At 37.3% G+C, this 144179-nt stretch overlaps 7 protein-coding genes across 8 annotated transcripts; 3 read left to right on the forward strand and 4 right to left on the reverse strand.

Annotated features, from left to right (window-relative positions):
• Window positions 1-9685: 9685 nt before the first annotated feature.
• Window positions 9686-14267, reverse strand: LOC117573146 (programmed cell death protein 6). The gene is made up of 3 exons (XM_034256085.2): window positions 13900-14267; window positions 13389-13764; window positions 9686-9992 (listed from the first exon to the last, which is right to left on the reverse strand). The coding sequence occupies exons 1-3, from the start codon at window positions 13956-13958 to the stop codon at window positions 9891-9893; spliced, it is 537 nt and encodes a 178-aa protein (XP_034111976.1). The 5' UTR covers window positions 13959-14267; the 3' UTR covers window positions 9686-9890.
• Window positions 14268-18954: 4687 nt separating this feature from the next.
• LOC117573147 (ubiquitin-conjugating enzyme E2 G1) lies at window positions 18955-22182 on the forward strand. Its single transcript, XM_034256086.2, has 3 exons — window positions 18955-19190; window positions 20553-20655; window positions 21724-22182. The coding sequence occupies exons 1-3, from the start codon at window positions 19145-19147 to the stop codon at window positions 22079-22081; spliced, it is 507 nt and encodes a 168-aa protein (XP_034111977.1). The 5' UTR covers window positions 18955-19144; the 3' UTR covers window positions 22082-22182.
• A 10693-nt stretch (window positions 22183-32875) lies between these two features.
• Window positions 32876-47084, forward strand: LOC117577390 (calcium/calmodulin-dependent protein kinase kinase 1-like). The gene is made up of 7 exons (XM_052006474.1): window positions 32876-32923; window positions 41733-42781; window positions 42850-43204; window positions 45846-46033; window positions 46089-46322; window positions 46386-46675; window positions 46743-47084. The coding sequence occupies exons 2-7, from the start codon at window positions 41807-41809 to the stop codon at window positions 46813-46815; spliced, it is 2115 nt and encodes a 704-aa protein (XP_051862434.1). The 5' UTR covers window positions 32876-32923; window positions 41733-41806; the 3' UTR covers window positions 46816-47084.
• On the reverse strand, window positions 36614-38114 carry LOC117577391 (uncharacterized). The gene is made up of 3 exons (XM_052006475.1): window positions 38014-38114; window positions 37864-37930; window positions 36614-37802 (listed from the first exon to the last, which is right to left on the reverse strand). Exon 3 carries the CDS (start codon window positions 37791-37793, stop codon window positions 36702-36704), a length of 1092 nt encoding a protein of 363 aa, XP_051862435.1. The 5' UTR covers window positions 37794-37802; window positions 37864-37930; window positions 38014-38114; the 3' UTR covers window positions 36614-36701.
• A 5544-nt stretch (window positions 47085-52628) lies between the features above and the next one.
• On the forward strand, window positions 52629-67662 carry LOC117577388 (rabankyrin-5-like). The gene is given in 10 exon segments (XM_034262295.2): window positions 52629-52744; window positions 52975-53717; window positions 63235-63369; window positions 63427-63521; window positions 63582-64450; window positions 64515-65756; window positions 65759-65811; window positions 65813-65940; window positions 66228-66387; window positions 67463-67662. Coding segments are annotated over 9 exon segments (3402 nt in total). The 5' UTR covers window positions 52629-52734; the 3' UTR covers window positions 66355-66387; window positions 67463-67662.
• LOC117577389 (uncharacterized) lies at window positions 55673-59936 on the reverse strand. 2 transcript variants are annotated; one of them, XM_034262296.2, is made up of 3 exons: window positions 59105-59243; window positions 56333-56571; window positions 55673-56279 (listed from the first exon to the last, which is right to left on the reverse strand). In XM_034262296.2, exons 1-3 carry the CDS (start codon window positions 59181-59183, stop codon window positions 56061-56063), a joined length of 537 nt encoding a protein of 178 aa, XP_034118187.1. In that variant the 5' UTR covers window positions 59184-59243; the 3' UTR covers window positions 55673-56060. The 2 variants fall into 2 exon arrangements, 1 of the variants encoding a protein (XP_034118187.1); XR_004573159.2 differs by lacking the exon at window positions 55673-56279 and adding an exon at window positions 59791-59936 and having other exon boundaries at window positions 56462-56571.
• Window positions 67663-71051: 3389 nt separating the features above from the next.
• On the reverse strand, window positions 71052-71615 carry LOC127565796 (uncharacterized). Its single transcript, XM_052006332.1, has 2 exons — window positions 71438-71615; window positions 71052-71239 (listed from the first exon to the last, which is right to left on the reverse strand). The coding sequence occupies exons 1-2, from the start codon at window positions 71613-71615 to the stop codon at window positions 71052-71054; spliced, it is 366 nt and encodes a 121-aa protein (XP_051862292.1).
• Window positions 71616-144179: the final 72564 nt, after the last annotated feature.

The following is a 144179-nucleotide window of genomic DNA, read 5'->3' on the forward strand; positions in this document are numbered from 1 at the left end:
AAGCGATCGTGATATCGATCGCATTGCAGCCATCGAGAAGAGTTTGATCGAAAGATTTGAACAGTCACCTGACAGATCCCACCCAATTCTGGTCTTTTGAAAAGATGGCAGGTTCAAAGGCAATCGAATTCGGACAACACAAATTAAGTCAAAGCAACTTCTCAATTTGAATTTCAAAAATTAAGGGTCGTAGATTTTTCGGTATGTTCTATTTTTCTATGTTCATGCTGAATAATGATTGGTAACCGGTTATCGTTTGTGAGACAACCTCAGAGAATGAAGCCTTGTATGTTATGCGACTGAGCTACAACATCAACCGTTTGGTCAAGGGATAGACAAAACTCTCGTTTTAAGCTGCAATTGCTTAGCAAGTCGAGCTGTGATGAAATTAAGCTGAGATGCAGAGTCCTACAATGCGCGGCATGGCACGAAAACTCCAGAGCGGCATTTTGCATATACAATGGCCGTTTAAAGCAACATATATTCTGTAGGCTTGTTTATAGGGGCTTAGAAATATAGCTGAAGCGGAAATGAGCGTAGATGAATTTGAGGGCTGCGCAACTGGCTGTACTAGTGGAGCGCATTGGCAAAACTATTGGGTTGTATTCATTTGCAACAATGAAAGATTATTGTATTGACAGTGCATTGCTGCAAGCCATGATCTCGCAGAAAATTTAAACATAGGTCCAGCCGTTTCGTTTTTTTATGACGCAGTTGAGGTGTCAAGCCTAGGCGTCATGAGCACTTCGACAAGAAATGGACTCCATTAGCCGATCCTTTCTCAACACTTGATAGCCTGTATGTGTGCCTGAAAATGAATCAGCTTTTTATCTTTTGGTGAGCAAGTCTAACGCTTTCCCATAGTTCATGCTCTATGCTGCACCTTCCGGACTAGCACGGAGAAACTGAAATTCCACAAGCTTTCTCAGATCCTCCTAGTATCCGACTAAAGTTTTGAAAATAGCAATTAATTCCGGCCGGAGCTACAGCTCTGGCAGACGCGACCTACGCAAATAATGTTGATCCAATGGCACTGCAGTAGAATTTACTCATTCAGATCGAGAATTATTGAAAATGTGCAACCTTCTTGAAAGCTTTGACTATGCCTCCCAGTAAATTTGCTCAAAATCCGATCTTGCATTTCCATCTAGCTCGAGCAATTCCAGTTTTTCGAAACTGGATTGAGTGGATTAAAACTCAGCGTTCATCTGCTCCACCGTTTCCATTGGCACCTGCAAATCCCCTTCATAAAACGTGCTGAGGTCTTCATTTAAAAATGCGTTTAGTTCAGCCAATTGGCGATTCACTCCGGTCAATTTAGCTTTAAAGAAGTCAAACTCACTTGGAAGCAAGGGAGCTCGCCGGCCATCATTTACTTCAAGCACTGTTTCGTTCGCCATTGGAAGCCATCACGAAAAAAACGAAAAAGAGCAGAATTGCAGAAAATATAAATAATATACATATGATATAGTGACATATACACTATCACACTCATTTCTCTTAGGTGACACATTCTCGTAATTATTCCCCTATCTTTCAAAAGATCCTATTGCATTAACATAAAGATCATATTCTAAACATAATCTCGTCGCGACGAACAAAAAGATCCACTTCAGGCCACTTTCGAATTAAAATTTTCCATTGCAATTTGAGGACTCAGCATTAAAACACGAACGCATACACAAAAAATTACACATAGTATGCTAAGAAGAATAAGAACTTTATTCTTCAAACTCAATATATTGTAAAGTCAATTTTTAAAGACACTTTTTTCAGACAAGAAATCCCAATAAAGTTCGTCTATAAGTAAATTAAAATAAAATCGTTTGTTTTATTTTTTTTTACCCCTCGTGTAACACGAAAACCATAATTATATATAATTAGACTTTATGCTTAACTTAATATATTAGGTATTTCGTCTATTAATTTTAGTTGTGAGGGGAATGGATATCTTACTCCCCCAACTAATAGTAATTAGCTTGTCCTCATGCGTTTAATTCGAGGTACACAAGTGTATGCGTGTTTACAATTTGAGACTGTTCTTCGATTACATTTGTATCTGGTTCGTTTTTCATTGTCGCTTTAAAAAATGTTTTCATTTTCTTATGTAGTATTTATATATGGACAATAAGGATTAATAGTAATACAATTGCGATTAAAGAATTCCCTTTAATTATGTTTTCCTTATTATTGAACAGACTCATTTCTTTAATTTATATATGTGATACGAGTAAGTGCTCAATTTTAGTAACGTTATATTCAATAAATATTAATGCTGTGAATTGTTGAGCTTCATTTGTTACATTCCAGGTTATTATTATATTACATGAACAAGATATTGTTTTCGGTATTATTTTGAATGTACAAATTGGTGTTTTATGATTTATAATGTTTGCAATCCAATGATCGCTTATAATCATTTTAGAAAGGGTGTTTGAAGCCAAATTGTTATGCAAGTTAAATTTTCCTTCAACATTTTTATTTATCATTTGTCCATTCTCGTGTGGATATGGTATTATTAAGAATGCGTTGATTTCGAAATTACTGAGTGGAATATGTAACATTAAGAATATTTCATTTGTGCATGGGTGCGACTGAAGTTTTTATAATAATAAATTTTTCATGATTATTGTGTTCTCTTTGGTCATGTTTAAGTAATATTGGATTGAAAATTCCTAAGCATGTTAGTTGTAGTCCTAATTCAATATCTTCAATATAATCTGCAAAATGTTCAATGTTAATTATGAATGAGTTTATTTGCCGTTTTTCTTGATTATACATTTTTTTGAAATCTTTATTAAGAGTGTCAATAAAATTATTTAAATTACTTGTCTGAATGGTGTTATGTGCAATAATTTGATGTTCAAGTTTTTTTTGATCAAGTTTTTTATATCTCCTTTTAATAGGCTTTGTTTTCTTGGATTTTACTAATAGGGATTGTGTAAATCTCGTGTTTACCTCAAAATCACATTCAATTTTATTAAGAAAATTTATTTGACTTATTTTATTTTCTTGTGTATAATATTCGGGAATTCTTGCATATATGAAAATATCTAGTAGGGTTTAATAGGAAGTCTTATGATTATAATTATACAAAATGGTTTGAAATTTAGTTAGTTTATACTTTGTATGATTATTACTTAGCTTCCTTTTATTCGTAATTTTTCGTTTATCGTCTTATGAAATCTTTCTATATTCCTGTTTTGCTTGTGTTGATATTAATTTTCACATTTACCTTTTGTAGCTACATTCATAAGGCAATGCTAATAAATACTAAATCTTTATCTGCTTTTCTTGTCTTCTAACCAATCTCTACTTTGAACCTCAATCAATTATATAAAAATCTTTTAGGTATATTTCACTGACTTCTGGTGTAACTTCAAAAGTACGCTTTATTACGTTACAAATTTGGCATTCATTTCTTAAATTCAAAATTAATTTTCGATAATCGGGATAGTAACTAGTTCTTTTCTTTAAACCAATAGAAGGGTAGAAGGGTATTTAACATTGTGCCGGCAGAAATGTATGTAACAGGTATAAGGAGGCATCTCCGACCCTATAAAGTATATATATTCTTAATTAGCATCAATAGCCGAAACGATTTTGCCATGTCCGTCTGTCCGTCTGTCTGTGTGTCTGTCTGGATCTCAGAGCCTATAAGAGATAGACCTCCAATTTTTCGACAGCATTTGTTATGTTTGCACGCAGATGAAGTTTGTTTCAAAATTTTGCCACGCACACTTCCGCCCCCGAAAATCAAAAAGAATAAATAACAAGCGTAATTTTCAAGCTACAGCTACGAGTTTTGGTATATACAATAATATCCATAGTATTTATTTGATTGCGATCAGATAAAAATTGTCGAAGTTATTAAAGAAATAGTTTTGTATGGGCAAAAACGCCTACTTACTACTACTAGTTGCTTTGGTCGACAATCTGGTATATTTTGAATGCGGTACTATATCGATATAATAAATATACCGTTTGGTATATTTTTAGTATTTTGGTATTTCCTTTGTGGTTTTTTGTACGGGAGATCAACAATGGCTTTGATTTTGTTGGGATGTGGTTTAATGCCTTCTGAACTAATTATATGCCCGAGAAATTTAGTTTCCTTTTTCATGAATTCACATTTGTGAAGTTACAACTTTAAATAAGCTTCTCGAAGTTTTGAGAATACTTTAGATAAAGACGATATAATTCTTCAATGAAGTGAAGTAAATATTGATTTCAGTACAATTGAAAATCCACTCAACCCGACGAGAAGCCAATTTGTCTTCAATCTTCTCCGGCGGAAAGACTTCGCCGCATTTTTTGGCCTCTCGGTTGGCTCCAATGAAATTCTTTCTATTATTACTCCTTAGTCTCTTAAATGGTCCACAACGACACATAAAATTGTTCATTGCAATTATGCAAGCATCCTTGACAGGTCGTACACCTCTCAAGATAAATCGCTCTTGTTGTCAGGATGGAAACAAGCCATCTCTTCTCCTTTCGGGTACCGGCTACCACAAGTAGCGGTCCAAAGTAGTCCTATCCAATATATTTAAAAGGCCATTCATGGCTATGACGCAAGCCATCATTTTCTGTACTGGCTGCGCCCTGTGAAGCTTGTATGACATTCAGTAGTCGGCGGCGTAGATTTGTCGTCCAATACCTTTTGCGAATCTCGCTGATGATCCAGGTTTTGATAAACATCTATGACAATATGTATCGATGGAAGAATCTGATCGGCCTTCTTGCTATGTACGGGATGCATAGGGCTGCATTTACTCTGTCATATGCTCACAAGATTCCGTGCCAATCCTTTTGTGTCGCTTCTCCCGTCCGCCATACCAACAAGTACTCTGCCTCCTCACACTCAAGTGACTTAAGTGCACTTTTGATTACGCCCGCGATGCGTGGTCAGCAACATTGTCAGCCGTTGGTACCCAGCGCCATTGAGAGATGTCTGTCGATTCCAAAATCTCTGCCACACTGTTATCGACATAGTAAATTACTTGTATCGGCGGTGTGTACTGCTTATTCAATGCAACGCCGTTTTTATACCCGCTAGGGGTATTATAACTTTGTGCCGGCAGAAAATGTATGTAACAGGTAGAAGGAGGCATCTCCGACCCTTTAAAGTATATATTATACATTCTTGATCGGCGTCAACAGCCGAGACAGCATTTATTATGTTTGCACGCAGATCAAGTTTGTTTAAAATTTTTGCCACGCCCACTTCCGAAAATTAACAAAAATCGAATAACAAGCATAATTTTAAAGATAAAAATTGTCGAATTTATTAAAAAAGTATGGGCAAAAACGCCAACTTACTAGGAGTCTTAGTTGCTTTCGTTGACAACCTGGTATATTGTGCCGTCTATGGCATATGTTGAACGCAGTATTATATCATACAATTTGGTATATTTTTAGTATTTTTCCACTATTTTAGATATGCATTGTTTTGCTTTTATTCAAAAGCCGGTATCTCACACAGTCGACTGTAACTTTCTTAAAACTTTTCTTAGGATTATATATCACATAAAGATCATATTCTAAACATAATCTCGTCGCGACGAACAAAAAGATCCACTTCAGGCCACTTTCGAATTAAAATTTTCCATTGCAATTTGAGGACTCAGCATTAAAACACGAACGCATACACAAAAAATTACACATAGTATGCTAAGAAGAATAAGAACTTTATTCTTCAAACTCAATATATTGTAAAGTCAATTTTTAAAGACACTTTTTTCAGACAAGAAATCCCAATAAAGTTCGTCTATAAGTAAATTAAAATAAAATCGTTTGTTTTATTTTTTTTTTACCCCTCGTGTAACACGAAAACCATAATTATATATAATTAGACTTTATGCTTAACTTAATATATTAGGTATTTCGTCTATTAATTTTAGTTGTGAGGGGAATGGATATCTTACTCCCCCAACTAATAGTAATTAGCTTGTCCTCATGCGTTTAATTCGAGGTACACAAGTGTATGCGTGTTTACAATTTGAGACTGTTCTTCGATTACATTTGTATCTGGTTCGTTTTTCATTGTCGCTTTAAAAAATGTTTTCATTTTCTTATGTAGTATTTATATATGGACAATAAGGATTAATAGTAATACAATTGCGATTAAAGAATTCCCTTTAATTATGTTTTCCTTATTATTGAACAGACTCATTTCTTTAATTTATATATGTGATACGAGTAAGTGCTCAATTTTAGTAACGTTATATTCAATAAATATTAATGCTGTGAATTGATGAGCTTTATTTGTTACATTCCAGGTTATTATTATATTACATGAACAAGATATTGTTTTCGGTATTTGTTGAATGTACAAATTGGTGTTTTATGATTTATAATGTTTGCAATCCAATGATCGCTTATAATCATTTTAGAAAGGGTGTTTGAAGCCAAATTGTTATGCAAGTTAAATTTTCCTTCAACATTTTTATTTATCATTTGTCCATTCTCGTGTGGATATGGTATTATTAAGAATGCGTTGATTTCGAAATTACTGAGTGGAATATGTAACATTAAGAATATTTCATTTGTGCATGGGTGCGACTGAAGTTTTTATAATAATAAATTTTTCATGATTATTGTGTTCTATTTGGTCATGTTTAAGTAATATTGGATTGAAAATTCCTAAGCATGTTAGTTGTAGTCCTAATTCAATATCTTCAATATAATCTGCAAAATGTTCAATGTTAATTATGAATGAGTTTATTTGTCGTTTTTCTTGATTATACATTTTTTTTAAATCTTTATTAAGAGTGTCAATAAAATTATTTAAATTACTTGTCTGAATGGTGTTATGTGCAATAATTTGATGTTCAAGTTTTTTTTTGATCAAGTTTTTTATATCTCCTTTTAATAGGCTTTGTTTTCTTGGATTTTACTAATAGGGATTGTGTAAATCTCGTGTTTACCTCAAAATCACATTCAATTTTATTAAGAAAATTTATTTGACTTATTTTATTTTCTTGTGTATAATATTCGGGAATTCTTGCATATATGAAAATATCTAGTAGGGTTTAATAGGAAGTCTTATGATTATAATTATACAAAATGGTTTGAAATTTAGTTAGTTTATACTTTGTATGATTATTACTTAGCTTCCTTTTATTCGTAATTTTTCGTTTATCGTCTTATGAAATCTTTCTATATTCCTGTTTTGCTTGTGTTGATATTAATTTTCACATTTACCTTTTGTAGCTACATTCATAAGGCAATGCTAATAAATACTAAATCTTTATCTGCTTTTCTTGTCTTCTAACCAATCTCTACTTTGAACCTCAATCAATTATATAAAAATCTTTTAGGTATATTTCACTGACTTATGGTGTAACTTCAAAAGTACGCTTTATTACGTTACAAATTTGGCATTTATTTCTTAAATTCAAAATTAATTTTCGATAATCGGGATAGTAACTAGTTCTTTTCTTTAAACCAATAGAAGGGTAGAAGGGTATTTAACATTGTGCCGGCAGAAATGTATGTAACAGGTATAAGGAGGCATCTCCGACCCTATAAAGTATATATATTCTTAATTAGCATCAATAGCCGAAACGATTTTGCCATGTCCGTCTGTCCGTCTGTCTGTGTGTCTGTCTGGATCTCAGAGCCTATAAGAGATAGACCTCCAATTTTTCGACAGCATTTGTTATGTTTGCACGCAGATGAAGTTTGTTTCAAAATTTTGCCACGCACACTTCCGCCCCCGAAAATCAAAAAGAATAAATAACAAGCGTAATTTTCAAGCTACAGCTACGAGTTTTGGTATATACAATAATATCCATAGTATTTATTTGATTGCGATCAGATAAAAATTGTCGAAGTTATTAAAGAAATAGTTTTGTATGGGCAAAAACGCCTACTTACTACTACTAGTTGCTTTGGTCGACAATCTGGTATATTTTGAATGCGGTACTATATCGATATAATAAATATACCGTTTGGTATATTTTTAGTATTTTGGTATTTCCTTTGTGGTTTTTTGTACGGGAGATCAACAATGGCTTTGATTTTGTTGGGATGTGGTTTAATGCCTTCTAAACTAATTATATGCCCGAGAAATTTAGTTTCCTTTTTCATGAATTCACATTTGTGAAGTTACAACTTTAAATAAGCTTCTCGAAGTTTTGAGAATACTTTAGATAAAGACGATATAATTCTTCAATGAAGTGAAGTAAATATTGATTTCAGTACAATTGAAAATCCACTCAACCCGACGAGAAGCCAATTTGTCTTCAATCTTCTCCGGCGGAAAGACTTCGCCGCATTTTTTGGCCTCTCGGTTGGCTCCAATGAAATTCTTTTTATTATTACTCCTCAGTCTCTTAAATGGTCCACAACGACACATAAAATTGCTCATTGCAATTATGCAAGCATCCTTGACAGGTCGTACACCTCTCAAGATAAATCGCTCTTGTTGTCAGGATGGAAACAAGCCATCTCTTCTCCTTTCGGGTACCGGCTACCACAAGTAGCGGTCCAAAGTAGTCCTATCCAATATATTTAAAAGGCCATTCATGGCTATGACGCAAGCCATCATTTTCTGTACTGGCTGCGCCCTGTGAAGCTTGTATGACATTCAGTAGTCGGCGGCGTAGATTTGTCGTCCAATACCTTTTGCGAATCTCGCTGATGATCCAGGTTTTGATAAACATCTATGACAATATGTATCGATGGAAGAATCTGATCGGCCTTCTTGCTATGTACGGGATGCATAGGGCTGCATTTACTCTGTCATATGCTCACAAGATTCCGTGCCAATCCTTTTGTGTCGCTTCTCCCGTCCGTCATACCAACAAGTACTCTGCCTCCTCACACTCAAGTGACTTAAGTGCACTTTTGATTACGCCCGCGATGCGTGGTCAGCAACATTGTCAGCCGTTGGTACCCAGCGCCATTGAGAGATGTCTGTCGATTCCAAAATCTCTGCCACACTGTTATCGACATAGTAAATTACTTGTATCGGCGGTGTGCACTGCTTATTCAATGCAACGCCGTTTTTATACCCGCTAGGGGTATTATAACTTTGTGCCGGCAGAAAATGTATGTAACAGGTAGAAGGAGGCATCTCCGACCCTTTAAAGTATATATTATACATTCTTGATCGGCGTCAACAGCCGAGACAGCATTTATTATGTTTGCACGCAGATCAAGTTTGTTTAAAATTTTTGCCACGCCCACTTCCGAAAATTAACAAAAATCGAATAACAAGCATAATTTTAAAGATAAAAATTGTCGAATTTATTAAAAAAGTATGGGCAAAAACGCCAACTTACTAGGAGTCTTAGTTGCTTTCGTTGACAACCTGGTATATTGTGCCGTCTATGGCATATGTTGAACGCAGTATTATATCATACAATTTGGTATATTTTTAGTATTTTTCCACTATTTTAGATATGCATTGTTTTGCTTTTATTCAAAATATGTAGCCGGTATCTCACACAGTCGACTGTAACTTTCTTAAAACTTTTCTTAGGATTATATATCGGAAGAAGTTTAGGTTATCACGTTATCAGTTACACTATATTTTAAGCATACAAAAAATCGATTTCGTGAAAATTCTGCTGTAGTGTTACTCCTTCACAGTCCTGTAAACTCAAAAAACAAAAACGAGCCGAAGTTTAATTAAAGTTTATTCCTTACTTTTTCACAGAGTAATATTGTCCATTTTTTGCAAGGCATTTTATATAACTTTTATTTATTATAAAGGTTTTTAATTTGTTTTAATAATAAAAATATGTTTATATATTAAGTATATTTTAAAAGTTTGAGGTTACTAGATTCAATTTGGCAATTAAGCATTCTTGATATTTAACCAAATTTACTATTTACATTTAACATCCAAATGATTATTTTTATTGTTCTTAATTTTTATTAAATTAAATTTTAAGAGAGAACACCATGCTTAAAAATTGTTCATAGTGAATAGTGATGACTCCATCCATGTCCGTATCGTGCTGTCTAAACGCTGTTGTAAGAGTCTACAAAAGAACAAAAATTGTATGTAAATAAATGTAAACTACAAATTGGGATAACGTCTGTTAGCAAAAGCACCAAAAACTTATACTCTATTTAGACTAAGTGCATCTACTTAAATGCTGTGATTCTATTATGCAAGAGTTCACACCAAAGTTGCATCCCACGAACAGCGGTTTAGGGGTGAACTCGCTGCGTTCGAACTCCCAATTCCGAGATGAGCCGAAGAGGCTCTGCGGTTCTAATCGCAACTCTCGGCTTTTCTGGGGACGCAATAAAGCTATTGCAAATGTATTATATGGTTAGTGCTAATACCGTCTAAAATTTGAAATCTGATTCGCCGTTTATAATGCACTTGTGCACAGACAACTTGCTTTCACATATTATATGTATAACGATTAATAAAATATTTATATAGTGTTAAACTCAGCTCAGAGAAGCTGGGTCCAGTGATATGAGATATTAAAAAAAAAATTGGTGCCCATTGCTTTAAATCGTTTGCTCATGTTTGCCCAGGAAAAATTTTTTTTTGCACACCCTTACTTTCAAAATTATGAAAAAAATTTGTTTTTCAAAAATTGCAAAAATTGTTTTTTCAAAATTTTTTGGGGGAAATCGCTTTAAAATCGTTTTCCCATGTTTGCCCATCTTTTGATTTTTCGAAAAAAATGTTCGTTTTCAAAATTTTGCGATTTTTTCGGCACGAATGACTCAAAATCAATCGCCCACACCACGAAATTATGAAAACTAAAACTCTAAAACGGTAGCCTCAAGTTTTTTCAAGCCCATATCTCAGAATTTCAAGATTTTGTGAATGTGAAGGTTTTTTGATTGCCCATACAAATTCATCGTTTGCCCAAGTTTCAAAGTCTCAAAATTTTGCCAAATTTCAAAATTTTTTGACTTTTTCAGACTGCCCATGCGCTATTTTCGTTTGCCCACCCTTTAGAATTTCAAAATTTTGCCGAATTCCAAAAATTTTCATACTTTTTTGATTTCAGCCTATTGCCCATACAAATTCATCGTTGGCCCAAGTTTCAAAGTCTCAAATTTTTTTTCCAAATTTCAAAATTTTTCAAATTTTTTGGACTTTTTCAGACTGCCCATTCGCTATTTTCGTTTGGCCACCTTTTAGAATTTCAAAATTTTGCCGAATTATAAAAATTTTCATACTTTTTTGATCTCAGCCTGTTGCCCATACAAATTCATCGTTTGCCCATATTTGAAAGTATGAAAATTTTTGGAATTATGTGAAATTTTGAAAATCTAAAGGGTGGGCAAACGAAAATAGCGAATGGGCAGTCTGAAAAAGTCCAAAAAATTTGAAAAATTTTGAAATTCGGCAAAATTTTGAGACTTTGAAACTTGGGCAAACGATGAATTTGTATGGGCAATCAAAAAAGTTGAAAACCTTCACATTTTTTAAAATTTTGAAATTCTGAGATATGGGCAGACTTGAAAAAACTTGAGGCTACCGTTGTAGAGTTTTAGTTTTCATAATTTCGTGGTGTGGGCGATCGATTTTGAGTCATTCGTGCCGAAAAAATGTCAAAATTTTTCAAATTTCAAAATTTTGAAAACGAAAATTTTTTTCGAAAAACTAAAAAATGGGCAAACATGGGCAAACGATTTTAAAGCGATTTCCGCAAAAAAATTATGAAAAAAAAAATTTTCGAATTTTCGAAAAAAAAATTTTCATAATTTTTAAACTTAAGGTGGGCAAAAAAAATTTTTCCTGGGCAAACATGGGCAAACGATTTAAAGCAATGGGCACCAATTTTTTTTTGAATATCACAAATCACTGGACCCAGCTTCTCTGAGCTGTTAAACTCAATTATTGGCCAGCAAGCATGTTCCACTTTAGACCGATTTTATGTTACTAATAAAATTTTTTTTAAATGTTACCAGAAAATATATTCTTTTTATTTCAAGTTTTTCTCTTTTTCTATTAATTTTGCGAAATGTCAAATGTAAAAAATATGAAAACAGAAGAAACGGATTCCATCAAAATAAAGCGATCTTGTAACTTTTTTCCAAGAATCATTTTTAAATGTGTTAAGAATAGTATAATGAACAATTACCTTTTAGAAACAGTACAAACAATTTTTATACAAACAATTTTTATGTATACATATTCAATAAAAACAAAACAGTGCGATATCATTCTTAATATATACCAAAATATGATACCGAAAGATACTAAGATATACCAAAGACTATATTTGGTATATCGATATATAATAGATGACATTCCAAATATACCAAAGAGTACAATATATTTTAAATTGTCAAATTATTTTTTTCTACAATTTTTATATGATCACAACCAAATCATACTCCCCTATGGGTATCGGGTATAAAACGAAACGCCTTAGTATCGGCGAGATATTATTGCGTATTTCAACTTTTGACGCAAATCTCACGTCAACATGACGGAGATTATTAGAGTATTGTTGGATCCTTTTAAGGAAGGGTTTTTTTTTTGGCTGTATTCACTTTAGACCTGAACGAATGAAATGCATGCAAATACAACAAATTTTGCCTGCGTTTGTTTTTTGATAAAATAATAGTCACATGAATGAATGAATTTAATAGGAAATTCTCCTTCATACTATTCTTCGATAATTGTTGTAAAAAATGTTACCAGATCGCTAATGGGATGAGTTCCTGCATCCTAGGTTTGTAATATTTATGTTAAGCGAGAACTTTTTTCATTTATTATTTTTTAAAATTGAATATAAAAGAAAAATTATTGAAATTTAAATTAAAATAAAAAGTATAAAGTTGCTAATTAATAATATTATATAGAAAAATGTTTATTTAAATAAGTAATAAAGTTACAGTCGAGTGTGCTCGAATGTGAGATACCCGCTACCCATTTTGAATAAAAGCAAAATATATACTAAAAATATACCAAACTACTTTTGTTATTATTGTATACTCCTAAACAGCAGCTGTAGCTTTAATATTACGCTTGTTATTCGATTTTTTTAATTTGCTGGGACGAAAGAGGGCGTGGCAAAAATTTGAAACAAACTTCATCTGCGTGCAAAAATAACAAATGCTGTCGTTATTAATATTAGAGCTCTATCTCTTATAGTCTCTGAGATCCAGTTTTCATACGGACGGACGGACGGACGGACAGACAGACAGACACACAGACGGACAAGGCTAGATCGTCTCGGCTGTTGACGCTGATTAAGAATATATATACTTTATAGGGTCGGAGATGCCTCCTTCTATCTGTTACATACATACATTTCCTGTCGGCACAAAGTTATAATACCCTTCTACCGTATGGGTAGCGGGTATAAAAATGTAATAAATATATTAGTGGCAGAAAATAATTCGTAATTAAGTTTGGCACAGTGCATACATGTCCAATATATACGTATACTTACATAGAGGACAATGCAACATTGAATAAAATCGTCAAAAAGAATAGTCCCACGACCAAATCGATCGAATTTACGTAAAAGAACTTCAACAAGGTGGTCGGAAAGGCGATAACCAAATGATGTAAGCGCAGTCTTTAGTTCATGTTTATCAATATTTCCGGAATTGTCTCTGTCAAAGGATCGAAAACAATTTTGCCAATCGGTTACATATTTCCAAAGTGCTCCAAAATCTTGAAATGAAACTGTTCCTCGGTTTTCGCGATCAAACATTCCAATCATCAAGCGGACTGTTTCGGGATTGAATGCAGACCAGGTGCCATTGGAAAGGGCTACTTGAAGTTCATCGGCAGAAATATGTCCGCTTCGGTCTTTATCAACTCTACGATAACAATAAAATAATTTTAGTATAAATTCAAATATGTTCTCAGACTCCAATTTTATGCTCATACATTCATATACACATGTGCATATGCATGAATAACATGCATGAATTACAGTAAATAAATGAATTTACCTTTGAAACACATCCCAAAGAAATGATTGATCTGGCATTATTCCTTGTTGATACGACATATTGAATTTACAAAAATCTCAATTATTCAATATTGACAAAAAAAAAACTGTTAAATTGAGGAATTCACTAAAAAAAAACAATATTTTTCGTAATTAATCTAGTTATTGTGACTCAGCCCGTATTGGTGGTTGTCTCTAGAGTCTAGGCCTGCAAACGATACGATATTATAACAAAATAATCGAATCGTTTGATTTGGAGAAAAGATCGATTTTATCTTTCAAGAATCAACAATCGGTAATAAAACTCTAGAAATAGACCCACACAAATTTATGGCCACTGGAAAAACGCTAGGTAATGACAAATAACTTATATAGACCACGTGCATCTACTTCAATCATTCATCACGCGAAGAGCTGTTTAGGGGTGGAACAGTAAACAAATTCAGGGAGGAAGAAGAAGAATACCATAAGCAATGTAAGCAACTCAACCGAACATGAGCAATATAATCAATTATGTGGCACTGAGGGTATTCAAAAAAAAATAAATAAATTGTATATATTATTCATCATCTATGCAAAGTGGTCAAATTGATCATCTTGGCGATTTTCTTTAAACATTTTTTATGCATCTGTCTATTTCCTTTAATTTTTTGTCTTTGGTTTTATTAAGTATTGCAAAAGATATTGAAATAATTTTAAAGCTCCAAAACTTGAAAATGGAATAAAGCTGATTTCCATCGATATCACACCTTTTCCGATAAGAATTCCAAAATACTATCCAAAATACATCCACATTTTCAGGATCACTACGTTGTCCGCAAATAGACTAAATCGCTTTGTTTCAGCTAAACTTAATATAAAAAAGATCGTAATTAATTATTGAGGCGTCGCTTCCTTTATGCAGTCCCCTTTAAAAAGACATATTTAAACAAAATAACATTTCATTTGCAGACACTTTGTTCTAAATTTCATTCTTAAAAATAAAAAAAAAATAAAGTTACCTAGTAAGATCACACCTACGGTTTCAAAATAATTATTTGTTAACTGCAATCGGTTTAATCGAGCGTCGTCTTTTCTATACAAGTTGTCCTATTGCAAGACACATATGGGTAATTCTCTGAGGGATGTCCAGCGACCAGCTTTTCAGTTACAAAAAAAAAACATATTCTGAAACAATTTTAAAAATAAGTAAAGGTTATTTTTATAGCTCTAGATTAGTACTTTAATTAGAGCTAAGAATGGTTTTGAAATTTTTATTCTGTTTTGTTTCCTGTTCTGATAATTGCAAAAATTAACAAATTCGTACGCAAAACCAAAAAATTAACGAATTTATATATTTTATCGTAAAACAGAATAAGTTACTAAAATCAATCTTAGCTCTAAAAATAGTGCTAATCCAAAGCTTTAAGAAAAACCTTCACTTAATTTTAAAATTATTTTAGTTTATGTTCTTTTTTGTCACTGTAAAACTGTTCGCACACGACATTTACCAGAGAATTACCCATATAAAACTTAAAGAAGGTAAGAAGAGGATGTTAGGCAAAAACATTTATAAATTAATGTTAAGATTGTTGTTTTGTTAATTTTTGTTTTTGTTGCACTCTTGTTAGCGTAATATTCTTGAAAAAATCTGTAGCCAATTACATATATTGCCAAACGTAATTAAGACAAAGTTAATTGACAAGCTCCAATAGATGCCTTACACGCAAACACGCATATAAACGCAAACGAGTTTTATCCACTTTGGAAATTTTCTATAATCGAAAAAACAGAGAGATACAGGCATGCTCCAGTTTTCACTTTCGGTTTTCACTTTCGGTTTTCGTTTTCGTTTTGAAAACGAAATCGAAAAAATTGGTTCTCCCGTTTTCACTTTCACAAGATACTTTCGAATTCCAAAATGAGAAAATTTGTCTTGCCTAAATGAAAAGTAAATGCCTCTTTCTATATTAAATCTTATCTTATTTGCAAAAGGAAAAAAGTAGTTGACTTATTGGTTTATTGTCGTTCTTTTAAGACCTCTAGAAGATCAATTAGGCTTGTAATAATTTTTAAAACGACTAATTTCTGACCCCACCTCAAATTTGGAAATAAAATTTTGCCGTCGGCAACAACAATTTTCGTTTTGGTGAGCGAACGATAAGTCCGACAGCATGAGCTATCGCCTAAGCTGCTATACTTTTGATGGAATGTAAAAGCAAGTTAAAAATACTTGTATAATCAAACAGATGGCGATACATTTTTTGAAGTTGGGTAAAAATTGTTTTTTAAAAATTAATTTATTTAATTTAATTACTCAAATGCTAAAATTTTATAAAAAAAAATTGTTGGAATAACCGGAATGAAATCCATTAAAAAGGTGGCATCCCCATTTTTTGTGGGAAACAGCTGATTGCCGTTCAACTGATTTTTTTAAAGAAAGTTTTAAATCTTTCTTTGCAAAAAAGACAAAAGGCAAATATATTTCATTCAGGGGAAGCATAAATAAACTATGCAGGATAAAAAAATCCTTATGAGAGTTCTATCCACGCAAAAAATTGGACATACAAAAGACATTTTTTCGCGTTGTTTACTTTTGACCAAAACACAAGTCAGCTGTTTTATCAGTAAAAAATGAAACGTTCCGATAGCAAAACGATGACCAAAAACGTGTGAAAACCGGAGTACCTAAAAACGAAAATCTCGGGTTTGGTCCCAAAACGAAAACGAAAACCAAAAGTGAAAACCGGAGCATGCCTGATAGTTTTTTCTTAAAGCTGATTGATTTTTTTATAAACCACATTAGTCCGTGCCACATTATGACACACAAAAGTCGGTAACCACGGTTACACCCACAGTTAACGATTTTTAAATAATAGCATCGCAAAAAATATTTATTTAGGTTTTGCAAAACTTGAGATACAAATGTGCCACTTAAAACTTTAGTTACCGGAGAACTTTGCGCAATTTCAATAATCGGAGCTTTTTGTTGGAAAAATATAAATAAAACATGAACCGAAAAATCGTTTCCGACCTTTTTTAATGTGAAATGCTGATGATGCGTTTTATTTTTAATTCGATTATATTAATTATATTCTATACAGTAAATAAAAATTGATTGATTGCCGATTGCCTGCCAAAGTTTGTTTACATTAGAGCAGAACTCAAATATCAAACTAAACAAAATCCGATGTCGCCCCTTGATATAGCTAATTTCATTATCTTACAGTGTTTCGTTTTTTTTTTTTAAGTTTTTCACACCACCGCACCAGAAAACTCGGTTCTTTTCCGTTCAGTTCGAATGTAACGTTCGCCCCATGTAAAAACCCATAAGCGAAACAACTCGGTTTTTCTACGTTCTCGAGCTACATGAAAATATCGGAAAACGACCGTAGAAACATTGAACACACTTTTTGGGTAATCACGCGATATTTTATAGATGTGACAACGAAAAATTGCTCACCACTCATCAAACAGCTGACAATTATGTGCGCTAAACTATGAAAATAGAAATAAAAAAATTTATTTAGCCTTTTAGAACAAATCTCCAGTAATCTCCTGGAAGATATGTTGTTGGAGTTGTGGCATTTCGGAGCGGCCATATTAGAAAATTTTGCACTTACTTTTCGGTTTGTGGCGGTAGAAATATATGTCAAGAAATATGACACTCTGCGGCACGGAATGATGTTTCACATTTATAAAGGAAATATAAATTAACAGCCGCGCTCCTTCGCTTTTCGTTATCGTTTTGGGACCAAAACCGAAGTTTTCGTTTTTAGGTGCTCCGGTTTTCACAAGTATTTGGTCATCGTTTTGTTATCGGAACGTTTCATTTCTTACTGCTGAAACAGTTGATTTGTGTTTTGGTCAGAAATAAACAAAGCGAATAAATGCCTTTCATATTTCCAATTTTCTGCGTGGACAGAACTAACATACGAATAATTTTATCACGCATAGATAAATTACGCTTTCCCCCGCAGTCAGCTTTTACCCACAAAAAAAGGGGATGCCACCTTATTAATTGATTTCCGGTGATTTCAACTACTTTTTTATGCACTTTTATTATGTATGTAATTTAATTAAACAGATTAATTAAAAAAAAAACATATTTTAGCCAACTTCATCAAATTTAATGCATTATACATCTATTTTTAACTTGCTTTTTCATTCCACCAAAAGCTTAAGCGATAACTCATACTGTCGGATTTATCGGTCGCTCACCAAAACCAAAATTGTTGTTGCCGACGGCAAATTGTATTTCCAATTTTGAGGTGGGATCAGAAATACGAAAAGTGAAAACCGGAGCATGCCTGAAAAAAAAGGTTACGCTAAAGTAATTTTCTTCTTTTTAGAATATACTGAGAGCTGCGGTTGCGCAGTCAATACAAAATATTTTGTTTGTCTAGAGAAAACAAAATTAACAAATTACCAAGCTAGTCCAATTTTCTGTGCAATGCAATGGAGATTTTAAAACCGTCTCCATTTCGGCTCTGTGGCATCAAAAATAGCCCAAGATTTATTTTCGGTTGGAATTCGAAAGTTTTGATTTTTGTGGTGCCCCTAAATAATTGTTTTTATTCTAATCACAATTAATGAGTTTATTAAATTGGCAAGAACTAAAATCTTTACTTTATAACATATTAATACAAGTAAATCAAATATTATTTTATTTCTATTATCGTTTCCAGCTCTATTCTATTACTACCAACAGCTAAGAGCTAACTATCAGAAATCATTCTGCTAAAACAAATTTGAATTTATCTGTAATCTATAATGGTAAAATAATAATGTAACTTAGAGCTTGTTTCTGTATAAAAACATTTACCAACACGTTTTGAAACGATCAGCTTTTGAACAAAGACACGAATTTGAGCAGCTCCGCTATTTCCCCATGCATAAATCTAGCAGAATCATTGTCGCATCATTGATGATGCGGCTTCATCGTACGTTGTGAACGCGTTAGAAATAGAAAAACGTGTCTGGAATCACCCCTGATAGCCAAAATGTCATCAAAATCACAAAGTGGAAACTAGTTGCAGGAATCTAGCTTTGTGAACCGTTTCATGAACCAGATCACAATGGATTTTTTTCCCACATTGTTTCACTAAATTACGTTTTTCCGTCTGCAGAGAATGAAAAAAGTATATTGTCGGCTTTCATATTAAATAAAAAAACCTCCGTTTTAAGCAGGGATTGTTTGAAAAGTCAAATTTATTAATCTGTTAGAGGTGGATGCTAACATATAATACATCAGAAATTAATTTAAAATGTCTGAACTTCAATCATCATTGCTATTAAAGAAACAATTAGCAGGTATGTTTCACATGTTTTATTCTTAATATGTATAAGTACATATATCTATATACATATATATCAGAACCTGTGAATTTAATAGTGAGCACTTACATATTATAAAAAGTATGTCCATTTTTCGAACATGCTTGTTTAAGAATAGATCTTATATGTTTATACGTATTCGTAAGTCGACATGTAAGTACTTATGTACGTATGTATATAATATATATGCAAAAGTCAAGGGACGGACAACTGGAAGTATCAATGATGTATGCGTGGAAGACAATATACATATGTATTGTTGTTCATTCAATTCAATTATGCTTTAATATTTTTTTAGTTACATATATTAGCTTGATTTGCATATATAAAAATAAAAACAAATGCATATGCACTTGTGTGTTAATCACACTTCGTTGTGTGCCGGTCTTAATATCCTTATTTAGTATATTTTTTGATTATTGATTATTCATCCAATAGTAGAAAATTATTGCCTTGTAAGAATCAGAATATTTGTAATACATATGAATGTATGTATTTTTTAAATGGATGTGAATATTTTTGGATATTTGTGTGGATAACGAAGAAAATCATATTTAAAACAGACAACAAACATCAGAAAAAAAATTGTTTAGTCATAATAGCTGAAGCATTTTTGAGTAATATTTTTGTATATGGATGGCTTACAAATCGCGCTAGTTGCCACGCCCTTGCGAACGTAAATATATATGAATATCGTCGTAAATAATCTTTAATTGTAGATTCATTTGTAGACCCTTTTGTCGAAAAATGACAATAGTTCTCCAGCTCTACGAAAACGTATCTCAGTCAATTGGTAACACCATATATCCATATCTATTCATTACTCTTTAAGTGCCAGGTTCTCGACTTCGGTTAACAGTTTCCGATCTCAAGATTTTATACCTTTTTAATATTTACAAATCTGTAACCCTGATACAAAAACGGAAGATAATAGTCAACAATCGTCTGAAGAAAGAAGGAGAAAAGGCGTTTGTGTTTGTACACCGCTCTATTTTGCCCTTATAAACTAAACATAACATAAACAAAATATTACCTTAAATATGCCAAATTTGTGACTACTCTACATTCCAAGTAACGTCAGACCTGGCAAAGGGAGTTTCTTCGAAGTTTTGACCAAATTAATGATCAAAACAAATTAAGTGTTAGCTGTAATTTACAATTTTAAATACAATTCTGATATTTTAATCGACCGATAGAAATTGAGTCATGTAATCTCTAATGTAATGATAATCTCAAAAATCGTATTGTAACGTTTTCTGAAGGCGCATGATAGAAGAAAACAGTAATTAGTTATACATAAAATATATACAAAATTATAACAATACAATTTTTTTTCAGAACTAAATAAGAACCCAGTTGAAGGTTTCTCGGCTGGATTAATTGATGAAAATGATATATTTCGTTGGGAAGTTCTGATAATTGGACCACCAGACACACTTTAGTAGGTTTATTGCAAAAAATATATTATTATTATAGTTATTATTTTACGGATACCCAAAGCGGTTAAATATATTAATGTTATTATAAATTACTAGCTCTAACTAATGCTTTTAACAAAATTTCGGATTGGAAATTATAATTTAAACTTTGATTTTCATTCGTTCTAAATACGGAGAATTAAAACAATTGTACTTTTCAAAAATATTGGAAATACGAATAATCAAATTGACCTCAATGCTACTGTATTTGTGATTGCGTCTTAGTATTCGCCGTGTTTCCGCTAAAATTATTTAAAAAAGGTTTTAACTCGCAGTTGTTCAATAATATATTTTATTTAAAGTCTGCGTTTTTACCACCCGAATTTGGCAATATTTCTTTATAACTCTGAATTATTTAGTGTTATCGAAATCACACGCACTAAATTCATTGTGAACATTTTCTTCGAATTACGAAAAAATAATTTTTTCCCAATGAAAATAAATGGTTTAGGAGATTTTATTTGCAGTTATTCACGGTAGTTAATTATATCATTTCACCTTTTTATTTACAATTTATACTTTTAGAAGCTAGGTAGCATAAAACTGCAAAACTCACTAGCTTGTACGTTGTTTTTGTTTGCATGAGTAAAATCGGACGAGTTGAGCGTTGTTCTTGTTCAAAATAATGATTGTTGACCGAATGAGCAAGCGCCCGAAATCATTACTTTGAACACGAGCCGAACAAACACCAGAGTGGATTTGTAATCAACAATGAAACTGTGTGATTGTTATTCGACAGTTAAGTGCGTACCAATGTTTTTCATTCGCCCGAAGCCGTTCTCTGGGAGGTAGGGTACTTTTGTTCCTATTAGATGTACACGGGATTTTGCCTACAGAAATTTTAGAATTTTTTAATTTGATAATTTCGAAAATATGTATATAAAAAAAATAAAAATTTCTAGAAACTTCACAAAATTTATAACTTCAAGTGAACAGTTAATGGTCGCGAAATTGTTGAGAACTATAAATAATACTTTAAAATATATTCAAATTTTCTATTTTTAAAAATTATTTTGTCTTTTTTCCTACAGCGAAGGAGGTTTTTTTAAAGCGCATTTGTATTTTCCGAAAGAGTATCCATTGCGTCCACCACGTATGAAATTTGTCACAGAAATATGGCATCCAAATATTGAGAAAAATGGAGATGTTTGCATATCAATTTTGCATGAGCCTGGAGATGACAAATGGGGTTATGAAAAAGCATCAGAACGTTGGTTGCCGGTTCACACAGTGGAAACTATCTTGATATCCGTGATATCAATGCTTGCAGATCCTAACGATGAGTCTCCAGCAAATGTTGATGCAGCCAAGGAGTGGAGAGAATCTTACACTGATTTCAAACGGAAAGTGGCCCGCTGTGTTCGGAAAAGCCAGGAGGAGTGTTCGTAGAAGCTGGATTTGCTCTATATTTGTATATTTATATTAAAAATTTGATACATTAAAAGGAATAATTGAATTAATAGACACATAAATTAGCATCTTTTAAACCAGTTATTTGAATTATTGCCTTATAGAGTAATACATTGATTATAGCGAAAGTTCGCTAGGGGCCAGATCTTGAGAAGAAGTCATTCAAAGCCCAATTCAAGAGTATTTGCTATCCTTTTTACGGACTTGTGACCGTGGCTTAACCCTTTCTTTTTCTTGAAATGTGTCCGTTTATCGAAGATGTCGGTCATTAACTAATACCGTTATTTCATAGTCGCTGTTGATGATCCCAAAATACAGACGACAGAACTGCAGACCGACTTTTACCTGACTTTTTAACTAAAAGCCAGCGAACGTCCTGTTATTCTGTTCTCATAGCGGCATAGTGAAGAGAAGTATCAAGATAGGTTTAAAAAAATTAAAAAGAAAGATTAGAAGTTATTTTCTTGGGAAGAGAATAATTATTAATATGGGTCGCAAGACTTTACATGAAATTTAAAATCAAAAATATACAAGTTGCAATAATATGTGCTTGGGATATTACCATAGAAATAGGCAATGATTGTGATTTCATCTGTTTTTTTGAACAATTTAATTGTTTAATAGGAAAATGTTTGAGCGGTGTGCCCATAAAATGTTTGTTTTTATAATTTCCGTGCCAAATTTAGGGTCATAAAGGTTTCCAAAAACGGTCACTCTAAAATTTGTGAAACTTGCGAAATATATTGCTTTTTCGATATATTCCCGACAACACCAAAACATCAAGCCAAAACATCTGAATCGGAATACTTCAATTTCTGAACATGTTCACCTAAAAGTTACAGACATCTGCGATCGATAGCAGTCAGTCTTATTATTTCATCACTATAGAATATATAATCACGGGACTTTTTGTATATTGCCCACTCATAATACTGAAACATTACTACATAAGCGTTTAATCAGTTTTTGGGTTTTACAATTTTTTCTATTTTTTTTCCGTTACCCATAGGGTATAACTTTGTGCTTGTAGGAAATGTATGTAAGAGGCAGAAGAAGTCGTCTCCGACCCCATAAAGTATATAGATTCTTGAAACTCGTAATTTTACAGCTAGAGCAGTTTTGTATATACTACAATAATTACTATAGTTCTAAAAGTTATTATTCCTGAAAATTTGGTTGCAATCAAATAAAAATTGTCGAAAGAAATACTTTCGAAAAACGCCTACTTACTATGGGTCTTAGTTGCTTTGGCTAACAATCTGGTATGTTTTGAAAGTACTATATCGACATACCAAATATGCCATTTGGTACATTTTAGTATTTTGCGATCGGTATATTGTTTTTTCCCCATCTGACTGAATAACACTAAGAAAATTAAAATAAGTATGAAAGTTATAGTCGAGAGTGCTCGACTGTGAGATTATTGAAATACGCCGAAAATATACTAAGAAAATAAAAGGTATTTATAGATATTGTACAACTTTCAAAATATACCAGATTGTCAACCAAAAATTATAATACCCTATGGTAGCCTATGGGCATGAAGATACATACTATATATTTTGACAAAAATAACACTTAAAAAATAACCAAAGTAACGTGACTGTCAACAACTTAAGTGATCAAAAAAGAAGAGAAGCATGCAATGGCTGGATCGCCTAGAAGCATCGGGTTGGTGCGTCTGTACCACATCTCTCGAGGCATAAGCGTAGATAGATATGCGAGGACCCATGAGTATTATACGCCACTGCTTACTCGTCGACTCGCGTATCTGGTGCATTCGATGAGCCCATCAGCAAATCGTTTAGTGTTAGAGGCGCCTCCTGATCCACCACTAGCGGCAAGTAGGTAAGCGGACGAGAGTTGATAAATGCCTCTAATTAACGTGTGTCGCAGAACTCTCTTGACACAGAGAACCATACGTTCCCATACTCCTCCTTCAGATGGATTGGATGGACAATTGAAAATCCACTCAAGCCCACGGGAAGGGAATTCGTACTGAATCATCTCCGGCTCGATGACTTTATCAAATTTGTTGGCCTTCCGGAGACCGGCTGCCACAAGTAGCGGTCCAAAGTAGTCAAATTCAATATATTTAAAGATGATCTCCCTGACCACCGCATCGTCGTACCCAAGCAGTGGTCCTGATCAGACGTGAATACTTCGAGAATCGCTGAAAAGATATAAAAAGGCATTTCCTCTTCATCGTTGCACATAAGTGCTTCTACTTGTGGCCAAAGCCCGCGTTGTGCAGAACAGCTGCTTGCAACTCCAGACGGGTTATGGTTATGCCTTCTCCTCATCTTCACGTCATTGTACGCTTTTAGCTGCTCCATATATAATTAAAGCTTGCGAACAGGCTGCGCCAAAAGTCATCACGGTCATCTTAAATACATCCGGATCTCATTGGTCATCTCCATCACGCCATAGAAATCGTTGTGCACATCTATCCTGTGGTCGTATAACAATTTGGTGAAAAATCTCCTTGGTATCGCCGCAGACTCCGAAAGCTCCTTTTCTGTGCTGTGGACACTTGTCCAGCACCGAATTTAACGATACATCGCCAACTTTCGCCGATGCGTCGAAGAGCAGTGGCAGCTTTCCTGCCTTTTTGGGATTCATCCCACCCAAAATGTGGCGTATCTTTTCTAAACGTAATCGTTCATAATTATCCTATAGGCTACGCCAAATTGTGAATCAGGTTTCATTTTCGTTTCAATATTCACCAGACTATTTAACTCTATATCGTAGCTCCTTGGAATTACGATGTCGTTGCGCTTCAGTGTTGCCAAAGTCGCTTTTTTCCCGTCAAAACTGGCTTTTTTCAAATGCCATTTGCTAGAAAAAATTGCAAACAGCGGGCAGCGGGAATTCTGGCTTTTTTTTTACTTAAATGCTTTTTTTTAGATTTTTTTTCTATTTGCCCAAAATTATGGAACAATATTTACTATAGCTGTTCTGTCAATGCTTGCCAACATTTTTAGTGACAAATCGATTGTATAGTGTTGTAAAGCAATCTCAAAGAACACGCCAATTTAAGAATTGGCGATAAGTCATAGCGTCTCTAAAGACAAAAGTGAATTGATCTTCAGTTCACTGTTTTGATTGTTTTAAAAAACTGTCAAAAGACTTTAAACAAAAATATCGGGACGACACGGGTGACAGTTACTGCAAATCTACAATCACCGCAAAACTCTCTGATTTGCGCGCCCATGCTTTGACCAAAAATCATAAAAGTGCCAAGTGCGGGTTAATGCAAACAAACCAAATAAATTTTGTAGCTTTGACGGTCAAGACAATGGAGCAAGAAGCAGTGCTATGTCTTTTTGTGGCCGAGCATACATTGTTGGCTCATTTGGATCATTTAGGAAACCTAGTTGTTGAATACTTTGAAGACGACAGCGCTATTCGTTTTTCTACTCGTTGTTTTCTACTTAAAATGAAAATACATTTTATTCTAAATCATGTATTTACAGTTATGGCTTGCGCAGACTTGAGAAATGCTGCTATAGATATAACCTTCCTAATAAATTCCTAAAAATTATGGGAACTGGATGAAAATATGATAATAAAAATGAGGAGAATCAGGATAGTTTTAATAAAATTCTCCAAATATTGTACAGCTGCTGTACAAATTCTATACATATGTTTCAATATAACCGATTTCGTGCGCTCACCTTGTGACTATCAGAAAAACATAGAGAATCCAATGAATTGAAAAATCAGCTTTTTTTACAGCTTTTTTGCATCGTTCTTCCCGTCAAAACCAGCTTTTTTTCTCAACAAACTTTGGCAACACTGTTGCGCTTCCATAAAATCCTGTCTGGTATCGCTGTTCGAGTCTCACCATGGTATCTTTGAGAATCTTTTGCAATCTGGGCCGGTGCGAGCTTCACGCCAAAAATTCTCCTTTGTCTCGACGTCAGATATAGTGCACATCATTTGCACATTCAGTGATCCATCTACTCCAATGCGTGACAGTCGGATAAACTTGCAGAGTGCTAGCATGCCTTGCCCACTCAAATCTCCTTCCTGGCGGCAGCTTTGCGATCAGTTCCTTTATTAGCGTCGGGTTCCTCAAATGGATTTCTCCATTTGGTAGCGATTGCAAAAAAGCTGCCAGGTTAATCACGAGGCAAGAAAATGGCACGTTTTTTGCCAAGTGCTGTTCGTGAATAGCCTGCAGATCTCGCACGCTTTACAGCTGGCTTCGTATGCGTTGTTCAGGTCGTCTATACCTGAACCGTAGCTGATCCATCAATGCGCTTATGTGTTCGCGTGGATTAGCAATGACTTGGCAGTGTCAGCGCATGATGTTTCAGTGCCAGTGGCAGGCGCAGGTTGTTCTCCAGGTTTGTGCTGTGGTTTCCCTAAACGAGTCATCAATATCTTCTGGCTTGCCTCCAAACTCGGGCAGATCGGGCAGTTTAGAAATACTTGCTACTGCAGATCCAAGAACCATAGTCGATGGTGTCGGTGCAGAAGTGCCTCTTGTACTGTAATATGGTTCTTGACGGTCATGAAACAAGTTGGCGCTGAAACCGTCAGCCCACTCACACTTGCCAATGACGCGCATAAATTAGGCGGGAACATTTCACCCAAAAGCACTGGTCGGGCTTGCACTCATAAGCACCGTTTGATTAGCACTAGTAAATGGCGGCAGATTTCCACTCAAATGTGTCGACGCTGATCCGCCATTTTTGATCGCGCCTAAATCACACTTAACGGTACATTTCGACTCACCAACGGATCTTTTAACTGCAGTTGAGTCTGCGTCATTATGATTTGAGCTTCCAGATCGTCGATCTTCATAAAAAAAACTCGCAACCAAAGTGTCACTAAACTGTGCTTTGCTAGTACTATCTTAGTTTCGCGAATGCACTGAATCCATGTAAAGTGCTACCAATGGCAATTTGTACACTCGTGTCTCCAGCGTTGAGTGTGCTGTCGTTGCGATGAAGTAGCCACAGGTATCCCTGATTGTTTGCTGACTTTTCCTGACTTTTCTTACTTGCTAAAATAGAATAATGCTTCACCCGGCACTGAGTCTACTTAAATTACCAGCTCAAGTTGCCTTCCGCTTCGAGACTGCAAATCAACGCAAATAACCGATTTGCACAAATGTTGTATGCGAATACAAGAAAATGGTTATCGCCAATAGTATTAATAGATGCGTTAGAATCCGTAATTCGGGAGGATTTTATTTTGTGAAAAAATGCACTATAATACATGTTAAATCTATAGCTGCTTATAGCTTATTTCTTACCGTAGTGACTTCCTCTAATTTGCGATTGGCCATGGGTAAGTGCTTACCTCGCCGAGCACTACATGTGTACTTACTAAAGTGACCCTATAGTAAACGAACATCGAACCACCTAGTTAAGAAATGTATGCGTATTAAAGCATAAGTACAAAATAACGGCAAGCATCGCTTTTGCTTTTGTTATTTTGTGAAAAGTGCATACAAAAGATCTAAGACAAAACTTCGATTACGTTTTACATCGCTGTTTGCTTACGCGTTTTCGTGGCACCACTTACAAAAACAATTGTCCCGAAAGAACCGTTTGTTTTATTTTGTGCTATTCTTTTGCTTAAACTCAGCTGTGTTTGCTGGCTGACGAAATTTTTGCAAGCATTTGAGTTGAGAAGTGCAAAGCGGATCAAACGATCAATTATTAGGTGAGTGACTTAACAAATAATATATGTACATATGTAGCAGATAATAAAAGTACGACAAGCAGTTAGCATAATATATAGTGAACGTCATATAAGAAGTTAAGTTCTACAGTTCTACATACCTACATTTTCTACGAAAATGTGCCTAAAGAAGAGGAAGTGGAAATTATGACAGAAAATCTACGTTATGAAAATAATGACAGGGGAATGCAGCCCTAACAAATAAAAATAAGACAATTTCTTTGGTGTTATGATCGGTGAGTATTTTGAAAGATAATTATTTAATAATCATTATCCACTTCATTATCTATTAAATCTTTTTTAATCCTTTTTATTACCAGATTCAATAACTGAGGACCAGTTGCAGTTGCCTTACAGCTCCAAAAAAACAACGATATTTTAAAAACTCAAGTTGCCTTAAAGTAATAAAAGTATCCGACTTATTAAAATAAAGAAAAATTAAAATTAAATAAAAACTGTAATTGTAATTGTAAATCTTTTTTAATTTATAATGGCAGACCCTTCCATGGGGTCCGATGTAAGCACTTATTTTACCGGCCGTTCCATGGGGTCCCATGTAAGTACTTAGTTTGCCGGCCGTTCCATGGGGTCTAATGTAAGTACTTTCTTTAAACAAATAAATATAATTAAATATATTAAATACTACAAATTATTTAAAATAGCTATAAAAAAAATTAATTTTTGTGAAATAGCCAAAATAACAGGCTTCTGCTAAATTGAGTGACCAATCTGGCTATAAAATATCTAAGTTTATAACACGGGTAGGGATGCATCCTGCTTTTACATACATACTTTTTCTGCCGGCAAAAGTTAGAAAACCCCTCTACCCTATGATTAGAGAGATAAACGAACGTATACGAGGGTTGCTATTTATATTTCTGACCTTTTAATGAAAATGCGAATATTTATCACAAAAAATGGATTTATTGCTTTTCACAGTAGCAAGATTTATATACAGCACCTCCAAAACATGGTTTTTGAACGCTTTAACAGCATCTTCCGACATCAAAATCGTAGACCACGCCTTTTTAAAAAAAAAAAATTAGTTGACAAGCCAGGGCTGTACGGCGGGTGACCCATCTATTCCACGTTTTGACGAGTCAAAAAGGCGCGGGTTTGAGCTGATGTGTGAGAGTTCGCGTTGTCATGGTGTAGAATGATCCATCTTCTTGTTCGTTTTTCGAATTTCTACAAGGACTTCAGGCAAACAAATTGTGGTGTACCACTCAGAATTGACCGTCCTACATTGCTCAAGCGAAACAATCGCCACATAACCAGTTTTACCGAAGAAACATGCGACCATTTGCTTCGAAGTGCTTCTTCCACGAACAACTTTCGTTGGACTTGGCTCGTCTTCAAAGACCCACAAGGTGGATTGCTGTTTTTTTCGGGCTTATAAGCATAGATCCATGACCATCACATGTGACGATCTTATAAATGTCTTTTGATGCACCGCGAATGTATTTTTTCAAAATTTCTTTGAACCAATCCACACAAGTCTTTTTTTGAGCAATTGTCAAATTGCGCGGGATCCAGCGAGAACAAACCCGATCTTGCATTATCAGTACACGCACGGCTTTAATGTTTTCTTCGTCTTCGAACGAGCATCGTCCACCATAGAATCCATTAAACCAGTTTTTCACGGAGCTATAGGATGGCGCTTCATCGCCTTACGAAGATTTAAGTTCATCGATGCCCTCTTGTCGTAATAATCCACGTCGAAAGTTGTAAAAAATTATTGCTCGAAAGTGTTCACGAGTTAATTTCGATTTTTCTGCCTAGGTAAGTTTTTGATTAATTATTTATCGATATCAAACATGGTCACACATGAAAATGGTGTATGAAGCTCTCATGATACAATAATACAAGGTAGTCTCGTCGTGTGCTTTTTTCGATCGGTTTCTGTCCACTATCGTCAGTGCGCTCGTGCTTGTTGAAGCGAAAGGTTGTGCGCGGACGATTTTTTCCCTAAATGTTAACCCTTGTGCAACACAAAAATGTCAGATTGCAATTATATTATATATATATGAACTTTATGATAGAATTAAGAACCTGAACAAAAAAATTAGTAATCAAAAATAAAAACAACGATTACTGTCAACTTCTAAACTGTAAATAATTAAATTATAAAAACATTTCAACTCTTTTTTATATAGTGGAACAATTAAACCCTATGCGCCATTGAAGGGTTAATCACAAAGCTCTACTGTCGATTCTTTCGCACTCACTAGGCGCAGTCGTTTCACTCGCACTTATGCATGTGATAGATAGTGGACAGCTTTTCCGACGAGACTACCTTGTGTTATTGTATCATGGAAGCTCTTATCGATAAAAGTTCAAACTTTTTTTTAATTAATCCTAATATGGCTACAACCACGGTTGCCAGATTTGGCACTTTTGAGTCAAAACTGGCTCTATTTTTCTCGTTGGTTCTTTGGCTCATTTTTATTGAATTTGGATCTTTTTTGCTAATAGCTATACAAATTATTTTAAATTTGAAAAAACGAATTCATTTTTTATTAATGCATTTTTTCTGTAATTCGAAAATTTTTTTGAGTTTATTTTATTATTTAAAATTACAAAATTGTAAGTCATCAAAAATCAATGCGCGATTAGTTCTTACTTCTGTCAGTAAACTTTAAAGGGAATGAAAAAATTAAAATCGCATTAAAAAAAAAACAAAATATGCATATATTCTCGATCGGGAGTTGAACCCGGACCCACAACACGTTGGGCTTGCAAACCACCAGCACAGCCAACGCGGTTCTTGTGCAAGTGCCATTTAACTGCAAACATCTAGAATGCCAGCAATTGTTGTTGTCCTCTTCTTCGAGACTTTCGTCGCGGCAAAACAAAATTGACATGCGCTAGCTGCTCGTTTGCGACGCAACCGCACGTTGCAAAACTTCACATGCATACACATACTGATATAGGCGAGCATGTAGATACATACACGCATACATAGAAACGAAAGCAAAGCGCAACGAAATACGCCCGTGCTCATCGCTCCGCATTTGATCTGCAACTGAACTAAACGCTGCGCGCTGCTTTAGAACCAGTGTTGCCATTTTAGCTAATTTATTGCTAGATCTAGCTATTTTGAAACTGCAAAAGCTATAAGATTTTGTGAAATGCTATTAGCTAGAAATCTAGCATTTTTTTCAAAGCTTCGGCTTTTGGCACTTTTTAAAAATTTCCGATAGCTCTTTTACCGATAGAATGTATTTTGAGATTTACTCATAAAATTTGCATTATAGTTCGATTCTGTTTATAGTTCATGTGCGAACTTAGTTCGTTCACTCATTAGCTAAATACAAATTGTGAAACTGTGAAGCAGTGCTCCCTGTTTAGCAATTTAGTTGCTTTAGTTAATTTGCAACTTTTAAACTTAAAAATGCTATTAGCTACAAATTTAGCAACTTTTTATTTCTCTTTTGGCAATTTTAGCTATTTTACTTAAATCCTGTTTATTATGTATTCCTTTTGTCATTCACTGCAAAAATTGCAATTAACAGTTTGCAATGAAATCGGGGCTTGTATTTAACCAAGTGGTTCGATTATATGAGCTACTTGAGTTCACTGACTTAACTGCATTTCAATTGTAATATTTGCCCCCTAAGTGTTAACAAAATCATAAAAATACGAAATCCTGTTTTTTTATTTTTAATTTCAAGATTTTATTCTTAAATGAATTAAAAATGTACAAACTTGATAAATAATGTCATTTAAAATATTTAGCAATTTTGTTGTCTATTTTTTGTATAATTTTAGAAATTTTTAGCAATTTTTTTTCTGAAATCCAGCAATTTTTGCTCCAGAGATTCTGGAATCTTCGAATTTTCGAAAAAGCCGAAGAGGCTCGTTGTTCAAATCGCAGCGCACGGCCCGACTGGGGTTGCAATAATACTGTTTTTAATGATACAAAAATTTGTATGGGCTGAAGCATCTATGTATTGTATGGTTAGTGGTGGTACTTAATCGATATAACAAATATACCGTTTGGTATATTTTTAGTTTATTTGTATTTCTGGTATATTTTGAATAAATACCGCAATATTTTCTTCAAAATTGGTAGTGGGTATCTCACAGTCGAGCACACTCTGTAACTTTCTTACTTGTTTTTAATCTTTTTTTGTCTTATTAAAAATTTTTGAAGTGGCAACCGTGGCTACAAGTGGCCTAGGCCAGAAACTTAAATAGCAACCCTCGGATAAATGGTTATTAACGCTGATCAAAATGATTCATATTTTTTGTCGGAGGAGTGTCCTTACCTTACACAGTGAAAATGATTGTGCTTCCCAGGCTGACTTTTTACCAATTACGCATTGCAGTAATGCTTTTTGACGGGAACAGCCAATGACCAGAATTGTTTGCCTACGATATTCGAATGGCAAGCTTTAAACGTAATCGAGAATTTGTGAAGCTTTGGGTAGTACCATTTGAAAAAGAAGTTTAAAATAAATAAATAAGCTAAAAAGTGCCTTACTAGGAGAATGGCAAAAATTTCCAGTAGAAACCACCAAAAAAATTATTTCTTCCAAACTGAAAAATAAAAATTAATTTAAAATAATTAGACGATACATATGTACATATGTATGTACATATAACAATATTAACAAGCTGCAATTTTTCACACCCATGCAGCTGAATATGTACATAATATGTAAATATAAACATAATTACACAAATGCTAACAGAATAATATTTTTGTTTTTGGTCTTAGAGTTCCTTTCAAGATGTACCGAAAAAAAACAACAAAAAATACCGTCTAAAAAGGTATGTACATACATACACAACCATGTACATATATATTGTCAATGGAATGAGGGTATATGATGCTATGCATAAATGGTGTATATGTATGTATATATGTATGTACACATTCATAATTATCGCTGATTTTGTATAATTATATGTATGTACATAGTAGTAGAATACGAACGTACATATGTATGTATGTATTAAAAGTTTAAAGTTGCATTCGCTCAAGGTTCATTTTCGAGAAATTAAAGCTTTTAAAGCTATTGTCGCTAGCTAGCTTTAAATTAACTTTTTCTAAAGCTTGGTTAGTTCATACGATTCCTTTTAGTCTTCGTTCAGATTCTGAAGTGCTCTGTGTGCTATGTGAGTTATTTTTATTTGCCTAAAATCACTAAACAAAATAAATATACTATTTGTTTTTCGATTACTTATAAAATAAGAACAAAAATATTGAACAAAACATGCGTAGGCAAAATAATGCGATTAAATATGTTTATTTATACAAATATAAATATGTACATATCTAACTTGTGATGCGTTTGGCTGGATTTACATATGCATGTATGAATATGTATGTATATAAGGATATATAATAAAGGTTATCCTTGACGTTGAACCGGTCTATTTAAAGCTGCGTGTGTATATACATACATATATTTATGTGTTGTGTACATCGATTGTGTGTGTTCGGATAACTATGTATTTACTAACGTTGGTATGTTTCATTGGTACTCACATACACACATATGTATGCATGTATGTAAATCTGATATTACACAAAACAGAGTCCTTATCAAAATAGAGAATTTAATTGACTAAAAAGTTCTTGATTCACAGCTATCAATAAAGTGTTACATTATTTACTTTAATGTATATATACACACATATACGTATAAATATGTGTATTAAATATGATTTATGTACAAACAATATGCCAATACATATGTACATCAGTGAAGTAGATGACATTTAAACTCTACTGATTGTGGATGCTGTTTGAGTATTTGCAATTTGTAAATACTGTTCGGTAAAATTGGTGTGCATGTGTACACATACTACTGTATGTATATATGTACTTCTGATTGTGTACTTCTACAGACACGCACACATATGAACAAAGCTACACATATACATACATACATATGTACTTATTTTTGTTTGTGCTCTTTACAATTAGAATTTACCTTACATTTAAAAAAAGAATATAGGGATACAAAACAAATATCTTAGTTAAGATAATAAATAGCCTGCCGCATTACGTCCTGTACGAATACCCATATTCATAATGTGGGAATGTCTTCCTATGAGTACAAAGTACTAGATTGCGACTAGCGAAATCTCTAGTGTTTTTAAGTACAGCACTAGTTGCAAGTTGCTTACGGAAAAACAGTCACCAATACAATATATATATATATGTATATATATGTATGTACATTTAATGTACATATGTATGTACATTTAATGTACATATGTATGGACATTTAAAAGTTACTAATCAAACCCAAAATATATGTATATGATTTATTTTTATGCCTTTGAAAGGACTTTGTTTAGCGATTGCCCCAGGAACTCTCTTTAGTTAATTAAAAAGCATTTAATTTTTTGGTATTCAGGATCAAAAAACCTCTTCAAAATTATTATTCTTATAAAACGAATTCTCAAATTTTGATTTGTGTGTGTCTAGAGCAGCAGACAGCTAATGTCAATGTAATGCTGTGACAGACAGCGTCTGTCAGCAGCGCTGCTTCTGCCGGCGGCACTGCATGCTTTCTCACACTGTTAATATTCCCTTGCATGTCGATCGGCTAATAAATAAGCATATTTACTTCATTTCTTACTATTGTTGAAATCGTGTCGGTGGCGAAGCTTGATAATTGACAGGCAAAATTATAAGTGGTAACATATACATGTACATGTACGTAATTGCATACATACATATGTACCACATGTACCACGACAATGAAACATTAAGTTTAAACTTGCGCGTTTCATTTAAAATGAATCATTTTATAATCAATAGTATAACACGTAAAAGCTACTAAAAACAGTGTGATTTCTCTAGAATAGATTGGATTCAATTCTTAAAAAAGTAGCTCGATAGGAGCGTAAGACACACATACACAGGCACATACATGTATGTATGCATGTACCAGAGAACGGCTTCCGCAGAGCGAACAAGAAAGTTACAGTCGAGTATGCTAGCTGTGAGATACCCGCTACCCATTTTGAGTAAAGCAAAATATTGCGGTACTTTTTCAAAATATACCAAAAGTACTGAAAATATACCGAAAGGTATTTTTGTTATATCGATATAGTACCACATTCAAAATATACCATAGACGGCATAATATACCAGATTGTCAGCCAAAGCAACTAAGACCCTTAGTAAGAAGGCGTTTTTGCCCATACAAAAATAACTTTAATAACTTCCACAATTTTTATCTGATCGCAACCAAATTTTCAGGAATCACAATTATAGTTATTATTGCACATACAAGCTCTAGCTCTAAAGTTACGCTTGTTATTCGATTTTTTGATTTTCGGAGGCGGAAGTGGGCGTGGCGAAAATTTGAAACAAACTTGATCTGCGTGCAAACATAACAAATGCTGTCGAAAAATCCAGTGATCCAAATCCAAAAGATCCAGTGTTTCATACGGACAGACACACGGACATGGCTAGATAGTCTCGGCTATTGATGGTGATCTAGAATATATATACTTTATATTGTCGGAGATACCTTCTTCTACCTGCTACATACATTTCCTTCCGGCACAAAGTTATAATACCCTTCTACCCTATGGGTAGCGGGAATAAAAATATTCATGCACAAAAAAAAACACGAATAATCAGTCATTCGGTCAACAGCTCAAATTGAAGTTCGCCCAAATCTGGTAAATTCGTTTGCTTGCTGAGTTTATTCATGTTCGTGTTCAAACAGCTCATCTCAGCAATGATCGTTTCTAACGAAAGCAAAAACGCAAATGACCAAACTCACCCCCGAATGGACAAACTCAAAGGGTATGAACAAAATCATCGCATATGAGTAAATTCAGGGCACATGCGTAAACTCAGAATGGTTTGCTAAGCACCGTTATTTTGCATACTCTGTTTTGCTGTTGTTGCTAACTTTACGCCAGCGATGCCCAAGCCCCCAAGAATAGTCGCCAATTTGTTTACTGACAACTGAGTTTATTTAATGCTTGCCTTCGTAGGCTGAGCGAATGTGAGCGTAAAATTTTGGAGGCTGAGCGAATGTGCACGAAAGATTTCCTGAAGTGAACGAATGTGAGTAAAGCGTTTCGGTCGAACGTACGAAAACATGTGCTGATTTTTATTCGTTGATGACTTTCGCCAATGATACAATAATAGAAGGTAGTCTCGTCGGAAAAAGCTTTCGTCAGTACGTTTTCATTTTTCGACGCAAGAGGTTGTCTGCGGACGATTTTTTTTCGCAATTAACCCTTATACAAAACGACATTTTGCAATGTATGCCGTAGACACGGATAGAATTAAAACATTTAGAGAATTTGAGAATTCTCATATATATTATTAATGTTGTTCATAAACAATTTACATTTTAAAAATATATCAAGGAGACAATATCAGCTTCAAAATATGTATGTAAATATTAATATCATCGTCTAAGAGTTAATGCGCATTTCATTGTCGTCTCGCTCACACTGCTGTGCTGAGACTCTTTCACTCGCACTCATTGTTATGTTTAAAGACGGACAGCTTTTTCCGACGAGACTACCTTGTATAATTGTATCATGGTTTCGCCCAATGAGTTGAATTGAATAAAACTTTTGCGTATTAGCGGACTCAACAAAAATGCGAGTTTTGCAATTTCCGACCCCAGATTATTTCGCACTCGTAAACAGTAAAACATTTGAGGTGCTGTTTTTGTACACTTGGGTAAAAGTGCACATGGCGCACTTTATGTTGCGATGGCAAAACGATATTACCAAATTGATTCCTCAATTTTTTTAACAGTTGAGATAAAAAAAATTAAGGGCTTGCAATTTTTAAAAACTATTTTTTATTAATATAAATTGGTTTTGCACAAACTGGATCTTTGTTAACTACAAGTAAGCAAAGCGTTTGCATTTCAAATCCTGATTTTATAGTTAGTGGATAATGTCAATATTTTTTAATATTATCAAAACAACTTTTCAAACTGGTATGCATTTCACTAAGTGGAAAATTCTTTGGTATACATTTTGTATGAATCTTTAAAGCGTCTGTGTCCTCTTCATTATACGAGTTACTTTGTCGACGCAATCGAAAAGCTGAAACGCGACCATTATTTGTCTTAATATCGTAGTAGATTTCTAGTTCCTCAATTTTGTTAAATAGTATTTCGAAATTACGATCAGCATGTTGAAGAAATTTACACCGAATTTCATAATTTCCAAAATAGAAACAGTTGAACAACCGCTGAATTCGAAACTCAAGTTGCCGCATTATGTATTTACTGGTTAGTTCCGTCATCGCGAAAACATCAAAAACAACGTCAAGTTTGGCATCTGTAGTACACTTAAAAACTTTAGCCGAATACGGTTGTAGGAATTCCGTATATTCTTTAATGCAGCTTATATCACTTCTCAAATTCCAGTTTTCTAAAATAAACCTTTGAATATCTGCATAATACATGAAAGTGTTTTGGATCGAGAGCATCGTATTTTGAGTGTATTCGAGAACTTCGTCAATTATCTCTGAAAACATTATGTGAAAGAACTCCATTTCCGCAAAATAATTTGTTAATAATAATTTCACCAGTGTCGGTTGCGTCGATGGAATTTGTCGAAGGTGTAATAAAAGCGTATAACTTGAGTTTTTTACAACTTCATAATACTTTTTCGAATCATGTGCGAATGTTTTAGCAACATCAGCCGATAAATTAAAGAAATCCGATAAATCCCATAACTTTCTTGTTTGATCCCGATTACTTTTGTGTTTATAATCGATGACATTTAACATAGCAGATGTTGTAAAATTTTTTTGTAGATTTTCAAGAAAATTTCTAAGCTGGTTTTGTAAATTTTGTTTAGACAAATCAGCCGAATTCATGACAGTAAAAAATTCCAATGGTATGTACTCTCCTCGAATTGAGTACATTCGTCTCTCATGTCTAGGCGATAGTATACCTATGTGTTCGTTGCCTTCTAATGAGCATGAAATTTTCACTATTAGTGCCAAAGTGAAAGTGGTAATTATGCAACGCCACTTCATTTTTTTCGTCTAAAATCAAACATTTTATACACATATTTCATTAAGCACTTTCTGTTTATATGTTACTTACTTATTGTTTCAACAGTCACTATAATGATTGTTTTAAAGAACAGAATGGATTGAAATCATGATGTGATCTATATATAGGCGAAATACATATGTGTTCCATTGTATGAGTATTCATTTGTGAAAATAAAAATACGCACACAATTATATTTACTTTTGTATATATATATGTATGTATGTACATAAATATACGGGCATGCGTCAGAAAACTAGATCTTGTAAAATTTTTAACGGTGCCTTCTGCTAGACTGAAAACAATTGATTTAAATTTATCAAAGAAAACATGGGAATAATATGGGTGTCCTTTTGATTTATACGACGTATGTATTTCTTATCATCATGCTGTTTGAACCTTTCGCCGCATCATTCCATAACCGGCTGTTAGAGAGGAACAGCTAATGGAGCTGCATTATTGATCATGCGGCAATGATTCTGAAAATGTGGCCGTATTTTAGCTAATATTTTGGTATATTCATAAAAAAAATCAGCTGGTTATATCTCTTGTTAATTGTGGCGCCTTAAAATTATTTCAAATTGTTTTGTAATTAAAAAAAAACTAAAATCCAATAAATTAAAAGAAATAGACAAAGAAATATGAAATATATCAGAGTGAGTTGCTAATAATATTTATCTGATTGTAGACAAAATTTGTGAAATCATAAAGACTAGTCATGAAGGCGAAGGTGGTAATCTGCGTGTACAAATTTCAAGAACTGTTGAAGTAATAAATGATGATAAATAAAATGGGTAGCGGGTATCTCACAGTCGAGCACACTCGACTGTAACTTTCTTACTTTTTTTTTATTGACTTCAACAAACATTCTTGCAGCATTTTTGGCTCGGCCGTATTTAACGATGGTGTCAGTTGGTCAACTTTGCGGTATAATCCGTAAACTATTGGTATTATTAGAGAAACCGTTATGTACTTGCCGCCGGAAATTTCCTCTGTAGCATCTTGAAATAGAGTCAATACATATGTTGCATATGTCCTCTAAAATAATAATTTCATTGGCAGTAAATAGCAGAGGTACATTTGCTGTGGCCAATAAAACGTTTGATATCGTTTTGTTTGTTTTAATTTGTCGCTCTAGCATGAAGTAGAAGTTGTTCCACCTAATTGGCATTTCTTGTAACAAGCTAAGCGGTTTTTCGTATTCTTGGGTTTTTTTTATTTTACGTACATATATACATACATATGTATGTACTATACAATAGTGCTTTGCTTAAAAAATTTGACGGTGGCCTTACATTTCGCAAATAAGTTTTTCCAACACAAATTGTTTTCAATTTTTAAACTGTCTTGCACAACAAGATTCAAGCTGTGTGCAAAACATGGCAAAATGCGAATCTTTAAAATCTCACATGCTTTTAGCGTTGAGCTTGCGTTATCGGTCACAACGCACACTGTTTTGTCCAAAACATTGAATTACTCTAAGACGCCTTTCAAAGTTTCAGCAATATTTTGTGCTGAATTATAAGTCGCATCTTTTAATTTGTGCTGAGTGATGCTGATTCGAAACTGAAAGCAATCAATAGAATGACATTTCACAGTTAAAAATTAATCATTTGTGCTTGATGTCCAGTCCAATCGCATATCATAGCAATACTTGTTGTTTCCTTCAGTTTGGTTTTTAGGTTGAGAATAGCCTCTTCAAATATACCTTTTACCAGCACATATCTTAGATAGGTTTTGCTGGGAATTTTGTACCTGGGGTCAATTATTTCAGAGTACTCGATAAAATCTTCATTTTTAATTATATTGAAGGGTTGAACATCTTTTGCGATAATTTTGGCTAATGCATGATCGATGTCCCTCTTCCGTCTAGAGATGGATTGCATGCTCGATCTTGTGCTGCTGCTTGCTGATGCAGGTAAATTTGAGTCATTGGACTCAGTTGCCTCTGCAGATTTGGCAACAGCGTCATCGATTCCCGGACGAAATTGTTTTAGGTGATGTCTCAAATTTGACGTGTTGCCAGTTGGCAGTTTCTTATGGTCAGATCGCTTAAAGTACTTCCATACCTTCGATATGCCTTTCTTACGTTTGAGGGCTTCTTGCTATGCGCCGCTTGCGTCCGAGTCAGCTCTGCTGCCTTAACATGCTACATCGACGTCACTGCTAAGAGTAGTTGAGCTGCGTCGTTTTGCTTTAATATTTTTTAAGTGTTCAAACCGTTTGTGTTGAACGCTTAAAATAAAACTTACAAATACGCTTGCACTTACATTTTTCCACTATTGTTAGAACTTTTCCATGCTATAAGATTATTTCTTTTTTTTTTTTTTGGTTTCCACTTTCAAATATATGATTTTTATTTTGTGATGTGCAATGCGTTGTGCCAAACTATCGATAGTGCTAGACTGCAATCGATGGCGGCTCGATAGCATCAAACCGTCGATAGTGCCTGAAGTTAAAAATAAAAAAAGAAATGTATGAAGCTGAAAGCATTTAAAAAAAAAAAAGTAGTATTTTTTCAAAAGTTGCAAGAAATAGCAACTAAATTGCAAAAATTGCTGGCACCACTGCTCGGCTGTAGAGAGTTTTACGTACATATGTTCGACAAAAAACTTCTAATAATGAAAGCTCTCAAAGTTCTCGGTTTTCATTCGAAGATCTGCAAATCTCCCTAAGTCGTGCCAATCCTCTTCACTCTACTTTACAATATGTTGTTAGTTGATGCTTGATAATGAATATAATAGAAAGTGATGTTGGGAAATGCAACGCGATAATTTCAAAACTTATCGAGAATGTCGACATTTTATAATTTAATGCAATAATAATTATCGAGAAGCAATTTTTAAACTAAAGCAATAGTTTAATATTTAAAGCAGCACTCACGCAACTTATTTGCAGCGTACTGTTATGTTTTAGTAGACGAGCGAGTAGTTGCTCGTCCTTGCTTTCAGTAACTACGGTTCTCCGGCGCGTCGTATCTTGAGAACCTAATCAACAACCTAACACTTGTTGAAGCTACTCCCTTTGTTAGCGCGGAAATCTCATTCGGCACGACTTCCTTTTGGAACTAAAACACCAACTTTGTAACATTTGAATATCTGAGTGTGTAGACTTTTATCGGTGTTACTTGGGGTGGTCACATTTGTAATGATGTTCATTTTATCGTGAATTCCTAAGTTGAAGAGGTGAACGATAGTTTTCGATTTCTGGGCAATGTGCATTCAATAGTGTAGTCGAGGATGCCGTTTTCCAATAACGCATTCAAATTTCAACGCTCAAGTTGTCGTATTTAATAAATGCAAAGGTGTGAACATCTCTTAATGATTTCGAATTAATATTTCAGTTAAGAGGAGACTAAATATTTCTTGCACTAGTTGCTCTATTAGTTTAGACTAAAGCTGCTTGGAATATAGGTCTGCATGAAAGTTTGTTGTTTTGTTATATTTTTCATCATTACGGATACAACTTCAGTTCAAGCTTTAAGTTGCTATTTGAGTTTTTGTTTTGCATCTAGTAATGTTAGTTAATTCAAAAGGGGGTCTTCGATTTTATTATTGAATGCGAAGGCTAGTAACTCTATACGATATTCATAACTGCTGTTCCTAGATAAACTAAATCGCGTCATCCGGCATTTCGTTTTTAAGAGCTTTCCCTGATTAGGGAATGTGGATGTCAAATCAACTGTTCTGCAGACGAAAAATAGACCACCTATTGTTCCGCACTCATATCGGCACAGTAAACAAAAACAAATATAGATAATTTTAAAAAATTCAACAGAAAGCGTGTGAGGCATTTTCTCGTGTACTGAAATTAATTAAATTAAATAAAGTTGTCGAATCGCAAGACTGCATATGAAATTTAAAATAAAAAAAAATATATGTATATACTAGTTCCTAATAAATATTTACATGTCTTAATAGGGATAGTGCACAGTACATAGCCTTTCTAAATGGTAAAATTTATTATTAAGGCATATATGTATGAGTAACCAATCATGTCGGAGTTATCTAAAACCAAGATGTCACGCTTAATAAAAGAAAAAGTGTGTGAAACAGATGAAACATGCATGAAAATAATTAAAGAAAATAAACTTACTTCATCTGCTGCACAAAATGTAACAAACAACTGTGATTATGATGTTGAAAATATGGAAGGTTGTGATCACAAAGAGCTCAACTTAATTAATACGGAATCAGCTTTTATAGTTAATAATCAAATGGGAAAACTGCACATTGATGGTAATGACCCAATTCAATGTATGTCAATGCATTCTGAAATTCGCGAATGTGCCGGTTCTCGCTCAAATATCCATGACAAAAGAGAACACAGCACAAAAAACAAAAGGACCGATAAGTATAATGATCCTCTAGATGAACAAATGCAATGTGACTGCAAGGACCTAAGAAAAAAAAATTGCACAAAAGAGAGTGAAGTGATTTATGAGAAAAATATATTGACAACCTCAGAAAATGACAACTCGGCTTCAGAAAATAAATGTGTCTTAACACATGTAAATAGAGACAATGATGTTCAAGCCAAAGAAATAAAATATTTCCCCACACTTATAAAATCCCAGTCGCTAGACTTATATAATGATGACTGTACTTTTGTAAGTATTGAGCAGAAGTTGCATAACCGTCTTCTTCCAAATATAAATGAGAATCGGTCAACTGATAACCAAGAGCCACAAGAGTCTAGAAATGAAACATCGAGATCGGAAACAATTGAGCATTGTACTGCAGGGACTGATGGATGTCAACAGATAATTCAAAAGCCAAATATTTTAACAGCAACATTTAAGACTACAGAATCTCGCCCAATATACCCTAATGTACCATATAGTCCGTATGGAAGCCCAAGATCAGTACGACGCCGACCTCCCCTGCGTGAATCGCGCCGAATTTCCATCGAAAAATCCGGAAGCTTTTTGCAACTCAATCAGTATAAGCTTATGGATCAAATTGGTCAGGTAATTACAACATATTTTCATTTTTGCCACTGATTAATTTATTTGAACAATGTTCTATTTCTGTACAGGGCTCATACGGTCTTGTAAAGCTAGCTTACTCTGAAGAAGACTCCACACATTATGCGATGAAAATTCTTTCAAAAAAACGCTTAGAGCGCCAAGCTGCCCTTATGCGACGTAGTCCGAAACAAGCGACTTCTTATCTGGATCGTGTTTATCGAGAAATTGCGGTATTGAAGAAACTGGACCATCCCAACATTGTGAAGCTTGTTGAAGTTTTGGACGATCCTTCAGAGGACTCGCTCTACATGGTTTTCGAGCTGGTAAAAAAGGGAGAAGTCCTTTGTATACCCACAGATAAGCCATTGTCTGAAGAGCGTGCTTGGAGTGTAATTCGAGACTCATTACTTGGTTTAGAATATTGTAAGTATAATATTTTTATTTGCGACTATGAATACTTTATTATTTGTAGTAGAATGTATAAAAGAAAACAAGTAAGAAAGCTACAGTCCAGTGTGCTCGACTGTAAAATAACCGCTACCCATTTTAAATAAAAGCAAAATATTGTATTATTCTCAAAATATACCAAAATACTAAAAGTATACCAAATGATTGTCAGCCAAAGCAACTAAGACATCTAGTAAGTAGGCGTTTTTGCCCATACAAAAGTATTTCTTTAATAACTTCAACAATTTTTATCTGATCCCAACCAAATTTTCATGAATCACAATTATAGTTATTATTGTACATGAGCATTTTCCTCGGGTCGCAAACGTACGTTCGTACGCGTTAAATTAAAAATAAAGTTGAAAACAAACGTTTCCTGAAACTGTTTTTTTTTTTTTGCTTTTCGATAGCATTTGTTTAGCTCTTTGGTTAGTGTATACTATGGGGCTTATCGAGTTTCAATTTTCATAATATTGGCAAAAACACATGCGGTCGCGAACGTACTAAAAATGGAAGTCGACTTTGGCTTAATCTAGTAAAATTCAAAAATCTGCAAATTGGAATGGAATATTCTAAGTCAATACCTTTTCTTTTAAACAAGTTTCATGTAGCTTCATAGCAAGAAAATAATATTTTTTCTAAATTTTCATGTTGGTATTCAATTTGTTCAACAATTGAATTAATAATAAGAAAGAGTTAAAAAAATACTTATGGTCGCGAACGTACGTTACTTTAAAAATCAATATAAAAAGATTGGCTAGAGTATCCTCAACTATTTTTTATATTTAAAATACTTGTACTAAAATAACTTAACACGTGAAGTTTCATCCACTTGCTTGCAGTTAATGCGAAGCAAATAGAAGAAAATTATGTTTTTGGACGCAAACGTACGATTAGAGCATACATATGTAGATGAGAAGCAGAATAAAAATTAACAATTAATTGAACATTTTTTCGCTCCCATGGAACTTTTGTCCTCTTAGTGGATTGTGCAATAGAGATGTGGTAAAAAAAGTGTAAACATATCTTATGTTTTCCTTGTGAAATAATTAAACATAAAAATGCATTTAAAAGTAGCTAAAAGTGAATAAATTAAATTTTTTTTCAGTTTTCAGGCCAATTTTATTTATAACAAGTAAGAAAGTTACAGTCGAGTGTGCTCGACTGTGAGATACCCGCTACCCATTTTTAATAAAGGCAAAATATTGCGGTATCATTTTCAAAATATACCGAAAATACTAAAAATACTAAAAATATACCAAATGGTATGTTTGGTATATCGATATAGTACACCATTCAAAATATACGATAAACGGCACAATGTGCTAGATTGTCGGCCAAAGCAACTCAGACCCCTAGTAAGTAGGCGTTTTTGCCCATACAAAAGTATTTCTTTAATAACTTCCACAATTTTTATCTGATCGCAACCAAATTTTCAGGAATCATAACTACTACAGTAATTATTGTAGTACAGTAATTATTGTAGTACAGTAATTATTGTAGTATTATATACCAAAATTTGTAGCTCTAGCTTTAAAATTACACTTGTTATTCAATTTTTTTGATTTGCGGAGGCGGAAGTGGGCGTGGCAAAAATTTGAAACAAACTTGATCTGCGTGCAAACATAACAAATGCTGTCGAAAAAAAAAATATAGCTCTATCTCTTATAGTCTCTGAGATCTAGGTGTTCATACGGACGGACGGCCAGACACACAGACACACAGACGGACATGGCTAGATCGTCTCGGCTGTTGACGCTGATCAAGAATATATATACTTTATAGGGTCGGAGATGCCTCGTTCTACCTGTTACATACATTTCTTGCCGGCACAAAGTTATAATACCCTTCTTCCCTATGGGTAGCGGGTATAAAAACAACTGAAATATGCTATGGATCCATTGTATTATGAAAATTTTGACATTTCTTTATGAAATTATACAAAAAAATACGATGAGTATGAAGATTTTTTTCTCGGTATTGGTTGACCTTTTGACGGATATGCCCATATACCCAAATTTTGCGACTCTAGCTTTAAAATTACACTTGTTATTCGATTTTTGTTGATTTGCGGGGGGCGGATCTGGGCGTGGCAGAAATTTTAAATGCAAATTTGCGATTAATAATAATCATATTAATATTAATAAATAATATCTGACCGCAATATGAGGTTTAGCAATAAAATGTGATGATAGTGATCAGATAGTCTCTGAGATCAAGATAAATAAAAGTACAATTTCGTAATTGCATAAAACATGAAGAAAAGAAAAACAATAGTCTGTTAATCTAAAAATAATAGAAATAATTAAAGTACAAAAAAACGTTTCTTAAATATTAATAGGAAAATGCAAGGCCAGAAAGATTTTTATATTCAGTTCTATGTGTGCGTTTTTACTTAATTATCAACTTCATCAGAAACTTTGCATAAAAGCCAAACAATGCCGCAACTTTATTGCACTTCTGCTCTTCAGGACAACCTTGGACCATCGGAGTACATTGTTGTTATGGCAGATTGCCTGAGTACCCCTTATACCTCTTCGTGTTATTATCATTCCTATTACCGGCTATATGTTATACAATTCCTTTAATCTTTTGTATTTCTTATATACATTCACAGTGCATTATCAGAAAATTATCCACGCGGACCTTAAACCAGGAAACTTATTGTTGACTGAATGTGGACATGTGAAAATCGCTGACTTGGGAGTATGTAATGAGTTTCTGGGAGAAGACGCCACAATGAGTAATGGTTCTACAGCTGGAACACCCGCTTTTCGAGCCCCTGAAACCTTAGTCTTAGGCCAGGTTTGTAAAACTTAAATTAAAAGCTGTGCAGATTAATGTATTGATTACTCCTTAGAATGTGTACTGTGGTCGGGCGGCAGATATTTGGGCGCTAGGTGCAACATTATTTTCATTGGTTTATGGCAGCGTTCCTTTTATAGCTAACTCAATACCTTTACTTTATGAAAAAATAAAAAACGACGATGTGGTTTTTCCAGACACACCAATTATTAGTGGTAATATGCGACACTGTATTATTCGAATGCTTGAAAAGGATGCTTCACATAGGATAACTTTGCCACAACTGAAGGTTCGCACAACAATTTTTATAATCTTTCAAATTAAGATGTTCACAATAATAGTTTTATTTTAGATTGACCCATGGATCACAAGAAATGGAATTAATCCATTGCCTACAGAAGAAGAAAATTGTTGTCTAGTACAAGTAGACGACGATGATATAAATTCGGTTGTTCGCAGCATTCCGAAGCTTGATACTCTCATCTTGATCAAAACAATGCTCAAAAATCATTCATTTGGCAATCCATTTTTTAAAGGAATTTCGGGAAAGACTCCTCAACCTGGTGGTTCTAGATTACAAAAGTTTATTCAAGCTGGTAGATCAAATTCGGCACCTGGTTCATACCATATGGCATTAGACAGGTAAACAGAAAAATTCTGACATATGTTATGTATGTTTGATTGAGGTTTTAATATATTTACTTTTCAGACAACCATCAACGGATAATGTACTCCCATCTTTGACTGAACATAGTCCAAATCATAGAATTGAAGATTTATAATAAATAAGCACGATATCAGGATAAAATAAAATACTTTGCGATAAAATAATAACACCAATAATTTGTACATTTTTAAGAAAGTACTTACTTTTAAAGTATTACCGGCCAAGCCGACGAATCCTGGTGATACCTTTCACGAGTGCTTTACATATATACATATGAATTTTTAAGGGTGTAACTATCGTTTTTAAATGTATCTTAATTAAATATTTGATTAAAATAGAGTGAAATCTCTTTTGAAAAGTTCCGCAATTTTTTCCGGCCAACAGGGGTGCCCTTCCAAAGAAATTTAAAAATGAATTAAAAATAGTTTCGCACAAAAAGTGTACTCCCTAAGAAGTGCGCTTTATAGGTTTTTCCGTTAGGGAAGTTTCACTGTATATAATTAATATACAATTCTATACATTTATATACTCGCAATTAGTACCATTTTAGTTAAATAACACGTATTGTGTTGAATTGTTGCATAATATATAAGTTTTGCATTGCAAGTAATCTTTGTTTTTATTCTCACATAAAGTCAAACAACTAAAAACTTTTTTGCCATGGTAAATACTAAAAATACATACATAAACTTCAAATTTAAAATAATAAGTATAAAACGTAACGTACCAAAGTGCAATATACAAATTAATATTAAATATATACGTTTTAGTACTACTGTTCCAGTTGTGGCAACCGTAACTGCAAGATTGTACAAAATATTAAGACCACACGCAATGAGTGTGTGCATTATACTCTTTTATTATTCAACTTTTTGCTTTAATCTAGTTATGTGTTAATATATTTACCGGAAAAAAATTCCCAGATGCTAAGATTTATTAATACGGAAATGACTACATATCAAGATTATCAACTGAATTTTATAGTGCTTGAGGTTGACTTTCAATACTTAGTAAAAGACGGCTCTCATATACATATATATATTCTTATATGAGATAACTTTTAAATAATACATAATACTTAGATTAAAAAGCATTTCTGTGGGACAAAAGTATCAAAACTCTGTTAAAACTCAAAAACTTGTATTTGTTGTAATAAGTTTGCTCTATATTCATTAAAGTAGTCACTTCCACGTGGAATACGCTTGAACAACTTTTTTGGGTTTATGAAATATGTTACAAAGTACTCAATACATTTTTTTTATTGCCTTGTATTTTTTTCAAAATGCTGGATTTTACAGTGGTTCCGGAATGCATTCCGCCTATTTTATTACTAAGTTATCATAAATTACGGAGGCAATTAGTTTCTCAAATGCAATTCTTTGCGCACTCTCTGATAATTTCCATTCATGAAAGACAATTGACAATGATATAGCAAAAATTTCATTCCGCGTACAAAGTGTAGCATTGCTATATATTTGCAATTAGTGTTTGAAAACTCACTCATAGCTTACTACGAAAGGATGCCTCGTAATGTTGCATTTCGTTGAAATAAAAATGGTACAACCCCGACACTTTTTGCCCACAGTAGTAGTGAAAAGAAAATAATTCTAAATTTGTATGAGAATATGATGTCTTTTAATATGATGTATAAATAATTGTTGTTTTACTATTTCAGGTAATTTTGCACTAAAAACAAACGCATGACTTAAATTAGAAAAAGCTACATTTATTAAATTCTTCTGAAAAATTAGATTATATTTTGTTGGGTTAATACTTGTTAATTTTGAATCCCTTTTCTTCTTTAGTAAACGAATTTGCACAAATAGTAATAATTTACACATTTGCCGATATATTTTTTAATGAATTCGTTTCTTTTCTTTGTCTTATGTCGTACAATATGTTCATTAGCTAAAATATATGTAAATCGGAAAGCAAAGTTTTGTTTCACAAATTTGCATATAATGTATATGGGGCACTATACTTTTAATTTCGTGTGGACAACAACAACTGTTATATTTCGCATGTTGATGTTACTTGTTGTACAATTTTTTTTATATAATAAACATGTATATTACCTAATTTAAATATAATAAAAGGTACAACAATTTTTCTATTTATTCGATTATATATATTCGAATGAGATATTGCTATCAAAGTATAACATCATAAAATAGGTGGAAATGATAGGTTTAAAATTGGCATTGCATTAGCTAATGCAATCTAAAACAAAATTATTTGCATAATTATTACTTACCTACATACATGAACTATTGAATATTGTGAAAATTATTCAAATGTAACATATGATAACACATAACACAAAATTTACTAAGAGTTTTAAGAACTTTACAAACCTTACAGAAAAATATTTATTTTCCCATAAATATGTTAATTCAATTAAAATTATATTGAATAATTTTTGTTATTATACATATAAAAAGCAGATATCAAATTAAAAGTATTGTTGCCAAATAGAGATTACTACAAAGGAACTGCTCTTTATCCTCATTTATAAATGTAGAATGCCTGCTTTATTCTTCCATTATTCTTATATGCCTATATATTACTATGTGTAGAGGGAGATTTAAAAAATATTAGGAATATAATTTTTTATAAGGTATTACCCTGGCTTTAAAGTATTTTATCAAAGTATTTAATAAAATATTATATAAATAACAAAATATTAATAAAATATATATATAAGCTTTCAGAATAAATATCAATAAGTCATAATAACCCGTGATTATTTCCAAAAGTGTTGACCTCGAAGGTTAGACACATTTTATATAATATATAAAACATTGAAATTTAGGTTTGTGAAATAATTTTGGGACCATACAGAGTGGCACAATTAAACAACGAAATCCTAATAAAAGTGTTAAAACTATATACATATATAATATAAAATATAGTCCAATATATGTTATAAAATATTCAATTATAGACCAATATTTAGACCAAACCATTTATTAATAATTATTTAGTATAAAAAGGCTTTCACAAGAATTATTAAACACAATTACGAAAATATATATTCAAATATATACTATATAAGAAATAACATTAAAATTTTTGCACATATTCAGCTTTAAATGCCTCAGTGAATAAATACACATATTTAGCTAAATAAACAATCAAATTCGTGTTTTTGTCTGCGATTTATAGACACATTTTAATAATTATTATTTCTCGGAAGAACTGCTGCGACCCATTGAATCTATTGTCTAAAAATCTGCGTCCATCGTTACAATAAATTAAAGTCGATTAACTGTCCTCCAATTAACGAGCAGATCGCCACGAGATTTTCACTTAGACTTAGTGTCGCAGACTTCGTTGTTATACCTTATTTGCAATATCTATATCAAATAAATATTTTTTGTCGTTCTTACAAATTTTTTTTTTGTTTATTAACAAATAGCTTTCTTAAGCACATGTATTGATACTTATTACCCGAAGATAGACAAAAACTTTGGTTTCTATAAAATAAAGTATCTTTTTTTATACCCGCTACCCATAGGGTAGAAGGGTATTATAACTTTGTGCCGGCAGGAAATGTATGTAACAGGTAGAAGGACGCATCTTCGACCCTATAAAGAAAATATTTTCTTGATCATCTGTGTATCTGTCCGTCTGTCCGTATGGACACCTAGATCTCAGAGACTATAAGAGATAGAGCTATTTGCTGTTTGCACGCAGATCAAGTTTGTTTAAAATTGCCACGCCCACTTCCGCCCGCGCAAATCAAAATCGCAGCTCTAGCTTTAAAATTACGCTTGTTATTCGATTTCTTTGATTTGCGGGGGCGGAAGTGGGCGTGACAAAATTTTAAACAGACTTGATCTGCGTGCAAACATAACAAATGCTGTCGAATTATAGCTCTATCTCTTATAATCTCTGAGATCTATGTAGGTGTTTATACGGAAAGACGGGCATGGCTAGATCGTCTCGGCTATTGATGCTGATCAAGAATATGTCGGAGATACCTTCTTCTATCTGTCTAGCCTATGGGTAGCGGGTATAAAAATTAAGAAAGCTACAGTCGAGTGTGTTCGACTGTGAGATACTCGCTACCCATTTTGAAAAAAAAAAAACAAAACAGTGCGGCATTATACCAGATCGTCAGCCAAAGCAACTAAGAACCCTAGTAAGTGCTCGTTTTTGCCCATGCAAAAGTATTTAATTTATAACTTCCACAATTTTAATCTGAGCGCACAAAGGAATCACAAAGAATATACGAGGGTTGCTATTTATATTTCTGGCCTAATAATGAAAATGCGAATATTTATAAAAAAAAAATGGATTTATTGTTTGTCACAGTATTCTCCAGCAAGATTTATATACTTTTGAATGCCCTCAAATCAATTGTCGAAGCACTTTTTTCCACTCTGATTGAGGCACCTCCAAAACATGGTTTTTGAACACTTTAACAGCAACTTCTGACATCGAAAATCGATGACCACGCCTTTTTTCGATGATGTGCGGGTATAAAAAGAAGTCATTGGGTGCCAAGTCAGGGCTGTACTGCGGATGACCCATGAATTCCACGTTTTGACCGCAAAAAAAGGCGCGGGTTTGAGCTGGTGTGTGGGAGTTCGCGTTGTCATGGTGCGGAATGATCCATCTTTTCTTGTTCGTTTTTCGAATTTCTACAAGGACTTCAGGCTTACAAATTATGGTGTACCACTCAGAATTGACCGTCCTTCATTGCTCAAGCGAAACAGTCGCCACATGACCAGTTTTACCGAAGAAACAGGCGACCATTTGCTGAATAGTGCTTCCTCCACGAACAAGGTTCGTTGGATTTGGCTCGTCTTCAAAGACCCACACGGTCGATTGCTGTTTTGTTTTGGGCTCATAACCATAGATCCATGATTCGTCACCTGTGACCATCTTATAAATGTCTTTTGAAGCTCAGGGAATGTATTTTTTCAAAATTTCTTTGAACCAATCCACACAAGCCTTTTTTTGAGCAATCGTCAAATTGTGGCGGGATCCAACGAGAACAATCCTTTTTTACGACCAGGTGTTTATGCAATATCGAATGTATTCTGGTGGAAGAAATGTCAAAGGATGCCTCTATCTAACGATATGTCACATGACGATCTAGCATTATCAGTTCACGCACGGCATCAATGTTTTCTGGCACAACGTCTGTTTTTTTGACGACCTTCACAACCTTCGTCTTCCAGCGAGCATCGGCCACGATAGAATCCATTAAACCAGTATTTCACTGGGCTATAGGATGGCACTTCATCGCCTTATAAAGATTTAAGTTCATCGGTGCACTCGTGTCGTAATAATCCAAGTCGAAAGATGTGAATAATTTTTGCTCAAAAGTGTTCACGAGTTAATTCGATTTTTCTGCCGAGGTAAGTTTTTGATTAATCGTTTATCGATATCAAACGTGCTCGTACATGAACAAGTTGTATGGAGCTTTTATTGATAAAAGTCCAAACTTTTTTTTGGAAATAGCCAATTGGTCCTAATATGGCTAGAAGTGACCTAGGCCAGAAACTTAAATAGCAACCCTCGTATTCATTGTATAGAAATATGGTCGTTGCAGAGAGAGTGGCTTATTATGATGTAAAACCGATATAAGTAGAATCCATTGAAGAATAATAACTATAATTACTATTTACTTATACTTTTTGTACGCCCTCAGTGTCGCATAATTTATTAAATTGCTTTTTTTGATTTATTTGTTTAAATTCATATTCTTCTTCCTGCCTGAGTCGGTTTATTTTTACACCCCTAAGCAGCTATACTCGTGATGCAGTTTTGGTGTAAGCACTTGCACCATTAAACTGCATCATTGGACTGCATCATTGAAGCAGATACACTTGGTTTAAATAGAGTATGAAGTTGGATTCTATGAATTTAATTTCGAATGTAACCAGTAAACAGTATATTTTCTAAGCAGAATGGTATATTTTCCGGTACAGATTGCGGTCACTCCCCACACAATTGGTTATCGAAAGCCAGATGTTTGATGAGTCCAATATTTCGGAATTGGTGTTTTCATAAAAACTAGACAATGGGCATGGGTATGTTCTCTTTATTACGCAAAACTTGGTTACAATTACATATATGCACAATTCGCACAGTTAAATTTACGACATTTTGCATTGCTAATGCGGCAAATAATTGTGCAGATGTGTGTACATATGTATGTGTGTGTATGTACATACAATTTGCGTGTTGTGGAATGCATACAATTTTTGCATTTCAGCACAATTTATTACATACTTTAAAGTAACATGAGACAAAATTCTAGGTGGTGATGAAGTTGGCTCAATTGAGAAACTGGAAAGACACTTGGCACTGCTAAAAGTGGAATACACAAAATTGCAGCGCAATTATGTGGAATTAGAAAGGAAATACAATGAAATTGTTGCATCAACAGAAGGTGAATCTGCTGAATTCAGTAGTTTTGTGTCGCGGCTGGCATTAACGGCTTCCTCCCTGTATGGACGATCGATGTATTCGGACATAAATATAAAAACCAATGCAAACGGAACACTTATGCCTGCACATAAATTTGTTTTGCATGCCCGATCCGAAAAATGGCAAAATGAAGTTTTGGCCAGCACCAATTTAATGGATTGGAGTGACTTAGAAGAAGATATTGCAACGGCCCTTTTGCGTTGGATTTATACAGATGTTGTAGACTTACAACACGATCGTTTAACACTTGGACTCCTAAAGGTGGCTCATCAGTTTTCATTGCCTGCCCTACTCGGATTGTGTGAAAGAGCATTAGTTGCGTCCGTCGGTGTTCGGTCATGTGTCCGCTTTTATTGTGTGGCAGAAGAAGTTGGCGCTACGGCGCTATTGGAATACTGTTCGGGAATTATATCAACCCATTGGGACGATTTAACACCGCAGGACTTTGAGTATATGTCAGGACCTCTTCTTTTTAAGATGCTTAAAAGTAAAACGAAGCATCCCCTACATGCGGCAATTCGTCTTTTGAGAGAAGATGTTGTTTTCCTCTGCCTTGTTGAAAATGATACTGCGGTGAGTAGTATTCAATCTTTACAAAAACCAACCTATTCTGTCATTAGGAATTATTTTTATTGACATTAATGACTGACCGTCTTAATTTATCTGAATCAAAATTGTTCGTCAAGCAGTCATACCAACAGCTCAACATCGTATACGCCCTATTAATTGAGCTGCTATTCGTGTTAGAAACAACGGAGTTCAGCGTTTCTAGCTAGAGTTGTCCCTTTTCAGGTTACAGATACGCAATTTATTATTGCTAAATCTATATTGTTTTGCAATCTTTTTGTTATGGAATATAATACTCTAAATCATGATGAATTATAAAAAAATACAAATAGACATATAAATATGCGACAAAACTAAAAATCAAATTAAAAATAAACAATGCAATGGTTTTTATTGAAAAATACCAATTTGATATTTCCCGACGCAAAGATTCTTGACTAATTGTAAGCTGGTAGCACAAAAAGTGTTTCGCTCGCTCCTTTTTGAATTACTCTTTTTTTTATTTTGACATAGAACAGATAAGTTGCATTTAAAAACGAGTAAAGAAACAAAACAAGTATATAAGACTTAACAAACACACGAGTTATTATTAAATTGTAATATGTCTGGGAGGCCCTTTTTTCAAAAGGTTTTAAGTCAATTGAAAAGCTTTATAAAATTACATCAATATAAAATTATATCATTAATGCATTTCTTTAGGTTAACAACTATTTAAATTCTTAAAACTTACATTGAAATAATCTTTAATCATCGCTAAGAGACATTATTGACTATTTTCGATAATAAAACAAGTAAGAGAGATACAGTCGAGTGTGCTTGACTGTGAGACCATCCAGTTTTAATATCACCAAAACAGCGCAGTATTATTTGTATTCTATAAGAATAATACAAAAAATATACCGAAAGCTATATTTGGTATATCGATATATTACTACATAAAAATTGCCATGGAGTACCATATTTTATATATTGTTAACCAAAGCTGCTTAAACTCAACTGCAGCAGCAGTTTTTTCCCATATAAAATTATTTCTTAAATAACTTTTACAATTTTTATCAGATCGCAACAATATCAGTAATCAAATACTGTAGTTTTTATTGTATGTACCAATCGCATTTATCGTCAAAACGATTTTTTCAAATTGAATCAAGCAAACTTCATAAAAATAAGTGCTGTATTTCCGAAATGTAGTTTAGATCTGTTACCTTGTTATTCGTTGAAAGATTCATAAGAATAAATTGGACGGTAGTTTATTAACTTAATTAACAAAGCAAGCACAAAGTTATAATACCGTTGTACTTGATTGGGTCATACGATTCAGCTTCCAATAAGAATATAACTTGAATATTGGGTCTGTATGAATCTAATATTTCTGTAAAGGTCGAAGAAGTTGTTCTCGGGCCACTTTAAGTATATATATTATATATTGGAGGTCTTCATTAACGCATTCATTTCTGGTATAGTTCTATACAGTAACTCTATGTTCTCAGAAACACTTCACTTATTTTTTACTGTGCAGTATATTTCATCAACTAGAGTGGACAGTATTTTAGCTTCTTATTGAAAGTGAGAAAATGTATAAGTTGTACACTTCATAAGTGAATATGTATCCTGTTGTTTAAACATCTTCACCAAACATAAATATAATACATGCATGTGAGTTTCGAAAATTAATATTTTAAATATTGAATGTTGGTTGTAGTAAAATGATGAAAATAGATCGAATAAGATTATTACTGTTAACTTACGCTTTGCCATAATATATATCACGATTTAAAAGTGCAATAACCAATATTGTTTTTACATTTGAAATATATAACTTTAGAATTAAGATACACTTAACCCATCAATGCAACTTTAAATAATAACTTATGTTATGGTAAGTGAATCGCATGCTATTATTATTGAATTATTGTAAAATTTGTGTATTCAATATTTGGTATGCAATTTATGAGTGTGCTATACTTAGCCGTCAATAGCAGAACTATTACCAACATTAACTCACATTAATTTGAATCAGTGTAAAACGTGTTGATGTTTTAATGCCTAATGCGTTTGGTATATTTTTGAACAGAGGGTAAATATATGGTTTATTCATGACCATGTGGGGTGTCTCCCAAATTTGATATGAACATTTTAATTTTCATTATGCAGATTGTTTTAATATTTTTAAAAACAAGGGTATTACAGTTCAATAACAACACTTTTGCTAAGATTGCTTGAATTAAAAGAAAAAAATTATCTTAGGAAAAACGTACTTAAGTTCCACAAACAAAATTTTAACTTAATTCTAATTGTCAATATTAATAACAAAAAATGCAATTCATTTGAAGTCAGCTTATAGAGGCATTATGTTGTGTTGATAAGAGCCATGGTGCTGAGTAATATTATTGGGCTTAACAATTTTTTGTTGAAACTGCAGATATTGGACGAATTGCATAATTCGCCACGACAATAGCAATGGATATTTGTAGATCCGGCTAAGTTGTTAACTTGAATTTCTGTGCATCCTTCTTTGTACACTTCCTGTACTAAATGTTCTTGCTCCCATTGCTTATTGCGAAAAACCTAAAAATAACTTAAATAATATTAAGACAATAAAGAAAACAATGGACTAATACCTGAGTCGTATTTTTTTGCTGAGCACAGCCTCTTGTTATAGTTTCTTGTTTCTGTCCATTTTGAAGATGCAATGTGGAAATAGTTTTCAAGCACATTGTGGAATATGGGCATTTAGCCATATAGTGCGATGACTTTTCAAATTTTGAACACAATGGTGTAATAATGGTTACATTGTCAATAAAAAATTTTTCCACAGTTACTGAGCATTTGTAGCATTCCAGAATTTCTAAACAATTGGCTAAAAATAAAAATATTTAATAATTAAAATGGAAATTAAGCTTCAGAGTATATTTTAGTGTATTATCTATAATGATCAAAAACATTCCATCGTATACACATAGAAATCTGTATATTTTGGCTTAGGAAAAACTTTAAGAGATGTCATACTCCAAATCAAAAAATTAGCGTATAAATTATAAAATAATAAATGGCTTTATAAAAAATAGCTCGGGATTAGAAAAAATATGGATACTACAGTCGCGTATGCTCAAATGTGAGATACCCGCTCCAATTTTCAATAAAATCAAAACATTGAGGAATTGTTAAATTATTTATACCAAAAAAAAAAAAAAAACTTAAGTATGTTTTTGGCATGTTGATAATGTTCGATTGCCACTCCTTATGACTGCAATTATTATTTTATGTTTTAAAAATCGTGACGGGGTTGAAAATACGCTTTTGCTTCGAATTTTCTTTTTCCAACCAACCAACTAAATTATACTTGCTTATAATATCTTTCTTTACTATGGGTTGCGAGCATACAAATTAATTCCCCAAAAAAGATATAAGTAAAAGATATGGTAACATTTATCATATGTCCAGAGGCTTATGAATGTTAATTTGCTTATATATATAAAAATTATTATTTTTTTTAGTGTTTTTTTTTTTTTGGCCTGTACGTGACTTACGTTCTTGCCCTAAATATTCGCAAAAGAAAAGGTTGTGTTGGAGTAACATTCTTAAACACACTCACATTCAGTAATAGTTTTAAAATAAGGGGTTATGTTCCTAAAATTTAAAATTGGCAATAACAAAATTTGTATATTCTTCCAATTTGCTCAGCTATTAATAAATCTTCCTACATAAAAAAAATATAATTTCCATATGTTTTTAACATTTTTGAGTATTTAAAAAGTTTAACATGTTAATTAATTAATTTGATACCATTTTTATTAAGGGTACAAATACATAGAAACTTTTGGCTAGTTTTAACAAATGTATGAGATCAAATTTGAAGTATACAAAATGTATTCATTATTATTTGCTAAGGTTTTCAGCGAATTGCTTGACCAAAGAGTTTGTTTTCACTGAATAAAAAATCAAAGATCATAATTAGTTTAGATAAACAGCGCCATTTTTTCACATTTTTTTTTTACATAAGAATCAATTTATCTGAATTTCATTGCCAAATAAGTTTCCGATTAAAAATATTAATTGTTTATCTAATTCCCTTCTACTTTGTAGTGAAATCTACTCTATAACTAACCATAACACATCACTCAATATGTCTATGATTAGCATAGAAAAAACTTAGAAGTACGGTTCTTCGCAAGACAATATAAAGTTTAATTATATTTCGTTAATTCTCGCAATACATATACAAATATCGTTTTATTTTTGCGCAATTCAGTTCGGCAGCTGTTCGTTTTAACAGTTCCAGTGTGTGGATCTCAACTCAGCTGTTCCACAGATGAAAAAATAGAAAACCTACATATTTTCTCGCACTTATATCGCCCAGGCCAAAATATAAATATTTTAATTATATTGGAATGAAAGCTTATCAAAACTGTGGAGTCGTAGAACTGCAATTAAAGTCTTCAATTAAAAAAAAATGTAACCCAGTTGCAATAAAATGTGCTTGGGATATTGTTACTATGAAAATAGAAAAAGAATTCGAACTCATCTGTTTCTGTTTTACATGTTTCTGTTTTACAATTGCATTGCTATACATTTTTAGTTTTTTACCAATTTACGCAAAGGTTCACACTAAAATGTGGGAAACATGCGAAATATTTAGCAAGGCAAAAATTTAGTGTTTCAAATTAATTTCGTGTCCTGTTATCGCTGTTATTTTATGACAAAGTTCTGTGCAAGCTACGAAATAAAATATTTGGACTCTGAGCCATCGAAAATTAGTAATTTTAGAATTTAAACTTGGTCTTTAAAACACCTTTTATTGTGATCCTTCTTATCGCCCAAATCCCTTGATTTCTTAAGAAAACGTTAAAAAAGAAACGTTAAACCATAATTAATTCTTACAAATAGTTACAGATTTTAAAATTGTTAATGAATATTTGAGATTAAAGAGGTCTAATTTCAAATGTCTGCCGTGTACTGTACCGTGTATTGATCGGTTTGATACAAAATGCAGCTCGAAAAATGGAAATGGTGAAAATTAGTTCCCTTTGAAAAATTACGGAAGGGTTGGAATGTTTGTATTGATCTTTAAAAAGATTATATTCATGAATTAAACATATTTGGATAATTATAGAGATTTTCCTACTTAGCCGCTTGACTTGTTGAGTGAAATGTTAATTGTTATATCATCTTATCATACGCAAAGCTTTTTTACTTTTGTATAGCTTGCTATATGTTAGCAATCTCAATGTGTATGTATGTATATGTTAGCAATCTTAAGTTCCCACACGTAATGTGGTGCTCTCCTCGGTCAGCTGGACGGGATCTGGGTCCGCGCGATAAGATCAACTAAATTTATTTGCCTTAAGGCGTAAAAACTAATATATACAAACCATCCATCCCATGCTACAAACCTAAAATTGTGGCAAAAGTTAAAAAACAAACACTTTGGATCAGGTTGGTGCAGACGCAATGGGGCCTCATATTTAACATATCTTTTTTATGTTTATGTTTAAATTCAGTTTGTCCATACACTCAGTCATCGGTTTTCCCCTAGAAGTACATATATAGAGATAATACATATACACATTTATTGTATGCACACCACATATACATACATACATATACCATACAGTGAGTATAGTCTATATTATGTTTATTTATGTACATATGTACATATATATGTATACCTTTGTGTGTACACTGTATGAGGGGATTATTTTACATATTTATAAATTTTTTTATACACATACTAAGAATTAACTTTTATTCTGAAGCCTTTTAGTTCCTAGACGCACACATTCAAGTGTACCAATAAATTTGAGCAATTATATATTTATGCACATATGTACATACATATGTATGATCAATACGCCGGTTGGTGAAAGTGGCTTTGAATGGGCAATACATGTATATATATATATGTATGCAATCGATTTTATATGCGTTTGTTAAACGTATGGATTTACGCACATACATGAGCACAAACCATTTTCTCTGTTCGTAATTATTAACATTCGAAGCAATTACACTATTTAGAATATGTACAACAAACTGAGTTAGAGAGGTATGTATGTTTATGGGAATATCAGCTTCGTACCGACATGCAAAACCTCTGTTATAAAGATAAAGTGAATTTGTGTTCTCAAAAAAAAAAATACGAACTGACACCATTCAATTCACAAAGTTGCTCAAAGAAATCTTATTTTCCGAAGAGCATACAAATTCGACGTCACAATTTTACTCATGGGTACAGAGCAGCATCCAGCGTGACCATACCGATAACGATAAAAGATACCATCCGACTAAAAAATAAATACCATAAAATACTGTTTCAATATGATGAAATACAAGGGAAATATTAACGTATGAATGACAGTGCTGCAAACTTTTCAGAACCTTTAATAATTAAAGTTTAATTGTTATTTTAGTGGAAGGAAAACAATGAAGTAATGAAAAAACTAACAATGTATAAAAGGTTTCAGAAATGGGTCTTTTTCTTTTTGCGACGCCTGTACGGTCCAACTCCACACAATATATATATTCTTGATCAGCGTCAACAGACGAGACGATATAGCGATATTCGTCTGTCCGTCGGTCTGTCTGTTGGAACTAGGTATCTCAAAAATTATAAGAGATAGAAATATGTATATTTTTTTCGACTGCACTTGTTAATTTTGCATGCACATCAAGTTTTTTTAGATTTTTGCCATGATTGTTTATTAATTTCTTAATTTTTAGATTATGGTATTATGGGGTCGCGGGCCTTCTTACATGTTTGTTTTAATTTTTGTGGATTTATCTCTTATAGTCTCCTAGGTGTTTCATTTATTGATCAATTATAAAATAAAAATATGTTTACTTAAATAAAATTGGCCATGATCTTGTAATACCTATTCTTGACCTGTTCGAAAGCGGCATTTTGGGAAAGCTCCCTCTTCGAAGATGCTCCCTAATTCTTTGTAATCGCAAATATATTGAAATAATATTTTTTTTTTACAGTACTCAAAATTTGAATAAATCTGTAATTTTAGGTCATGATAAAAATTACTGCTACCTAGGAACAGGTCAAGTGTAAATAAACTTGAAAGTTTGTTTTTTTTTCTAGAAAACAAAGAGTTTGATAACATAAATTAAACTGAGCTAAGAGGGAATGAGCAGTAGATACATAAGCTTATAAACATGCGGTACTTAGTTGCTTCGACTGACAATCAGGTATATTTTGCATATAGTACACCAAATATAGCCTTTCATAAGTGTTAAGTATTTTTGCGGTATATTGTAAAATTAATACCGCATTGATTTGCTTTTATTGAAAATTGGTCGATCACATTCGACTGTAGAGTTTTTATGCACCGTTTCTACAGCACCACTCGATTTTTTCATATTCGAGAGCGTTTTTACATTGGACACAAACGTAGAAATATCGAACACCAATTTTTGGTATATTTTATTGAGGTGGCATCAAAACGGAGCTCAAATTGATAATAAAATTGCCTGCAAAGGCAATCCAAATTTCTTCAAAAATCCTTCTGCTTCAATTTTTCGATGATCGTGATTTTTCTCGTGGATGGTAGTGCTTGTCGTCAAATTTCGTGTTCGCCATGTTAGCACTAACATGCTCACCAATGGATGGCAACGTTGGCACGAACATCATTTGTGGAATCATTTAGTAGAGAGAAGACGTGTTTGTGAAGCGCAAAATGAGCAAAAAATGTATGCAAGAATTCGTTTTTTGTCCACATACTGTGCTTCCTCTTTTTTTCTAAGCAAATATTTATTGCTATGAGTGCAATTACACTGCCGCTGTCGATATCCGTTTACATGTTGACTGCTTGAAAATTCGCCGACAAATGATGTTCGCGTGCATTTTGGCGCTAGTTGGTGGGCAAATGAAATTCAAGCTGGCGTGCATCTTCGCCAACATGCTCGCCTGTAGATGGCGTGCTTTATTGATAATTAGCCAATTTTTTCCATTTTTTGATGAGTAAGCGGCAAACGGGACTTTTTCAAATGCGAAAAAATTGGATTGAATTGGCTGTGGAAACGGGGCATTACTCGTTTATTTTAGGCATTACATTGCTTAAGCTCCTTAATATTATTAATACTGTTTGCTCTTAATATAAAATGCTGTTCTTTATTTACAAAATTATGTAATAAAAGGTTGCATCGAAATTAGTTTCCTTTAAAATGAAAAATAACTACGAAAAAAAGTAAAAATAATTTGAAAATTTTTTAAAGTTTAATGAAAGTTTAAGGTGGGCAAACGATGAAAATGTTTGGGTTATCAGAAAAAGTCAAAGTTTGATAATTTTTGGAGTTTGGCAAAATTTTGATATTTAATATGTGGGCTAAAAATAAAAAATTAACGGCACAAAAAATGATGAATAAATTCATATTTTTCAAATTTTGAGAATCTGCGAGATATTCAGAGTTGAAAAAATATTAGGCTAACGATGCAGAATTAACAAAATTCTATGCTATGGACTATAGCTTGCTATCAATTTTGATTCACTCGTTTCGAAAAAAATGCAAAATTTATGTTTTAAAATTTAAAAAATTTTTTTTTGAAAAACTACAATTTATTAAAACGTAGACAAACGCGGCTTCCCTAAAAAGAAAACTGTTCCTGGGCCAAAATGGCAAGCGTTGGACCAATTTTTTGTCGAGGGGTGCCTCCTTCTGCAGGCATACTCCGGTATTCATTTTTCGTTTCCGGTTTGGGACCAAAACCGTAATTTTCGATTTTAGGTGTTCCGGTTCTCACAAGTTTTTGGTCATCGTTTTGCTATCGGAACGTTTCATTTTTGAAACTGAAACAGCTGACTTGTGCTTTGGTCAAGAGTAAACAACGCAAAAAAATGTCTTTAGTATGTCTAATTTCCTGCGTGGATAGAACTCACATAAGGATATTTTTATCGTGCATGTTTGATTTATGCTTCCCCTGAATGGAATATATTTGCCTTTTGTCTTTTTTTAAAAGAAAGATTTGAAACTTACTTTAAAAAAATCAGTTGAACGGCAATCAACTGTTTCCCACAAAAAAAAGGGGATGCCACCTTTTTAATGGATTTCATTCCGGTGATTTCAACAATTTTTTTTCAAAACGAAAACCAAAACCAAAAGTGAGTACCGGAGCATGCCTGTTGGTGTAAGCAAAAAGTTAAAGTCTGTGTAATTGATGACTTACCAAGATTCCTTCTTTCCTTACTCGAAGGACCTTACCGGTCCCTCATATCAGTTAATGCATTCACATGGAGTTTCGAATTTTACATTAAGCTGCTAAGAAGCTTCTGAAATTGTCGAACTTTACAGTAGCCCTAGGCGTGTCCAATATCATCTTCTCTAAGAATTTTTTAAATTTTAATTTTTTTTTATATTTTTTGAGAGCTATTTGATAATTTGGTAAAAGGAACAAACCAAAACTTTTTATTTTAAATTGACCCAATAGTGATTTTATGCATATTTTTGGATTTAAATAAAAATAAATAATTAGTTAGCAGTTTTTATTAGATATACAACTAAAATAAATTTTTGGTTTTAGCTACCGAAACTGGTCAATAGCTTATCAGAAAATGGCCAGTTGCCATTGCAAATGGCGTTATCTTTAAAAAATATTCAAATAGCTCAGACACTTGTGAAGAACGGATGTGCTAACGTAAACGCTTACGATGCTAATGTAAGTAAAGCATTTCAAATCTTTTACATAAATGTTAAATTACATTATATCCACTAGGGATCAACACTTCTAATAGATGCCGTTAAGAAAAGCGATAATTTTGCTGCTGATTTTCTTTTAAGCCAAAATTGCATTGTTGATAATTTATCCAGGTATTTTATATAAGATAATTTAACTAATCGAACTATCTAATATTTTGTTTATTATTCAAGATCTTCGTCTGATACTGCACTTCATATTATATGTAGTTACGGGCGAAGCAATTGCGATCAGAATGACTTTTCTCAAATGTTAGATATTGGACGTAAAATTTTACAATGCAACCCCAACGTTAACATTCAAAATATTCAAGGTCAAACCCCTTTGCACATTGCGATCATTTCTCAAAATTTGGATATGGTGAATTTATTGTTGGATGTGCCTGGTATTGACGTTAACCTACGCACTACGGAGGAAAAGTGTCCTCTTGAATTAAGCTTGAACTTATTTGAAAAAGAAGGCTCTGGCATAGCTTCAAAGCTTTTACAGATGGGTGCTCAACCAAATCCATTAAAAGCCGAAACAAATGACAGTCTTTTGCAAACGCTTATCTTTCAAGGAAGTACATTTGAAAATGCTGCTGTATTTTTAGCAGACTTTGCTACCGTAGACCATATAAATAATAACGGGATGACTGCTCTGCATCTAGCTGCTAAACATAACATGCCAATTCTAGTAACAAAATTGTTGCATATGGGCGCATCGGCAAACATTCAATCCAGCAAAGCGGATATGAAATCTCCACTGCATGTAGCTGTAGAGGCGAGCGCTCTAGAAGTTATTAAAGTATTTTCAAATTTTCGAAAAGATGGAGCATCACCTTTAGATTACAACTGCAAGGACTCTAATGGCGATTCGCCTCTTAGTCTATGCTTAGCATTAAATCAAATGGAACTAGCATCACTTCTTATCGCCGGGGGTGCTGATGTCAACGCAAGGAACGACTGTGAATTAACTTTGTTTCATCAATGTATACTAAATGGTAACGACGAGAAAGCAATTTTCTTGCTTGAACAAGGAGCTGATATAAATGCACTCACAGGTATGGTAGATCTTAAGATTTATAATATGAACAAACGTTCTTTTAAATACATATATAATTTTAGGTGAACAGAAGTCAGGTTTGCAATTATCTATTGACAATCATTTACCTAAAGTGGTAGACATGCTTTGTACAAAAGGAGTTGATCTTGGTGTATTTGATAAAAATGGCGATTCTCCATTGTGGACATCCTTGGAATTAGGCTTTGAAGATGTGGCACAGATTCTGATACGTCATGGAATTGACACAGATTGCTGGAGTCAAGGTCCTGAAGGCTGTCAGCAAACACTTCTTCACCGTGCAATTGATGAAAATAAGGAAAGCATTGCAATGTTCTTGGTTCAAAATCAATGCGATTTAGACTCACCCCGACAACTTGGGCCCAACGGAGTGGGCAGTGACGAGGCTCGGGACAAAGCTTCGCCATTGCATCTCTGTTGTCAATGGGGCTTATCAAAGGTGGTTCAAGCATTAATTGATCATGGCGCTAATGTGAATTCCTTGGATATCGATAACAAATCACCAGTCCACATAGCTATTGAAAATCAACACGAGGAAATTATAAATATTCTTCTTTGCCACCCTGGAATTGACTTAAAGGTACGCGATAAGCTCGGACTTACACCTTTTGCGACCTCTTTGGCTATTCGGAACCATAAAGCTGCACAGCGAATACTGGAACGTCTTCCAAATGCAGCAGAAATAATGGATCAGCGAGGACGAAATTTTTTACATGTTGCCATACTAAAAGATGATCTGGAAAGCGTTTTGTTCTTATTAGCCATAATGGTTGATGTCAACTCTCGTGTACATGATGCATACCAATCGACTCCATTACATCTGGCAGCTGCATCTAAAAATGAAATGATTATTAGAAACTTAATATTAGCTGGAGCACGAATCAACGAACGTGATGCTGTCCAAAAAATGCCTCTTCATATTGCAATTGAGAGAGGCAACATTTCAGCAGTGTCGGCGATGATACAAAATAATGCTGACTTTGATGCAACTGATGCTGATGGTAATAACGCTCTACATCTTGCAGTGCACGGAGGTCAATTAGCGATAGTTCGTGAACTTTTAACGGAATCCCGTGTAAACGCTGAAGCAATTAATGCTAAGGGCCGTAATCCTCTGCACGAATTATGTAGGCTGGGAGAAGATAACACCGGAGCTGCAATTTGTGAACTATTTCTGGAATGTATGCCCAAATTTCCAATTAATGTTCCTGATATGGATGGAAACACTCCCCTACTACTACTTGCTTACATGAGAGGTCAGTCACCGCTCTGCAAGGTGCTGGTAAAGTTGGTGCCTGTCTTGGTGCTCAAAATCGCGAAGGAATCAGTATTTTCAATTTTAAAACTTGCCACGGATCAATTGCTAAGCAAATTGCTAGATCAATTGCCAAAGGAGTCACCATGGTCAGAATCTGAGTTGTGCCAAGAGTGTGGTTCGAAATTTTCACTTACCATGAGGAAACACCATTGGTGAGTTTATTACAACTCTTCTAGTCATAATCCCAAGTACTTTAGCATTTAGCATGTAGCATAGTACCATTCTGAAATGTTTAAAATGGTACAGTTATGTACGGGTAAGGATTCTAAGTATTTAATGACTCTTATCTTTTCTTGATGCGAGTCCAGTACCAATTTTTATATTGTGAGTGAGAGATAGAGAGATATGTTAAAGATATGTATTGAATCGCAGAAATTTTACTTTTTTATGCAAAACTTTAGTGATAATGTTATAGATTTAAAAATTCTTTCTATTACAGTCGACATTGTGGGCGAGTTCTCTGTTCCAAATGTTCAAATAATGATGTACCTATTCTTAAATTTGGCATAAATAAACCGGTACGAGTATGCCACATTTGCTTTGATGTTATTCAAGGGGGGAGTTGAATCGATTGGCAATTCTTTTGTTAACTTTTTTTGGTAAGTACTGTTCCTAAAAGCTAACTATTTTGTCAAAATACATATAAATACATTCAATATTTACATATTATTATCAATTCGACAATATTGTTATGCTACGTTTTTGTTACAAATTAATATTAAGAAGAAAGAAGAATAAAGAACGGTTATCTCAAGTCTATAGCAGGACAAATTTCTTTAAGAGGTTTTACAGCATTGGGAAAGAACAGACGCGGAATACTGATTAGATTATTGACATTTGAGAGATCACCTTTATAAATTATTGTAATTTATATTTTATTTATGTTATAGGTACAGACTGGTTTAGAATGTTTCGCTCCAGCAAGTCTAAGTTAATATAAAAAATATGTGACGGTCAATAGATTTGTTGGGCCTTAGAAGTTTCCCCAAATAATAAAGATATACAGGCATGCTCCGGTTTGCACTTCGGTTTTCGTTTTCGTTTTGAAAACGATACATTGAAAAGGTGGCATCCCCATTTTTTGTGGGAAACAGCTGATTGCCGTTTAACTGATTTTTTTAAAGAAAGTATCAAATCTTTCTTTGCAAAAAAGACAAAAAGCAAATATATTTCTTTCAGGGGAAGCATAAATAAACAATGCAGGATAAAAATATCCTTAAGTGAGTTCAATCCACGCACGAAATTGGACATACAAGACATTTTTTTGCGTTGTTTACTTTTAACCAAAACACAAGTCAGCTGTTTTAGCCGTAAAAAATGAAACGTTCCGATAGCAAAACGATGACCAAAAACGTGTGAAAACCGCAGCACCTAAAAACGAAAATCTCGGTTTTGGTCCCAAAACGAAAACGAAAACCGAAAGCGAAAACCAGAGCATGCCTGATAATTGGAATTCAGCAAGAATATATAACATACTTGTATATAACATATGCTTAAGAAAATATACTTATGGGAAATCTGAAATTGTATACTTAAGCATTACTTATATACTTAAAATATTGCACCAATTTGATAGATAAATTTGTATTTTATTGAAGTGCATTACGTATCGGGCAATCGCACACACTCCATTGTAACTTTGTGACTTATTCTTACAGATGTCTTTTTTTGTAGAAATCAATACTGGACTCTATGCAATGAAATATAGATACATATGTACGTAAGTAGGTATGTGTGTTATGCATTCAACAATCCTGATGAACAAAATATATACAAATACGTACGATGAAATGTTAGTGTACTTTTACATATATTTTTTAACTATGATACTAGTGTAAAATGAATTAAATAAAATAATAAAACCATAAGCATATATTAATTATCACCATTTTAAATTTGTTACAATTTAAATATTTTCAAAATACATATACATATACATGTATCTTTAATATCGGAATGTTTTTCTGGAAGACGACAGTTAGAGAAAAACATTTATAGATAGTCGGCTGTCTATGGTAAAACAAATATTAATGAAATTCCCCATATATATACGAATTTTACACTTATTGCGGAATGTACAGATATTCGAAGTATTACTCAAAACAATGCGCCAGAGATAAATTTATGCAGAGAATCGATTCATTTATATTTTTACTTTTTTTGCCTAATTATTTAATTAGTTATTAATTAACTTTATTATATTATTAACTGCAAACACAATTTATTTATTTGAGGCGAATATTTATTTTTTTTATTTTATTTTAATTATATTAAATGTAGCATTTAATACTACATTTGATAGAGAAGCGAGTACTGGCTGCTGGGGCCTTCGACTCTGTAGTGAATATGTTATATGTTAGCTGTAGCAGTAATATAATTATTTATTAGGTGGTGTGCACTGAGAGAGCTGAGCTGAGCTGCAGTTCATTGGTGAATAAGAATTTCATAACTGCCACTCATACCGCAATAAAATCCTGCCAGACGCTTATTCTGCGACGCTAACTGCTGGCCGTTGACATTGGTTCCCTCTCAAGATTAAGTCCGCCCTCGCTTGACTGCACCTCTGCGGTAACTTCTCTATCCACTCTAAAGCTCCAGTTATTTACCTGCAGGTTACGCCAAGATAGACTAGCAGGAATGTTATGAGCATTGTTATACCCGCTACAATACAAGAGTACTATAACTTTGTGCCGGAAGGAAAATTTTTTTTTTTTTTTTTAAAGCTTGTTTTTGATTTTATTGGATCTTCTCTTTATGAGTCTAACAATCTTAAAATAATACAATATCTAACAGTTTGATTTGAACTGAATAGAGACTACGTGGTCGTAATAATTAGCGCTGGATTGGAAGGTCGTTGCTGCGAAGACGAGAACTGCTGGAAACTCGCGTGAGGTCTCTCGCGAGATGATTTCGATGTACTGATAGCCTGTTGTAGTACTTTGTTACGATTTGTGCTATCTCTTCTCTAACGAGTGGTATGTGAAGGTCCTTGTGAATGTTTTCATTCCGAACGTACCACGGTGCCCCGGTGATGGTTCTGAGAATTTTTGATTGAGTTCGTTGCATAATATCCACACTGCTGTTACTGGCATTCCCCCTCAACTGAGAGCCGTACATTCAGATTGGTTTCAAAACGGTGTTATATAGAAGTACCTTGTAGTCCAAGCTAAGGGGCGAGCGGATATTGATAAGCCAGTGGAGGCTGTTGGCTTTGAGCTTTAAATGTGTTCTTTTGGCTTCAATGTGGCTGCGCCAAGTAAGCCGTCTATCGAGGTGTACGCCAAGATATGTTACTACATTTGCTATCGGAACCACTGTGTTGTTTAGAATAAGTGAAGGGCAGTCTTGCCTGTTAAAAGTGAACGTTACGTGTTTGCATTTTTGTTCGTTAACTTTGATTCGCCAGTCGGATAGCCATTTCTTCACTGCCACCAGGTGTATAGCAAGTTGCGCCGTTGCTTGCTTGGGGCAACTCGAGCGGCTTAGGATCGCTATGTCATCTGCAAAAGTGGATGTGGTTCGTTTCCTGTTCGTTGGAATGTCCGCAGTGTAGATAAGGTAAAGTGTTGGTCCAAGCACGTTGCCTTGAGGAACTCCGGCTCTAATGATGTAGTCGTCGGACATTGGGGAATTACATCTTACTGAGAATTTCCTGTTGTAAAGGTATGACTTCAGAAGTTTGTGAGTGTTGGTTGGGAGCATTTCTGTAATTTTGTGCATTAAACCCTCTAACCATACTCTGTCGAAAGCTTGTGATACGTCCAGAAATATCGCAGTGCAGTACTCCCTTTGTTCGAATGCATTTCGGATTTCTGATGTTATGCGGTTGACTTGCTCAATGGTTCCGTGTTTTTTCTCGAAAACCGAATTGATGAGTCGGGATTTTGTTGTGTGTTCCGCGAAATGGGGTAATGTGTGCAAGAAGCATTTTTCAAACAGTTTTGATAGACACGTTAGTAAACTAATTGGTCTATATGATGAAGCAATTGTGCGGTCTTTGCCAGGTTTTGGTATCATTATAATGATCGACTTTTTCCATCTCTCTGGGAAGTGTCCATGTCTCGTTATGGCATTGAAGAGATTGCAAATAGCTCGAACAGCACAGAAAGGAAGTTTAATAATCATTTTTGGTGATATTAGGTCGCATCCTGGAGATTTTTTTGTGTTGAGTTGTTCGTTTATGATTTTGACTAACTCATGTGGCCTAAATACAATAGGTTCATACGTTGATGTGTCGATATCTGATGTTGCTGCCAGTGAGATCCCGTTTGATGATGTATTGGGCTGAAATACATTTTGAAGATGCTCTGCAAATCTGTCGGCTCTTTCTTCGTCGTTGTGAGCCCAGTTGCCTGTGGATGTCCTTATTGGGATTGCAGATTCGATTGGCGCGCAGAGAGATGAGTGTGCTCTCCAAAGTAGGAACTTGAAGCTCATTGGGGATAACTGCTCTATGTAATGTTTTTGGACCTTTCTTTTTCATGACGTAGTGCAGCTGAGAGCCTCCGTGTAGTGTCATTTAACCTTTTTTTTTGCGGATGGTGATCTGTTGGATTGCCATTCTCTCCGTGAGCGTCGCTATGCTAGAACGAGCTGCTCTATTTCAACGTTCGTGTATCTATTATTGTACGATGTTTTTTTTGCGCTTGTGGAGTTGACATGCGAGCTGCTGCGACCAAGACGGATTCAAGAGTGTTTGTGGATAAGTTGATATCAGCTTCGTCATTCAAACGTGGATTCAACTCAATATGCGAACTTATGTATATATTTTTTGTACTTAAGCCAATTGGTTTGGTGAAGAAGTACTGGCGAGTGATCAGACGATAGATCTGTTAAGGAGTTGGCACTTATTAGGTTGCGAGGAATGTTTTTTGTGACTGCAAAATTTATCAAGTCTGGCAGTTTTCTAGGATCTGTTGGCCAATATGTAGGTGTCCCAGGTGACACACAGTCTAGCTTGTTGCTTGCATTTATTATTGCATTGTACAACTGCCTTCTCTTTGGAGTCACAAGTCGAGATCCCCAGTGCGTATGCTTGGCATTGAAGTCTCCTGCTGCTATAAATTGTTCGCTCAGAGAGTTGAAATAGTCCATGAATTGGGATTCGGATATTGTAAACCGAGAAGGACAGTATACGGCGGCAAGCTTTAAAGATCGGGAATCCATTTGTACATCTATATAACACACCACTCAATAAGTCCCCGGCCTAAGAGGGAAAAACACATTTTTTTTTTGAAATTTACTTTTATTCATTAATATAGTTTCAATCTAAGGCTATACAGTCAGTCCAGCGCTTCTCCAACCTTTCAATGCCATTTTTGTAGAAGGATGAACTTTTGCCCTCAAAATAGCCCTCAGTATCGGCAATCACCTCCTCATTTGATCGATATCTCTCGCCTTGGAGGTGCTTTTTGAGATCTGCAAAAAGCCAGTAGTCTCTGGGGGCCAAATCTAGAGAGTAGGGTGGGTGTGGCACTAGTTCGAACCTCAATTCGCTTAATTTCAGCATTGTTGCCATAGACTTGTCACACGGTGCATTATCCTGATGAAACAGCGGTTTCTTCTTTGCCATATGTGGACGTTTTTTCTAAATCGCTTGGCCCAGTCGATCTGGCATCTTTATATAATATTCGTTGTTGATTGTTTTACCTTTCTCCAGGTAGTCTATAATCAAATTCCCGTATGCATCCCAAAATATGGACGCCATAACCTTACCCGCCGATTTTTCTGTTTTGGGACGCCTCGGACGGTTTTCACCGGCTACCACCCACTCAGAAGATTGACGACTGGATTCTGGAGTATAGTGGTGAATCCATGCTTCGTCCATGGTTACGGAACGGCGAAAAAATCGGTCCTATTGCGCTTCAACATGCTTAAACACGCCTCGAATGCATCGGTGTGTTGTTGCTATTGGTCCGGTGCTAGCAATCGCGGCAGCCACTTTGAGTACAGTTTTTTCGTATCCAAATGTTCATGCAAAATCGTAAACACACAGCCTTCTGATATCTTTGCGGCATCAGCTATCTCCTTTAATTTTAATTTGCGATCGGCCAATACCATTTTTCATATTTTTGCGATATTTTCTGGCGTAACTGCTGTTCTTGGGGCGTCCGCTACGCTCAGCGTCTTCGGTGACCACACGACCATGTTTAAATTCATTATACCAATCCTTAATGGTTGATTTTCCTGGAGAAGAATCCGGGTAATGCTTATGAAGCCAAATTTTGGCTTCTACCGTATTCTTTCCCATCAAAATACAGTGATTAATGAGAACACGAAATTCCCTTTTTTCCATATTGTAGAAAAACTCAAAGGTTGTTTCACTTTAAAAATTGTAACTTAAAATCACGTGGTCGCAGAGTTGTAAAATTTTTTACACAGAGCTTATAATAATTGACACTATCCATAAAAAATATTGATGTTTGCTTACTACTACCCTTATATGTCGGGCCGGGAACTTATTGAGCGATGTGTTATGTAGCTTGCATGAAGTTAGTGGCGAAGCTATTGTGGAAGCAGTGCTTGATGCGATTTCTAATCAGAATCCCAGTGCCTCCATGTGCTTTCCCGTCTGGGTGATTCGTGTTGTAGAAGAGGTAGCCTCGAATTTGGAAATTATATTTATTTGTAAGATGAGTTTCTGCGAGTAGCATTGCATCGATATGGTTATTATTACGGAATTCAGTTAGCTCGAGTTTGCGCTGTGAGACGCCGTTGGCGTTAGTCTGTTTTTTGAGCAGCAAGCAGCTCAATCAAAACGTTCTGGTTTGGCATAAGATCTTGCATAGTTGTCTGCTTGAATGACATGAACTCCATCATACTTTGTTGTAGATTACATATCATTGTTTCAATTTTGTTCGTAGACTGTTCTTTTGGTTGATGAGGGGAAAACTGATGATCGTGACTTGGTGGGAGCGGTACATTTAAGACCCAATTTTCGAGCAGTTGCAAAGGTTGCGGATTTGTCGGTGAACTCATTATTGGCTAAAGATTTAACAGCTGTAGGGCGGAAAACATCACGTGTAGATTTCATAGGTGGTGTATGTGAGCGAGCAGTGGTCATTCTTTGGTGTGTACGACTTTTCAGTTCCTTATAGACTGGATAGCCCCTGTAGTTAGCCGTATGGTTGCCTCCACAGTTTCCACACTTTTTGCTGCTGGATCCTCTTTATTTTTTGGGCATTTGTGGGAGTCATGAAGGTCTCCACAAGCAACGCATACTGGACGAAGCGTGCAATAAGACCTTGTGTGGCCATATTCCTGACAATTATTACACTGCACCGGTCCATTTCTTTTATGCGGCTCTCTTCTACCGTAATTCTGCGGTGTAGTAGGAACTGGAGAGTAAAAATTGGATGCACTTCATTTTTTTTCAGCGACTTGGATTTGGTTTCGGGTTCAAGTTCTACCTTGAAAAGAAGTTGAGGCTTTCTTTCTCTATTCAAAATGTTAATAACATTTTTTTCGTTCAAACCTTTCTCCTTCAGTGCGCTTGTAACTTCAGCTGGTGTTACTTCCGGCTCAATACCTTTTAGTACTACTTGCTGGCCTTTACTGCTTGTACTCGTTACTCGTTTAAATACTTCGACAAAATTCTGTAGTTTACTTCCGTATTAGTCTGAACTTTTGTTTCGTGAATATTTCCCTTGTTAGTGGAATTATGTGGAAATTGTCTGGTCCTATTAGATTCAGTATCGAGTTTACGAGAGCATTCGAACTTTTCTCTCGAATGTAAATCGGCGGCGGCTTAGGCTTTTTGTCGTCCCTACGATGTCTTCAGGAGGTATATCATCGGATTTATCTGCCAAAATAGCAAATCTGTTTGCTTCTGTGGGCTTCTCTATTGTAGATTGTTTTGAGGTGCCTCGAGTTATTTTAGCAGAATTACCAAGTCTAGAGTTCTGCGGGCTAAGCTTACGTTTTATTTGTATGTAGCGATCCATACCAGTCTGTACGGCCGAACGTTGTTTTGAAGAGAGCGCGCGCTGGTGTAAGGTGCTGCATTATTTGCCTGCACAGCAGATTCCGTTGTTACATTGTAGTTGTTGTAATAGTTGCCGTTACAGTTGCTAATGACGTCACTGTACTGGTGACCGTGGCTAAGCAGGTTGGCATGAGGGAAGGGTATGGGGTTTTATCCAACAAGAGCGCTGGGGAGCAAGAACGCGACCTGCCTTGCGATGTTGGATTGAGTTCATTGCTCGGGCTTGGTGTTAATGATCGCGGTTGGTTAGTTTTTGTTGGTTTTGCGGTCGCGTTGTCTTGCATTGACCCGATTGAATGGTATGCGTTGTTACGTTGCAGAGAGAGCCGACGCTCGTCTTGCTGACGTTGGAGCACAGTATGAGTGTCGAATTCACTCATAGCTTAATGTTTTTGATTTTCTTGTTATTTACACAAAAAGTACGAAGTTCGCACTAAGCGTCTTTTCGCCCACTGTGTATTTTTCTTTAGAGCTTGCACTGCGCTATGCCTTGTTTTTATTTAATGTTGCACGATAAGAAGACAAAAAGAAAACACGTCTGCACTCGCCGACGTTCGCGACAAGACTCTGAAAACACTTAGCCCCCGAAAATAGACTGTAGCTTTCTTACTTGTTAATTTTTCTGTTAAGTATTTGACTTGTGGGCGTGATTCAAAATGTTTACTTTCAATTTGTAACATTTTAAATTATGGTTCTATTTTTGATTGATTGATGGGTATTTATACGTGTAAAAATGGTCAATAGTCTGAAGAACATTGGTAAACTTCAAATGTTTTGTAATCGGAAGTGTTTTCGTTATTTGGGCGTGGAAGCGTTGTCTTTACTTTTATTAATTTTATATTTTTTTTTTTAACTTTGGTAGTGGGCCACTTTTCTTCCTCTGTATCTTCAAAAATGTTTTTTGTCAAGTTTTTTGATTGAAATAAAAAGACAGAAACTTTTTAAAAGGGTTTGTTTTAGATTTTACCTATGGGAACTGTCTAAATCTTGTATCTATCTCAAAATCCGCTCTATTAAGATTATTTATTTGACTTATAAAAAATTACCACTTGAGTTTATCAGTCGAGCCTTTCGACTTTGCGTAAGTACTCTGTAGCAAAATGTTCACATTTTTACAGTGGGGGTAGTCGATACACAACTCCATCCTTTTCAAAAATGTAGTAAAACAAGTTAGATAGCTACAGTCGAGTGGGCTCAAGTTTTAAATAAAAGCAAAATATTGCAGTAATAATCTCAAAATATATTTTTGTATTCCCGACCGGGATTCGAACCCGAAAACCACAATTAGTATCTATTGTATTCACCATGCAAAAAAAAAAAATATTTGTACCCCGACCGGACTCGAACTCCCCGGACTCCATGACATATTGTGCTTGCACTCCACTGCATACACATACAAATATAGGCTAGCATATATATACGTATACGCATACATAAAATACATACATAACAGGCGTTTTTGCCCATACAAAAGTATTTCATTAATAACTTTCACAGTTTTAATCTGATCGCAAATTTTCAGGAATCATAATTACTATAGTTGTTAATGTATATACCAAAATTCGAAGCTCTAGTTCTGAATTTATGTTTGTTCTTATTGATTTTCGGGAACGGAAGTGGGCGTGGTGAAAATTTTAAACAAACTTGATCTGCGTGCAAACATAACAAATGCTGTCGATAAAAATTATTGCTCTATCTCTTATAGTCTCTCTGAGATCTAGGTGTTTATACGGACAGACGGAAAGACGGACATGGCTAGATCGTCTCGGCTGTTGACGCTGATCGAGAATCTATAGACTTTATAGGGTCGGAGATGCCTCCTTCTACCTGTTACATATGTACATACCCTATGGGTAATGGGTATAATGAGCAAACTAAATTGTCTACTTTGTGTGTGGAACTCATTGAAAATTTGGAATTTGAGTTGTAATATGACCTCTACCTCGACTATGGCAAATCGGGTAAAATACGTGACTGAAAAAGTGGTAGTCAGCATTTAGAGGGAGCTGCTCCTCAAGATTTAATGGAACCTGCCAATGGTTTGCATGAAGCCGTTAATGTGTAGGCATCTGCGCGGGTTTTGAACACAATGGTGCAGCGAATATAGGCCGCTCATCTTCCTCATATAGAAAAAAACACATCGTCTAGTTCATCACACAAATGTGCACGGTGATCAACAAGCTCCATATGGATTCATCATCTCGTGGAGGGTTGACTCTGTCATAATAAGCGAACTCTGCAGCGGCAATGAGTGGTATTTTCATTGGATTGCCACAGCCGGGATGAATGGTGTAAAATTACGAAAATCGAAAAATAATTTATTGTTGTTGGGAGCAAAAAAAAGATAAGACACCTTGAAGGCTGCTGATGGGCAAATTAAACACGTCTGTTTCGATTGATAGTTGCAAAAGGAGAGAGCGACAATTTATTGTTTGCCGGTTATTCCGACACTAGTAGTTAAAGGAAAATAAAGATGAGCGAAAGCTTATAACTGAAATGTAACAATGAGCAAAAGAAGAGCGCAAGATTGAGACTAAAATGTAACTGTGTGGCTTACAGTGGGACAAGGCGCTTGATTTAACAAATGCGATTGCCCAGTAACCTACAACAACCAAATGACGTGCACGCTGCCAATTAATCGGCTAGGTGTGGGCTTTTGACGGCCGCTTAAATCAGTACACGACATGTCATCAGCCGAGATCGGTCTACTTTTACAGGAAGGCCTGACGAATGACTACTGTTCAATAGTAATTATGAGCAGTCGACGGAAAGATGTGGTTTCAGTAATGAAGAAAATCTTTTACGCTTGCAGAAGTGTCTTAAGGGTCAGGCACTGGAAGCTGTACGCGGAAAACTGATGGTGCCAGATACTGTGCCGTATGCAATTGGAACATTATGAATGTTGTATGGCCGTCCAAGGAAAATTATAAGACGAGCCACCGATAAAGGCAGATAACTTGGACTTCGTCATTCGAATAGCTCTTGCTGTCCAAAATTACTGCGCAAATCAAAGCGCCAAAATTTTTTTTTTAACTTTCATTTTATTTATTGAATCTTTTTAATTTGGAGACTAACAATAAGTTTACGAATCTTAACATTAAAATTTAACTAACAGTGCTAACGATTTCATTTGGGCGAAATTCACTTGGCTCATGTTGAAGCTGAGGCTCATATGAAAAAGTCAGCAAAGTAAATGCACTCGTAGCAGGATTTGGTTGGAAGACATTCTTAAGATGGTTGGCAAACGTGCCCTGTCTGCAACGCTGCGCGCCCAGCAACCTGTGGGATTTCTAATAGGCATTCGGTGAGCTCAGAGTTGAGGGAGCTCTCCAAAGTGAGTCTTTTGTATTAGAAGTACACAATTGCTCTATGTAGTGGCGGTGGACATATGCTTCTTCTTGCAGTAGAGCTTTATTAAGTTCACGTGAAGCATGTCTTAAACTTTGCTTAGCAGATGGCGATCTGTGGAATTGTCACTCACGACGTAAGCGTCGCTATTCGATGACGAGCTTCTCGATTTGTAGATTTGTCTTCTTTCGATTTATAGTTTGAGGTGTTGAAACTCGGGCTGCAGAGACAAGTACAGACTCCAGTGAATTAACAAAGCTGTCTACGTCGGCTTCATTGTTGAGATGAGGACTTAGCTCAATGTGTGAGCTAATATATTTTCTATACTTAAACCTATTGGTTTTCTGTGAGGTCAATTTTAATGATTGTTCCAATGCTCCTGGATGTCGGAGTAGAATAAACAGGATAGGTGAGTGATCAGATGAAAGATCCTGCTGTTATGAAGTGGTCTCCTAGTGAGTGTAAGTTGGTTGCTAGTATTTAATTGTATATTTATAGATGTGGCCTGTAGGTAGTTTTTTAGCAAATTTGTTATGATAGTGGTGCTTAATACGGCTTCTGATTAGAATTCCACACCCACCATGTGCTTTACCGTCTGGATGATTTGTTCCGTAGAAAGTATATCCTTGTAGTTGAAAATTTTTATTTGTTTGTAAGGTGTGTTTCTGAAAGCAGCATTACGACGATTTTGATTGTCGAGTAGGAATTGAGTTAACTCAAGTTTATGCTGCGAAACGCCGTTAGCGTTCCACGTAGATATCCGTGGGGAGTTATTATTTGGATTGTTGTAAAACCAGAATTTGAATCAATAGATCTTGATTTCTCATTTAATCTTGCATAGTTATGCGCATAAATGACATAAATTCCATAATCTTTGTTTGTAGGCTGCATATCATAGCTTCGAAGTTGCTTTTTGGCTGCTCCGGCGATTGATGCTGCTGAGCAGTATTCGGTTCTTTGTATGCTGATTGCAGAAATGAACTTTTTGAGGCAGGGATAGCCGGTCCTGATTTTAAAGCGCTTGCGTATGTCACACTTTTGTTAGAGTTTATGGGTACTAGTGAGGATCTGGCTGCAGTCGAGAAAGAAGACTTCAGGATTTGATCTGGAGACTTTCAACGTTTTATTTTGGGTGCGGGCAGTAATTCCTCTCTGATGGATGCGGCTTTTCAGATCTTTATAAACTGGGTAACCTCTATTGTTAGCAGTGTGATTGCCACCGCAGTTGCCGCACTTTTTCGAGTTGCAGTCATTTTTGCTCGCTGGGGAGTGTACGGAGTCATGAAGCTCTCCACAACCTACACACACCGGGCGCAGTTTACGCAGTTTATGACCTTGTGTGGCCATATTCTTGGCAGTTCGCACATTGTACCGGACCATTGCGTTTGTGCGGTTCCTCAACTGTAATTCGGCGGTGCAGCAGGAACTGAAGATTGTATATAGGATGCACTTCGTATTTATTCAGGGGCTTATTTTCTGGGTCGAGCTCAACCTTAAAGAGTGGCTGCGGCTTTTTATCCTGTTAAGGATATTGAAGACTGTCTTTGCGCTAAATCCCTTCTCTTGTAGTGCCTTTGCTATATCTGCAGGCGTCACTTCAGATTCTATACCTTTAAGTACGACATGCAAGCCCTTGCTGCTTTTAAGATGATACGTGTAAAAGTTCTTTTTATTATCCGTAAGATATTTCGATAATACTCTGTAATTGTTTTCAGACTTCATTTGAACTTTTGTTTCATGAATGTTGCCCTTTACAAGGGGTATTATGTGGAAGTTATCCTTGCTAATAAGCTCAATAATTCTGTTGACCAGAAAATTTGAACTTTTTTCTCGTATATTAATAAGCAGAGGCTTTGGCTTTCTTTTCTAGACTTCAGTAGATTCGGTTTGAGTTCATGTCCGTTTCTATTGCAGCTAGGCTAGCATTGCCACGGTTTTGGACAACGCAATTGGAATGACGCCGATGTAGCCATCTAAGGCAGGGTGGGTACGCCGGGGTCCAAAAGTGGCCCTATTCAAACATAAGAAGGATCAGTAAGTTGTATATTATTGTAGTTTTCTTTGTATTTACCGTTGTCAATAGTTTGTTTTATATTTCCTTTTGTTTAGCGCAACTTTCAATTGCGCGGCAGCTGCTTTGTATTGTTAGTAATGAGTTTTCCGTTTTAAAGCAACTGTTTAGTATCGATGGAGTTATGGATTGTGCGGACTGCGGGCCAGAGATGGAACTCACCCTGAGTACCGATGAGCCAGCCGCCGCGGTCCCAGGGAAGACAACCAGTCCGTAACAATATGGCCCCAAATCTTTTAAATTTGATTTCGAGAAAAAATATAAAAAAAGATATTTCCAAAGATACGGCGTATGTCCTTTTGTCAAGTAAAATTTTGATCATCTGCTGGCTTATGTGGACCGAGGTAGGAACCCATAAATGCGCAGCTCTGATCAGGATTCCATTTGGTGACAGGACCCAAATCTTATTGTCATTTCTTTGTAACAGAATCTGTTCATGTTGTGGTTGATGGGCGTGTGTCAGCCTTACGTCAGTTTCAACGTGCCATCGTAGCCTGGAGGCAACAACGAGCAAATCTTGTGATAAAACTGTGATATTAGGTTAGCATTGTTGTCAATGTAGTTTCTCTTTTGTTGTTTAGGTTTACTATTTGTTCCGTTTTCATTTGAGTGGCGCTGGATGTGTGCTGGCCTGATGCTTTGTTATTACCATAGGCGACAGGTGACTCAGATCGATACAGGATCGATTCTGCGCCGCACCTGCCACACAGCAGTAGTACTCAAAAGCGAGACAGAATTAAAATAGATTTCCGGTAGCGCTTCTTGGATGCCATCCATCACGAGAGTGATGGTATTTTTTTTTTTTTTTGAGGACGTTGCTTTTATTTATTGAATTTTCTTCTTAATTTTGAGACTAACAATAAGTTTACGAATCATAACATTAAAATTTAGTTAACAGTGTGTTAAGACTGTATTCTGCTTGCGCGTCCCCCAAGTCGGTCGCTGGGTAGGTAAGTCATTGCGACGAAGTCGTGATTGGTTGCTCAACCTTGATAGACTTCTCGCCAGGTGGTTGGGGTGCAACAGTAGCTTGGTAAAGTACTTTTCCTTCTGTTCTGTGATCACTTCTTTGACAGATAGGATGTTTAAGTCGCGTTGTATGTTTTCGTTGCGAACATACCACAGTGCCCCGGTGATGATTCTCAAGATCTTCGACTGAGCTCGCTGGACTATGTCAATATTACTATTGCTGACATTCCCCCATAACTGGGAGCCGTACATCCATATAGGTTTAAGTACTGAGTTATACAGCAGGACTTTATATTCAAGGCTAAGGGGAGACCGAGCGTTGATAAGCCAATGAGGGCTACTGGCCTTTAGCTTTAGGTGTGTTCTTTTGGCTTCAATGTGCCGGCGCCATGTGAGTCGAGGTGTACTCCTAGATATGTCACTTCGTTTGCTTGCGGGAGTAGATTGTTGTTAAACGTAAGCGGCGGCAGTTTTGCCTGTTCAGGGTGAATGTAACGTGCTTGAATTTTTGTTCGTTCACTCTAATTCGCCAATCTGATAGCCATTTTTCAACATCGACCATATGAAAAGCTAGCTGAGCAGTTGATTGCCTCGGGCATTTTGAGCGGCTAAGAATAGCTGTATCATCAGCTGTTGATGTTGTTACTCGTGTGCTTGTCGGCATGTCTGCTGTGTAGAGGACGTATAGTGTTGGTCTCAGCACACTACCTTGAGGAACTCCAGCTCCAACAGTGAAATCATCAGATATAGCAGTGTTGCATCTCACAACAAATTTTCTGTCGTAAAGGTAAGACTCTAAAAGCTTGTGGGTGTTGTTGGGGGAGCATTGTCGTGATCTTGTACATTGGACCTTCTAGCCAGACTCTATCAAATGCTTGAGAGACATCTAAAAATATGGCAGTACAGTACTCTCGTTTTTCGAACGCTTTCCGAATTTCTGATGTTATCCGGTTGACCTGCTCAATTGTTCTGTGCTTTTCACGAAACCCAAATTGATGTGACGGGATTCCTTCCTGGAGTCTTAGGTATGTGTTTAACCGAGTCAAAACGCATACTTCAAAGAGTTTAGATAAGCATGAAAGTAGGCTTATAAGTCTATACGAAGTGGGGATTGTGTGGTCTTTTCCCGGCTTTGCTATCATTATTATAATTGACTTTTTTCCATATCACTAGATAGTAACCAAGTTTTGCGATGGCATTGAAAAGCTGGGTGATAGTGCAAACGGCGCAATATGGGAGCTCGATGATCATTTTGGGAATTATGTGGTCGCAGCCCGGGGATTTTTTCGGATTCAGTTGATTTTTGATTATGCTAACGATTTCATTTGGGCGAAATTCGATTCGCTCATGCTGAGCTGAGGCTCATATGGGAAAGTCGGCAAAGTAAACGCACTCGTGGCAGGATTTGGTTGGAATACATTTTTTAAGGTGGTTGGCAAACGTGCTACCTGCATCGCTGCGCGGCCAGCCTCCTGTGGGATTTTTAATAGGCGTGAGATTTTTGTACTAGAAGTACACAATTGCTCTATGTAGTGGCGGTGGTCATATGCTTCTTCTTGTTGTAGAGCTTTAGTAAGTTCACGTGAGGCATGTCTTAAACTTTGCTTAGCAGATGGCGGTCTGTAGAATTGCCACTCTCGACGTAAGCGTCGCTTTTCGAGGTCGAGCTGCTCGATTTGTGGATTTATCTTCTTTTGATTGCATTGTGTATTTATAGTGATTTATGTGTTGAAGCTCGAGCTGCAGAGACAAGTACAGACTCCAGTGAATTAACAATGTTGGGATGAGGACTGGAATGTTTTTGGTAATCGCAAATCGGGTAGTTTCTTTGGGTCTGCCGGTCAGTATGAAGAAATATAATCGAGCCTGTTTTTGGCGTTGATAATTGCATTATAGAGTCACGGGACGAGATCCCCAGTGTGTGTGCTTGGCATTGTAGTCTTCTGCTGCTATTAAGTGGTCTCCTAGTGAGTTGAAAAATTGCATAAACTCATCTTCACCTATAGTGAAGTGAGGGGGGCTGTATACGGTGGCTAGTGTAAGTTGGTTGCCAGTATTTTATTATATATTCAGTAGGTAGTTTTTAGCAAATTTGTTATGATAGTGGTGCTCAATACGAGTTCTGATTAGAATTCCAGGTCCACCATGTGCTTTACCATCTGTTTGATTTGTTCCGTAGAACGAATATCCTCGTAGTTGAAAATTGTATTTGTTTGTAAGATGTGTTTTTGAAATCAGAATTACGTCGATTTGAAACGCAGTTAGCGTTCCACGTAGATGTCCGTAGGGAAGTCATTATTTGGATTGTTGTGAAACCAGCATTTGAATTGATAAATTTTGGTTTCGCATTAAATTTTGCATAGTTGTGCGCATAAATGACATAAATTCCGAAATCTTTGTTGTAGGCTGCATATCATAGCTTCGGAGGTGCTTTTTGGCTGCTCGGGCGATTGATGCTGCTGAGCAGTATTCGGTTCTTTGTATGATGATTGCAGAAATGAATTTTTTGAGGCAGGGGTAGCCGGTCCTGATTTTAAAGCGCTTGCGTATGTCACACTTTTGTCAGAGTTTATGGGTCCTAGTGAAAATCTGGCTGCAGTCAAGAAGAAGACTTCAGGGTTTGATCTGGAGACTTTCAACGTTTTATTTTGTGTGCGGGAATATATAATATCCAGTGGGAAGTTGAGATTGAAATAGACACATGTGCGGTCGCGAATCCTTGTAGTTTTTACTCTTTTATTTTAAAGGTTCTATTTTTGCATTCTGGTTACGTGGTCCCGGCGTCTTATCAACGATTGATGGACACATATACGGTCACATTCCTCCTTCTTACCACCACTTGTTCACGTGCCTGACTTACAGAAGTGATACGAGTAAAAGCGTAAAGAGCATTTGTCCTATCTCTTTAGTTCGTGTCCGGCTGCGCCAGTTATAATATCAAGTGGGGAGTTGAGATTGAAATCCAGTTATATAGTGTGAGATTGAAGCGAAACACACTCGGTTATGGTCTTGTATTGTGCGAAGTTTAAAGTGAAGCACACTCGTTTATAGTCAGAAGTATAATGATCTTTTTATTCATTTCAAAACTAGAACTAAGTTATAAAATAAAAAGGAATAGTATGGAATCGAAACGGGAATCTGCACGGCATGCAGGTTGGCGGTTGGTCTTATTATTTGTTTATTGTTTGCTTTATACGCTTCCGATCGTTTGCCAACTCAGCGTTTGCGCATACAAAAAAATGGGCTAATGACCATTCATTTGTATCGCTGAGGTTTTGGGAGGCGGCGGTTTAGACGCAACTATGTGTGCGGTAACTCTGGCAGAAATTCCTCTCTGATGGATGCGGCTTTTCAGATCCTTATAAACTGGGCAACCTCTATAGTTGGCAGTGTGATGGCCACCGCAGTTGCCGCACTTTTTCGAGTTGCAGTCATTTTTGCTCGCTGGGCAGTGTACGGAGTCATGAAGCTCTCCACAACCTACACACACCGGGCGCAGTTTACGCAGTTTATGACCTTGTGTGGCCATATTCTTGGCAGTTCGCACATTGTACCGGACCATTGCGTTTGTGCGGTTCCTCAACTGTAATTCGGCGGTGCAGCAGGAACTGAAGATTGTATATAGGGTGCACTTCGTATTTCTTCAGGGGCTTATTTTCTGGGTCGAGCTCAACCTTATAGAGTGACTGCGGCTTTCTATTTCTGTTAAGGATATTGAAGACTGTCTTTGCGCTAAATCCCTTTTCTTGTAGCGCCTTTGTTATCTCTGCAGGCGTTACTTCGGACTCTATGCCCTTCAGTACGACTTGCAGGCTATTGGTGCTTTGTATCTGATACGTGTAAAGGTTAGTTTTATTCTTGGTAAGATATTTCGATAACACTCTGTAATTGTCTTCAGACTTCATTTGAACTTTTGTTTCCTGAATGTTGCCCTTTACATGGGGTATTATGTGGAAGTTATCCTTGCTAATAAGCTCAATAATTCTGTTGACCAGAAAATTTGAACTTTTTTCTCGTATATTAATAAGCAGAGGCTTTGGCTTTCTTTTCTAGACTTCAGTAGATTCGGTTTGAGTTCATGTCCGTTTCTATTGCAGCTAGGCTAGCATTGCCACGGGTTATTTTGCGTTGAGAATTTAGGGGCTCATCTTCCTTTTGATTTGAATGTAGAGATCCATACCAGTCTGTTCATTGTTTTTGTTCTGTTTTTCGGGCAGCGCAGCGGCAGACATATTAATGTTTGCGCTGCTAGCTGATGATGTGGTTAAACGCGCTGTCGGTATAGTTGCGGTTGTTGTAGTTGTTACGGTTGACGTTGTCAGCGAAATTACAGTGCTGGTTACTGCGCTCTTAGGCTGCAGAGACATCGATGGTAGCGAGGGAGAGCAAGAGCGCACTCTAGTGCTCTCTAAGAATTTGGTCAAGTTGGGGGTAATTGACCGCACTTGATCAGAGCTTGCATTATTTTCGGTTGCTTTAAAAGAGAGGTACGCGTTGTTTGTTTGTACTGAGAGTTGTCTCTCGTCTTGCTCACGTTGACGTTGTGTATGAACGTGGTTTTGACTCATTGTAATCGAGATTGATTTAGTTAGAGTTTTAATTGTTGTATTTTAAATTAATTATTTAATCAATTTATATAAAAATTAGCGATTTAGCGCTATTGTAGATTTACACTTTTGTGCATTTTTGCGATTTTATTGAATATTTTTTCAACATGGCTACATTCGATAATTGACTCTTTAATGTGGGAATGTGTGAACGAAAGCTTGTTTGTACACAGTGTTACCGATAACAATAAGGAAGCTCAACAGCGACGGAAACATGGAGATTCAGAGAAGACTACATGCCCTACTACATGTGCAGGCACGCACCGACTGTCGAAATGTGTCGAGCATCGAACGTTAAATAGAGCTTGTGAAATCGAAAGGGCTATGTTTCTGTTGTTTCTGGCGGCACCTCGTACGAAACTGCAAACCTGTGGCGTTGAAACACGATCCACGGCAATCAAAATCCGTGAAAACATTTGCTTTGGCCGATGAAGGAGTAGCTTGTTCTTTAATTAAAAGAACCTTGTCGGACGAGCTCAACTGTGCTTAAAATGGATAGGTGATGTTTCTAAATTTGAAAACTATTCGCAGTCATTGGACGTCACTCAGCTACGAGTATGGCGTTGCAGCGATACACTCTGAAAACTGTGTGAACTGTGTCTGATCTCGACCTACCAGAACAAAGCCTCGACCAGCAATTGTTGGTTTGCGTACTTTGCTTATAGAACCCTATACCAATGTACAAGCATGAATCATCATCCTCTAGAGTTGTACGAAAGTGAAGACGACGACCACATTGCAACAGGTTGCTTGGCTGGGATGTTTACGGTCGCTCAGCAATGGAAAACTCATTTATTCCACGCCTGTTACATATACATAAAAGCAACGACAACATTCTTGGCTGTTGAGAAAAGGTGGCAAACTGGAGTACTGTGAAGATTCGATAAAGTGTTCTTGCCTGACTTCCATAAAATGTGTCTTAAGAGTCTAACTGTTTCGAATCAAAAAAGTCGAAAGAAAGAAAGCAGTTGCGCAACTTCATGATAACGAGGATGAAAAATTATAAGTATGTATAACGTTGCAGCAAAAATCAAGTAGTGTCTCTAAACGACTGCCTGTTAAGAGGTCCTGACACACTTGCATTATTGAAGGGCATTCTCATAGGCTTCAGAGAACGCTCAATTGCTGTTTCGGAGACATACGCAAAAGGTTTCACACAAAGTTAGGGTGCGACCAGAGGATCAGGCAGCTTGGAGATTCCTCTGGGGTGATGGGAACTCTCAACGGCCACCGATTGTATACGTCATGCAGGCCATGACATTCGGAGCATTGTGTTCACATCTTTGGTCACCGATATGAAGCTGAATATCCTGAGGCCGTAAAAGCAATTTGCGGCAATACTTTCGTCGTTGACTGGCTTCAGACTGTGAACTTAGTAGATGAAATGACAAAGCTGACCCAGGCTGTGGAACTAATTCGTGGAGGCTTTGACATGCGGCACTGGACATCATATTCTTAAACAGTGGTGCTTGAAAGAAGGAGAAGAATCTGCGTCAAGAGAAGAATCTGCCTAATAGAAGGAGTCCAAGTAAACCTGAAGCGCCCCATAAGCGTACCAAGAACACATCGATTTACGTATCTGCTGATTTAGTCGTATCATCATCGGTACTATCATCTGTACGACGACATCTTGGTCAATGAACTACGGCAAAAATTCTTTCTTGGTCTGAGAGCCTTGGTGAGAGAGGTTTCTCAAGCTTGTATGCCGGATGAGACGCCCGAATTACAATATCCAAGTATATTGTATGGGATAAACATCCTTGGTTGGCAGAATAAGTACAGTATTCAAGTATTATGTGGAATAAAACTGACTTAGTATATAATAACTTAAGGAAATGAAGTAGAATGAAATGGAATGCGAATTGGAATAGGAATCTGTGTAACTTGCAGATTTGCGTAGCTGCTGGGCCAGGTGGCTTTGGTCACATCCGCTGGTTTCCATACTCAGCAATTATGCACACAATGTATGGGTTGATGACCATTACCTCCGTTTATCGTTTGGCGCACCACACCGTTCACCCCTTTACCAAATCTTGCAATGTGTCAAGGACCACACAATTGCTAAGAGTTCGCGTTCATTTGTCGCAAAACTCTATTCGTTCCCCCTAAGTGTCCGTGATATCATGGTGATAGGGCGTCCCGCTTGGGATAGCACTGCGCCAAGACCATGGTTGTCAAGTCAAAGGGTTTGGTAAAGTCAGGGTAATTCAAGAGGACGTCTTCAGATGACAATATCTGTTTAAGTTTTCCAAACGCTGCTAGCTGTTCAGCCGTTAGGCTAATCGCTACTTTTCGCGAGTGATTAGTACCTATCTTTCCGTTGTCACCTTGGTCTCGCGATTGTAGCGAAACCCTTAATGAAGCATCTGTAATAACTTGCTAGGCCCAGGAACGAGCGCAAGCCAAAGAGAGTAGTCGGGGCCTGGTATTTTGTTATGGCCTCAACCTTTTCAGGTGAGGTCGTGATGCCACCTCTAGTGACCACAAATCCTAGGTACTCGACATTTTTCCGGAAAACTTTGATTTTTCTTGGGAAACTCTCATTCCTGCTTCATACAGACTTTTTAACACGCAGTCAATGTGCAGCACATGCGCCTCTTTGGTTTCAGAGAATATTATTACGTCGTCTACATAGACGTAACATATCTTACCGATAAATTCTCTTAGTACATCATCGATAGCTCTTTGGAATATACTGGGGGCGTTTTTCAGCCCAAATGGGAGTCTGCAAAATTCATACTTCCCATTGTTGACTGAAAATGCCGTCTTTTCGCGGTCTTTTTCGGCCAACATAATCTGGTGGAATCCGGATTTTAAGTCCAAAGTGCTGAAGAATTGAGACTTCCCCATATTTGACAGTATTGTCGAAATTGATGGGATCGGGTATTTGTCATCTGTCGTAATGCTGTTGAGCTTACGGAAATCTATGACTAACCTCTTTTTTTTGTGTCCCATATTGTCTGTCCCTTTTTTATCAACCACCCAAATGGGGTTGTTATAAGGGGACTTGGATGGTCTTATTATGCCATCTCTAAGTAAGTCCTTGACCTCGTTGTTCACGAAGTCAGCTACACCCATAGGGTATGGGTATAATTTTGAATATACCGGCCCACCATTCGTTCGAATTGTGGCAATGGTATTAATGTTGTACGGCAAAGCTTGATCGGGATCTGCAAATGCTCCCATTGCTTGTCGTATCATTGTATTGAAGTCCCCTTTAACTGCTAGGGGTACCTCCGTGTCATCAATCTGTATGTGATTGACACTTTTGCACTGCACGAACTGAATAGGTTCTGTGCCATTGTCGTAGGTGACAATGTTTTTGGACAAGTCGATTTTAGCGTTAACCTTCTTTAGAAGATCCAATCCGACTATGCCATCGAAGTGCTTTAGTTCGTGTAGAACAAATAAGTATGTTTTACTTCCGAAAAGCGATATCTTGCATTTTTGGGCGATGTTAGTGTGCCCATGAATTGACGTCACTGTGAATGGCTTTTTCTACCGGCACGAAATGTGCTAGCTCTGGCCACGGTTTGACGTAATTCTTTGAGGCTCCTGTGTCTAACAGGAGTTTTATCTCTCTTTTTCCCCTACTACTCGTGTGATGTACGGTAGTAGGGACCTGTTCCTAAAAAATTGCAGTTGTCGGACTCTGAGCCATCATCTGACATATCGTCCTGCACAGCAACTGCCTCATCTTCCGCTCTACTTTCATATTCGTTGTCTTCTTCTTGGTGTACGTCTTGGGTAGTATAATTCACTCTTTGGTGGATTCTGATTGGTCTGGCCGCTGTGACCGGAGGGTCTATTTGGGCGAAAATTAGTCGGTTGCCTGAAGCGTGACATGGAGGGGTCTATTTCCATGGGCTCTGGCTTCGACTGTGTAGCCTGGGGTCTCAGCCTAGAACTATTTGCAATATAATTGCTTGGTCCTGGCTTTTCCTGACCTCTTACGAAATGAGGATTCCTTCCGTGGTAGGAATCATCTTCATTCCGTTGACGAACTTGTGGCCTCTGCCCTTGGGTCTGCTTTTGGGCCCGTTCTTCGTTGGCTTTGGCGTAGTTCGTCGAGAACTGATACCGTTCATTGCTGGCTTCTGCTTCTTGAGCAAGTGCCAGCGCTGTCGGTAGGGTTGATGGTTGCGCGGGGAATACCGCTTGTTTCAGGGGTTTCCTAAGTCCCGAAATAAAAGTAGCTAGTGCATCTGATCTAAATTTATCATTGAGCACTGTAGCGGCGGCTTGGTCATGGGTCATGATTGTCTTATTTACTAGTAAGGTGAGTTTCCTCTCTACCTCATCATAGTATTCTAGCAGCGTTTTGTCCCCTTGGCGCATTAGGTTGAGTTCTTGTTGGATCACGCGCACGTGAGTTTTGTCTGCATATGTAAAGTCTAGGCGGGCTAAGATTGCCTTAAAGTTCAAAACTGTATTAAAAGATGCTAATGTAGCATTAGCAGGGCCCCTGATCTTGTTTCTTATGATAGCCACAGCCTGGTAGTGGCGTGAGCTGCCATCATATGGGCTAAAAACTTCGTATGCTGCTGTAGCAGCTTGGCGCCAAGAGACGTAGTTCTCTTGTTTGCCATCGAATTCGGGTATGGACTTGACTATGTCAAGTGGCTCGTTGCACTCAACATTACCCTCGATACGAATTTTCTCATACTTCTCAACTTCAAGCACTGTACTTTGCATTTCGCGCATTTGTTTTGTTATCGCGTTTAATTTGGCGTCAAATTCTTTCGCCTGGTGTTCGAGCGCTGCTCTGACAGCCGACTCTATTAGATGGACAACGTGTTGATCTTGTTGTTGGGCCATGTCTATTCTCTGTCTTTCTTGATCTCTTTTCCTTTTTTCTTCGAGTACTAAAGTTACCTCTTCCTCTCCGCTACTTAAATCTGACATATAAAGCTCTCGGCAACAGTTCGAGTCAAAACGGACAAAAAACAAAATTAAACTGCAACAATGTTGCGGCCGCGAATTCTTTGGGTGTCAAATTATGACGCTCGCTTACTGCGACTGTTCTGGACAGTTTCAAGGCCACGTAATTTTTTGTTCGGGTATAATGTTTTGCATGTGGCAAAACAGAGTATTATTAAACAATTAAATATTTATAATAAAATATTAATAAACAGTTATTCCGCTTAGCATGAATGCAATAATGGCTGTTTCTATATATTTTGTTGTCTTATTTTTCTTTATTTATTTCTTTTTAAGTTTTAAATTGGAAAAAATATGAACACCTCACTTACAAGTCTTTCATAGTCCGTCTCCTAACTCGCAGGTGTATGCGTGGCTACGTTCCAGATATTCTATGTGTGTGTGTGTGGCTGTTCGTTGGACGATCTGGTGTTTGTTGCTGATTTTTTTGTTTTGATCACTTTTACCGCGACGGCACTTGTTGTTTGTTGTTATAGTTATCAAAAATGTCACTTTGTGCGACGGCACTTGTGTTGTTTGTTGTAAAAGTTATAACAAATGTCGCATTTGTGCGATGGCACTTGCGTTGTTTGTTGTAGAAGTTATAAGAAATGTCACTTTATGCGATGGCACGTGTGATTTTTTTGGTATTTTTGCGGCGAAGTTATTCACGGCAAATTTATTCAATGGCACTTTATGCGACGGCACTTAGTGTGTTATTTTATTGTTCGTATTTTTTTTTTTTTTTTTTTTTTTTTTTTTTTACAAGTGGCGTGACACTTGGAGTTTTCCGGTTGGTTGGGCGCCAATTAAAAATAGAAGATTATTCGGATATAGAATGTTATACGTTTGTTTTATTCGGAGCGTCTGCTCTCGTTTGGGCGTGGATTTAAAACTAAATTTACAGAGTTTGAGTGTTTCTTAAAATACCCCAAAGCCCATGCAGCGAGGTGCTGCATCAGCACTTCTCGGCCGGTCGCATGTTTTATGTTAGCGGGCAGCCGGAACCTGATCAGCAGCTCGTCAGCACTTTGGGCTGCTCGCGGCAGTCACTGGCCAGAATATGGGCCAATGCTGACGCAAGCTTTTCCGGAGTCAACGTACTTATGTTAACTTGTATAACGTTGCAGCAAAAATCAAGTAGTGTCTCTAAACGACTGCCTGTTAAGAGGTCCTGACACACTTGCATTATTGAAGGGCATTCTCATAGGCTTCAGAGAACGCTCAATTGCTGTTTCGGAGATATACGCAAAAGGTTTCACAAAGTTAGGGTGCGACCAGAGGATCAGGCAGCTTGGAGATTCCTCTGGGGTGATGGGAACTCTCAACGGTCACCGATTGTATACGTCATGCAGGCCATGACATTCGGAGCATTGTGTTCACCTTCTTTGGTCACCGATATGAAGCTGAATATCCTGAGGCCGTAAAAGCAATTTGCGGCAATACTTTCGTCGTTGACTGGCTTTAGACTGTGAACTTAGTAGATGAAATGACAAAGCTGACCCAGGCTGTGGAACTAATTCGTGGAGGCTTTGACATGCGGCACTGGACATCATATTCTTAAACAGTGGTGCTTGAAAGAAGGAAGCATTATAATGGATCGAAAAAAGTAAGCTATCCAAATGCCATCCGTATTTGGAGGAAGTGAGCATACTGTGCGTCAAGAGAAGAATCTGCCTAATAGAAGGAGTCCAAGTAAACCTGAAGCGCCCCATAAGCGTACCAAGAACACATCGATTTACGTATCTGCTGATTTAGTCGTATCATCATCGGTACTATCATCTGTACGACGACATCTTGGTCAATGAACTACGGCAAAAAATTCTTTCTTAGTCTGAGAGCCTTGGTGAGAGAGGTTTCTCAAGCTTGTATGCCGGATGAGACGCGCGAATTACAATATCCAAGTATATTGTATGGGATAAACTTCCTTAGTTGGCAGAATAAGTACAGTATTCAAGAATTATGTGGAATAAAACTGACTTAGTATATAATAACTTAAGGAAATGAAGTAGAATGAAATGGAATGCGAATTGGAATGGGAATCTGTGTAACTTGCAGATTTGCGTAGCTGCTGGGCCAGGTGGCTTTGGTCACATCCGCTGGTTTCCATACTCAGCAATTATGCACACAATGTATGGGTTGATGACCATTACCTCCGTTTATCGTTTGGCGCACCACACCGTTCACTTATATAGGAGTGGATTATTTTGGGCCTATCGATATCATCGTTGGACGGAACGAGAAGCGCTGGGGTGTTCTGTTGACATGCCTCAAAATTCATGCCGTACACTTGGATATCGCAAAGTCATTGTCAGCCAATTCCTCATGCAAAGAGGATAAATGCATTTATAGCAAGACGTGGTTACCTGCGACGAATAGTGTCCGATAATTGGACTTACTTACGAGGTCCGAGTATATAGGATATTGACCAGGTATGTGGACAGCAAATACCCAGAAATGGAGTTCGTGTTCATTTCGTCAGACTAACCGCATCTGGGCGGTGTATAGGAAAGATTGGTACGATCTATTCGAACGGAAACCTTGCCGCCTGATGGTCTGCGAGAGGAAGTGTTTCATGCTGCGTTAACTGATGTAGAGGGTATTCTCAACTCGCGACTACTCACATACGTATCACTGGAATCGTCAGGCTCGGAGGCTGTCACAACGATCTATTTCCTATTCGGCCACTCTGATGGAATGAGTGAACGAGACAGCGAAATTCAAAACGGTGCCACGCTTGCCAAAGGAGTCCGAATTTGGAGCCAAACAGCCCATTAATTCTGGAAAAGATGGATTAGATAATATCTACCAACACTTACCAAATGATTCCATCCGCCGCCAGATTCGATTGCCGTGCAGGAAATTGTTTTCATTGCAGACGAGAAGGGCAAAGCGAAACAGTTGGCCCAAAGAAGTTGTGGTAGATGTTCACCAATAGGGAGACGGTGAGGTACGGAGTACCGTAGTGCGCATTCCGGTAGGTATTGTGACTTGTCCCGCTGTAAATTAGCCAAATTAGATTTTTAAAACTTGTAATACACAACGCGAATGCCAGTGAATTATGGAGTGGGGAATGTTGGCGCGCGAACTAAATTTTCTACTGGGGCAACCGCATTTCCTACTGAGTGTTTGTAATCGGCGAATCTTTTTTATGCATGGGAACTTCACTATTAGGCCCGCTAAACATAGTAATGCAGTTGCGTGATTTGCTTTTGATTTTAATGTTAGCCCAAGCAGTGGCACTTTTATTGGGCACAAACTTATATGGACTTGAAGGTGTGCGAAGAGCACGAATGTAAGTAAAACAAGTAAGAAAGTTACAGTCGAGTGTGGTCGACTGTGAGATACCCGCTACCTATTTTTAATAAAGGCAAAATATTGCGGTATTATTTTTAAAATATACCGAAAATACTAAAAAGTACTAAAAATATACCAAATGGTATGTTTGGTATATCGATATAGTATACCATTCAAAATATACCATAGACGGCACAATGTACCAGATTGTCGGCCAAAGAAACTAAGAGCCCTAGTAAGTTGGCGTTTTTGTCCATACAAAAGTATTTCTTTAATAACTTCCACAATTTTATCTGATCGCAACCAAACTTTCAGGAATCATAACTACTATAGTAATTATTGTATATACCAAAGGGTATTATAACTTTGTGCCGGCAGGAAATGTATGTAACAGGTAGAAGGAGGCATCTCCGACCCTATAAAGTATATATATTATTGATCAGCGTCAACAGCCGAGATGATTTTAGCCATATCCGTCTGTCTGTCTGTCCGTATGAAACACTGGATCTCAGAGACTATAATAGATAGACCTATAATTTTTTTGTTATGTTTACATGCAGATCAAGTTTGTTTTAAATTTTTGGCACGCCCACTCTCCCGCCCCCGCAAATCAACAAAAAGCGTAATTTTAAATTAAATTTAATATTTTAGAGTGGCCTAGACGAATCCGAATTAGTTTCGTTTCTTCTAGCCGTGAAATAGATACATATATGATTATTGTTGAGAAAATTACAGATGTTTAATTTTTGGGAGTTGGTGCTTTGATACCAATTTGAAGTTTCAGCAAAGGAATTGCCATTGGATAAAATTAAACTATTTTGAATGTGTTTTTTAATGTCATTGCTGTTGTTGTTGGTAGTATAAACAAGCGGAAACTGAAAAATTTTTTAGCTGTTTGATCTTCCAACTCATTGCCTGTTATGTTAATGTGACTGGGAATCCATAGCAAAGTGAATTTAGGGTGGAGTCGTATTAGAAGGTTACGAATTAAATCTGCGTAAAAGGAGGAGTATGATATATGGCAATAAATGGCAATAATTTCAGAGGAAAACACTGTTGTGTACGGAAAAGAATACCGTAAGAGAGGATGGTGTGAGTTGTGGTTATTCCATAACCAGTAGAGCCATTAATTTGAGACCCATCTGTGTATATGAAAGTTGTGTTTTGATTCTGCTCCGACTGAATTCTAGCAAACTCTTTACTGTACATTTCAGGAGGATTTGAATTTTTATTTATATAGCTTAGAGATAAATTAATAGATTTTGGGTGTAGATTCCAAGGCGGAGATTTATGTTTAGAAATGGGCTTAAGATGAATCCCTAATGAATTGTGAGTAGAGATGATTCTATCTATAGTCGAAAATTGTTTTCCACTCTTGGGCGGAAGGTAATTTTTTATTATGTATAATTGTATTTATTTTTTAATTGTGGTTTTATGAGCATTGCCATTGTCGGGAGCAGCAGACAGCGCATGTTAATGCAATGCTGTAACAGCGTCTGCCAGCAGCGCTGCATTTGCCGGCAGCGCTGCATGCTCTCTGTTAGCGATCGCTTGCAGTTCGATCGGCTAATTGCCCTTACTCTTGTTTTGACTCTTCAATTGTAATCTGTTGTAATCGTGTCGGTGGCGAAGCTTGTACCTACTCAAGTCACAGCGAAACATTCCAAACATTCTACATATGTACCATTTAATAAACAATTGAATTTGAAACTCGCGTGTTTTATTTATAAACAATAGACGTGCAAATAAAGCTACTAAAAAAGCTTAGTAGTTCAACAGCCATAAAGGGGAAGTGCAAAGTCGATTTTTAGATAAAGAGAGAGATAAGTGTAAGGGTGCTACAATTAAATTTAAGACTCGAAAGGCATTTGATAATATTGAGGCGTTGATGAAGGGGATCTGTAAGAGATAATCAATGTGTGAGTTCCAGTTATGCTTGGCGTTAAAGAAAACGCCTAACATTTTCAGCGATTGGACATTTTGAAGATTGAAGTTACCAAAAGAGATGGTGCAATGACAGTTATGTTTATTGCAAATGTGCATGTGTTTGCATTTGTCAAGTGAAATACTGGCTCCTGAGTAGGAGAACCAGTTTGAAATATTAAGAGCTAAAGAATCAAGGTTAATGATTATGTTTTTCCCCTTATCTAATTTGACAAGGAGATTGAAATCATTAGCATAAGCGCTGATTTGAATTTCTTTATTTATGTCAATTATTTCAACAAGTTTTTGGTATGCTATAACAAATAAAATGACCGATATTGGCGAGCCTTGCGGAAGGCCATTATTAAGTGAATGAGTTTTTGAGATGTAATTACCAACTCTAACTTTGATTCGTCTGTGTGTCATAAAGTTTCTTACGTAATTAATTATTTTGGGGCCTACTTTCCAATTAATAAGTTGGTCAATAACTACATGAACGCCAATTTTTTCAAATGCCTTACAAAAATCAAGCGAAATTAAAGATACATGATTTTTTGAGCTAAGGGTACGGTTGATAAGATGGTCTGCAAATAACAGACAATCCATAACCAATCTGACTTTTGTGTAGCAGTTTGTAGTTAGTTACAAACCACCAAAGTCTCTTTGCTACTATTTTGTCTAGTATTTTAGCTACACAAGATATCGGTGATATCGGATAGGACGATGGGTTTTTCTTGTTTTTGTCAGGTTTCAAGATAGGTACTATAATACTCAATTTATATTGTTGAGGAATACATTTATGCAGTTAAAGAGATCAATTAGTCTCTTATGGACATTGATAGGTAGCTCTTTTATCATTTGATAGTTAATCCTATCAAAACTCGGAGTTTTGCCTTTTAGAGAAATTGAAGGCAGCCGAGAATTCTGTATAATTAATGTCAACTTCTATTGGATATGCACGTTTACTATGTGGGTAAATTTGTGAATCGGAAAAAGTTCTAATTTTATTGACAGTAAAGAGACTCGAAAATGAGGAGTCTTGAGACTGAACGGACCAGTTATTGCAAAAGAAATCAGCAATATCCTGTTGACTTGTGATTTTTTGATTACAGGGTGGGATAATACAGTGGATACCCTTAGTAGGATGCATACCGCAAAAGCGACTAATATTGTTCCAGATTTTGACGACCGGAGTAGTAGGGTTAATCTCTTCAGTAAATTTAGAAATGGATTGTCTTTTGGCTGCTTTTAGAGCCCTTCGGAATACTGCATTTTTCTTTCTAAAATCGATGATATTTTCCGTAGAAATATATCTTTTAAGTGTACGCCACGTAGAGTTGCTAAGTGCTTCTAGAAATTTATTCCACCACGGAACTGATTTTGATATTAATTGAGCAACTTTGGGAATACTTTGATGGGCACTAAATAAAATAATTTTATTCAAGTTGGCTGATTCTTTGTTAATGTTAGAACTGATAGGGATAGATTGGTTGTTGAATTGGACAAGGATTGGAATAGTTTCCAATCAGCTTTACTAAGTTTAAAAGACGGTCTAACAATTTTAGCATGGGACTGAGTGTCCTGGAAAAGGCGAGAAATAATGGGCAAGTGATCACTACCAAAGAAGTAATCTTCGGTTCTTCACTCCGAGTCAATTGCTAGATCCGGAGTACAGAAGCTGAGATCTATGTGAGTAAGAGTGTACTGAGTTATGTGTACTGAGGTGGGTAAGGCTTTTATCATTAAGAAGGATTAAATTAGATTGGGTTAAAAACTTATCAAGAATTAGGCCCTTCTTATTGTTGACTGGGGAACCCCAGCGTTTGTGCCAGCTATTAAAATCTCCAGTTATAAACGAAGGTTTGTTATTAGGAGGGGAAAGAACAGAAATTAAGTTGGCAAGCGTAAAGACAGCTTTAGGTTGGAGGTAGGTAGAAATAATATTTAATTGTTTTTTTGAACAGATTTCGACGCAGATGGCATCGAATTCTGTAGAGAGGCAAATTTCTTTGTATTGAATGGAGTTATGAATAAGTATGGCGACACCACCATAAGATGGCAGAAAGTTGCGCGAGATCATTGTGTAGTTTATGGGTATTGGATGAATGGAGTGAGATGCTAAAGATGGAAAGAATCTGGAGATCGTTTCATATTTTGTTTTAAAGATTTAGATTGAACGTTTGCTTTAGCTTTAAGTTGTCTTTTCATTCGGTTAGAGGTGGCTCTAGGGAGAATTTTTACTAAAGAGTTTGGGGTTAAAAGCTTAGAGGTACACGGGAGTTCAGTGTTAGATGTTGTCTTAGGGTCAATTGTTATGTCATTGTAGTCAATTATATTTTTAGAAAAAGGTGGGATAGGGGTACTGCTCTGAACTAAATTGGAAAAGGTTAGTTAATTTTATCTAGGTTGCTTTTAGCGTTTTGATCGCTTATATTTCCTGGTGTTTAACGAAGAGTGGGCACTTTCTGAATACCGAAGAGTGATTACAGTCCAGTAATTTTGTATCGTTGCAATTGATGCAGCGTTTTCCATTTGAGCATTGTTCGTTGTCTTTTTTTGTTGCGGCATAAATTTGAAATATGTCCAAATCTAAAGCAATTGTAGCAACGTAGTGGTGGTGGAATAAATGCCCTCACTTTAACTGATTCATAACCAATTTTAATACTTTTCGGAAAAGAGGCGCTTCCGAAAGTTAAAATTAATAGGCCTGTTTTAATTAGTTGATCGTTAATCTTCTTCTTGATTTTTTTCACTTGGGTAACATTTTGAGCAGTAAGCTCGTTTTTGATAACTTCTTCATCAAGGTGTCGCAAGTTATTGGAGTAAATAACTCCTTTGGCGAGAGATGTTCTTTAACTTCCACAGGGAAAACACTAAATGTTGTCATCTTTACCAATTTTTGGGCTTGTGTTCCATTCTTAGTTTTGATTAATAAATTTCCGTCGCGGGTCTTCTTTGCAAAAAGAAGTTCACCGCCGCAGGTGTGGTCAATAATTTTCTTAATAACAAACGGTGAAACATTTGACTTTGAGTTGTCATCTAGTCGTTTAACAACAACAAATCTGTGCTCAAATTTGTTTTTGTCTGGAGCGTCATCTCTCCGCATCGTAGCGAGTAACAAACGCTTATCGGGTAACGGCACTTTTTTGTTTCTTCTTTGAGACTTATTTGTTTACAAAAACTGAGATCAACGGATAAGCGCGCGAAAAATTACTATGCGTGGACACGTCTTGTCGATGCGAGAGTCTATTTGAAACTGTTCTTCTAGAATTTAAATTTGGTTATTTATTATATTTATGCATTGATTAAATTTATTTGTATATTCATTAAGATTACTTGCCTGAATTATGCGCGATGATATTCATTTTATTTTTCAAACGTTTTTCTATCTTCATTATCTAATGTACCGAAAAGGAATTTAAAAGAAGATCCTACGAAACTGAATAAACCACGTTTGGTACGACTTGATATTCTAATACCTGTCATTTGATTTTCTAGTTTATTCATTAAGTAGCTTATTTGAGGGTACTAATAAGTCAAAGGAATTTTCTATTTGTGACACGTTTATGGTTAAACAATGATGTTCAAAAGATACAGGTGAATTGACTATTGCTGATGATAGGATGAATAGGATCAATCCTTGGTCGTTTTGAATAGAGTTAACTTCAATTCGTTGAGTGTTTACAGGAGTACAAATAATTGATAGTATAAATAACAACAGCAATATAGGAGATTTCAACGATTGGCCTGGAATTGTCATATTTGCTTTTATTAATTACTTTCTTCTTTAAATTTTGATTTATAATGAGTGACTTTTCTTCTCTGTTTCTTCCACATTTTTTTCATCAAGTTTCTTGATGTTACCTGTATTTTTGAAAGGGTTCGTTGTTTCAGATTTTATTAACGGGGCTTGTCTGAATCTTGTATCTATTTCAAAATTACTTCTGTTTTCATTGGGGTTGTCTATTTGGTTTATTTTGTTTTTTTGTGAGTTATACTTAGTTCCTGCATATACATAAACTATTAGATCTATTATTAGATTTATGCTTGGTTTTATGATTGAAGGTATATAAGATTGGTTCAAATTTTGTAAATTTGTTTCTACATCGTTCAAGTTCTTCTGCGAACTTACGTTGATTTCCATTCCACTTCCATTATCAAATGCTGCACATGTTTAAGATGATTTAGGAACTGGTTCAACTGCGCTTCTGAAAGTTCACCGACGATAATTAATTGTTATTTGTTTGCACGCGTGGGTTTTAGTACGGGTTTTTGAGGTTTTCTTTCGGATACGTAGATTTTTTAGGCGGATACGTATTTTAAAGTCATAACGTTGTACGCGTTAACCTTTGGACAATTTTAAAATCCTTAAATGGTCACGACTGTTTGTTGATTTAGTACTTTTTGAACATATCCTGCCGGGTAAAAATACAATTAAACATACGATTTTATTTTTAATTTCCTATAGACGAACTTTATTTGGGCTTCAAGAATGGGGGCTACGCGTCTTGCTTGAGAAAAGAGTCTTTAAAAACTAAGTTTACAATACATTGAGGTTGAACAAGAAACTTCTTATTGCGACTTAAAGCTAACATACATATGTGAAATAAGAACGATGGTTATTTGAAGTTATAAAAAAAATATAAATACGAGACAAGCTCGACTTATTTTGTTAATTGCTAAAAAATAAACTAAACATTATGATTTAATAAAGAATGAAGACACTTCTGCTCGTTGTTCTACCGGCGGCGCTGCTCTGTCGATTGCTACTTTTGTTGTTGTTCTCGTTTTCGTTGTAATTCCAGTCCTTGCAATTAGCATTGCTGGTTCGTGGCTGTTGTTGATGTCGTATCGCTGCAACTGCTGGATCGGTTGCTTGGTATTTCGCCTTTCTGTACCTCTGAGGCTTTTTCTGATCTTGGAGTAGATTTGAGTTTCCATACCAAGTTATCACCAATATGCCAGAAAGTGCGAAGCTGATGGAGTTTTCCTTGTAGTTGTCAGTTCGTAGCGTATCCAGAGTGTTGTAATACTTCCTCAGCTTTGGTTTTCTCTGCCATCATCTGGAAGAGCGATGGAATCGCTTCTGCGTATCTTACCTCGCTGGCTTCATATTCGTCATCGCGTTTTCTTATTGTAGAGTTTTCAAATTGTATGAGGTAGCTTTCTTTCAGGTCTACTTCATCTTGGTCTATTTTTATGCTGCCAGTGTAGTCGTTTAAGAGGATTGCACCCGTCAAAATTTCTTCGTGGTCGGGAACTTGTTGGCTATTTACTGTATTGCAGTAGGGTTTTAAGTGATTTAAACAAAGGGAGTTAACGAGTATCGTTACTTAAATCTTAATACAAGTGCAAGGCATTATTGCATTTGATAATATTTTCGAACTTAAATATATTTTTAATTTTGTCTTTTTTGTTTTTATTTTATTTTTAATGAAGTACAAAGTTGTTCTTCAACGTTTGTAAACAATTTTTCGTTTTCTAATATTTGTTCAATTTTACTTACTGATAAAATATAGAGTTTATGGTGTTAGGTTTTGCCCATTCAATTGCTTGTATAAGATTATATGATTCGTCTTTAAAAATGTGAACTTTGTATTTTATTACTGATGTTATTTGTTCTTGAAATTCCTTATGTTTTAAAGTTGTTTTTAATATAGCATTACATCTCATGCTTAGTTCATTTATTCTTTTGTTTAATTCTTTATTTATTACTACTTGTCTATTGTTGTTTTCAAATTGTTCATTGATTTTTGCAGTTACGTTTTCGTGATCATTACGGTTCGGCGTGCCGGCCAACCATTTGCAAGCTGTCCCTAGGAAATCTATGGATCTTGTCGCTATTTTTCATAGGTTTGAGTCTACGCAAATCATTTTTTATTTCTTTGAGTTCGTATTCTGGGAATGGAAAAGCTGATGATTGTGGCCCACGTTTCTTAGTGTTTCTTCTAAGTCTGAAGGTTCACCTTCAAAGGCATCAGTCTCGATATTGAAATGCCTTTGCAATTTCTGTGGCGGACGTTTCCCATTCATGTCATTATTATGAGGTTTATCCATATAATTGACGTGCCTAGTTCGAATAGATGGATCTATTTCCATTGGCACAGGTTTGGGCTCTGGTTTTGGAGCAAATGGACGTGGTGTATTGGAGGAGCATATTGTCGTTGAGGAAATGGTACATAAGGGCTCGGTTGAGGAACCGTATTTGTCCAAGATGATTGTGGTCGAGTTCCCTAATTTGGTTTTGTATCGGGTAGATAGTATAGGTTTGGTTCAAATTTGAGTCCAGTATTAGATTGCCAAAAGTTATGTTGAGGTTGCACCTGTCTAGCATTTGGTAGCATTTGCCGAGATCTAGGAGCAAAAGAGTTTCGATGTTCCTGGTTTTCTAACAAGCTGCACAGGTGCAGAGGAGATCTCTGGCTGTTAATGGTCAATAATCGAGGCATACCGCTGTTCAGGGCGTGCATAAAAGTGTCTTATGCCTTGTCACGATATGTATTGGTCATAGTTCTATTTACTTCAGCGGATTCCTTTTGTGCACTTATTTGATTGAATATTAGAAACAAGTGATGATACACAACTCTGTAATACAGTCATACGCCCTTGCGTCAGTGAAAACATCTGATAGTCTAGAGTTTTCAAATCACGCTTGTCAGCAAAGTGCGCTGTGAGGCACTTAGATATTGCCTTCCAGTTAAGAGGAGTGTTGTAAGAATTCAACACCGCTTCTGTCTCATCAACAATCTTGTTTCGGATTGCGACTACATGGAGGTAGTATCTATGTATGTGTGTGTTTTCTGGCCCTTCATAAAGAGCAAGAACTCTTTCGACATTCTTTTTCCAGCTGCTAAAGATAGTTCTGTCCCCAGAGAATTCCCTGATCAATCAAATGGTATCTGGTACCTTATGTTTTTCTTCTCCTAGACGGGGTCTGGGTCTACTAAGAGTGCCTGCCTTATGATCCTACCATCTCTAAGCATTTCAATGATTATTCCTGTGATAGCTTCCCTAAGCTCTGGACTGGTAACTGGAGTACTACTCTTGGCCTGCCTTGCATGGGTTGTCCTATTTGAAGATTACTGATTGAATCTGCGAGATCCTCTGCTATTGCTATTGTATTGGTTTTGTATTTTTTTAATCGAAAGGAAAGTTTCACTATTTTTTTTTTTAATATCACGAAGTGAATTATTAGAAGTGTATTGTTGTTTGTGTATTACTTAATGATTAACTTATAGTTTAATTTTTTGTTTTCAAATTCACCTTTTTGATTCTCTTTAAAAAATTGGGGTACTTCTTACGCTTGGGTGACAATGTCCTCGGGCACACTTTGCACGCGGCTTGCTACGGACTATGGCCTGACCTAGATAGTGACGCGACACTTTTTCAACTTATTTATTCGGGAAGTTTAAACCGATTATCGAGATTTGTTGCAACTTCTGGCACCTTACTTGCATGATCACTGTTCACGAGTTTCATCAGGGTTTTACGCGATTGGTCTGTAAAACTACCTTTCGAATTTATAAAAAAATTATAAATGCAAGACAAGCTTGCAAATTGTAGAGTATTCCCAACACTTTCGCCATGTAGAATATTCTCATTTCAAATTGAATAAAGAATCCTAGTTTTTTACTGACCATTTGGTTTGGTCGTCTTTTATTCAATGTCTTTTAGATCTCTTAAACTAAAGGTTGCTAGCTGTCGGCGCAGCGGCAGAGCAACCGTTTTATATACTATTTTATATATGTAACGTAACAATATGTAAAATGTGCAGAGAGAGAAAGTTATGCGCGCACATATGTATACATAGCGACGGTCAAACGTGAGAAAGCTGACTTAGCCATTTGGGCGGTCGGTGTTATCAAGTGCGGATCATATATCGGGCGGGAGTTGAGCACCGCCTCGACCGCCACGACCACTGACCGAGCTCCTCGGCCGTGAGGAGGGCGTTGCCCACCGTCCGTTGGAGTAGGTGCTTTGCAGACTTCACACCTGCCTCCCATAGTCTTCCGAAGTGAAGAGCCTCGGCGGTATGAACGCAAATTCGCATCCGCTTCTTGATGCGAAGTCGCGAACTGCGTTTTCCTCGGCCTCGACTCGCCTCCTTAACTCCTCCAGATGGCGACTTGGTCCGACGAAGTTCGTCGCGTTGTCGCAATGGACTCGGCTCGGGCATCCTCTTCGACCAACAAACCTTTGGAAAGCCATTAGAAATGCATTAGTTGACAGATCGGATACAATTTCTAAATGAAGCTCTTGAGCATTGACTAACCAAAGTCGTTATCTGAGAATGCTCAAGAGCGCTCTTGGGCCAGCGTGACAGTTGGTCAAGTGAAGGTACCTCACATATGTAGCTGCGAGCATATTGTGAGCGCTTCGACAAGAGGAGTGGAAACTTAGCATCATACGAAATAGGAGCATTTACCTGTCGCCCCCGACTCGCAACAATGAAAACGAACACCTAGATCCTTCATACTCATGTATGAAAGGATTGAGTCGTTGTAGACTCGAGCTCACACGTGTACTCTACGAACCCTATCTATATCGTCTCTGAATTCGAAATTCTGCATTACTTCTACTATTTTACTGAATGCTTCTTTCAGTTCTGATGCCGTTGGAACCAGTTCAAATTGAACTGTTTTGTCTTTGCATCCTCGAATGAAGCGGAACACATAAGCGAACACTCTCAACAGACTTGTGTGCGACGAAAAACTTTCGATTGATTCCACTAGATCTGACTTTACCACTATAGCTATCAGTCCAACAGCTGTTTTGCGCACTTCCAAATTGCGCGTCTCTTCAGAGACAAAATGGTGGTTAACTGGCCATGCGTCGTGTGGTTCCTTCATGAATGACGGACCACTAAACCACATTGCACAGTGGTTGGGCTTGTATGAAGCCGCGGTCAAAAATATTTCCCGTTGAGATATCGTTATGAAATTTTCCCCAAAAATTTAAAAAAATATTTTGAATATATAGTAAAAAAATTGGATACATCGGAGGACTATATCCTATAGCTCCCATATAACCTTATTATGGCGTATATGCCGATTGTGCGCCAAAATTCTTCCGGTGGAGTTACAGTTTTAAAATTTCATATTAGAATCCAAGATATACTATATATATATTCTATATATATATTAGATTTAAATTATATTGCTGCTTTCTTCTACCAAACTAGTTACTGTCAACTAGTCAATGCATTGACGCGCACAGTTCAGTCACATCGCAACCTCTCGATACAATGTCTGCGGGGTTCTGCATAGTTAGAACATGACCATTCTTGAATCTCGGCCACTCGATTCAACACGAATGTCGCGAGAGAGGAAGTATGTGACCGGATCCAATGAAGAGTGACTTCCGAATCTGATCAAAGAACCGTCCGTTCAATTGGTGATCGGATCAGCCTTCGGATGCAGTGGCAGAGTGAGGTGAGCTGCACACAACTCAAGTCTAGGAAGAGTCTTAGTCTTGGGGGGAGCTACTTTTAATTTTGAGGTTAGTAATGATACTTTACAACCTTCTGCAGTATGCGTACGAACGTAAATACACGCCCCATACGCTCTTATTGAGGCGTCGGCGAAGCCATGTATCTCTATCGGTGACGTAGGCTCTGTGAACAAATATCGTAGTAATTTTATGTTTTACAATTGTGTCAAATTGACTTTAATTGCTGCCACGATGTATCCAAACTCAATGGTATGGATTCGTCCCACTCCATATTTTGAAGCCAGAGCTCTTGAAGCAGTATCTTTGCTTTTATAATTAAGGGACTTAATAGGCCAAGCGGATCGAAAAACCGCGATGTCACCGAGAGAATGTTCCGTTTTGTCGCTTTAAGACCCATGAATGAATCGTCATCTGGAATTGGAACACGTCTTCATTTGGCAACCAAATCACACCTAGAGTCTTGGTTGCGTCAGTCTCGGAGATCGTTATCGGCTTTGGTGTACTGTCTGATGCGGAGAACCCAGGAGCATTCGAGAACCACTTCGCAAGTTCAAAACCTGCTCCTAGCAGTATCTGCGACACTTCAGATTTATTGTCTTCAGGTCCTCGACGCATGCGGCACCAGTCAACATATCGTCAACGTAGAAATCTTGCCTGATGACCTCAGCTGCCATGGAGTGCGAGGATTTCGCAATCTCGCTCAGCTGGATCAAACACCGTATGGCCAAAAATGGCACTGGAGTTAACATGCCCCTCTCTCCGGCCACATGGAATAACGCAGATCCGGCAACTCCAAGCCTACTCCTGCAACTCTGACGATAATACACTCATACATAGATTCTGACACATACACTGATTCATACACACATGTACATGCCTTTTGTAATAAATTGTCACTGACAAAATAGTCAGTCTTATTCTGTTCTCCACACAACACAGTCGTTTTATTCGTAAGTATTTCTAACATCTTCCAAAATTTTCTCGCAAATGAGACTCCCTCGGTCACTGGACTGTAACTCTGGCGCAGTGCCATATGTTACAGTATTTAATCTGAATAATCTCAACGAGTCTAATGGGTCTTTTCTCCACACTATGAGCTGATAGTTTCGATCTTCCACGTGCACCATAACTTGGCGGTACATCTTTTTTGATGTCGGCCATTAATGCATATTTATGCAATCGAAGACGAAGCAGAGTTGAAAAGAGCTCTTCTTAAGTGGTCGGCCCGACCATAAGAATGTTGTTCATCGCCTTTTTCGAAGTGCTTTGGGGCCGTAATATACATTGGTGCGGAATAACATAGTGTGGAGTACTTGGAAGGATGTGACTCACTTCGGACATGTGGCCCATCTCTACATATTCTTCCATAAATTCCAAGTACATTCGCTTTAACTCGGGATCTCGAGAGTTTTTCAAGCGACAAAAACCGCCGTTTTAGCAACTTCAAAAGAGCACCCAAGCTGGTGCGAATCTCATTTAAACTGCAGTCTTACTTCGAAACGACAAGACGGCAATCTTTTCACATTATTTGTGAAATGATCTTCACAACTTTGTTGTTCAGCAGAAAAGACTTTGGAGGGAGAGCGCACATCTTCAACAGTCCAAAACTTCAGCAAGTTCTTGTCAATCGAGCTCAAACTTTTCTTCCTGATAGCTCAGATTGACGGTCATCTGCTGGTGAAATTTTTTACCAGGAGTGTATCGCCCCGAGACAATCCACCCAAGGCTTGTCTTTTGGAGTATTCGACACTCTGGACCTTGCTTGATTTGGCTAACGGACAATAGGTCAAAGAATGTTTTAGCGCCGATAAGATCAATTTTCTGCGGTTTGAAGAAATAAGGATCCGCTAGCTGAAGATTATCAGGTATCTTCCAGCCACTAACATTTACAGTGTGATCCTGCTGATAACCTGAGATCGATTTGAGAATCCATAAATCGATCGCGTACTCATTGCAGCCAACTCGCGACTTCACCACAGTGTGTATCTTTTTCTTAACTTGAGAATTGGATTCACCAATGCCAAGCAAGCTGATGCACGAGTCTTCTCTACGCAAATGCAGTCGCTGAGCTAGTTTCGCAGTCACAAAATTAATTTGTGACCCAGAATCCAGCAAAGCTCGGGCTAAGACGAAATCGCCTGAATTCGTCTTTATTTTTATGACTGCTGTGGCCAGGATCAGTTTATCCGACACGGTCGCATGCATCGCATGCGAAGTGGATGGACGATCAGGGTCAACAGTGGAGAGACTTGGGGGTGGTAACGCTCTACTATTTGTAATCGCAGAATATATGTGCAGCTGCACACACGACACTTTTTTGCCTTACATTTGGCGACAGTGTGACCTTTCCGAAGACAATTTATGCATAATGCAGACAAATATCTATTTAACTGCCAAGGCAGCAAAAATCGAGCAACTCACGATGGAATGATCTTCGGAATTGCAATATACGCATATTTGGGTCTTTTGATCAATCTTATCTTTAAGCGTCGTACACGAAAACGAGCTTTTCTTAAGCTGTTTAGCGGAAACGGCTTGACTATCAGACTTTGTCGAATTCTCAGCTGACAAGTGCTGATATCGACGATTAAGCATAGTTTCACACTCACTCCATAATGGAATCTTCGTATAATCTAGCTGCTCATCCCACTTCTTTTTTGTCATTGCATCAACTTTGTGCAATCTTCTTGTCATCACCTATCGACAACAAAGATCCGTATATAGCAGAGACAGTGTCAATCAAGTTTCGCAACGCTGACACGGAGGGCTTCGAAATCTTTGGCAAATTGAAAAGACCAGTGATATTTTCATTAAATATCAGACAATCATTGTCATATACTCTTTTAAAACTCGCTATTGCTTTCTCATAGTTTTCTTCGGTGACTTGAAACGCTCTCACCGTTCCAAGAGCCTCACCAAAGAGACATGAAATAAGATGATTGAATTTCTCAATGCGTGGAATTGAATGGTCATTGTCAACAAGAGTCAAACAAACTTATAAAATTTTTAAATTCGGAATACTTTCCGCTGAACTTTGGCAATGACAGTTTAGGCAGACGGGTGCAAGGAGCGGCAATTGGGTGAATCGATATATTGGCGGATGAAGTATCGGTCAACGATTTCACCATCGCCTTCAGCCTTGTCTTTGCAGAAATGCAAATCTCTTCTAACTCGCACCGATATGCGTCATATTCGTCAAATGTCTCAATTCTGCTTTGATATTTGAGAGCATTTTCAATATGCGACGACAACATCTCAAGCCTGCACTCTAGCTCTGTCAAATCTCGACCGATAGTGTCATCGAGAATTTGATCATGAATTCTGCTAATGTTCCTCACGCAAATAGAGCCTTGATCTTTCTTTCAAATTCTTTTTTTTTTTTTTAATTAAGGAGTGACGAGAAAAGTAAAAATAAAAATACAAAATAAATCTTGTTGCTACCAACAACAACAAAAAAGAAACTTAAAAAAAATATTGTTTTTTTAATTTTTAATTTGAATTATTTTTCATTTTACTTAATTTTTATACCCGCTACCCATAGGGTAGAAGGGTATTATAACTTTGTGCCGGCAGGAAATGTATGTAACAGGTAGAAGGAGGCATCTCCGACCCTATAAACTATATATATTCTTGATCAGCGTCAACAGCCGAGACGATATAGCCATGTCCGTCTGTCCGTCTGTGTGTCTGTCCGTCTGTCCGTATGAAACACTGGATCTCAGAGACTATAAGAGATAGAGCTATAATTTTTTTTCGACAGCATTTGTTATGTTTGCACGCAGATCAAGTTTGTTTCAAATTTTTGCCACGCCCACTTCCGCCCCCGCAAATCAAAAAAATTGAATAACAAGCGTAATTTTAAAGCTAGAGTTCCGAATTTTATATACAATAATAACTATAGTAGTTATGATTCCTGAAAATTTGGTTGCAATCAGATAAAAATTGTCGAAGTTATTAAAGAAATACTTTTGTATGGCCAAACGCCTACTTACTAGGGGTCTAATTTGCTTTGGCCGACAATCTGGTACATTGTGCCGTCTATGGTATATTTTGAATGCGGTACTATGTCGATATACCAAATATACCATTTGGTATATTTTTAGTATTTTTGCAGTATATTCGGTATATTTTTGAGAAAATACCGCAAAATATATTTCTTTTATTCAAAATGGGTAGCGGGTATCTCACAGTCGAGTACACTCGACTGTAGCTTTCTTACTTGTTTATTATTATTTTTAAATTGTCGTAGCAACCTCTAGGCTATCTTGGACAATTGTAGGAGAGTACACAATTCGAGGGAGCAAACGAGATATTGCACTGATATACTCAACCAACGAATGTAGGGGAGCGAGTTCAGAGTACAGAGCGCAATGCACTGTGCAGATGCTGGCTTGCTAACGTGTGTGTGTGTGTATGTGCGCCGTTTCTAAGCGCGCGAGTTATATATATTGGATCCCAATATTATGTATTTTCAAGAAGAAATAAAGCTTGAGTTTTATAAATTAGAGAACAAGACCTTTCTGGTGGAGTTGCCTTTTAATAATGATTCTTTATTCAGTTATATCTTAGCTTCTAGGGTACATAGAATCGGGAATCTGCATCGTAGGCAGATTTCAAGAGGCAGATGGCTTGGTCGCTGCCGTTGGGCTATTCCGCTTAGTCGACATGATATCCCAGACGTGGATCAGCAATAAACAATTGACATCCGTCAACAATGGTGCAATGTTAACATATCGAGTGACCCACATGGGTCGCTCGTGGCGGTTTGTTAGGCGGAGGAGGCGAGGCAGAGGTAGTTGTGGTAACTCCTCCCCCTCTAGAATAGAGCGATGGCCAAAAAGAGGGAAAGGCCGGAACGAATTGTTGTTGTATTGGTTCCCTTGGGAAAATGGGGTCGTCTTTCTCTTTAGTAATCCAATGATGATAATGGCGATACTGGCGATCACTAGCCAAGAGTACATAGAGATGAGATGGGTATATGTGGATTCCCTTACTTCGATAATCTCTTTAGTGTTTTCGAAGTCCTGCATCTGCAAGTGGTGTAAGCTGAGCCTTTTCGAATTTTTGTTCGTTGTTATTTCGTTCGGTTGAGACAATGTCGTCTTCAAGTGGTCGTATATGTCTAAGATAGCGTCGTCATATGTTATGTTGTTGATACATATGGAGCAATTTTTGAAATTAATGATGGTGGTACCGTTGATGATAGAGGGTGGTCCACAGGAGGAATTGATGTGTGCATTTATCGCATTGATCAATTCGGGTTGTAGTATGTTCTCTTCTTTTCCTATGTCCTCGTTGTCGCAGGTAGCGGTTCGTCCTTTTAAAATGTCTTTGATGCATGCCTCTTTGATTCTGATTCTGATTCCTATTTCCTACTTCTTTAAATTTGTTTCTGATTCTTTCTTCGTCTGGACGCCTCAGAAAAACAGGAATCAGAATTAAGAAAAAATTTTAAAGACCAAAGATTAATTAACTAAAATATAATTGATAGATTTAAGAATGTAACCGAACACATAAATTTAGAACAAGATACAATTTCCTCTTACAATTGCCTGTTATTATTATAACTATGCTTCCAAATCCGTTTATAGCTAAACGTTTCTTTCTAGAAAAGGGGAGCTTAGTTTCCATTTTTAAGTATAATGGTTTAATTTTTATTCGGAATGTGGCGATTAATTCGCCGGAGAAAGTCAATTTTTGAGTAATATTCATGTTTAGTTCGATCTTATTTATGTTTTCAAGTTTCACAACATGGTTTATTTGTTGGAAAGATTGAACAATCCTAGCTTCTCCTAAATCAAACTTGATAAACGGGGTGTCGGGAGGTGGGTGTTGGATGTAAATTTGTTGAGCCGATAAGTGACCCATTCTGAAACAAGAAAAATTTTTATATATATATTTATTTTTAACATCAGTTAGTATTTTTCGTTCGTCTCTTCAGTTTTCCCTTGTGTATTTTTCTATTCTCATTTAATTTTTCCGTTCTGATCTTTACTGTTTCTTGGGCTTTAAAACCACTCCAGAGTATAACTTTCTTCTAAATTCGTTTAGTTCTTTAAGGAACAGAAGGCTTACAGAAGGTATGAGTCCGTCCCGTAAATAACTCGTGAGGAGTGAGCTTAGTTGCCCAATGTATTATATTGTTGTAAGTTATGAATGTCTCGGTTAGAATGTCGTCGTGATTTCGTTCGAGTTTTTCTCTCTTTTTACCCTCGTAGATTATTCGGTCAATTTCTGTTAAGGTAGAGTGCAGTCTTTCGACTGGTGCATTACTAGAGAATTGCTGGAAAGAGGTCGTGTGAGTTTCAATGTGATATTGGGAACAAAATCTTTGAAAATTTTTCCCGAAAATTCTGCACCTTCATCATGTATAATTTTTTTGGGTATTCCAAGGGTGTTCAAAAAAATTCTAAGTGATCTTACGATGTTCATACAATCCCTAGCTGGGATTGTGTAGCCGTTGGCAAATTTAGAAAACTTATCTATTATGGTCAGAACTGTTTTTCCATTTATCATGTATAGATCGATGTGTACAATTGATAGCGGCTGTTCAGGGGCTTCGGTTGTCTGATATTTAATTTTTTGGGGTTGTCTATCATATTTTAGTGTTTGACAAGTGTCGCAGGTATTGATGAATCTACTTATCTTTTGTTTCATATACGGAAAATAAATTAACCTTTTGAGTTGATTGTAGGTTTCATTGATGCCTCTATGGTTCGAGCGTGTGTGATAATCTTTAATAATTCTATCCTGTGCGTCCAGTGAAGTTGTATTTTGCAATAACACTTTGCATCTAACTATCCTGTATACTCCTGAATTAGCAAAATATTTTTTATTTTTATAGGTTTCGTTGAAAAGGTCAAATATACTGTCACTGGCCATGACCGTATAAGTTTTAGATGGTCTGATTGAATTTTTGAAAATGTTGACGATAATCTCCTCCGTAAAGTCTTCTTCGGTAAAGATTTTTCGAATTTTATTTTTAAAGGGTAGTTGTGTAAGTTTGTTTTGATTTTTGACCTTCTCTAAGTAAGATTTACAGATTAAAATTATTCAGAGAGGAATTGGAGAGTGGTCGAGGACATTTGTCTCTGCGCGACTGAGGGCATCTGCCACAACGTTTTCCGCTCCTTTTTTATATTCGACCTCGTAGTCGTATTGTAGTAGTTGGAGTTTCCAGCGTACTAGTTTTGAATTTGGCTCTTTGAAGTTCATCAGCCAAGTCAGGGGTCGGTGATCCGTTTTAATTTTGAACCTATTACCGAATAAATATGGTCTAAAGTACTTTGTAGCCCAGATGATGGCTAATATTTCTTTTTTGACCGTAGAATAATTTCGCTCAGTGTCCGATAAAGTCCTGCTTGCGAAAGACACCGGTCATTCTGAGCCAGCTTGACCCTGAGAGAGCACTGCGCCAATGGCCACATTGCTAGCATCAGTAGTCAGAATGAATGGTTTGTTGAAATTTGTGTAACGTAAGACTGGGTCGTTCCTAAGTAAAGTCTTACATTTTTCGAATGCCTGTATGTATTCATTTTCGACCTTGACAACTGACTTCCCCTTCAGCTGTTGCGTCAAGGGTTTAGTTATGGTTGCAAAATCTCTTATAAACTTTCTGTAGTAACCCAAGAGTCCTAAAAAAGATTTAATTTCTTTCCTAGTTCTCGGCATAGGAAACGCATTAATTGCGTAAATTTTCCTTGGATTGGGTCCATTGGTTCCTAGATTTTAAATTTTCTTACGGAAGAATTCAGACTTATTAGGCTGAAGTTTGAGATTTGCTTCAGCTAATTTAGTAAGAACGCTGTTTAAGTCATTTACATGATCTTGAAGTGAGGACGAGAAAATGATAATATCATCCAGGTACACTAGACAACACTTGCCGTTGAGGTCTGCAAGGATATTGTCCATGATTCGTTGGAATGTAGCGGGGGCGTTCGTGAGCCCAAATGGCATTCTGACAAATTCATAGTGGCCACCTTCTGCCATGAAGGCTGTTTTGGGGAGTCTTTAGGTCTTCAATTTGGTGATAACCACTGGCAAGGTCGAGAGCTGTAAAATATTTCGCTCGACCAATTTTATCTAACGCTTCAGTTATATTGGGCATGGGGTATTTGTCTTTTCATTAAGTTTCCTATAATCTATGACCAACCTCCATTTCTTCTGTGAGGGGTCGTCTGATTTTTTGGGGACTAAAAATATTGGCGAACTCTAAGAACTATGACTGTGTCTTATAATGTCCTGTTCCAGGAGCTTGTTTAACTGATCTTGAATTTCCTTGCTTTCTATTTTACTATATCTGAACGATCTATTGTAAATAGGGATATCATCTGTTGTTTTGATTTTATGTTTAATGCAATTTAAAAATTAAAGTTTTTGGTTCTCATCGTAGAATAGATTTGCAAATTTCTTGCAAAGTTTCCTTAATGCTAAATTCTCTTCAGAATTTAGGTGGTCGCATTTTACACATAACGCATCGTCATACTTGTCTGGAAGACGTATTGACTTTGCTTGCGTTCTGGGTTTAAATTCCACGAATTCGTCTTCGTTGTAATGATTGACCTTTAAACAGGTGTCTAAAACGAAGTTTTGTTCGTGGTGGGCATAATTTACTACCTCTATTAGGCTATTATTGTCCTTGGCCTCATAAAGACCACCGGAAATTATGAGACTTTCACTGATCTGAAAATCCTCACAAAAGAAGGTGCCGTTAGTCAGACTTACTGGTAGAGGTAGAATATTTTTAGAGCATTCTTCAATAGTATGGATCTTTGTAGCTGGGTTTCTTTATTGGAGTAGTTTTTTAATTCAAAATGTGTCTAATCTTGAGTATTGCTTCTGGGCAAGTACGTTCTTGCCTATCGAACATGGAAGAAATCATGGAAATGAAAGAGAATAATCGTGAAATGCTGGTGATGTCCAAACTCTTTGAACAAAGGTATATCGGTCTTTTTGAAAAAGTGTATGTGAGTTAAGAACTGTTTTTACGGTAATGGGTTTGACTAATTCTTCATGTTCTGAACATGGAATTAAGTCGGGATTAATAAGAGAAATAGAGAAGCCTGTATCTTTTGAAAAACGAAGGGACTTATCGTTCAGATAAATAACCACGTACGGAAGTATTGGACCGTGGCTGTCCTTGTTTAAGTATCCTGATTGTAGGCCAACTCGTTTCTGAAAATTGGCGGCCTCGTTTAAGTTATGCAATTCATTTTGCTGTTGTTTCATTAAAATTGACACTCGCGTTTCTGGCTTGCGATGTCGAGGCTGGGGGGCTTGAATTTCTCTACGATTAAATGGGTTATTGTTACCATACCCTTGTTGATCATTTCTATGTTGGTTGTTCCCTGTTGATTATACCTGTTTTGACCGTTCCCTTGTGAATTATGTTTAACATGGCTGTTTCCCTGGTTATTAGGTCTTGATTGATAATTTCTCTGTTGGTTATATTTTAGTTGATTATTTCCTGACTGGCTAAATCTTCCCTTACTAGTTTGGTTATTGTCGGAATTATGGTTTTACGTAGAATTTGCATTATTACAATTTCGCTTTCCATAATTGTCCTGTCTTTGTCTTTGATATATGTCTCTTTCTTTTATAGCCATTCTATAGGCTTCCCTAAGGTTTTCCGGTTTCATAGATCTGACCGTACCACCCAATGGACCTCTAAGGTCCATCAAGAATACGTGCAGACTAGCACTGGAAAACATTTGTTTTTTAGTCTTAACCAATAATGGTTCGGACTTTTCGTTTTCTGCCAATCTATGAAGTGCTACATTACAGCTTGAAATTTGATCATATAGATTTTGGAGAGACAGATTTTTTTAGCCCATCCGTGCAATTCGCACATTAGGGTTGGTTCGTCTATCTTGTCCGTACAGTGTATTAACAACGTTTCCTTAATATCGTCCCAGTTCAATGTTGTTCCTACCTCCTTCAGAATATCATTAGCTTTTCTTTCAATTTTGTTTCTAATTGCCCTGAGAAGCATTTGCCCGTAGGGGGTCTGATCAGTTCCCCTGATGAACAATAGGATCTCTTCTACATTTGATATAAAATCATTGAGATCCCTCAGGTTTACCGTCAAAGGTTTTCAAAAATTGAATTTGATTTGGAGCGCGCAAGGATTGAAAAATGTCGGATGGTTGATCAATTGTCATATTTTGGTTGGGCGGTGGGGAACTGGAGGAACAGTTCATGTTGGAAGTATCGCTAGGTGCCCTAGGTAATAGGTCCTGATTAGGGTTTGCTACACTATTTTCAGGCAAGTTACTAGCTGCTCTGGGCCTGACTAGGTAAAAGTTTGCTTTTAATTGTCGACATTAAATAAAAGTGTCCAAGATCTTATCTTTTAATAGAATTAATTTGTGTTAAAAGTGTGTGTATATCTATATACATATATATATATATATGTGTGTGTGAGAGTGTGTATGTGTAAGGAGCTTAAAAGTAACTTAGCTTTATTAAATGAATGGCTTTACTCGCCGTTTTATGTGGACAGTGAGTCACGGATTCTGGAATTAAATATCAAAGTTATTGTATGCCTCAATGTACAGTGAATATTTCTTATACTTGCGAATTTGTGTTAGCAACAATTGGGTATTGGGTGGTGGACCGATAATGTGTTTTCATATAATTTGGTTTCAGAACTTTTCGGACAACCGCTCATCTATCGTCATCGTATAAGCGCATATGTGTGTACGTCGCTAGTTGAACATGATTCACTGCACACACACACAACGCTGTTACATGCCAGCGACAGACCTGCGGGCATGTTCGATTTGCCTATAAACCACCTGGTTTCGAACATGTCGAGTACCGGATTAAAGCAAATCTACATACGTGTTACATATCGATCGTATTTTCTTATTCTTGTGTTGAACATTGTGTTCCCTCATGTTCGCACTGAACATGCAACATCATATGGAATCAGCATATTCGCACTGAACAACCTTTTCCGCAGTCGTTGCGTTGGAGCGTGGTAATACGTGTTTGCCCTGAACCTGCAACAGCAACTCCAACACACGACATCGAGCAGCCCAAACCATTTGCCCTAAATGGCTGTGCACTTGGTGCGATGTTGAGCCAACACCAACCTCACAACATGCTGTATTAAACCAACTGTTGGCTCCGGCGTGGCCGACACATGTTCGCCCCGAACCTGCGTCAGACCCACATCGGATCCCAACAAGAAGTTCGATTCGAACATTTGTACTAAATAATCAAACAAAGCTGTTGGCACAACCTTCGTGTGACGGCTAATGCGTCGGATCACTCACCATTTTCTTGACTGACGTTGTAACTAATTTACACTTTGCATATACAAAATAAGAACGATGGTTCTTTTGTGTTTAAAAAAATACAAACGCGAGCTGAGCTCGACTTATTTTATTGTTTTCGATTTTAAAACTAAACATTAATTATTATTTGCTAAAGCATGAAGACACCTCTGCTGGTTGTTCTGCTGGCGGCGCTGCTCCGTCGTACCCAATGCTACTTTGTTGTTGCTCCCGTTTCCGTTGTAATTGCAGTCATTGCAATTACCCATTGCTGGCTCGTGGCTGTTGTTGTTGTCGTTGCCGTTTCCGCTAACTTTTTTAGAGGATCGGGTTACTGTCTGGTTCCCAGACGTTAGTGACCGAAATATAGCTGACGCTGCGCACGTGTCGTTGGTTATGCGCTGCGGTGTTCCGTAACTTCTAGTTCGGTGCAACCAACTCTGGTGTTAACTCCTCCCCCTTTAAACGCGTACGTCTTCGGACGCAATGTAGAAGCGTTTTTGGGTTCCATTGCTTGGTGTTTCGCCTTTCTGTATCTCTGTGGTTTTTTCTGCTCTTGGAGTGGACTTGAGTTTCCATACCAATATAGCCAGTATAGTGAAAGTTATCACCAATATGCCAGAAAGTGCGAAGCTGATGGAATTTGCCTTAAAGTTGTTAGTTCGTAGGGTATCCAGTCTTCGAGTGTTGTTGATGTTAAGTTCTCCTAACACCTGTAGCGATAGTACTTCCTCGGCTTTGGTATTTTCTGCCATCATCTGGAAGAGTGGTGGAATCGCTTCTGCGTATCTTGCCTCGCCAGCTTCATATTCGTCATCGCCAATTCTTATTGTGGAGTTTTCGAATTGTATGAGGTAGCTTCCTTTCAGATCTACTTCATCTTGGTCTATTTGTATGCTGCCAGTGTAGTCGTTTAACAGAATTGTACCCGTCAAAATTTCTTCATGGTCTGGAACATGTTGGCTATTTACTGTATTGCAGTAGGGTCTTGAGTGGTTTAACAAAGGAGTTATACAAGTAACGTTACTTAAATCTATGATATTATCTCTCTATGACAAATGATTTTATCGTTATGGGATTCGCAATCATTTTTCTGGGCGTACAAAGCATTATTGCATTTGATAATATTTTCATACTTAATTACGTTTATAACATTGTCTTTTTTTGTTGGTTTTATTTTCATTGCGGTACAAAGTTGATTTCCTAACAGTGGAATGCTTACCATGTACAACATTTCTTTGCCATTTGAGGCTATTTTTAATTTTGCAAATTCTAATAGTTCTTCAACGTTTACAAACATTATTTTTTCGTTTTCTAGTATTTGTTCAATTTTACTTATTTCTAGTTCTGATAATATTATAGAGTTTATTGTATTAGTTTTTGCCCATTCAATTGCGTGTATAAGATTGTATAATTCATCTTTAAAAATTTGAATTTTGTATTTTAGAACTGATATTATTTGTTCTTGAAATTCCTTATGTTCTAAAGTTGTTTTTAATATAGCATTACATCTCATGCTTAGTTCATTTATTCTTATGTTTAATTCTTTATTTATTACAACTTGTCTGTTGTTGTTTTCAAGTTGCTCATTTATTTTAGCTGTTACAATTTCGTGATCATTGCGGTCCGGCGTGCCGGCCAACCATTTCCAGGCTGTTCCTAGGATCTTGTCGTTCTTTTCTTAGGTTTTAGTCGACGCAAATCGATTTTAATTTTTCTAAGTTCGTATTCTAAGAATGGGAAAAGCTGATGATTTTGGCTCACATTTTTCAATGTTTCTTCTAGTTTCCATGCAGTGTTTTCGTATTCTTCTATATTGAAAACATGGATTACTCTGAATGCGCCATTCTGAATTGCTGCTACTCCAGTCTTGATAGGAATCAACTGGGAATTTGAATAGTCTAAGATTGTGGCCAACCCGTGACATAACGGCAAGAAAAATCTGTGAACGGATATTATGTTTTGATATTATTTTTATGTATTAGTTTGCCTGATTGTGTTTTTATTGTTGTGTTTCTGTCTTCTGAAACTATTTCTTTTTTGAATTTTGGTGATAATTTTGATCCTAACCTTTTATCTATTCTGACGTAAATAACTTCTCCTTTCGTATAAGTTCTTATTAGTTTCTTTTTTGAATTGTGGTATAATAATCTTCCTCTTGTTTTCTTTTTATTTCGTTGCTGATCTGATTCCTAGCTTGTTCTAATTCTTGTGGATCTGTTATTGTTCTTGTTCCGAAGAATACCTCAATTGGTTTCTTCTTGGTAGTGGAATGAATTTAACTGTTATACTCCTGTACTGCTTTGAAAATTAAACTCTCAAAATCGATTGAATCATTTTCTTTTTTAAAACACCTCATTATTTCTGTGAGGGTGGAATGGAATCTTTCCACTTGTCCATTACTTGTGGAGTGATAAGGTGGTGTCGTATATACTTCTGCTTTGAGCTGATCTTTTAGTAGAAATTTAATGGAAGCCGCATTCATTGCCTTTTCGTTATCCATTATAACTAATCGTGGCATGCCGAATGCTATCATAATTTCGCGTAAGGGATGCTTTAGATCTTCGGACGCTTTTGACTTCAGTATCTTTACTTGGGCGTATTTCGAGAATTTGTCTATGGCTGTGAGTACTACTTTTTTTTGAGTTAAATAAAGGTCTATGTGAATTATTTTCACCGGGGTATTTGGGTATTGGTGTTGATTGAATTTCCCCCTGTTGTGGATGTCTGTCATATTTAGTGAGTTTGCATGTTTCACATTTCTTTACTATTGACTTAATTTTTTTAGCTAATCAAGGAAAGAAGTATTTGTTTAAAATTTGCTGTTTGTTTTTCTGTTGCGTTTCTGTGTGCTCGTACATGTTCTTTGGTTCCTATCTCGTTTTGTTCATCTTCGTTTGGGACATGTATTACTCGTCTCCAGGTGTATCTTATTTTATAATTAGAAAAATGGTTAGGGTATATTTCCTGAATTTGGCCCAATAATCTTTCTGAGGTGAATAATCCATTTACTATTTTGGGGTCTAGTCTTTCTTTTAAAATTTTGATTAAGTCATTATCTGTGTAGTGTGTTTTAGAAACTATGTGTCTATGATAACTCGGGAATGGTAATTCAAATGTATAGGAATCTTTGTCTGAAGTTAGTAGAAAAAGTTGATTTTTGAATACATTAATTGGAGCTTCTACCCCTTGAATGAGGTTGTGTGAGGAACTTTCGTCGCTGTGAACTGTTGCGGCGGAGCTCTCTGTAAAAAAAATTGGTGGGTTTCGTGATAATGCGTCTGCTACCACGTTTGATGTTCCGGGCTTGTACCTAAGTTCATGGTTAAACTCTTCGAGATAGCTTTTCCATCTCTTAAGCTTTCCATTATGATTTTTATTGCTGAGTGCGAAAGTCAGGGGTTGATGATCGGTGAAGATTATAACCTTTGAAGTGCCATATAGGTACATGCGAAGGTTCTGCAAAGCCCATACTATAGCTAGCATTTCTTTTTCATTAGCTGCATAGTTTTTCTTCGGTTTTAGTGAGGGTTCGCGATATGAAAGTAATGGGTTTACCTCTTGTTCTAATACCGCTCCTATAGCAAAATTAGAGGCATCAGTTGTTAGATGAAATTCCTTTTTGAAGTCAGGATAAGCTAGTAACACGTCATCTGAGGTGAGTGTTCGTTTTATTTTATCGAATGACTCAATTGCCTCATTGTCCAATGTCACTTTAACCTTGCGTGAGGCGTTTTTTTCGAGTCTACCTTGTTCTCCTCTTAAAAGTGTAGTGAGAGGTTTTGCTAACTTTGCATAGTCCCTTATAAATCTTCTATAATAACCAGATAATCCTAAAAATGATCGTAGATCTTTTAGTGTTTGTGGCATGGGGAAATCCTGTATTGCTTTAACTTTGTCAATATTGGGTTCTTATTCCTTCCGCTGAGATAGTGAAACCCAAGAAGTTAACATCTTTTTTGAAAGAACTCGCACTTGTCGAGTTGAACTTTCATATTCGCATCTTGTAGAGCAGTGAAGACTTTCTCTAAATCGTTGGCATGATCGGTTTCAGTTTTGCTGAACACAATTATATCATCGATGTAAACATAGCATATCTTGCTGGTGTGGTCTCTTAAGATATCGTCTAATGTGCGTTGGAATATTGAGGGTGAATTCTTAAGACCGAATGGTAGTCTCGTGAACTCAAATTTCCCTCCGTTAACAGCGAATGCTGTTTTTTCTATATCTCTTTCGGACAATGGAATTTGGTGGAAACCACTTTTCAGATCTAAAACTGAAAAGAATTTGTTTTCGTCTAATTGTGCGATTATTTCGCCTATTTCTGGGATCGGGTAACGATCCGGGATTGTTACGTTATTAAGTTTTCGGTAGTCAATAACTACTCTAAACTTTTTTTTACCAGATGCGTCTATCTTTTTTGGCACCACCCAAACGGGTGCATTATACGGAGACCGTGAAGGTCTAATTATACCATCTCGTAGCAATTCTTAGATTTGGGTTTCTACTTCTGTTCGTAATGAAGCGGGGTATGGGTAATGTTTGCAGTACACAGGTGTGTCGGAATTAGTTCTAATTTCACCAACAACTCTTGTTGTGTAGGTCAGTTTCTTGTCTGGGTTTCGCGAATAATTCGGAGTAACTATTTGTTAGTTGAGACATAGTTTGTTTTTGTAAGGGTGTCATATGATCGGACCGAATGTTGATGCTGTTCACTGCTTGTGTTTTTAGTTGAAGAATTTTGATTTTTCGTCCGCCCTTCATGATCAGTGTGTCGGTTCTTATATCAACTATTGCGTCGAGTTGTTTTAATGTGTCATTCCCTATAATGCCATAGAATGTTTTCAATGTGGGTAATATAAAAAATTTAAATGTCAGGTTTTTGAGACCAAAAAGATTTAAGAGTGTATGGTGTGTTATTTCTATTTTCCCTCCTACTGAGTTTGCAAAGAATGACTTGTTATTGATCTTCGGGTTCTTCACTAAATGGGGTTGGACATAGTTCTCATTAGAACCTGTATCTATTAAAAATTTTTAATTTGCTTCCGTCCCTCATTACGCATTGGATATACGGCAGTGAGGAACTATTTAATCTAAAAATAGACGTCTGATGGGTTTGTTTCAAAACCCATATTCTTCTTCTATTGGATTCTGATCATCCCAATCAGTTACTCCTTCTAGTCCTACTTGCTCAAAATATTCTTGTTCCTCGTCAGCACTTGCTACGTCTTCTGGTTCACCTTCGAAGGCACCAGTTTCGATATTGAAATGCCTTTGCAATTTCTGCGATGGCCCATTGTGTACAGACATAGGTGGACGCTTCCCATTCATGTCATTATTATGAGGTCTATTCATATAGTTGACATGCCTAGTTCGAATGGATGGATCTACTTCCATTGGGACAGGTTTGGGCTCTGGTTTTTGAGCAATCGGGCGTGGTGGTGGAGCGAAACTTGGTCTATACAAAGCTCCCTGTTGTATTGGTGGAGCGTATTGTCGTTGAGGGAATGGTACGTTATGGCTCGGTTGAGGAACCGTATTGGTCCAAGATGATTGTGGTCGAGTTCCCCAAGTTAGTCTTATAACAGGTGGATAATATAAGTTTGGTTCAAATTTGTGTCCATTGTTAGGCAATTGGTATGTTGGTTTCGAATTAGATTGCCTGAAGTTATGTTGCATTTGTCTAGGTGGTAGTGGAGGTGGCATTTGCCGAGATCTAGGAGCAAAAGAGTTTCGATGCTCCTGGTTTTTTTACCAAGCTGCACAGGTGCAGAGCATGGCTCAGATCTCTTGGCTCTTTAATGGCCAATAATCGTGGCATATCGCCGTTCAGACCGCGCATAAAAGTGTCTAATGCTTTGTCACGATATGTATTGGTCAAAGTTCTGATTACTTCAGGGGATTCCTCTTGTGCACTTATTTGGTTGAGTATTAGAGACAAATGATGATACACAACTCTGTAATATTCAGTTACAGTCATACGGCCTTGCGTCAGTGAAAACATCTGATAATCTGGAGTTTTCAAATCCCGCTTGTCAGCAAAGTGCGCTGTGAGGCACTTAGATATTGCCTTCCAGTTAAGAGGAGTGTTGTAAGAATTCAACACCGCTTCTGCCTCATCAACAATCTTATTTCGGATTGCGACCATGAGGAGGTAGTATCTATGTGTGTTTTCTTGCCCTTCATAAAGAGCAAGAACTCTTTCGACATTCTTTTTCCAGCTGCCGAACATAGTTCTATCCCCAGAGAATTCCCTAATCAATCGAACGGTATCCGGTACCTTATCTTTTTCTTCTCCTAGACCGGGTTAACAACTGGTAGATCTGGTCTTTCTTCAGTATTAACTGCTTGCCTTATGATTCTACCATCTCTAAGTACTTCATTGATAATTCCTGTAATAGCTTCCCTAAGTTCTGGACTGGTAACTGGAGTACTAGTCCTTGGCCTGTTTTGGATGGGTTGTCCTATTTGAAGTTTCTAATTGATTCGGCTAAATCTTCTGCTGTCGCCATTGTCTTGGTTTTGAAGTTTTTTTAATCGGAAAAACAGTTTTACTATTTTGTCTTGGTCACGAAATTAATTATTATGTATTCTTGTTTGTAAATTACTTCATAATTAAACTTATAGTTTAATTCTTTGTTTTTAGATTTTATGAAAGTTTACGTTATTCTTGAACTTACTAAAATAATTGATTTATCAATTTTACTTTCAAGTTTTAAATTTCGTTTAAAATTTGATTACGTTACTTTAGTTTAGATTCGTTTTACTATAAAATTTTCTTTTGATTTGTTTTGTTTTTGATTCTTTGTTTCTTTTCGTTTTTCTTTAGATTCGTTACGTTACTTAGTTTAGATTCGTTTTAATGTAAAATTTTCTTTTGATTTGTTTTGTCTTTGTTTCTTTTCGTTTTTCTTTTTGATTGATTCTTGTTTCTTGTTTCACTTAATATCTACGCTTACAGTTCTACTAACATCTCGGCGAATCTTCCGCGCTGGTCCTCTGGATGAATCCCGTTTGTCCCGCGTTGAGTAGCGATGGGGTACTTCTTACACTTGGGTGACTTGGGTTCCTCGGGCACACTTAGCACGCGGTGTCCTACGGACTGACACTATAGGACGTCGGCGATAAAAGTTTTTGGCCTGATCTAGGTAATGACGCGACACTTTTTCCACTTATTTATTCGGGGAGTCTAAACCGCTTATCGAGCTTTGTGGCAACTTGTGGCACTTTACTTTGCACGATCACTGTTCACGAGTTTCATCGGGTTTTTACGCGATTGGTCTGTCAACTACCTTTCGATCGGGTCCCTGCTCGGGCGCCAAATAAGAACGATGGTTCTTTTGAGTTTAAAAAAATACAAACGCGAGCTGAGCTCGACTTATTTTATTGGTTTCGATTTTAAAACTAAACATTAATTATTATTTGCTAAAGCATGAAGACACCTCTGCTGGTTGTTCTGCTGGCGGCGCTGCTCCGTCGTACCCAATGCTACTTTGTTGTTGCTCCCGTTTCCGTTGTAATTGCAGTCATTGCAATTACCATTGCTGGCTCGTGGCTGTTGTTGTTGTCGTTGCCGTTTCCGCTAACTTTTTAGAGGATCGGTTACCGTCTGGTTCCCAGACGTTAGTGACCGAAATATAGCTGACGCTGCGCACGTGTCGTTGGTTATGCGCTGCGGTGTTCCGTAACTTCTAGTTCGGTGCTCAACCAACTCTGGTGTTAACTTACATATACAACTTCTTTTTGTTTCACTTCTTTTGTTTAAAGTTCACTGTTGGCAATTATTTCAACTTTGATATTCCCGTTCTCCACTGTCCAACATTTTAATCTATTATTATATTATATATATACATTTTTTGTTTGCACATCTTAATCTCTCTTCTTTTTTTTTTTACACACATTTTTTTTATTAAAATATATTTTACATTAAGAGTAATATCAGTATCTTCATCCTCTGGGAGATGGTTCGAAGTTGTGGCTGCGCCAGTTACAATATTGGATCCCAATATTATGTATTTTCAAGAAGAAATAAAGCTTGAGTTTTATTAATTAGAGAACAAGACCTTTCTGGTGGAGTTGCCTTTTAATAATGATTCTTTATTCAGTTATAACTTAGCTTCTAGGGTACATAGAATCGGGAATCTGCATCGTAGGCAGATTTCAAGAGGCAGATGGCTTGGTCGCTGCCGTTGGGCTATTCCGCTTAGTCGGCAGGATATCCCAGACGTGGATCAGCATAAACAACGGATGTCAACAATGTTGCAATGTTAACATAACGAGTGACCCACATGGGTCGCTCGTGGCGGTTTGTTAGACGGAGGAGGCGAGGCAGAGGTAGTTGTGGTAACTCGCGCAACGAAAACGAAAATGCAAGCAACAACAATACGGAGCCGAAATGCACCGGTGCAGTGTTGGCTTGCGGGTATATATGTATGTATATATGTATGTGCGCTTAACAACAGCACACAACTTACAGCGGCTACGAATATGGTGACAAAGGGGTCGACGAAAGCGAAAATTACAACGAACTAAGAGAAGACGTTCGATGCAATGAAAATAGAAAATTTCCCCTAGTCACTTTCACTTAAGAAAACAGAAAACCTAAGCGGTTCACTATTTAATTTAAAATATAAAATTTAAATGCAAATGCTCTACTATTACGTATGTGCCAAGAATTGAAAGCGTCACTAGAATTTTGCAACTTGGCAACCAATTCTGTTGTTTGCTTTAATTTTCGCACAGTACCTGGAATTGGCGATCTTTAATGATCCCAGACACTTTCCTCTGTGTGTTCTGCAGGTGCAGGGTATCCTCCAGCGATGATGCTGAAAAATCCACCGATGACAAACACAAGGAGATCACAGTACTGACACAAAGTCAATTGTTTGTTTATATTTTAATAGCGACTGGCGCGAATTTGTTTTGTTTTCTGTTTTATATTGATCACTCGCGTTCAACAACAATTAGTGTCCACCCGGGGGCGCCATGAAAAATCTGAAGAGTTTTTGTAATATTAAATATTTCCGCTTTATTCGCGAACAAAGAATAGACATAATTGTTGTTGCGACAATACGAAAACGAAACGAAAAGAAAACGGAGCGAGTGACCACGCGCTGATGAGTTTTCAATTTCAACTCCATTTATGTTTCTAAGTTAAGTTACACTAAGCCTAACTTAACTAGAGTGGCGAAGCGATGCGAATTCGCTCAGGGAGCAAAACGAATGCTTTATTGCACTCTCGCTTCGCCCTAATTCTAACAACTTCATTTGATAATTCATATTCCACAGTGAAATTATATTCTTCCAGCTCAAGTCGCATGCGCGTTAGCTTAGAGCTTGAATTAATCATTGAAAACAAGTAAGTTAAGTAAGTTAAGAAATGTCTACCATAAACATATGGTCTGAAATAAATTATTGCATAAGCAAATGGAAGTTGACGAGCATAGTCGGAAATATTTTTTGATAAAACGTCTATAGTAATTGCAAAATGCAACAAATCTTGAAGCGCTGTCCGCATCATGAGGGACTGGGTAATTCTTAATGACGTCGTATTTTTTGTCGTCTGGCAAGATTCCTTTATCAGTGCATTTATGTCCCAGGAAAGTGCATGCATGAAAAATAAGCATTTTTCAGGATGTAACTTAAGGTTGTATTCCCTACATTTCTCAACAACATCAGTTAAGTTTTTAAGCATATGTTTTTCGGAACAACCTATAACTATTAAGTCATCCATATAAAGGATATAAGATAAGATAGTTTTTTCTCTATTTTCTGGATTGAACTATGTCATAGTTCGAAAGTGGTTCATATTTTAAACTGTGAATATTTACTATTTGGTCAGTACTGGTTGTATTCAGTAATCGAGCAAACGCATTTTTGGTTGTTGCGACTGTGTTTACAACATAAATGCCGTGTTGAATGTCCTGATTAAGTATTAGTATAATTTCTTCATCTGATGATAGATGAATCTTTCGGACCACTTGAGATCTTGCTGATAGAATTATGGAATTATTACCAGAACTGAATGTTAAAGGAACACAAATTGGGAAATTCAAATTATTTGCCCATGCCTATTTATCCATCACATGGTATTGCGAAATGCAAATCTACTATATGAAAATCGTGCGGAATTATATATTTATCTGTCTGTATCTCGAGGGAAATTAAGCCTTTAGATTGAATTAGCTTTTGGCCTATGCCTTGAATGTTTATTTTATTATCTTTCTGAATATCACTAAAGATATCAGAGTTTTCTTTTAAAATGGATATATCTGCACCAGTGTCAATTGGTTTCTACATTTGTAACGTTTACAAATATATTAAGACTAACATTGATTGTGTGATCATTGTGGTTTACTGAGTATCTGAAGGTTGTTGAGAGTATCCCGAAATATTCTGTGCATTGTTTGTATTGTTATTATTGTTATTGTTTCGGCCTCGATTGGAATTATTGTTTCCTATTACTTCCTCGTTTGGAGTACATCATTGTATTCGCACTACTAGTAAGTCTTGTACTAGTGCGGATGTATGCACTAACGGCAGCATCCATGGTAGTGAAAATACCAGACTCCAAAACGGTTCTAACACTTTCGTGACTAGTTTTACTAATCATTGTGTCAACGGCTTCTGTAGTGCTGAGCATGTCAGCATTTTCAGATGGTATGCCTTGGTCAATATAAGCAGCTAAAAGCTGTCGCAGATTTTCTAGTTAATTTGTGAACTGAGTGGCTGTTTTGCCTTTCTGCGTTAATGTGTCCATTTTCGCCTTTATGTTGGCGGGTGTTTCACCGACAACTACGGCTTTTAGTTTTGCAATGATTCCATCTGTTGGCGGGCGAACTAAATTTTCTACTGGAGCTTTGCCAGCGCATTTCCTACTGGGCATTTGTAATCGGTGATTCTCTTTTATGCATTGGAATTTCACCGTTACGTTCGCTAGATGTAGCAATGCAGCTGCAAATTTCGGCAGCGTGATTTACTTTGAATTTGTATTTGAGCCCAAGCAGAGGCAAATAATTGTGAACAATAAAATAGGGATTAGAAGGTGTGCGCAGAGCACGAATGTAAGTAAAAAATATGAAATTCTAATGAAATGTACGAAATATAATGAAAATAATAAAGATTTCAGCAAATTTTGATCCACTACAACTTGTTGTTTTCGAGTAGTGGATTGCTCGAAGTACGAGCAACGGCACACCAACCAAGGCACGGATCCGGTGCCAACATTCTGAAATATTCTTGCTAAGACTCGAATATTCAGTCTTATTTTGGAATATCCGTCTCAATTTGGAATATTATCTCTTTGAAAGTTTGCAATTGGAGTCGTGACATAACGTCAACCACGACTATGGCAAATCCGGAAGAACACGTGCCTGGAAAAGAGATGACGAGTGATGGTCAGCAATTAGATGGAGCTGCTCCTCAAGATCCAATTTGGACCTGCCAATGGTTTACATGAAGCCGTTAATGTGCAGGCAGCTGTCGCGGGTTTTGAGCGCAATGGAGCAGCGAATATAGGCCGCTCATCTTCGTCATATGGAATCAGCACATCGTCGAGTTCATCAACTCCTATCCAGCATAAACCGGCAAACACACAAATTGATAGTTCGGGATATGGCACGGTGGTCAACAAGCTCCATATGGATTCATCTCGTGGAGGATTGACAATGCCATATCAAGCGAACACTGCAGCAGCGATGGGTGGTATAATCAATGGGATTGCCACAGCCGTGATCAATGGGATTGCCCAGTAATCTTCAACAACCTAACGACATGCACGCTGCCAATTCATTGGCTAGGAGTGGGCCTTTGACGGCCGCTCAAATCAGTGCTCGACATATCATCAGCCGAGATCTGCCTACTTTCACTGGAAAGCCTGACGAATGGCTGCTGTTCATTAGCAATTATGAGCAGTCGACGGAAAGATGTGGATTCAGTAACGAAGAAAATCTTATACGCTTGCAGAAGTGTCTTAAGGGCCAGGCACTGTAAGCAGTACGCGGAAAATGATGGTGCCAGATACAGTGCCGTATGCGATTGGAACATTAAGAATGCTGTATGGCCGACCAGAAATAGTACACGCCGCGTTACAAGGAAAACTGAGAGACGAGCCAGCGATAAAGGCAGATAATTTGGACTCCGTCATTCGACTAGCCCTTGCTGCCCAAAATTACTGCGCAACCATATCTGCATTGGGTCTTCATAACTTTTTGCATGATCCTGTCTTGTTGAACGAATTGGTCGCAAAGATGCCGAGCAGTATGAAAGTTGGACTGGGGTCGACACCGATTGGCAAATCAAAGCGTCAACATGGCCACATTCGACAATTGGCTTTTCAATGTGGCAATGTGTGCCAGTATGGTAACTCCGTATGATGTCGGACGAACGACCTCAGCCAAAGCTTCAAAAGAAAGGCTGTTTGTGCATAGTGTTAGCGACAACAATGACGAGACTCAACAGCGACAGCATCATGGAGAATCAGAGAAGACTACATGCCCAAAATGTGGAGGCACGCACCGACTGTCGGAATGTGTCGACTTTCGAGCATCATCGAACGTTAAACAGCGCTGGGAGTTTGTGAAATCGAAACGGCTATGTTTCGGTTGTTTCTGGCGGCATCTCGTTCGAAACTGCAAAGCTAGAGAAACCTGTGGCGTCGATGAATGCAAATCAATTCACCACCACGTACTGTTGCATACCGCCGCAGGCAGTGATGGCAGAAACAAGCTGTCTGGGCAAGCAGTGCCTCGATCTGTCAACAAAGAGGAGTCTTCAATTATGTTTCATGGAAAGACGGCGAGTAGCCCTCTCTTTCGTTATATCCCGATAACGATCCACGGCAAATCCAAATCTGTGAAAACATTTGCTTTGGCCGATGAAGGAGCTGCTTGTTTTTTAATTGAAAGATCCTTGTCTGACGAGCTCGAGCTAGAAGGACCGGCAACTCAATTGTGCTTGAAATGGACAGGTGATGTTTCTAAGGTTGAAAACAATTCGCAATCGTTGGACATCACTGTATCAGCTACGAGTATGGAATCGCAGCGATACACTCTGAAAAGTGTGCGAACAGTGTCTGATCTCGACCTACTGAAGCAAAGCCTTGACAAGCAATTATTGGAGTCTCGGAGTCACCTCTGTACGTTGCCTATAGATCCGTATTCCAACGTACGAGCACGAATCATCATTGGACTCGACAACATTAAGTGGACTATTCCGCTGGAGTTGCATGAAAGTGAAGACGACGACGTCATTGCAGCACGTTGCAGGCTTGGCTGGGCTGTTTACGGCAAAGGAATACTCGTCGATTCCACGCCTGTTACATATTTGCCAATGTAGTGAGACTGACAGTTTGGATGTTGCATTGAAAGAGCACTTTTCTTTGGAATCACTGGGAATTGTCGCTACGATCAATCCATTACGATCCAAAGACGACGAGCGATCGGTGCAAATCATGGAAGCAACGACAACGTTCTTGGCAGACGAGAAAAGGTGGCAAACTGGTCTACTGTGGAGATTCGATAAAGTGGTCTTGCCTGACTCCTATGAAATGTGTCTTAAGCGACTAAAATGTCTCGAATCAAAAATGTCGAAAGATCCGCAGTTACGCAACTTTATGCTAACGACGATGAAAAACTATAATGAAAATCGTTACATCAGACGCCTGGATGATAGTGAGTTGGCGCGTAAAGATATAACATGGTTTTCTTCCTATCTTTACAGTCACCAACCCTAACAAGAAGAAGACACGTTTAGTGTGGGACGCTGCAGCGAAGCTCCAAGGAGTGTCTCTAAGCGACTGCCTGCTAAAGGGTCCTGACACACTTGCATCATTGATGGGCATTCTAATACGCTTCAGAGAACGCCCAATTGCTATTTCGGGTGACATACGCGAAATGTTCCATCAAGTTAGGGTGCGACCAGAGGATCAGGCAGTTCAGAGATTCTCTGGCGTGATGGAAACTCGCAATGGCCACCATGCAAGTTATGACTTTTGGAGCATCGTGTTCACCTTCCTTGGCGAGTTACGTTTTGAAACGCAATGCTCAACGATATGAAGCTGAATATCCCGAGGCCGTAAAAGCCATTTGCTGCAACACTTTCGTCGATGACTGGCTTCAGTCTGTGGACTCAGTAGCTGAGATGACAAAGCTGGCCCAGGCTGTAAAACTAATTCATGCTGATGGAGGATTTGACATGCGACACTGGACATTCAATTCTCAAACAGTGGTCTGTGCTCTCGAAAATAGATATGACATGTTGGACAAGCCAATTTGTTACCCAGACGTTGGTCCGGAAAAGGTTCTGGGCATGTGGTGGCAACCTGGAGAAGATTGTCTAACGTTTATGGTAAAGCCAGATAAGATCGCAAAGGCTCTAGATGGTCGGCCAACTAATCGCTGCGTCCTGAGCATGATTATGACCATATTCGACCCCCTTGGAATTGTTGGATTTTTCAACATACGCGCCAAAATCATTCTGCAAAATACATGGAGGAGGGAGTCGGACGGGATGAGCCGCTTAAAGAAGAAGACGAGGCAGACTGGCGTCGTTGGTTGGATTTGGTGCCAACGTTAAACAATCTGCGTATAGCCCGATGTTTGAAAGGAGTTAGTGCAACTAGATGTCTGGAAATGCCGTCGTATACATCGGAGCTGAAGTAGACGATCAAGTTCATTGCAGCCTTGTAGCGGCAAAAACAAGGGTTGCTCCATTGAAATCAATTTCGATACCTCGCATGGAACTCATGGCTGCTGTTTTGGGGCTGAGGTTGGCCAGATGTATCGAGTCTGAAATGTCAGTACACGTTGACAAGAAAGTGTTCTGGACAGACTCTAGAGATGTTCTATTCTGGATACTATCGGATGTTCGTAAATTTCACCAATTTGTTGCACTCCGCATTGGCGAAATCTTAGAAGGATCAGATGTGAGTAACTGGAGATGGGTCCCGTCAGCGCAAAATGTGGCCGACGATGGTACCAAATGGACAAGAACGCCTGTCATTAACGAAGCGAATAGGTGGTTTAGAGGGCCTCAATTTCTATATTCGGATGACTCTCAGTGGCCGCAAATGAACATTGATGCGAGCAAACATAGCCAAACTATTCTGCAACACGTCGAAGAGCAACTGAAAACCATGTCACCTTTGAGCTGTATTTCACCAGACCCAGAAAGATTCAGCAAGCTGGAGAGGTTGAGAGCCGCACAGTTGCGAGTATTGGATTTCTTGCGATCTATTGTCAAGAAGAGCATGGGATCGGAATTAGAGAAGTTATTATTACTTGAGCGGCCAATCGAGATGGATATTATTCTAATACGAGTGTGCCAGGAAACCGAGTATTTCAGCGAGATGAAATGCTTGAAAACGGGAAGCAGTATTATGGATCGAAAGAGCAAGCTATTTAAATGCTCTCCGTACTTGGACGACCTAATAGAAGGAGTCGAAGTAAACCTAAAGCGACCCATAATCCTACAAGAAGACATCGATTTACATTTCTGCTGGTTGAGTCGTATCATCGCCGGTACCCATCGTCTGTACGATGAGACCGTGGTCAATGAACTACGGCAAAAGTTCCTGGTATTTGGTCTGAGAGCCTTGGTGAGAGAGGTTTCTCAAACTTGTCCAGCATGCCGGATGAGGCGCGCGCGTCCTAAACCTCCAGAAATGGGAAGCCTACCGCGTGAGCATTTGGCGCACCACATGGCTCCGTTCACCTTCATATACAAGAATGGATTACTTTGGGGTGTTCTGTTCACATATGTACCTCACAATCTCTCTCTCTTTTCTTTGTTTTCTAAAGGCATTTATAGTGAGACGTGGTTGCCCGCGACGAATGATGTCCGATAATGGGACAAACTTCCGAGGTGCGAGTAGAGTTTTAAAAGATGAAGTGGAGCGGATATCGACCAGGGATTTGGAGAGCGAATACCCAGAAATGGAGTTCGTGTTCATTTCGCCAGGCTCACCGCACATGGGCGGTGCATGGGAAGATTGGTACGCTCGACAAAGTCCATTCTAACGGAAATCTTGCCGCCTGATGGATTGCGAGAAGAAGTGCTTCGTGCTGAGTTGGCTGATGTGGAGGGTATTCTCAACTCGCGCCCACTCACATATGTACCACTAGAATCGGCAGACTCAGAAGCGCTTATACCGAACCATTTCCTGTTGGGCCACTCTAGTCGAATGCGTGAACGAAACAGCGAAATTCAAAACGGTGACAAGCTTGCCAAAGGATTCCGAATTTCGAGCCAGTTTGCCGATCAGTTCTGGAAAAGATGGATTAGAGAATATCTACCAACGCAATGGCAATGGCAAACGAAACAGCTGGCCCAAAGCAGTTGTGGTAGATGTTCACCGATCGAGAGACGGTCAGGTACGGAGTGCCGTAGTGCGCACTCCAGGAGGTATTGTGACTCGCCCCGCCGCGGCGCGCCGTAAAGATAGCCAAATTATATTTGAAAATTTGTAATACACAACGCGAATGCTGGTGAATTACGGGGTGGGGAATGTTGGCGGGCGAACTAAATTTTCTACTAGGGCTTTGCCAGCGCATCGGTGATTCTCTTTTATGCATTGGAATTTCACCGTTACGCCCGCTAGATGTAGCAATGCAGCTGCAAATTTCGGCAGCGTGATTTACTTTGAATTGTGTATTTAAGCCCAAGCAGAGGCAAAAATTGTTAACAATAAAATAGGGATTTGAAGGTGTGCGCAGAGCACGAATGTAAGTAAAAATATGAAATTATATGAAATGTAAATAATGTAATGAAAATAATAAAGATTTCAGCAAATTTTGATCCACTACAACTTGTTGTTTTCGAGTAGTGGATTGCTCGAAGTACGAGCAACGGCACACCAACCAAGGCACGGATCCGGTGCCAACATAGTGATACAAATTCGAATATTTGATCAATTGGTGATATTCGCATTTTTGTTATTTTATGCATTCCGGCTTTTGAAATAAGCCTTTGAAAAAATTGATTTAGATGAAATGTTTCATTAGAATATAAGTCATTAACATTAAAGCGTAAAACAATTGTTTTTCCTCGTTTTAATAAACACTTGTGTTTATCTATTTTGATTAAAACATGTTTCTTCGTGTCATTATTGTTGACAACTTCATAGACTTTGGGCTTTTTCTATAATTTGCTCATTATACCCGCTACCCAGAAGGGTATTATAACTTTGTGCCGGCAGGAAATGTATGTAACAGGTAGAAGGAGGCATCTCCGACCCTATAAAGTATATTCTTGATTAGCGTCAACAGCCGAGACGATATAGCCATGTCCGTCTGTCTGTCTGTGTGGCTGTCCGTCTGTGTGTCTGTCCGTATGAACACCTAGATCTCAGAGACTATAAGAGATAGAGCTATAATTTTTTTTCGACAACATTTGTTATGTTTCATGTTGAAGCATATCAAGTTTATTTCAAATTTTTGCCACGCCCACTTCCGCCCCCGCAAATCAAAAAAATTGAATAACAAGCGAAATTTTAAAGCTAGAGTTGCGAATTTTGGTATATACTATAATTACTATAGTAGTTATGATTCCTGAAAATTTGGTTGCGATCAGATAAAAATTGTCGAAGTTATTAAAGAAATACTTTTGTATGGGCAAAAACGCCTACTTACTAGGGGTCTTATATGCCTTGGCTGACAATCTGATATATTGTGCCGTCTATGGTATATTTTGAATGCGGTACTATATCGATATACCAAACATACCATTGGTATATTTTTCAGTATATTCCGCATATTTTGAGAAAAATACCGCAAAATATATTTTCTTTTATTCAAAATGGGTAGCGGGTATCTCAAAGTCGAGTAAACTCGACTGTAGCTTTCTTAATTGTTTTTATTTTGTGTTTTGACCCTTGTTTCTTCTTTGCAGGAATATTCCTGTTCAGCTTTGGACTAGTAGTTACTTTTAATATTTCTCTATTAATTGTTTTTTAATTCCTTTATTGTTATGCGTTACAAGGCGTCCGCAATATGGTTATCTTTCCCTTAAGATATTCTACTGTAAAGTCATACCCTTCTAAGTGCAGCCTCTTGCGAGGTTTCATTAATTCCTTTTTTAAATATTCGAATGCACTATTGCATTCTGCTGTTCATTCGAATTGGACATTCTTTTTACAAAGCCTCGTTAAGTGGCGTGTGATTAGAAAAATTTTTAATGAAACGTCTGTAATTATTACAGAAGGCTAACGAAACGTCTAGCACTGTCTGCATCTGTTGGTATAGGATATTTATCTATAACTTCATATTTGGTGTCATCTGGGAGTATACCTTTATGTACCCGCTGTTAAGATCATTTTGAGTGACTCATTGGCACAGTTTTTTGATCATTGCGATATCGACTCTTTTGACGCGAATTTGTCGGCATTATCGGCGTCTATGTAAGCTGCTTCGAGCTGCTCTGTGGTATGGTCTATACTATGACCCTCACGTACGCTAGTATTTTTTTTTTTTATATTTTTCTAAATCGTTGCAATGCTAAGCACACACATACATAGAAACGAAAGCAGAGCGCAACGAGTTGAGTTTTGTTTAATATGCACTTAGCCGTTTCGTTTGTGTTAGAGCAACCTATGCGTGAATTTACAACTCTAAGCGAATTCTAAGGATTTAAACTTTTCGTAAGATTTCACTGTCACTGTCACACTTTCACTGACGTAACCAATGCGACGAGCGATTGGTTCTTTAGCCGATAGCAATTAAATGAGTCGTATCAAATAATCACTTTCCTATCGGCTGCGCCAGTTACGTATTTATGTATACTTAAGTTTTAAGTTTGAGTCGATTGAATGACCGGGCAATAAAGCCTGAGGTCAACACTGAAAATTAAATTAAATAATTTGAAACAAATACGGTTCAATTAAGTTCCTTTATTGCTTTTAATTATTTCTTTTACAACACGAGTTTGCGGTTTAACGTTCAGCTAAAGACTGATCGTACAATTTTCGGTAATAAGATTTTATAGCTCTTGCTGTCATGTATGCGGCTCATATTCGTGCGTGTACAATTTGTGCTTATGCTATGGCATGTATGCATTGGCAGAATATGCAGAATATGCTTTAACATATAATCATTATGCGACTTGTTCTGTTTATGCAACTTATTTTGTAATCTGCAATGTGACTTGCATTTATCCATACATATCCAAACATTCACATTTACATCCATCCATAACACACATATGTATGTATATTTATGTGAACAGCAACTTGTAATCAATCGAGCGTAATCAAGATTCACGCTGCTGTTTGTGTTTTATTTAACAATTTTCTCCGTACCAACAGCGATATTTCCGTCTGTTTTCTGTCGGCCTTGTTCACTATCCTGTAACAGCCGAATTTCCTCCACGATTTGTGCTTGCCGTTGGCTGTCTGCTTTACTTTGAGTCTTTGTCGAGAAAAAGTCTCTAAAGTCACTGCCGAAGCATAGTAGGTCCGAAAGCCAAAAGGGTGAGAAAGAGATTCTAAGCACTCACTCAACCTTCCGACTACAGCCCGTCGCCTGCTCCTTCTGCGTCCAAATCCGTTAAGGAAAAGTCCGCTCCTGCCGCTGAACTACGAATTAAAGTTGATCGTCCGTCGCCATCTGCTTCTTCGTAGACCAAAACTCCCTCGTTGCCTAAACTTCCAAGTGCTGCGCGTAGTCAGGCAATCCGTCCAGGCTAAAATTAACAAAACCGGTGCGATGGCTCTCAGCAATTTCGGTTGACTCCGGTTGAGAAACTTTTCGGGGGCAGCGAGTAAGGAGCTGCAGAGCACGATTCAGCGTTGCTTGACCGCTCTTGAGCATTCAGACATTTCCGTCTGTAGTCCTTTCGCAGACCGCATCCTAGTGTTTCTTTGCTCATCCAAACTCCCCAAGCTCACACTCCCGTTATGGGAGCAATCTTTGGTGGACAAGACCAAAATTCCCGCATGGCAGGACATGAGCACGTTCCTCAACGAGCGTTATCGTACACTCGAGGCGATTGAGGACGTGAAACAAACTGCCAACTTACAGAACGCTACCGCTGGACCATCCCGTCCACAGAATTCAAAGCGAGTTAATACTTTGAGGCTCGAGTCACTCAGAAAGGCAAATCGTGTGACTTGTGCTCAAAGGAGAATCACCCTGTGCGGGTGTGTTCGCATTTCCTGCAGATGTTGGTCAATGAGCGGATGACCTACATTAAACAGAAGAGCCTCTGTTTAAATTGTTTCGCAAGAGATCACCAACTCCGAGAGTGTACGAGTGCGCACAATTGCTTCACATGCAAAGGGCGGCACAACACTCTTCTTCATAACGAGGCCTCTTCCTCTTCTCCGATACAGTCCATTCTGAATCAATCGGCAACAAATGTGCAAAATTACTTTGCCATTAACGCTCAGAATGTTCTTTTTGGCACGGCGGTCATCAATGTATTCCATTTGGGTACTACATATATACCGCGCGAGCGCTAATCGATTCGGGGTCCGAAGCGACTTTCATTTCTGAGCGTTCATTCCAACACATCAAGTTGCCATTCCAGTCCGTGCAAGCCCAAGTATCTGGTCTGAATCATGCAGTTGCGGCCCAAGCGTAGAAGTTATGTCACTTCAGCATTGGTTCTCCAACGAAGCCGAGGCTCCATATCGAGACTTCAGCATTCGTTATTCCACAGTTGGCAGGCAAGCTGCCTTCCTTCCATATGCCACAAAGTTTCCTAAGGGACAAAAGTGCTCAGATTGACATTCTAATTGGGGCGGATATCCTACCGTCAGTCATCTTGAGCGGCTCCCGGCCAACATTTGTTGCTCACTCCTTGTTTGGCTGGATTCTCACTGTCCCCGTTTTCCAGAATGTGTCGACAGCCGTCTCTGCGTTTTCGATAAGAGTCGCCATCCAAGCAGACGAACAGCTTGACAAACTCATTTCCAAATTTTGGGACAACAACAACAAATTCTGATTCGTACGTCGGACGGTGAGATCGGTGACTTCGAGTTAAATACAGTTACATTCGGTGTCAACTGCGCGCGTCTTTCCTGGTCCTACGAGTCCTCCAGCAACTTGCTGAAGACATACGCATGGAGATTCTGCTGGAGCAGCGGATTAGGTGTAACAGCTACCTCCTACTCCTGATTTCCGGAGTAAGTTCTCTGATTTTGGCAGACCACTTCGCACTTCCGCCTATGTTTTCAGGTTTATCGATAAAAGTCGGAAATTGGCAGTTCCAAGCTCGACCGTGGTCCAAGCGGATGAGCTGTCACGGGTCCAAGAACGACTAGTCGTCATGGCTCGACGACAAACCTTTTCGAAAGAATACTGGAAAAAAGAATACTGGAAAACTGGAATCCATTCCTCGATGGCAAGGTGATTCTACGGGTCTGTGGGCGTCTGAGGGCGTCCCACTCACTGCGTTATGATGAGAGTCATCCAATCATACTGTTAAATCAAGCCCCTTGTGTCCCACTGTAAGCCTGCTCAGCCTAACTGAGCAGTTACATTTTAGTTTCAATCTTGCGCTCTTCTTTTGCTCATTGTTACAGTTTAGTTATAAGCTTTCGCTCATCTTTGCTTTCCTGTAAATACTAGTGTCGGAATAACCGGCAAACAATAAATTGTCGCTCTCTTCTTTTGCAACCATCAAACGAAACAGACGTGTCTAATTTACGCAGCAGCAGCCTTCAAGGTGTTCTCTCTTTTTTGCTCCCACAAGCAATACATTTTTTTTTTTCGATTTTCGTAATTTTACATACTCTCATATTCCTGGTCCTTTGCGCGACTACTGGTTCGTTTCACCCATGGTATATCCTTACATGGGGGTAACCAAGTCGTCATGCGTCTGATCCTCTCCAGATTCTCGATTCCAAAGCTGAAGGTCCTCGTCAAATTCACCATTAACTCTTGCAAGGTTTGTGTGATCTACAAGAAGAGATTGCAGACCCAAAGGATGCCCAAGGAAAGGGCGTCCTACTCGAGACCGTTCACGCACACTGGAGTTGACTTCGCTGGCCCATTCGAAGTCAAAAACTACACTGGGCGAGCGTGCCTCATCAACAAGGGATATGTCTGCGTCTTCGTGTGCTTCAGCACGAAGGCGATCCACTTGGAGGCGACATCGGATCTCACGACAGAGAAATTCCTGGCCGCATTCTCCCGTTTCATAGCACGGCGCGGATGCCCACAGCAAATGCACTCAGACAACGGGAAAACTTTCGTTGGAGCTGACAGGGTAATCTCCACCGACTTTTTGGAAGCGACGAGGGAGTGCATCATCGCACAGCATGGTCACAATAGTCTATCCTGGCATTTTCTTTCCTTTGGAAGGATGAGTACCTATAGGAGTTACATAAATGGACGAAATGGCAATCCCCTACACGGAACCCTCGGATCGGTGACATGGTCGTCGTAAAGAAAGACAACCTTCCCTCCAACGAGTGGCGCCTAGGACGAGTGCTGACGACGTGTCCAGGCACCGATGCAAGGGTCCGAGTTGTAGATGAGCTCACGGCGCGGGGTACTATCCCGATGGAGGAGGACAGCAAGATTGACCCCTCTCTGTCGGAAGGACTGACGGACGAATAAAATCCTGTTCGTTTCTCCATTCGTCGTCCTGTGCTGTCCTATGCTGTCCTGTTCCATGTGTCATTGACAATGTAAAGAGGCTACTATAATAATCATTTGTTCTTGTTTCATTCCATGTAGCATGCCATCACAAGCAGCCGCCGACCAGAGCCGCCCGCTGGCACCAACTCCTTCCGGTGTCGCGTGTGCCGTGGGATCCACCCACTACGGAAGTGCCAGCGCTTTCTCAGGCTGACAGCTGAGAAACGATTGAGAGCAGTACTGTTGAACAAGTACCGCTCTAACTGTCTGGCCCACCAACAATTTGGGCAATCCTGCCGCAGCGCGGGAAGCTGCTGGGTGTGTCAAAAGGAGTACCACACGCTCCTGCACTTCAAGAAGGTTCGCAGATGTCGCCCCAGTCGTCAGCGACGACGCGACGACCAACCGGAACCGACTCGGTCTTCAACTCCAGCACGGCCACGTTCGAGATTCGAGCACTGATCGACTCTCACATCATTTAACCTGGCATCCTGCCGAGCACCAACGGTTTTGCCAATGGTCCAGAACTCCATATTGGGTTGGATTCTGTCCGGTCTATATGGACAATAAAACCGTTTGCAACTCATTGCAAGGGGGAAGGATGTTGATGCCAAACGATGGCAGGTGTGACCACTCAAAACAGCTGACAGTGTGGTCGCGATCGATTGATATCGATAGTGACAAAGTGACCTTGTCACACGCGCAGTCACACTGATCTAGTTCTCCACATGTTAGTCACCCTGCCACTTTTAGTGCTTTTTCCATGTATCATATAGTGTGTTCTACTTTTTCCATTGTGCGCACTACAAGTGTTTCTTCGACAAATATTAAAATAAATAATAAGCGTACTACAAAAAAGTGAAAGACAACGGTGTTCTAATTCAACGTATCGAGCCCCCTACAACATCATGTTTAAGAAACATAGCATATCTTTTATATGCAAGGTCACTACTTTACTTTACTACTTTACTTCGTCATTCTTTAAGACTTTATACACGTACGTTGGGCTGAGAAGCTTTTTCTGTAGATTGCGATGGCAATTCTACTTTTTCATTTTCTGCGCAGACTTTTTGTCTTTTTTGGTATATCGTAGTGACTTTTAGTATATTCGAATGTATGTTTTGTAGTTTATTGACGGTTATTCTTGATAACGCATCAGCTACATAGTTGTCTTTACCCTTCAGATTCTACCGTAAAATATACTCCAATAATTCAAGCCTTATTCGCGTGAGTTTGGAACTCGGATTAGTCATGGAAAATAGGTACGTAAGTTGTCTGTGATCGGTTTTTGCCGTAAATATCATAAATATATGGTCGAAAGTGTTTTATAGCCCAGTGAATAGCTGTTAACTCTTGTTACTTTCTCCTATTGTAAAGGATCTTAATGCATATGCAATAGGAATTTGGAGTCCATTGTAGTTGAGTTAAACCCGCTCCAAACGCTTGCTTACTGGCATCTGTTATTATGCGGAATTCTTTGATGAAATCTGGATATTGTAACAAGGTTGGGTTTATTAATGCCGTTTTGAGACGATTGAAGGCATTTTGGCATTCCAATGTCCTATCGAATTTTACGTTGTTTTTTACATAATCTTGCTATGTAACGTGAATAATCGGCAAAGTGTTTTATAAAGCGCCTATGGTAATTGCAGAATGCAACGAATCGACTTGCGCTGTCCGCATCGTGTGGGGCTGAGTAATTTTGTATGACGTCGTATTTTTTGTCGTCTGGCAAGATTCCTTTATCAGTGTCCCAAAATGTGACTTTATGCTCGAAAAATGAGCATTTTTTAGGATGTAGTTTCAGATTGAACTTTCTACATTTGTCGAAAACATCAGATAAGTTTTTGACTATATGATAAGTTTCTCAGAACAACCGATTACTATAAGATCATTTATATAAAGAAATGATTGCGAAGGTTCTAGACCAGAAAATGCTATTGTCATCATTCTCTGAAATGAGTTTGGTGTTATTTTTAAACCAAACGGTAATCGCGTGAAGCGATATGAGCCATTGCTCGTTGAAAATGACGTTATATTTCTAGAACTTTTTTTAAGTTCTATTTGGTGAAAACCTAACATTAAGTCTAGGCATGAAAAATATTTTGCTCTACCTAGCTGATCATCAATTCTAGGCAATGAAAATTATCGGACAGTAGCTTTTTGTTAATTTGACGATAGTCAATTACTGATCGCCATTTTTCTTTTCAGTAAATGTGTAGTAAATGTGGCTTCATATTTTTTTTTATTAAATTCGGACATAAGTATTTTTATGGTGGGAAATAGTGTTTGCAATACAAATTCATTCATCAATTTCTCAATACAATATCAATATTTGATTTTGTATAGAGGGAATCTCTTTTTCACGAACAACTTCAGAACGAGCTGGGAGATTATTGTCACAAGTATGAAGTATTTGCATTTTTAATTTAAATTGCTTGGACGAAGAATTAGTGAGTCGCCACTTTGCGTGAAATCTAATTGGCAATTATATTATTTTTATAAAATCTATGCCTAGTATGCCATCACTAGGTATTGGGAAACTTTTGGTCAACTAAGTGAAAGTCGTGTGGAATTTTTTTTTACCCGTAGAAAGTTCTATAAAGGCGAAGACATTTGAAAAAATTGTACTTGTACCAATACAATACAATTTGGGTTGTGATCGTTTTATTGACGTTTTCAAATATATCTATATTTTCTTATAGTATAGATATATCTGCACCAGTACCTAATATCAGTGTAAACGTTTTACCTGTTCCTTTATTAATAACTTTTACAACAATTTTTTGAGCCATTTATTGGCTTTGAACATCTGAGGGTTGCTGTTGGTTTCGCGAGTTACCTTGGGTTACTCGGACATTAACTCTATGATTGTTATTTTGGTTTCGGTTGCCATCTCGGTTTGAATTATTTCTACCTCGGTAATTTCCTCTGAAATTAACCCTATTGCTGTCATTGTTGTTGTAGTGGAAAGGTTGGGTTAATGACCATTCATTTGTATCGCTGAGGTTTGAGAGGCAGGGGTGTAGCCGCAACTATGTGTGCGGTAACTAGCGCGGGTCGCTTGATAAGTTGCCGGACCGCGCATGCGAGTGCCGCTCGTTCGATGTTTGGAAGTGTTGCTTGTTAACTACTCCCCCTTTAAGTTCGTGTCCGGCCTCGGTGACGTCGACTTGGACGATGGCTCTTTTAAGCTTCAAAGAGGCACGTCTTCTATGGCAGCATTGGTAAAACGATAATTGATGCGCAGAAGACAATGCTGATTCCAACTCCAATCAGGAATCATACCTTTGGCAAACCTCCTCCCTCGACTTGATGAGAGACTCAGGATCTGGTGGTGCCCGGTCATTTTGAGAAGTGGCGAAGTAGCGATGCTCGGACTTTGCCTACGGTTGCGGTTGTGGTTCAAATTCCTCGTATTGTTGATTATCGCTACGTGTTCAAACGTGATGATGTGCGTTCCCTCCAACATTACCATAGGCCCTTCGTCCACAGTAATTGGACACGTTGTTTATTGATAACGGTGGTTCCTTCGTCTATCAGTGCGCCTGACAGCAGATGGCTCGATTGAGTGCGGCAATTGGCTAGGCCTCCGGCATGAATCTCTCGGGCGCAGCTTTCTCGTGTTGACTTTGCAGAAAGTGGCGTAACTGGTGAGCTCGCAATCGCTAACTGCGAATATTCAGTCGTCGCACTCCGCAATTATGTCATCTCGGATTTGTACTAATGCGTGGTTGTGGGATACCGGGAGGATTACTCTTTTCTTACATGTCTGCCTAATTCTAGGATACTCGATTAACATGTTAATTTCATCTTCTGATGGAGACCGGTTCTACCGGCCCTGCAACAACAAGGTGGAGTCCATGGCAAGCAAGCGCCAACGGTCCGCTGAGAGTCCCAAGCAAGGGGCCCCAGTGAGCAAGAGGCTGCGAGCACCTGGCTCACCAACACGGACTCGAAGAAGACAAGACAGAGAGCAACGGTTGCTGAAACTGCCAGGCGGCATCTCGCCGTTGCTCTCATAGACAGAGGGACCCTAACGGGAAAATGTCTGCAGAGCGGTGGCGGTTGACCCATAGTAAGCTGGTCGACACACTGTTTGTCAGGATGGAAAAATGTCCCAGACAGTCCAATGCCTACATTCGAAGGCACTGGCTGGATGAATGGTGTCAAGATCCGGACATGCAAGGACAACCCAATATTGCAGTGGCTGCAGCGACCGTACCCAAACTGGACGGACTGTGGGAGGGGGCCAAGCTGGACAGCTGGTGGACAGGAATAATATTCCGTCCATGCCGAAGGCGAAAGTCCTTTTCCCCATAGTGGTGCAGGGCGAGCGGGCGCTTCAGCTGCTCAAAAAGCAGAACCCGGCCATACCGACGAGTGATTGGTCCGTGCTGAAGGTTGATGAACCTTTACCCAGTGGTGGGCAGCACGTGATCATTCAGATCAATAAGGAGGCCGAGGATCTGCTATATAAACGCAATGGGAAGATGGCGTGGGGCTTAGGGAGCGTGTACCTTCGCCTCAAAAAACGTCATACCAACGACAAGGACACGCACACGCTGAGGTCAGGGGAGGTTGAGGCAGATCTCGGTTTTGAGAGCGTGACCGACGCCACCCAGCACCTCAGCTTGACTGATGAGACGGAGGAGGTGGGGGTGGAACTGTCCATGCAGACGGGCCCCACCGCGAGTTTGCTGACCTCTAATGAGTGTGCTGCAACTCAACCTCCATAAGTCTAAAACGGCTTCGGCGGAGCTACTCCTTGCCCTGGAGGAAGTGTCCGCCTACGCGGCTTTGGTACAAGAACCGTGGATAGCGTCGGGCAACACAGTTGCTGGGCTGCAGTCGCCTAATTACGATCTGTACGTCCCGAAATTGGTAAGTAGATCGAGAACTGCCATCCTTGTAAAAAAGGGCTAAAAGCTCATCTACTACCTAATTACAGCAATGACGATCTTTTACCGTGGTGGTACTGGAGAGCCGTGAGGGATGTTTGCTGCTGGCATCCTGCTACATGGCCCACGACATGCCGGCTCCACATGACGAGCTGCTGAGGCTGGTGGACATGGTCTGCTCTCCAAAAAACATCTTATTATCGGAACGGACGCCAACGCCCACCATAGCGTCTGGAGAAGCCCCGACATTAACGACAGGGATGAGTCAGTTCTTGATTTTATCCTTAACAATAAGCTTAGACTAGCCAACAGAAGTGAGGTATCTACCTATGTAGGTCCCACCTCTTGTAATGTGCTGGACTTAACGATTGCGACTGAGTGTACCAATGTAGAAGAGTGGAGGGTCCTGTATAGACCCTCCTTCTCGGATCATAAGTACATTCAATTTACCATTCCTTTTAACAGGGTACCTGCGGCTCAGCCGTTCAGAAATCCCCGCAATACTAACTGGGCGAAATTCTCTAGCCTTGTTTCCAAGTCTCTTGGTCCGCCGGGTAACATTAACTCGGTACAGGACCTAGAAACAAATGTCAATGTCCTCTCAGCAGGACTACTTTCCGCATTTCGCCAATCATGTAGGCTCTCTAGACCGACGAGAAGATTGAAGCCATTCTGGTGGAACCCAGATCTCTCTTCGCTTCGTGGGGAGGTTACTAGCATGTTTCAACTTGCTAAGAAGGCGGGCAATGAATATGTCTGGGACGAGTACAGGTCTCTCCTAAAGTCTTACAAGAGGATGATCCGATCATCCAAAAGGTCTTCATGGAGAACCTTTTGCTCTGACCTGGACAACATCAAAGACACCTCCAGACTGAGGAAGCTGCTGTCCAAGCAGGCTTCCAGTCCTAGTCTGCTCAAGTCGGGCGATGGAGTGTGGACGGAGAGCAGTGCTGAAACTCTTGAAGCACTGCTCTTAACTCATTTCCCGGGATGTATTGGAATGGAGAACAGTGACTGGCAGCACTTTCCTAGTCTTCTAGTTATGAGACCCCCTGCCGGTCTAAT

Source organism: Drosophila albomicans, chromosome 2R, assembly GCF_009650485.2.
Source record: "Drosophila albomicans strain 15112-1751.03 chromosome 2R, ASM965048v2, whole genome shotgun sequence".
Classification (NCBI taxonomy): Eukaryota; Metazoa; Arthropoda; class Insecta; order Diptera; family Drosophilidae; genus Drosophila; species Drosophila albomicans.

Coding starts and splice junctions, on each gene's coding strand:
- LOC117573146 (XM_034256085.2), bottom strand. CDS start 13,958: ATGTCGTATCAACAAGGAATAATGCCAGATCAATCATTTCTTTGGGAT. Junction 13,765..13,899: donor CTTTGGGATGTGTTTCAAAG/GTAAATTCATTT, acceptor TTGTTATCGTAG/AGTTGATAAAGACCGAAGCG. Junction 9,993..13,388: donor AATGTTGCATTGTCCTCTAT/GTAAGTATACGT, acceptor GTTCTTTTGTAG/ACTCTTACAACAGCGTTTAG.
- LOC117573147 (XM_034256086.2), top strand. CDS start 19,145: ATGTCTGAACTTCAATCATCATTGCTATTAAAGAAACAATTAGCAG. Junction 19,191..20,552: donor ATTAAAGAAACAATTAGCAG/GTATGTTTCACA, acceptor ATTTTTTTTCAG/AACTAAATAAGAACCCAGTT. Junction 20,656..21,723: donor GGACCACCAGACACACTTTA/GTAGGTTTATTG, acceptor TTTTTCCTACAG/CGAAGGAGGTTTTTTTAAAG.
- LOC117577391 (XM_052006475.1), bottom strand. CDS start 37,793: ATGAAGTGGCGTTGCATAATTACCACTTTCACTTTGGCACTAATAGTG.
- LOC117577390 (XM_052006474.1), top strand. CDS start 41,807: ATGTCGGAGTTATCTAAAACCAAGATGTCACGCTTAATAAAAGAAAAA. Junction 42,782..42,849: donor TTATGGATCAAATTGGTCAG/GTAATTACAACA, acceptor ATTTCTGTACAG/GGCTCATACGGTCTTGTAAA. Junction 46,676..46,742: donor TACCATATGGCATTAGACAG/GTAAACAGAAAA, acceptor TTTACTTTTCAG/ACAACCATCAACGGATAATG.
- LOC117577389 (XM_034262296.2), bottom strand. CDS start 59,183: ATGTTAAATATGAGGCCCCATTGCGTCTGCACCAACCTGATCCAAAGT. Junction 56,572..59,104: donor AACTTTTGCCACAATTTTAG/GTTTGTAGCATG, acceptor TTTTATTTTTAG/CCAATTGTTTAGAAATTCTG. Junction 56,280..56,332: donor AGCAAAAAAATACGACTCAG/GTATTAGTCCAT, acceptor AGTTATTTTTAG/GTTTTTCGCAATAAGCAATG.
- LOC127565796 (XM_052006332.1), bottom strand. CDS start 71,615: ATGGACGAAGCATGGATTCACCACTATACTCCAGAATCCAGTCGTCAA. Junction 71,240..71,437: donor TATAGACTACCTGGAGAAAG/GTAAAACAATCA, acceptor CCTACTCTCTAG/ATTTGGCCCCCAGAGACTAC.